General features: G+C 44.8%; 3 protein-coding genes across 5 annotated transcripts in view; all 3 read right to left on the bottom strand.

Annotated features, from left to right (window-relative positions):
* The window catches only part of LOC146626068 (protein NLRC3-like), a 32,784-nt gene extending 8,143 nt beyond the window's left edge, over nt 1–24,641 (bottom strand). Inside the window, exons 1-4 of one of the 2 annotated variants that reach the window (XM_085363153.1) lie at nt 24,605–24,641; nt 23,809–23,942; nt 10,073–10,254; nt 8,149–9,985 (exon numbers count right to left, since the gene is read on the bottom strand). In XM_085363153.1, the coding sequence (XP_085219279.1) occupies nt 8,149–9,985; nt 10,073–10,254; nt 23,809–23,942; nt 24,605–24,610 (2,159 nt within the window). In that variant the 5' untranslated portion in view covers nt 24,611–24,641. The remainder of the gene's footprint in view (nt 1–8,148; nt 9,986–10,072; nt 10,255–23,808; nt 23,943–24,604) is intronic. The other variant, XM_085363154.1, reaches the window with a different exon arrangement.
* A 2,520-nt stretch (nt 24,642–27,161) lies between these two features.
* Nucleotides 27,162–53,735, bottom strand: LOC146626067 (uncharacterized). 2 transcript variants are annotated; one of them, XM_085363194.1, is made up of 8 exons: nt 53,616–53,735; nt 52,845–53,364; nt 42,783–42,914; nt 40,762–40,875; nt 38,784–38,918; nt 38,504–38,637; nt 38,365–38,413; nt 27,162–28,946 (listed from the first exon to the last, which is right to left on the bottom strand). In XM_085363194.1, the coding sequence occupies exons 2-8, from the start codon at nt 52,995–52,997 to the stop codon at nt 28,914–28,916; spliced, it is 750 nt and encodes a 249-aa protein (XP_085219320.1). In that variant the 5' UTR covers nt 52,998–53,364; nt 53,616–53,735; the 3' UTR covers nt 27,162–28,913. The 2 variants fall into 2 exon arrangements, with proteins under 2 accessions (XP_085219320.1, XP_085219319.1); XM_085363193.1 differs by lacking the exon at nt 27,162–28,946 and adding an exon at nt 34,592–35,667.
* An 18,396-nt stretch (nt 53,736–72,131) lies between these two features.
* LOC146626066 (NACHT, LRR and PYD domains-containing protein 3-like) lies at nt 72,132–119,216 on the bottom strand. The gene is made up of 11 exons (XM_085363147.1): nt 119,173–119,216; nt 115,254–115,562; nt 102,292–104,092; nt 102,019–102,192; nt 101,501–101,674; nt 99,843–100,016; nt 91,632–91,799; nt 87,111–87,278; nt 74,107–74,283; nt 72,679–72,852; nt 72,132–72,177 (listed from the first exon to the last, which is right to left on the bottom strand). Exons 2-11 carry the CDS (start codon nt 115,528–115,530, stop codon nt 72,165–72,167), a joined length of 3,300 nt encoding a protein of 1,099 aa, XP_085219273.1. The 5' UTR covers nt 115,531–115,562; nt 119,173–119,216; the 3' UTR covers nt 72,132–72,164.
* Between the last annotated feature and the right edge of the window lie 24,963 nt (nt 119,217–144,179).

Raw genomic sequence — 144,179 nt, 5'->3', positions numbered from 1 at the left:
AGACAGACACCATGTCCAGCTGGTTAGCCACAGGATCTCTGGTCGTCATTCTCAACCACCTTTGGGGATGTATCCCATTTTGAACTCAGAACTTGCCAAGCAAAGACTTCAAAGACCAAGTAAAGACTAAGGCCTCAGGTATGGGAAGCTTGCTATACTTCTTAGGCATCCCTGTCTTCATCACACCTTTCTGCAGCACTAGTAGTTGGCTAACTTCCCTTTGTGTTGCCTTTATCTTGGCCTCTAGTCTCTTACTCCATGGAGGGTACCGCTCGTTGTGGCTGTTGATCTTGTAGCCAAGCATCTCAGTGATCACTGCTGCCGTGGTGTAGATTAACTGGTTGGTTTTGGTGATGGTCGCTGTAGGATTTTTTAGTAGACCTTCAAAGGACACTTCCTACAGTCTTGGTAATCAGCCATGGAGGGCCCAGGTTTCCAGCTTAGTTATAATCCTGCTCTCACACTCAACACCTTCAATGCCCAGATGTTCTTGGGACTTGGTACCCAATCTCAGAGGGTGGGGATAATGACATCGCCCCGCTTACTTGACATCCTGGCTCCCCCTTGCCAGGTGTTAAAGATTCCATGGGTCCCACATACTCTTCATGTTATATCTTCCTATTCTCATTCCTTGACCCCTTTATGCTTACTTGTTCCAGTAGCCAGGACACCAGGACACCTGACATGTAACTTGTTAACCCAGACAATATCCAAGCCTGGCTTCAGTTATATATATCTCACACATATCCGAGATAGGCATGGGAATTAGAGGGGCCTAGCCTGGGGACCCTTACTGGATACATATGCTCTAGTCAAGAGTGCGACCCCCACTGCTTTATTTAATTATTTTTCTTAATCAGAATCAGAAAAAGAATACTTTATTTATCCCAAAGGATTTTAAAGGTTACAGCAGGCAGCTCGCTAATGGCGCATGCACACTTACAAAGGAACCTTCTGACCAAGCTTTACTCAAACATCACATTGGGAAGACATGTCAGAGAGGTAGGCTAATAGGAAAAAAACAACAAAAATACATAACATGAGGTCAGAAGAGAAGAAAAAAAAAACTCCACTAAGACTGAGCTCCTAATGGGAGAACAGTTTGAGAACAGAAACGGTGCGTTGGTGGTTCTTTGTGTCTGGGGGTGGGCGTCCGGGTACACACCGGCTCACTCCTTGGCGGCCGCTTATCGGGGCCTGGAGCCTGGGGCTCGCTCGGGCCACTTCGGAGGTGGGGTGCCCCCGGCCTCTCGGCCTGGGGCTCGGTCACTCAGGCACAGCTGGCTGCCGGCGGAGCTCACGGGTGCGTCACTGCAACTCCCCCTGGCTTCTGCTCCGCGGCTGCTGAGTGACCCCTCATCTGGGACTCTCCTCAGCTCTTACTGGGACAGTGGCGCGGCTGCCCCTCTGTTGGTCTTCCTTGGTCTCTTGTGTTCTGGGGGCCTCTGGATGTCTGGAGTTTTGATCTCCTCCATACCTGCTTCATACCCTGGAGGACGGGGCTGTGGCTCCCCACACTCCCTAGCAGATCGTTACATGGAGAAACCTTTGGAATGCAAGCATGCTGATCCACACAGGTATGCACACAGGTGTACCAACGGGTATTCACAGACGCGGACTACAGCTTTCTTGGCTGCTGCCTCAAAGCACATTGTGCGCTGTCTATCTTGCGTGCTGCACAATATCGTTTATTATTTAGTATCTACTGATATCTACTGCTAGCTAGTTTATTGTGATGCTGCCATTTTTTTTTAGTATGTTGCTCTTTGTTGTTTGCTTTCTCTTCTGTTTTTTTTCTCCATACAGGTGACCCAGGTGTTTTGTTTTCTTTGTTTGTTTGTTTGTTTGTTTTGTTTTTTCTTTCTTCCCCCCCTTCTCACCGTCTCTTCTCCCCTTTGGTTTTCTTTCTCTCCCTCTCTTTCTTTCATTCTTTCCCCCTGTCCTATCCCACAGTCATGTCTGTCCCGTTTGTAGCAACTGAAAATAAAATAAATTCATAATTATAATAAAGGTCAATCAAATGGACCAATATGGCAAGGCCATGATGATCCACTTGGTAAAATAAATCCGCTTGGCATCTTTCTTGGCCTTAAGACAACAATTCTGATGGCTAAAGATCCAAACGGGACACAAAAAAAAAAAAAAAAAAAAAAAGAGAACAGAAAAAAAACACCCCAGCACAAAAAGCACCTAACTGTCAATACACCATAGAAACACAAGACGGGCAACAGGGGTGGGTAAGGGTAAGAGACAGCCAGTGTAGACAGTGCATCCGGTCCTGCAGCATGTCTGCACTGGTCCAGTTGACCCGCCATCTGCCCCGGGAGGGAACCAAAGCATGGGAGGAGGCGTTAGATTCGGGGGAGTGGGGGTGATAGTGAGGGTGTATCAGTATCAGTGTACATGTTTTGTGCGTGTGCGTGTATCCCATGCTCAGCTGAGAGAAAGTGTCACCACGCCCGGTTAAGCGAAGGTCAACAGTCTCCAGTGGACCCAGGTGGCCTTGAAGGAGGTACAAAGAGTTCTGACAACAATCCTGTTTTCATGGAGAATTTTGTTGTTCTAGTCAGCTTCGACCATGGCAAGCCTTCAGCTGGCGCCACTGGGATAGTTGCATGAGCGAAGATGGTGAATGTTTGGGTTTAGTACGAACAACTGCATCCAATTTTTTACAGTTGGTCTAATGTCCATCACTGGTCCCCAATTCTCTCAATTCCCATTGTTCTTCTCCAAGATCTTATCCATATTGCATTCAAAACACAGTCTGAGTACTCACAGCCCTGCCAATCGTCTATCATGTTGGCCAGCCTTATGGGATTTTGAACAGCTGTAGCCGCTTCTTGTTCTTCAATAAGCCAGGTCCGAGCCAGCTCCAGTCAGCCAGAAATCTGTTATTGTGGTTCCGCATTGGTAGATGTCCTCCATCGAAAGTGTCACCAGACACACGACGCAACCGACCATTGAGTATCCGGCAGCAAACGTGTCTGCAGGACAATCGGACTCTCCCAAGCCCAGGAGAGTGTCAATTCTGTTACGGGACCAGTTGATCAAATCCATAATTATTTAGATTTTAGAGAACAACACTGAGAAACTCCTTCAGGGATATAGTTAGACTGGAACCCATCGCCAGATCGTCCTGTCTCAGGAAAACCAGGGCCATCACATATGTCCCCTTACATCCCGCCCATCACCTGTTTGACCCACTGGCCTTTGGTCAGCGCTTCCAGACTCACAAACAGCTTCTTCCCCTGGCTCATTCGGACTGTAAACAACACTACTAAAGAAAACTTCACAGAGCAAAGCACAACATTCAACTACTCGTTAGCCTCAAGACAAAAACAAAAAACATAACAAGTAATTTACAAAAACAAATTAATGGAAAGGCTGATCAATTCTAAAACAACATTCTTTGAACACATGAAAGTCAGATCAACCTCCAAGATAATGGATGGAAGAACAAAAGATGGAGCGGACACCTCTAAATGTCAAAAATGACACCACAACAGAACTGTCAGATAGAGCAGGGCGATATGGCCAAAAATATTTATCACGATATATATTTGACAATTTGCGATAATGATATAACTGACAATATAATTGATGCGAGACAAAATACAACTCCACAACTTTACTAGCGCAAAAAAAACCCCATCCATTTATTTTCACTTAAACAAGCAGCTGTTTTTTTTATGTGCATTAAAGCTATATAAAAATTTAACAGTGAAAATGCATATTCCTTGCTGAAAGTTTAACCAAAAGGCATTTCCAGTAGAAATGGGCTGACATATCCTGAGCATAACCATATATAATGTCCACTGAAGTTAAAAAGAGGTGCTTTGCTACATTAAACTGCAGTGTGCCAAATAAAAAAGGTCAAATATGTATTTTTCGGACCATAGGGTGCACGGGATTATAAGACACATTAAGCGAAACAAAGCAGTCAGATAAATCAAACTTTATTGAACTCATTCTTCTTGCTTCCTCCACTTCTGTACTATTGATTCATTAATGCTGTATTCTATCACAGCTGCTCTATTCCCATGTTGCAGTATATTAATGGCTAACTTCGTAATGTGGATGGATTATCTCAGTTGTTCTCCTGACTGAAGTTTGGTCCGTTTACAGCATCCTGCCGTGCAATTGCATTTGTCCCTAACCACCAGGAACCCTCACGTTAACTTTTATCGAGGGGAAAAGTGTTAGCGTTGATTCCTCCAGCTTCACTGTTTATGTTATGCTAACGTAGCTGTGTCGCTAGCGATCACGTAGCACATCATTATATACCAGCTAGCCCAACTTCAGTAACCCTACAAACGTCACTGCTGTTTAGTTTCCTGTCTTCATGTATGTTGGAAGTGATAGCAGAGCAGTACGTTTGAATTTTTTCAGAAATCTCTCAGTCAGAACATGCTTTATCATGCTTAGGTAACTAGCGAAACTAGCGAGCTAACTTCCGCTAGCTTCCTGCTAACTTCTAACTTCGTTAAATGTAATAAATTCTTTTTTCATGGATGCCTGGATGTAGAGCTGGGCGATAGAACGATAACGATATGTATCGCGATATAACTTTTACTCGATAGAGAAATTAAGCTATCGCGATAGACCTCGCCGCGCTTGTCCTCTTAAAAAAAAAAAAGGTCAGCCAATCCAAATTAAGTAGCGCAGAGCCGAACCAATCACAGCCGCAGCGTCACGTCGCGTGACTTGTTACGTACAGCACAAGTGCCAAGCCGCACGTGTGTTTGTTTGGGAAGCAGCCAGCGGGTAATGGAGCCAGCGCGTAATGGAGGAAATGAGTGTGCCGACTAGAAAAATCAACCGAGCGTGACCTTAAGAGAAAACAGATGATGGTTCCAATGCCGGAGAGATTGTCGAACGGAAGAGCCATAGAAGCTCCGTAGTGTGAAGGTATTTTGGCTATTTCAAGTCTGACAAAAAATAGAGTAGCGTGCACTGTAAATTGTGCCGAAAACAAGTCTGGAAATACAATAAACTGGTGCATGCGTCACACTGTGCGCCACGTTATTGTTTCGGTGAAATGAATTTCTACAATACTGTTACTGTTAATTCTACTCTCTGCAGTGTTTTAAATGCTTACATATATACACAGTTACTGTCCCTCCACACATACGACTCGGTTCTGCTTCTATGCCCCAGCTTTGTTTACTTTTTCCCACCGAGGCTTCTAGACTTCTGATTGGCCAACATTTCTGCACGGTTAGGAATCTAGCGCCACCTGCTGCTTTGGCATGTTCATAGCAGCGTTTTCCTTCATTTCTGCCTTTATGTGTGGACGGGATTATTTTTTAAAACGAAAACGGAAAATCTCAGTTTTCAAAAATACCCGTGTACGTGTGGACGTAGCCTCAGTCTCTGACTGGAAGCGCTGATTCGTCATTCGGCTTTTGTCAGACTAAAGTAACTGTTAAAACTGTTTGAAAAGATAAGCTATACAACAAGGAGAGATTGAGAATTTCCTTTTAGTTCTCAGTTTATTTGATATTGACAAAAGTTAGTCAGTTTTGTCTGTTCTTCTGTAAAACAAACTAAGATTTATTTTTAGAATTAATATTTTGTTTCTAAGTGGATTTGACAATTTAGTCTGTTTCGTTTGTTCCATTTTGAAACTTAAACGCTTTAGCAGCTGCCTTTTGTGTAGTTTGCAATATTTGCCTTTATTTATCTGAAAAAGTCTCATGTTCCTTAAGTACATCTACCCTGTTGAACTTATTATGAGAAATAAATATTTAAATCAAAACAAGCTGCTGATTATTTCACATTTTAGACAGTTTTTAGCTCTCTCAGCTCTCAGCGAAGGCGGTCGCACTTCTCCTCTCCTCCTCACCCTTATCTTCCCTGCTTGCCTCTATGTCCTCGTCTTGTCTTGCGTGCATTACTTTCCCTGGAACAGTCTCTCACTGTCGTTCTCTAAACCTAAAAGACAATTATGGATTTGATCAACTGGTCTCTGAGTGCTATTGACACCCTTTTCTCAACGAGAAGTCGGGGCTCGGGAGAGCCTGAGTGCCCTGGAGGGACTTTCCCTGCCGGTTACACGATGGACGGGTGGCAGAACTGGAGGACCGTGTGCCTGGCGGGACTGTCGATCGAGGACGCTGAAGATATCTACCTATTCGGAACCATGATAACAGGGTTCATGCTGATCGGCGTTGGCCTAGCCCTGCTTTATCAGAGAAATAAGAGAGCGGAACCGGCTGTTCAAACCCCCACATGGCTGCCCGCTGGATTCGAAGCGCCGGGACGAGGTGCGACCTCTCACAACGAACGTAATATGGTCAACACCTTGGAGACGCTTACTGCTGCTGTGAAGGCTCAAAACAACACCATTGAGCGTATGAGGGGAAACATCAGAGAGAGGCCTGCTCAAAATGACACCCTTGAGCGACAGTTGGAAAACATCGCGGAACGGATCACTGCAGTTGTGAAGTCTCAGAATCAAAAGACTGACAACACCTTGGAACTGAAGTTTGATACCATCATGGGGAGGCTCGCGGCTCTCCAACGCGAAGTTGAGGGACCAGTCTCAGAGTGCTAAAATTCGAGCTGCTCACAAAGGAGAAATCAACAATATTCAACATTCGGACACCACGGCGCCAGCTGCAGGCCCAAGGCTGGAGCCCACCAAAACAACTCCCTGATAACGACTGTGTGATGACTATTCTTCCCGTCCCATGAAGGCCACCTGGGTTGGCTGGCAGACTGTTTACTTAGCCTGATAGTGCGAAGGACACTGTCTCCGCTGAACTCTGGACACACACACACACACACTTACACTGACAAGCACTCACTCATCCCCCTCCCTTTCCAACGCCTTCGATGCTTGTGCCCTACCGGGGAAGATAGCAGTCAACTGGACCAGCGCAGATGCTGCAGGACCGGATGCGCTGTCTACGCCGGCTCTCTCTTACCCTTTACCCGCCCCTGTTGCTTGTCTCATGTTTCTATGGTGTATTGATAGTCATGTGCTTTTGTGCTGAGGTGTTTTTTCTGTTATCAAACTGTTCTCCCACCAGGAGCTCAGTCTGAGTGGAGTTTTTTTTTCTCCTCCTCTTACCTCATGTAGTGTATTTTCGTTGTTTTTTCCTATCAGCCTACCTTTCTGACATGTCTCCCCAATGTGATGTTTGTGTAAAGTTGGTCAGAAGGTTCCTTTGTGAGTGCGCATGCGCCATTAGCGTGCTGCCTGCTGTAACCCCTAATTTCCCTCGGGATGAATAAAGTATTCTGATTCTGATTCTGATTCTGATTTTAACTCTCAGTGATGCTGCAGTGTTCGTTTGACTTTGGAACCTGAAGGGAAAGGAGTTTAGGACCCAGATCACTCCCAGATTTACGAGCACCTTAGTCCGACAAATACGGCAATAACGACGGCCCGCTTGCGTGTTCTACAAAGAAAAATGTGCTTTGGTGGGTATCTGATGGACAAACACCAAATCACTTCCACATCACTGAAGTTTCACCATTTTTACAAACCAATTCTGGTTCATCCGTTTCACTCAATCGGCCATGTGCGTATGAAAACAAAGGCGCGTTTTACCCATATTCTATCGCGATATTTCATTTTCTTATCGTTGCCTAACATTGTATCGGTATTACCGTGAACGGTACAATATGGCCCAGCCCTACTGTCAGATGTACAGGAAGATATTACTCTCCCAGTCACTAACATGTACCAAAGCTTCACAAGACACATAGACAGTGATCTAAAATATTGTGTAAACTCAACAGACCCAGGAGGAATATAAAACCCGTTTATGTGAAGCCTATGCAGCTGCATGTCACGGCTGAAGAGCAAACCAAAGGCAGGAGGAAATCCATTCTATACTCCACAGGTTCAGATTTCAATTATTCCAAAGAGCTTTAACAAAATTCCTTATTTACCATTAAGAAAAGAAGATTTTGTATGAAAATGACCAAAAAAACCCTTTTCAACGTTTTTGTTGAAACTTCAAATTAAAGCTCAGAATCTGAAATTATCACACTATTTTCATTTTAAATAAATTTAGTGTGAAGAGAACAAACTATAAAGTTGTGTCACCATTCACATACTTCTAGACCTTAGAGTATATATCAGACAGCTGATGGCATCTTTACAGTTTTTAGGATGATATTAACATCTGGACTCACCGAGCCTTCCTGCAGTTTCTCACAGCCGGAATAAGCCTTAGTCTACCCTCCCATGATGTGTTGTATTCATCCAGGTCAAACTCATCCAGAACCTCCTCTGTCATCTGTAGCATGTAGGCCAGAGCTGAGCAGTGGATCTCAGAGAGTTTCTTCTCTGATCTGTTCTCTGACTTTAGGAAATCCAAGATTTCCTGATGTACTGAGAGGTCATTCATCTCCATCAGACAGTGGAAGATGTTGATGATTCTGTCAGGAGAAATAAACTTAGCTTTCATCTCCTTCAAGTTGTTAATGATTCTCTCAATAACTTCTGGACTGTTCTCTGTCTGACCCAGCAGACCACATAATATTATTTGGTTGGACTCCAGACATAGGCCATACAGGAAGCGGACAAACAGGTCCAGGTGGCCATTTTTACTCTGAAGAGATTTGTTTAGGCCCATGTGCAAAAAGTCAGCTACAGATGTGTAATACAAGTCTTCATCATAATCCTCATCATCATCTTCCTCCTCTTCATTCATTTCATCTTCCAGGAAGTCCTCCAGCACCTCCGTCTTCCTGTTAGTGAAACAGTGGAACATGTAGACAGCAGCCAGAAACTCCTGAATGCTCAGATGAACAAAGCAGTAGACTGGTTTCTGGAAGATCACACACTCTCTTTTGAAGATCTCTGTACAAACTCCTGAGTACACCGAGGCCTCTGTCACATCCAGACCACACTGCTCCAGGTCTTCTTGGTAGAACATGATGTTTCCTTTCTCCAGATGTTCAAACGCCAGCCTCCCCAGCTTCAGAAGAACTTCCCTGTCAGCCTCCGTCAGCTCCTGTGGACTCGTCTCATGTCCCTCGGGGTACTTGTTCTTCTTCCTCTTTGCCTGAACCAGCAGGAAGTGTGAGTACATGTCAGTCAGGGTCTTGGGCAGCTCTCCTCTCTGCTCTGTAGTCAACATGTGCTCCAGAACTGTAGCAGTGATCCAGCAGAAGACTGGGATTCTACACATGATGTGGAGGCTCCTGGATGTCTTCATGTGGGAGATGATTCTGCTGGACAGCTCTTCATCACTGAATCTCCTCCTGAAGTACTCCTCCTTCTGGGCGTCAGTGAAGCCTCGTACTTCTGTTAGCCTGTCAACACATGTAGGAGGGATCTGATTGGCTGCTGCAGGTCGGGAAGTTATCCAGACGAGAGCCGAGGGAAGCAGATTCCCCTGGATGAGGTTTGTCAGCAGCTGGCTGACTGATGACTTCTGTGTGACATCAGACAGCAGCTTCCTGTTGGTGAAATCCAATGAAAGTCTGCTTTCATCCAGGCCGTCAAAGATGAACAAAAGCTGAGAGACAGCCAGCTTCTCTGCTGTGACCTTCTGTAATGTTGGATGGAAAACATGGAGCAGCTCCAGAAGACTGTACTGCTCATCTCTGATCAGGTTCAGCTCCCTGAATGAAAGCAGAACCACCACACTGACATGTTGGTTCTCCAAGCCCTCTGCCCAGTCCAGAGTGAACTTCTGCACTGCAAAGGTTTTTCCAACACCAGCCACGCCGTTGGTCAGAACCACTCTGATGGGTCTCTGTTGGTCAGGTAAGGCTTTAAAGATGTCCTGGCACCTGATTGGAGCGTCATGGAGGGCGTCCATCTTGGAAGCTGTCTCCAGCTGCCTCACCTCATGTTGGGTATGAACCTCTTCAGTCTGTCCCTCTGTGATGTAAAGCTCAGTGTAGATCCTGTTGAGGAGGGTTCTACTTTCTGTTTCATCACTTCCTTCAGTCACACATTCACATCTCCTCCTCAGACTGATCTTATGTTTATCTAAAGCCTCCTGCAGATCAACATCTGCTGAAAGACATGATAATATTTAAGACCAAAAAGGAAGAAAACTTCAATGTTTGAAAAATCTATTAGTAGACAGATGTTCAATCTTACTATGTATACAGCTCCTCTGTCCAGTTGACTGCAGTCCATTGCTCGATCTTTCTCCATTATGGGGACAGGAGTCATCTTCTGTGTGTCCACAGCTAGTAGAAACGGGATGTTTCAGGACATCCTGACACAAAGCACACATAGGCAGCTGCTGACCCCCACCATCAGGACTCCTGTTATTGTCTCTGTGAAAATTCAGGAAAAATAAAAACTATGTCCAGATGAACAGAATCAAATTTTAGGGATTGGCTTACCTGGATGATGAGCATGCATCAGTATGTTTTATATAGTATTGCCAAATGTAATAATGCACTTTTATTTAATCTAAGATAGCACACATAAGCTCTGATGTATTTAAGTGATTCTCACAATAGTTACTATTCTTCAATCAGTCCAGGGCTGACTGGAAGCTCTTGGTGGCACTGTCACTTGGGGTTCGCTCTCTGCAGTAGAGTGTCACTTCCTGTTCCACCCACTGGGGTCAAACTCTTGTAATTGCCGATTCTGTTCTCAGACATGTGAAGCTAGAGACACCAGCAACCATAGACAATTGTCTTCCAGGGGCCAGAGCAGGCAACATTGAGGAAAATTTAAAACTGCTGGCTAAGGGTAAATGTAAATTCAGTAAAATTATGATTCACGGCGGCAGTAATGACACCTGGATGTGGGCTCCATAGATAATTGGCAAACCTTCTGGATGAAACCTGCTCTTGTTAGGAGAGACGGCATCCATCCCACTTTGGATGGAGCAGCTCTCATTTCTAGAAATATGGACAAATTTATTAAACCCACCATTTGATTGAACATGAAAAAAACAAAATCACAAAGAAAGAACAATACAGTATCCACATCTGAACCAAAGAGTAAAACAGTGAAATGTGGATTATTAGATTAGATTAGATTAGATTAGATGAAACTTTATTAGTCCCTCGGGTGGGTTCCTCCGGGAAATTCAGTTTCCAGTAGCAAAGCACCGAAAGAAGTTGCATGTTACAGATACATTAAGGGGAATGAGAGTAAGGATATAAGTATAAATACACCATATATACACATATACACATATATAGATACAGAATATACAATATGGATAAATAGGATTGCTCATTTGAGTGAGTATATTGCACAGTGATTATTGGACAGTCAAATATAAGAAAAAAGACAAAACAAAAACAAAAAACAAATATTGCAAATATTGCACAGTGTAGAGAAGCACCTACAGCTCAGTTGTTCCCGCCCTCCCTTGTCCCCCTGTCTCCCCTCCCTCTCCCCTCCAGTGAGGAGTTAAACAGTCTGATGGCGTGTGGGACAAAGGAGTTTTTAAGTCTGTTGGTTTTTGACTTTGGGAGAAGCAGCCTGTCGCTGAATAGGCTCCTCTGATTGTTTACGACCGTGTGCAGAGGATGCCCGGCATTGTTCATAATGTCAAATCCTTCCCAAATCAAAAACCCTGGATTAACGGAGATGTTCGCGCGGCACGGAACACCGCCTTTGCCTCCGCGAACACATCGGACTACAAACACGCACATTACCAACTCCGGAAGACGATCAAAGCAGCCAAACGTGAGTACAGGGACAGGGTGGAGCAACAGTTTGACAACCCTCGGAGTATGTGGCAGGGACTAAACACGATCACAGACTTTAGAGGGAAAACCAGCACACCGCAGACCACGGCCTCTCTGTGTGAGGATCTAAACGTATTCTACGCTAGATTCGACACAGCGAACACCATGAGACCGGACAGTGTGCGCACCGCGGATGACGTCAGTGCGCACACTGTGTCTGAGGAGGATGTGCGGAAGTGCTTCAGGAAGGCGAACGCACGCAAAGCTACTGGTCCGGACGGGATTCCCGGCCGCGTCCTCAGGTCATGCGCGGCTCAGCTGGCTGGAGTGTTCACGCACATCTTCAACCTTTCCCTCTCTCTGTCTGTAGTCCCAGCCTGCTTCAAAATGGCCACCATCGTCCCTGTACCCAAATCCTCCACCATCTCCTCATTGAACGACTGGCGACCTGTAGCCCTGACCCCCATCGTTAGCAAATGCTTCGAGAAGCTGGTCAGGGACTTCATCTGCTCTGCACTACCCGACTCACTGGACCCTCTACAGTTTGCATACCGCCACAACAGGTCCACTGATGATGCCATAGCCCTGACACTACACACTACCCTGTCACACCTGGAGAAGAGAGACACGTATGTGAGGATGCTGTTTGTAGATTACAGCTCAGCATTCAATACCATCGTTCCCTCAAAGCTGGACAGGAAACTGCAGGATCTAGGACTGAGCAGCTCCCTCTGCAGCTGGATCCTTAGCTTCCTGTCTGACAGACGCCAGGTGGTCAGACTGGGCAGCATCACCTCATCCCCCATCACACTGAACACTGGTGCTCCACAGGGGTGTGTACTGAGCCCTCTCCTGTACTCACTCTACACCTACGACTGCACAGCCACTAACAGCTCCAACATCATTGTGAAGTTTGCGGATGACACTACAGTGGTGGGTCTTATCACCAACGGTGATGAGACGGCTTACAGGGAGGAGGTCAGCGCCCTGACCCACTGGTGTCAAGACAACCATCTCACCCTCAACGTCGCAAAGACAAAGGAGTTGATAGTGGACTTCCGGAGGTGCAGAGAAGTACACACCCCCATCACCATCAACGGCGCTGCTGTGGAGAGAGTGAGCAGCTTCCGGTTCCTTGGTGTACATCTGGCTGAGGATCTTACGTGGTCAGTACACACAAACAAAACAGTGAAGAAGGCGCAGCAGCGCCTCTTCTTTCTCAGGAGACTGAAAAGATTCGGCATGAGCCCCCGCATCCTCAGGACCTTCTATCACTGTGCCATTGAGAGCATCCTCACTGGATGCATCACCACCTGGTATGGCAACAGCACCGCCTACAACTGCAAAGCTCTCCAGCGAGTAGTGCGGTGCTCTGAACGGATAATTGGAGGTGAGCTCCCTCCCTCCAAGACATCTACAGGAAGCGCTGCCTGAGGAAAGCGGGGAGGATCATCAAGGACTCCAGTCACCCCAGCCATAAACTGTTCAGACTGCTTCCATCAGGAAGGAGGTTCTGCAGCATCCGGTCCCGTACCAGCAGACTGAGAGACAGCTTTTTCCATCAGGCCATCAGACTGCTGAACACGTCATAGACACCTCAGCTTCACTACTGGAACTTCAACATTATGCACTCCACACTGTATATAAATGCCACTTGTTTTGCACATATTCAACTCTGTATATTTTATATATTTTATTATTATTATTATTATTATTATTATTATTATTTATTTTAATTTTTTTTTACTATTTAATTTGTAAAAATGTGTATACACACACACACACACACACACACACACACACGTAGGAAAATATTTAGTATACACATCCAGAAATGCATACACTAATATATATTGTACATATATTTATTAGTTTCAGGTTGGCCATTCTTGTATTTTGCTCGTTTGTGTTGTTGTGTTTGCACATCTCTGTTGCTTGTGGGGCTCGCACACAAGAATTTCACTCGCATGTGCTGTGCCAGTGTGCCTGCACATGTGATGTGACAATAAAAGTGATTTGATTTGATTTGATTTGATTAATGTCCATCAGTTTCTTTAAGGTCCTCTTCTCTGCCACTGTCACCAGAGTGTCCAGCTTCATGCCGACCACAGAGCCAGCCTTCCTGATCAGTCTCTCCAGCCTGCATGAGTCCTTCTTTGCTGTGCTGCTCCCCCAGCACACCACAGCATAGAAAAGTACTCCAGCAACCACTGACTGGTAAAACATCCTCAGGAGCTTCCTGCAGATGTTGAAAGACCTCGGCCTCCTGAGGAAGTACAGTTGGCTTTGGCCTTTTTTATACAGGTGCTGCGTGTTGCATGACCAGTCCAGTTTGTTGTCCACCCACAGCCCGAGGTACTTGTATGTGTTGACCACCTCCACCTCCTCTCCCTCTATCTGAACTGGCAGTGGACCTAGGGCTGCTCGATTATGGCAAAAATGATAATCACGATTATTTTCACTGAAATTGAGATCACGATTATTTGACGATATTTATTTAACCCTTTAAGATCTACCATAGAACCAAGTCCGCCAGAGCTTATAATATTTTTTTTACATGCTGTAGTGCCATTTGTGGGAGCATTTCAAGTTGCTATACATCAATACAACTGTTATAGCCCATATTTTAAAAATGTGTATGTATTAAGTCCATAGTAACTACATTAATTGCAAAAAAGTGCAATAAACTACAAAAAAATTGAAAATCGTTTTTGTTTTTTTTACATATATTTCTACTTGGAGAAATTTAAGAGGCTTATCCCTCAAAACTTTAAATACAAAAAAGTTGCAAAAAATAGTTTACAACAACAGGAAATTTATTTTGAGTGTCTTCATAGTTTTATTTTTGGAGATACAGCAATTTTTATATACACTGCAGGAAAAACAAAAAAACAATCCTATGATGCAAATTTGCAAAGAATGTGCATGTGCATCAAAATAAACTATTTCCAGCAGTGCAATTCGAGTTCTAAGGCCTACAAGTAAAAAACTACATTTTCCGCAAAAATGACGTCACTTGCGATAGTTCGCGTTGACGTCTTTTTCAATGTGGGAAGTGTTATGAACAGCTGATTGGATCGGCAAAGCGTGTTTCTGGAATATTATGTTTTTGTTCCTGCAAGCGCTTTTTATGCAATTTTTGCAAAGCTATATGTGGAAGGAAACCGTGACCTAGGATAAGCTGATGGCATAAGATGTAAGTACAACTCCTCTGGTTTCATATGGAAAAAAATTTATTGTGCTAGCTTAGCGGTTCAGGTTCTACAGGGATTTAAAAATAGTTATACAAAACGAGCATGCTGCTCTGACCGGCTTTAAAGGGTTAACAATAACAATGTATTGAATAATTACTTTAAAAAATAATATAAAATAGTGTGCAAATACTGATAACAGTGCAAATGTTTGCAATAAAAGAAAGAAAGAAAGAAAGAAATATTGTACTATTCTTAGTTAGCGTATTGTCTGTCTTGTCTTAATGTTGGTTTAAAATGGAGCACTGTAACAAAAAATAATTTCCCCCAGGGATCAATAAAGTATTCTGATTCTGATTCTGATTCTGATGATTCTGAAATGAAAAATGTAAACTTTGCAGTGTTGCTCTGTGGTGCAGCTACGACACCATAGCAAAGTTTACACACTGTGTCTACTTGATCCACGTCTGACTCCGCGAACCCATAATGTTTCCACACCACTGAAGTTTTTTTTTTTTTTTACCTCTCTTTTCAACCAACGGCAGTCCACTCCTCTCCAAATAACTTCTGCTTAGCTTTCCGAGCTTCCCTCGGGTCCTCTTAATTGTTGTGACGCGTGTTCAAAATGCAGAGCAGTGCGCTTGATTTGCCACACGGAGCAGCGCGAGAGTAAAGCATGAGGGAGGGGCTAATAATCGGCTCAGTCATTTTTAATGATCGTTGAAAGCCCAGATCGTAATCGTGATTAAAATTCGATTAATTGAGCAGCCCTAAGTGGACCTGGTCTGGACCTCCCGAAATCCACAACCAGTTCCTTGGTCTTTGAAGTGTTGAGTTGCAGGTGGTTTGTGTGACTCCATGTGACAAAGTTCCTCACCAGGCTCCTGTACTCCTCTTCCTGGTCATCCCAGATGATGGGGTCCACCTGCATCCTGTTTAGTTTCTCCTGGAGCAGACAGGGCCGGAGGATTCTGCCTGGATGATATCAAGGAACCAGGCTCCACGGCGCCAAAACAGCAGAGACTAGCAATGTGGGAGAGGGCCGGCGCAGATCGCCGCAGACAGGGAGTGGACCAGCGGCGGATAAGAGAGAAGCTACGGAGCTTCCATCGGGCCCCACCGGGGAGCATCCGACTCTTGTGACTGAAATCAAGAGGGTCATTACGTCTCCACTGGAGCTTTAAAGTGAGGCATCCTGCTCTCATGCAGAGAGGAGGACTTCATATTACTCCTTAGTAAATCTACCAAGAATTTGAAAACTGTTTTGCTCAGGATTGTATAAGCTGAATTCTATATTTAAGAATTAAATATTTTATTGTTACTATTTCAACCAGTTCATCAAGCACTCCAATTATGAGCCTGCCTAAAGTGATTATTTTACTTTTATTTTTACCTGAGAAGGAATACACTTAGGCTTTTTACTTCTCAAATGACATGTGTTCCTCTGCTCTCCATGTATTCTGTGAAGAGTCTTTTTGCAATTACTCCCTGAGCTTGTTAAAGAAGGAACTTTATACCGGTTGGGTAACCCTGGCTTCAAAGAAGGATACTGGTGCTGGGTATTTTCCCTGACACTGATGAGAGGCCCTCGACTGGCACGAGGATTTCCTCTCAACTTGAGGTTTCACCTGAACTTTGGATTTGGAAGTCTTTGGTTTTGTTTTTTCGGTTTACTTGTTCATTGTTCTTGTTCATTTTCTGGTTAGCATGGGTGATGTTGCACAAAGGTACACAGACTGAAAAAGTTATATGCATCATCAGGAAAATAAAATAATGACGCTAAATGTAAAAGGGCTACATAATCCGATTAAAAGGAGTAAAATAATAGCTAAAATGAAACGTGAGAAGCTGCAGGTAATCTTTTGGCAGGAGACACATCTATCTTCTTTAGAACATGAAAAATTAAAAAATTTGGTTTCCAAACTACCTATTACTTGTCTCATAAATCAGGCCACAAAAGAGGAGTAGCCATACTGATCCCCAATGCTGTTAACTTTGAATTCTATTTAGAGGTAAAGGACAAAGAAGGGAGGTTCATTTTGGAAAAGGGTAAATTAGAAGAGGAGGAAGTAACATTATTCAATGTATATGCCCCGCCAGGAAGCTCCAAATCTTTTTATGAGAAGTTATTCGATTTAGTGGTCTTGAAAACACGAGGAGTTCTTATTTTTGGTGGCGACCTTAATGTTCAACTCCAACCAAAACTGGATGCATCCAACCACCGGCAAAAGAAAAGTTCGAATGCCATTAGGGTCCAACATGCTTACAGAACTGGGTTTGATTGATTTGTGGAGAGCCTCTCATCCAGGTGAAAAACAATTTACCGTAATTGTCGGGCTATAAGCCGCTACTTTTTGCACAAGCTTTGAACCCTGCGGCTTTTAGTCAGGTGCGGCTTTTCTATGGATTATCCATGATTTTTGTCATATCGTAAGACGATTTGTTTTGTTTGTTCCGCTGTTGTACGGCACTACGTTGCCTGGCGGAAGGGCATGTGATCAGACACACAGTATCGGGGTTCAAGAGTGGTATGTTGGTCACATGTCCATCCGCCAGGCAACATAGTGCCGTACAAGTAGCGCGAAAAACAAACTTCAAAGTAGCGCCACGCGTTCAGCGGGAGGCGTGGATGACGAGCGGCAATAAACTTGCGAAAAGCAAGTTATGCTCAACTCCACCGGTGGAATCTGACAGCGTGGAAAAGTGTGAAAACATTCATGATCACCAACGGATTTCGAAGGGCTGGACTGCTGCATGATGGAGAGGACACCGCCACGGCCCTTCTGAGGGTGTTCGACTCTGACACTGACAACGAGGATTTGTTTGGTTTTGAAAGTGACAACGAAGGAAAGAAGCTGAGAGTGGATGACGAAGCCATCCTGAGCCTGTTCGTATCCGACACTGGAGAAGAGGACTTTGGTGGTTTTAGTGCGCAGGAAGATGGTGGTGAATGACTGACTTTTCTTCTTGTTAAAGCCGTGTCACTGCACCTGAGCCTAAAAGGTAGTCCAAATCTATTTTTCCGGTGTGCTGTAGGTTATTGTTATGTACTACATTTGTTACTCATTTATGAAGCACAGTACATGTTTCGTACTTGTAATTACCGCTACTTGTACATATACCTAAAAAGTTGTGCAAATATGTACCCATAACTTGTTTTTCAAAATATTAATAAAAGGGGTGTGTCTCCAAACAGCCATCTCTTTCCTGACAATTCCCTTTGTGCATATTCTCTTACATATGATAAGTCAACATTGAAACACCTGCGGCTTTTAGTCAGGTGCGGCTAATGTATGTACAAAACAGGATTTTCCCCTGATTTTAGCTTGTGCGGCTAATATTCAGGTGCGCTTTGTAGTCCCGGAAATACGGTACCTATTATTTTGCTCACTGTTCTGTATATACTCGAATTGACTACTTTTACCTCTCTGGGGACATCTCAGGCCCTCCAAGGTTTGGAGGCCTATCTCCCCCTACCACCACTTCCCCTGCCAGTGGCGGACTCCCTCAGACATCGGTGCGTTGGTGGTTCTTTGTGTCCGGGGATGGGCGTCCAGGTACACACCGGCTCACTCCTTGGCGGCCGCTTATCGGGGCCTGGAGCCTGGGGCTCGCTCGGGCCACTTCGGAGGTGGGGTGCCCCCGGCCTCTCGGCCTGGCGCTCGGTCACTCAGGCACGGCTGGCTGCCGGCGGAGCTCACGGGCCCGTCACTGCAACCCCCCCTGGCTTCTGCTCCGCGGCTGCTGAGTGACCCCTCATCTGGGACTCTCCTCAGCTCTTTCTGGGACAGTGGCGCGGCTGCCCCTCTGTTGGTCTTCCTTGGTCTCTTGTGTTCTGGGGGCCTCTGGATGTCTGGAGTTTTGATCTCCTCCATACCTGCTTCATGCCCTGGAGGACGGGGCTGTGGCTCCCCACACCCTCTAGCAGATCATTACATGAAGGAACCTTTTAAAAACAAGCGCGTCCATGCTCACAGGTGTACACACGGGTGATCACACCCACAAACTACACCCTTTTTGGCTCCTACCTCAAAGCACACTGTGTTCTGTTGATCTTATGTGCTGCACAATAATGTTTAATATTTAGTATTTACTGTCATATTCCCATATATCATTGTGATGTTGTTTATTCTATTACTCTTGTTCTCTTCTGCTTGTTTTCTTTTTTCTTTCTCAGCAGGTGATCCAGGTGATTGATAGATGCATTTTTTTTTCTTTTTCTTTTTTTTTTCTGCCCGTTCTGTTGGTTTTTGTCTTTTGCCCTTCTCCCCTGTCCCTCTTCTCAGCTGTTTCTCTTTCCCTCTTTCTTTCTCCCCTTCTTTCCCCCAGTCAAGTCTGTCCCGTATTCAGTAAGTGAAAATAAAATAAACAATAAAAGGTGAATCAAATGGACCATTACGGCAAGGCTGGGATGGTCAATTTGGTAAAGTAAATCCGTTGGGCATCTTTCTTTACCTTTAGACAACAATTCTGATGGCAAAAGAGCCAAACGGGACAGGCCAAAAAAAAAAAAAAAAGAAAAAAAAAAAGAATTGACTACTTTTTTATGTATAAATCATACTGGCATAAGGTTGAAGATTGTAAAATAGTGGTCAGAGATTTATCTGATCATTCACGTGTGTACCTAACCCTGCACCGTACTCGGACTAAACAACGGAAAAATACACTTTGGAGACTCAACACCAGTATTTTGAATGAGAAATCAGTACTAACACAAATCCAACAGGAATTTGTGCGTATATCTCCATTTTTTGGATGGGAAATTGCTCGGCTTACTACCGTTAGAGGGACACACAGCTGGCGAAATAATGTTTGAGAAGATTTCAGCTCTTTTTGAGGAAAATGGTCTGGATATGAAGCGTGTCTGTATACTTGTGACGGAGGAGGCTTCATCCATGGCAGGAAAAGTGAGTGGTCAGCGAAATATTTATTTTAATTTGAAAGGGAATTATCAAAATGTTTTTTTGTTATTATTATTATTTCAAATGTGCAAAAAATAGTTCAGTTATAGCTCCCTTTTTTTTAAATGGACCTTTTGGTGTGCATTTGTGATTTACAGGGGAAAAAGAATAAAAAAATTACTTGTTTTTCAGTACAGTTGTGTGGGTTTGAAATTGATCATGATCTGCTGCTTACTGGCTTCAAAAAAAAAATATCTGGCCCAGATAAATTCCTCGGTTTGAAAATCTGGCCCAACTAACTTCGTAGTTGAATAGCCATGATATAGGCCAATATCCGTCCTTAATGTGGACTATAAATTATTTGCTTCAATATTATCTAAGAGACTGGAATCAATTATTCCGGAGCTGATAGACTTAGATCAGACAGGCTTTGTTTCAAATAGACAGACTCAAGATAACTTAAGGAGAACATTACAAGTGATGAACCACATAACATAGGAAATATTAGTGCAATGTTGATTAGCTTAGATGCCGAAAAGGCTTTTGACTTGGTGGGTTGGGAATATCTATTTAGGGTACTAGCAAGAGATGGCTTCATTAAATGCCTATGTTGGAGAGGCTGTGGCTCGCCCATGGCAAACCATTTCCATGTCTTCTGGGCCTGCCCAAGAATCCAGCCATATTGGGGGGAGGTGGCCATTGAGATAAACAAAATAATCAGGATAAAAATGGACTATTCATTTGTTACCTTGTATCTTGGCAAGATACCTAAGACACTTCCACATAAAGATAATTATTTATTGAAAATACTTTTGGCTAGCAGCAGAAAGGCCATAACCCGAAGATGGCTAAAGGCCAATCTTCCAACTCTGGCCCAGTGGCATGGGATAGTGAAAGAAATTTTTGGAATGGAGAGGCTTACGTTTGTCCTTAGACTGGAGCTGGAGAAATTCAAGAAGCTCTGGGAAAAATGGATTGTGTATACCCTTTGTACGGAATAATTATAAATGACTGTATTCTCATACTGTAAATAAATAAACAGAAAGTAAAAAAAAACAAACTTAAATACTGATCCGTATGTGTAGGTTTACGGTACATATCAGCTTTTAGATGTCCCCCATTACTGATGGAAATCTCACAGTCTAAGAAGGCTAACCTGACACTTTTCATATCCTCCCTGGTGAATTTGATGTGTCGGTCAACCCTGAAATGTGGTACGTCCTGAGATTTGATTTTCAGCCAGGTGTCATCCACAAATCTGAACCAATGGCTTGGTGGTGTTCCAGGGTGGGATAGCAAAGCCCTCTTTTCCACTTCTTCCATGTACAAGTTGGCCCCAACGTTATGCCCTTGTATATGGAATATGTGGAATTAAGACACAGTTCCAAAAGCAAACACACTTGGTCGATGCTGAGAGTGGTCCTGTTGCTGAGATTGGGGTCATCCAGTAATCTCTTACTAACTCCCTCCAACGCGGAAGTGAAGAGAGATGTAACGTCGTACGAGACCATGGTTTCATGTGCCTCCATGACATCTCTCACCTTCTCAACAAAATCCAAAGTGTTCTGGATGTGGTGCTCAGAGCTGCCCACCCACGGGTTGAGGATCGAAGCCAGAAAGCCATTGTTTCCTCTTAGAGATGTTATAGGTGACTAAGTTGATCATACAGACAATCGGGCTTAAAGGTATATGTATATATGTAGATATATATGTATCGTCGGTAAACCATACAAACTTGGTGTAGCTTCCCCTGCGTATAACCTGTGGTATGAGATCAATCAATAGGATTGTCTTGTTCTAACTGCTTCAGACAGTCTATCACCCTCTTCCTGTAACCACTTCCTGGGTCTCGTTTCAGGGGCTCTTAAGTATTTTTGTCTCTGAGCAGTGACAACGTTTTCTCATGATAGTCTTTCTGGTTTACGCACACCGCATGGGTGTAATTAGTTGCTGATTGCATATTATTTTCAACATTTTCCATAGTTACCGACTCTGTCACGGTTCTGGGTCCGTTGGACCCAGTATTTTGAGTTTATTATATTTCGGTTTAATTCTGCTTCATGGATTGTTTTCTTATTCTCGTAGTGATGATGATTATTATTAGTTTCTTGTTTCTGTTTATCCGTGCTTAAGGATTTGTTCTCAGTTATATCTCACGTTTAGTTTAGTTCAGGTTCCATGTGTCATTCTGTCTGTCTGTCTCTCAGTGTAAAGTCTGCATGCTTGTTTAGTAATTCATGTTTCCTGGTTTATTGTGAAAGTCTTTGTCTTATGTTAGTGTGTGCAGCTTGGTTCCCCCCGTCTCGTTAACCCTGATCTCTCCCAGCTGTGTCTCCCTCCTGTTGCCCATTCGCTGATTACCACCATGTGTATATTAGCCCTGTGTTTTCCTGTGCTCAGTGTCGCGTCGTACCCTCAGATCCTGCCTGTGTGTTCCAGTTAGTGTTTTCATGTTTGGTTTCTGATTTGTTGGTGCCAGCAATAAAGCTGTGGTTTTCAGTTATATTTCCGTCTGAGAGTCCTGCACTTGGATCCACATCTCCACCTGCCCGCACACAGAGCCCTGACAGACTCGGGTTTTTACAAATGTTCAGGATGTTGACAATTAATACAGGATAATACAGAGAGGCTTATGATGAAATTCACTTGTCAAATTCAGTCTGAACTTTCTGATTTGGACTTGAACAGCAGGATCAATGCCTTTTCTCTAAGCAGTGCCAGAAGAAAGTAAATGCTTTAGGTTGAACTTTTTTCGCTGCAGTTAAATTTTGATTAATATGTTCATATTGTAATTTACAGTATGAAATTCATATGTTCTGTTTTTGGAAGCCACTTTGCTTTTCTGTTTGACTAAATTCTACTTTCTTAGGACAGGCGTTTGCAACCCTAACGCTCGTGTGAATACATAAGTGCTTCTGCAGCCATGACAAAAAGGGTTTCAAATTTCCATCACTGCTAATAGCAGCTGCAGCCAGAAAATACCTTTGACCCCACAGAATCAGTCATTGAACCTTTTTTTTTTCTTTTTTTTTTCACAAAACGACAAAAGATGATGTATGCACAGTGTTTGGGAGTAACGGAATGCATCAACCGGCGTTACGTATTTAGAATGCAAAATATGAGTAACTGTATTCCATTACAGTTACCATTTTAAAAGGTGCTATTCAGAATACAGTTCCTTTGTTGAAATAAATGGATTACACAGCAGTCTTTTCCTGTTTCATATGTTAGGCTATACCCTCTCTAGTTTTGGTAATTCCACACCAGTGGAAACCCAAACAAAACACACATTAAGAGGCTCTAATGCCCGTGTCTCAATCTAACAGCCCATGTCACCTCTAATTGCGGCCACATAATGATGTGAAGAAATTTTTTTTTTAAATTATTATTCAAAAAATGATTTAATATGAAGGCAATAGCAGAGTGTTACAAGCATCGTCCTAAAGAATGTAGCCTGATGGGCAGTGTAGTCCGTGCTGCAGGGAGAATGGACTGCCATACCCGTTATGTGTCTGTGAGCGAGGGGGAGAAAAATCTTGTTTTTCCTCTGAAACAATAAGCTCTGTTGGAGCAGCCTTTCAACGCCTCTCTCTGTCTCTCGCTAGCAAAGTTGACCCAGACAACAAAGCAAAGCTAGTTTTCAGCTACGAGCCCGACAAGAACCCGACATATTAGCCAGAGGTCCCTTTACTATGGTTCGGAGCTGCGGACCTGTTTTATATACGCACGGAATAGTTTTCTATACTTTCTGTGAAGTGCAGCCTTACCTAATGTCCACCCTACTGTTACTCATTTATATTAAGATTTAAACATCTAGTTGGTATTGGTATGGCGACTAACCTTCAGTAATAGTAATAAATCACACAGCAATAGGACATTCATGTAGTTGTAAAAAGCATGATAATATATGAAATAATCCAAAGTATTCAGAATACGTTACAAAAGACATTTTGGGGCATGTAATCTGTAATCTGTAGTGGAATACATTTTTAAAGTAACCTTCCGAACACTGTGTACGCAGAGAGAGAGAGAGAGGGTGAGTGTGTGTGTGTGTGTGTGTGTGTGTGTGTATCAAAAACACTTACTTTGGTTCAGCACTGAAGTATGGAGGTTCTTCTTTGGAACAATCACTCTTCACTGCAACATAGCTGCATCCTGGAAACTCTGCTGGTCCCTCCTCTTTCTTCACATCATTTATTTTCATCTTCCCTGAGTCAGCCTGAGAGGGAAACCGACTGTGAGTGCCAAACAGAAAGTCTCTGATGCTAACAGGTGGGGCTCTGTGATTGGTCCACTTGAAGTGACTGAACCAATGAATAAAGAGCAGGGTTTGTTTATCTTCACCCAACAGCTGCCTGTCTCCTGTCCAATCACTGATGCAGGATTCCTCAGCCCACTGAGATCTTTGTGAATACAGAAACTGTCATCTGTTTCACTAAACAAGTTTTAGCCCCTCCCCTTTTTTAGAAAGCTTTCTTCTAATTGGCTGATCTCACAGAGGGGTTAAACACAAAGTGCACTGACGATATACGTCTGTCGCCTCTGCGTGACACTAAACATATGAAAGACTGTGAGTCTGTAAAGCAGTCTGATCTTTGAGCTCACAGGCAATCCTGGGTTTTCTTACTGATTACGTATAACACTGAGCTCCTTATTAGAAGCTCTGGACATGTTTGATATGAACAGAAAACAGGAGAAGAACAGATCCACAGAGACTCACAGTCAAGTTTGATGTTGGTGCCAGGAGCTGACGACATCACTGATAAAAATCTGCTGTTAAACATGAGCGAAGGAGGGGTGTGATATCGACGGGGGTGTGTGTGTGTGTGTGTGTGTGTGTGTGTGTGTGTGAAATAAAAAGAAAGCTGAGAAAACACTAACCTGCATCCTCTAAGCTCATGTGGCAGCTCCCTTTATTTCCAGGAAGTGATTCAAACATGTGTTCAAACAGTTAGAGCATGGGGGAGGGGCCATCAACAGCAGGAGGAGGCGGAGGTAACCAGGCAGTGTTTGTATTAGTGGCACAGACACACTCGAGCATTCCTTCAAAGGCTGACGGTTATCAATAAAATGCAGACTTATTTTACTTACTTTTATTCACCCACTCGTATAACCAAACACCAACAAAGTACAAAACATGGAAATAAACACATTAAACCTCATCTTTATATAAATTAGTATAAACAATTTGTGATCATTTGCATAATGAATGCATATTTGTTTCATGAGTACCATCACCACAGGAGAAGAAGAATGGAAAGGCATTAAAGAAGAAAAAAAATAATAGAAAGTACACAAAAAAGATGTACACGCCCTGTACTACCATTGTTTTTGTCAATGGTGACCATTCATCCATAAATCTGTTTAGCAGTAATTTTTCCCATAATTCCCAATCTTCCCTCAACGTCTCCAACAAACAGCACCGAGCAGGGCAGAGATGATAGAGACACATAACAAAACGTACCTCAACGTTTATAAAATATATACACTTCACGCAACAAACACAGCAGTACTGTTCATCCAAAATACTTTACCTGTTCATCTGTTTAGAGGCAGTCACCCTCTACAAAGTAGGCAATAGAAAGAACATATGTCTTTGTATTTTCCATCTTTTCTACAGATATTAAAAAGTTTGTACAGAGTGTCTGTACCTTTGCCAACTCTGCTCTGATGAAATTTCAGATTAATTTTTCAGATGTGACAGTGGGATTGTGAAAAAACCTTGGATATCAATGAAGCTCCGCCTCCTACAGTTTCCTGTACTTCAGGTTAGTCGAACAGAGCGCCTGTTGCTTGTTGAGGAGTCATCAAGATCAGGTATGTAAAGAAGAGTTTTTTTCATTGTCATCAGAGAGTTTTATGCTAACAGTCACAGTTAACATTTGAAAAGACAAATGTTCATTTACATTGAACTTGTTTTCATAATCTAGCTGAATAGATGTTCATTTTCATGGTTCAACTGTAGAACATGTCCTTTAGTGTTGGTGAAAGATGTTTGGGATGAAGATTAGAGGACATAACATTAAACTGAAGCTATAAAATCCTAACATGTGAAAAAGTATATATCATGTGTGTAAGAACACTTATCGAGACATTATACTTTGTAAGTATTTCAAAATCTGCCATGAAACTGTTGGAAAAACCACAAAAGTGTATTAAAAAAAAGTATTTATATAGTCTTTTTTTTTTCTTGCCTGTTCCGTTTGGCTCTTTTGCATCAGAATTATTGTCTAAAGGCGAAGAAAGCTGCCCAACGGATTTACTTTACCAAATGGACCGTCCCAGCCTTGCTGTAATGGTCTATTTGATTCACCTTTTATTGTTTATTTTATTTTCACTTGTTAAATGCAGACTTGACTGGTGAAAAGAAAGGGAAGAAAGAAAGGGAAAGAAAAACAGCAGGTAAGAGGGACGGGGATAAAGTGCAAATAACAAAAAACAACAAAATAAGCAGACATAAAATACATATATCAATCACCTGGATCACCTGTTGAGAAAGAAAAAAGAGAAAGCAAGCAGAAGAAAAAAAAAAAGAGCAACATAATAAACAACATCACGATGATCTCTGGGAATGTAACAGTAAATATTAAATATTAAAGATTATTGTGCAGCACGTAAGATCGACAGCGCACAGTGTGCTTTGAGGTAGGAGCCAAAAAGGGTGTAGTTTGTGTGTGAGAGTCCCCGTGTGTACACCTGTGAGCATGGATGCGCTTGTATTTAAAAGGTTCCTTCATGTAATGATCTGCTAGGGGGTGTGGGGCACCACAGCCCCGTCCTCCAGGGCATGAAGCCGGTATGGAGGAGATCAAGACTCCAGACATCCAGAACACCTCAGACCCTCAGAACACAAGACACCAAGGAAGACCAACAGAGGGGCAGCCGCGCCACTATCCCAGAAAGAGCTGAGGAGAGTCCCAGATGAGGGCTCACTTGGAGGGCCTGAGATGTCCCTAGAGAGGTGGCGTCTGATACCCAACCTGACATATAGACACAGACATATAGGCACACACAGATACAAACATCCATTCCCACCCTCATGCTCTCATATGCAATTACTCAACACTCACCCAACATGGAGACAGACATAAAGAGACACTGTACACACAATCACACTCCGCAAGCGTACTCTAAGCCCCAGGTCTACGTACCCTTGCCCCCCGGGGGGGGAACTGCACCTAGACCCAGGTGGTGTTACCCTTTTTCCTGGGGTGGAGAGAAGCAGACCCCGATCGGGCGGCCATCTCCTCCTCCTAGCCCCCCGCTCCAGCAGGCCGCAGAGAACGGGGGTGTGTGAAGACTCCAAACCTCCCTCAGCCCGCTCAAATGTAGTGTTGATGCATGTGTGTTCGTAAGGTGCATTTAAAACCTAGGAGGGCATGGAGCCACCTGCCAGAGAGCAGCAGGTAAGCGCATAGCCCCTCCTGATAGCCCTCGATGTCTACATGTATTTAAAATTGAGAGGTGGGCAATGACGCCAGGGGTCAGGTTGTAAACCCTGATGGTCTTTTGGATACCCTGCAGTGTGCCCACCCCCAAGATCCTATATGTATGTGTTATGAGAGTGTGAGTAATGTGAATGTCTAAGTTGTGGGATAAAATTGAGGCAGAGGCAGCCAGAAGGGGACAGAGGGGGGGATGCCTCTCCTGCACCCTGGTGACACACCTTTACCCCAAGGCCCTGCATGTGTGGGTGATTGTGGTGGAGCGGGAAGAGGGAGGCAGCTGGAGATGGGGAGGGAAGGGAGGGGCACAGAGCCCGGGACAGCCCACCCGACCCCACCACAGAAAAAACTGCACCCACCCCATCATCCACTCATCTTCCAGACTACACAGGACAATAGATGCCCGGGCTGAGATCTTCCTCCACCTCTCCTATATCTCCCGAAGAGAGGAGACCTCCTGCAACATGTAACAGCCTCCCCCACCAGTTGAAGAGTCCCCCAGGTGGCTAGATGCACAGATGTGAGAAAAAAGTATATTCCTTACTGTTGGGGGGAAGGGAGCGCCATGCATCGCAAAGACCAAAGTCGCTCATATACTGTTTGATTATATTTGTGGACTGCCAATTACGCTGAGTTCCCGCTGTATTGAGCCTATCCATTTCTTCATTAGTCGAAGGTTGAGGTCGCCTCCAAGAACAAGTGTGCCATCTAAGTGTTCAGAGAGTGCACTGAAAAAAACGTGAAAGAATGAGGGACCATCAACATCTGGACCATATACACTTGCAATACATAGCTTTTTTATCAAGTATAGATAGTTTAATGATTAAGAATCTGCCCTCTGGATCTATAACTGTATCGAGTACCATGAAATTAATATTTTTATGTATTAAAATTGCTACTCCCCTTTGTCTAGAATTATAACAAGCTGAGAACACATTGGGAAACTCAGGTGTTTTAAGTTCATTCGAACCTCTAAGAGGTCTGTGGGTCTCTTGTAATAGGACAACATCTGCCTGCAGTTTTTTGAGTTGGTTAAATATTTTTAACCTCTTTTCTCTGGAGCCAGCTCCATTTATATTCCATGTAATGAACCTCAGTGCACCCATAGATGTGTGTGTATAACTAGGGATGTACGCTTTGTGTGTCGCTTAGACAGGTGGAAAGAATACATCACTTGTTCATAAATAAAGAGAAGGAGAGAGAGAAAAAATGTGTGGCGAGATGCTCCCTGAGTCTGACTATGAGTCTGACTAAAGTGACGGTGTAAATTCTGCTATGATATCACACTTAAGATGCGATTTGATACTGGTAAGTTAAACAGATGTTAATGCAAGTTAGTGTGAGTGGATAGGGAAAGGGTGTAGCGGGTTCTTATCTGGTGTGAGGTTAATACAGCCACGGAGTGATGTTGGGGTCTCGGTGGAGCTGTCCGTCCACGTACAGCCGGTCCACAGCGATGACAGCGCGGGAGCCCTTCTGGATGAAGCCGCGTCGGATTGGGAAGAGGACCCTGCGTCGCTCCAGGATCTCTTTTGGGAACTAGTTGTTTACGCTGAAGTCCGTTCCTTTTAATTCCCTGCCACGACTTTTCACCTGTTCCTTTTGTTTGAAGTGGCTGAATTTGGCCACAATAGGACGTGGTCTCCCGGTCACAGCCCGCATGGGGCCGATGCGATGTACCCTATCGAAGGCGATGTTCTTCACCATGTCCTCCGGCAGCTTTAGGTGGGTTTTGATGAAGCTTTTCACCGTGGTCTCCGTGTCTTCTCCAGTGGCTTCTGGAATACCAGAAAATACAAGATTATCATGCATGCCACAAGCTGGTAGATCAATAGCTGTCTCTTTTATTTATTTATTTTTTCTGTTTAGCTGGGTAACATTGTCTGTGAGACATTTCACCGACTCCCTTAGCGTGGCATTTTCAGCAGCGAGGGTTTCCACCTGCTGCTGGCTGAACTCCAGGGATTCTCACAAGGATTTAAATTCCTGGTGAAGAATCTCCACCAAGGACAGGCTTGCATCAAAACTGGACAATCGCTTGTCGATTTACTCCAGTATGTTGGCAATATCTTTGTCTGCTGGCGATGTTGTGCCGGGGGAATCTGCCGGGCGACATTTTTTCGACGACGGCGTCTCAGATTTGGCCAGGGAAGATGCACTCTGAGCCTTCTTCATTACGAGATCCTGGAAGCACTGATTGATGTCATCTTGGAGAGCCTCTAAACTCTCCCCGCTGTTCTCCAGGGTGTTGGAGATGATTTAGACAAGTATTGTAAGTTATAAGACAATTGATAAGTGTATTTGGTAATACTGAGGCTTAAAGGAATTTGTTCAATTCTAAACTACCATTCGCTTTAATTTTCCGCCAAAATCTCCGGCGTCTGACGTCAGTTACAACATGAGTCGCTTACCTTGTCCGTCACTTACCTCAGGATCTCACTCCCTTCCATTCCTAAATATGTGTGCGACTGAGAGTTTGGAAAAATGTGACTGAAATATGTGAATTGTTTTTCTGTATTTGTTTGTGACTGTATTGTGAAAAGATGGCGCCGGTGAGGTCGGCTGCCGTCACGACTGCTCCGACCACCTTTTCTTTGTTTTTGTTTTTCAAGTTAGTTTTCAGAGTTTTTAAATCGGCAAAATCATCACCATTGGGTACATTAGGTATGACAGTGACACTCTTGTTTCTATTGGTATACAATGTACTTACAATTCGAAGTTTTTAACTCTGGATCCGAGCTGGCCGAGTGAGATCTTGAGGGAGAACAAAGGACAAGACGCGAAGTGGCGGCCGCGAGGGAAACGAGCCGGCGTCAGGAACAGGCTGAGAACTCGTGCACACCGCACACCTCTGCCTAGCATCCTGCTTGCCGCGTTACAGGACGCACTCGACGACGCAGACTGGGGCATGTTCAGGAACAGCTCCGATGATGACGTCAACGTGTTTACGGAAGCGGTTGTGGGATTCATCGGGAAACTAGCGGATGATACCGTGGAGACAAAGACTATCACAACGTTTCCCAACCAGAAGCCGTGGGTGGATAAAACCATCCGCGACGCTCTGAGAACCCGCACCGCTGCTTACAACACGGGACTCACGACGGGGGACATGGACCCGTACAAAACCGCATCATGGCCCCCCCACACCCTCTAGCAGATCATTACATGAAGGAACCTTTTAAAAAAAACAAAAAAAAAAAAAAACAAGCGCGTCCATGCTCACAGGTGTACACACGGGTGATCACACCCACAAACTACACCCTTTTTGGCTCCTACCTCAAAGCACACTGTGTTCTGTTGATCTTATGTGCTGCACAATAATGTTTAATATTTAGTATTTACTGTCATATTCCCATATATCATTGTGATGTTGTTTATTCTATTACTCTTGTTCTCTTCTGCTTGTTTTCTTTTTTCTTTCTCAGCAGGTGATCCAGGTGATTGATATATGCATTTTTTTTTCTGCCCGTTCTGTTGGTTTTTGTCTTTTGCCCTTCTCCCCTGTCCCTCTTCTCAGCTGTTTCTCTTTCCCTCTTTCTTTCTCCCCTTCTTTCCCCCAGTCAAGTCTGTCCCGTATTCAGTAAGTGAAAATAAAATAAACAATAAAAGGTGAATCAAATGGACCATTACGGCAAGGCTGGGATGGTCAGTTTGGTAAAGTAAATCTGTTGGGCATCTTTCTTTGCCTTTAGACAACAATTCTGATGGCAAAAGAGCCAAACGGGACAGGCAAAAAAAAAAAAAAAAAAACAGCGTCATATGATGTGCGGAAGGCGGTGAAAGAGGCGAAGCAGCGCTACGGGAGGAAACTAGAGTCACAACTCCAACAGAGTGACTCTAGGAGCCTGTGGCGGGGACTAAGGACAATAATGGACTATAAAGCACCAACAACCGGTATGACGAACGCGGCCGTGACTCTGGCAGACGAGCTGAACACTTTCTATGCTCGCTTCGAGGCTGCAGCTAAGGACTCCAACGATGCTAGTGCTAGCGGCGCTAACGGCTGCAGACAGGAAGATACTGCCAACACCGGAAACGTGCTCGTCATCTCCGAGCATGAAGTAAGGAAAGCCTTCAAGAGAGTGGAGGAGTCCAAACCGTCATCAAACAGCTCTACAGACACAAAAACGTGAAAATATAAACAACCAGACTATCAGCAGTGATTTAAGTACTTTAAGACCTGTGTGAAAATCATTTACAGTATATATCACAGAATTTAAGGCCTTTATAATCACAGAGCATACAGAGAAAAGTACTAAACTGAATCAATTTCAGCTTTTGTTTCTCATGATGTATATTGCATCAATAATTAAATTTCATTATCTGTATCTTTACCACACATGTGCCACACATCGGACTACAAACACGCACATTACCAACTCCGGAAGACGATCAAAGCAGCCAAACGTGAGTACAGGGACAGGGTGGAGCAACAGTTTGATAACCCTCGGAGTATGTGGCAGGGACTAAACACGATCGCAGACTTTAGAGGGAAAACCAGCACACCGCAGACCACGGCCTCTCTGTGTGAGGATCTAAACGTATTCTACGTTAGATTCGACACAGCGAACACCATGAGACCGGACAGTGTGCGCACCGCGGATGACGTCAGTGCGCACACTGTGTCTGAGGAGGATGTGCGGAAGTGCTCCAGGAAGGTGAACGCACGCAAAGCTACTGGTCCGGACGGGATTCCCGGCCACGTCCTCAAGTCCTCAGGCTCAGCTGGCTGGAGTGTTCACACACATCTTCAACCTTTCCCTCTCTCTGTCTGTAGTCCCAGCCTGCTTCAAAATGGCCACCGTCGTCCCTGTACCCAAATCCTCCACCATCTCCTCATTGAACGACTGGCGACCTGTAGCCCTGACCCCCATCGTAAGCAAATGCTTCGAGAAGCTGGTCAGGGACTTCATCTGCTCTGCACTACCCGACTCACTGGGCCCTCTACAGTTCGCATACCGCCACAACAGGTCCACTGATGATGCCATAGCCCTGACACTACATACTGCCCTGTCACACCTGGAGAAGAGAGACACGTATGTGAGAATGCTGTTTGTAGATTACAGCTCAGCATTCAATACCATCGTTCCCTCAAAGCTGGACAGGAAACTGCAGGATCTAGGACTGAGCAGCTCCCTCTGCAGCTGGATCCTTAGCTTCCTGTCTGACAGACGCCAGGTGGTCAGACTGGGCAGCATCACCTCATCCCCCATCACACTGAACACTGGTGCTCCACAGGGATGTGTACTGAGCCCTCTCCTGTACTCACTCTACACCTACGACTAGCCACTAACAGCTCCAACATCATTGTGAAGTTTGCGGACGACACTACAGTGGTGGGTCTTATCACCAACGGTGATGAGTCAGCTTACAGGGAGGAGGTCAGCGCCCTGACCCACTGGTGTCAAGACAACCATCTCACCCTCAACGTCGCAAAGACAAAGGAGTTGATAGTGGACTTCCGGAGGTGCAGAGAAGTACACACCCCCATCACCATCAACGGCGCTGCTGTGGAGAGAGTGAGCAGCTTCCGGTTCCTTGGTGTACATCTGGCTGAGGATCTTACGTGGTCAGTACACACAAACAAAACAGTGAAGAAGGCGCAGCAGCGCCTCTTCTTTCTCAGGAGACTGAAAAGATTCGGCATGAACCCCCGCATCCTCAGGACCTTCTATCACTGTGCCATTGAGAGCATCCTCACTGGATGCATCACCACCTGGTACGGCAACAGCACCGCCTACAACCGCAAAGCTCTCCAGCGAGTAGTGCAGTGCTCTGAACGGATAATTGGAGGTGAGCTTCCCTCCCTCCAAGACATCTACAGGAAGCGCTGCCTGAGGAAAGCGGGGAGGATCATCAAGGACTCCAGTCACCCCAGCCATAAACTGTTCAGACTGCTTCCATCAGGAAGGAGGTTCTGCAGCATCCGGTCCCGTACCAGCAGACTGAGAGACAGCTTCTTCCACCAGGCCATCAGACTGCTGAACACGTCATAGACACCTCAGCTTCACTACTGAAACTTCAACATTATGCACTCCATACTGTACAGTAATGCCACTGTTTTGCACATGTCTCACTCTGTATATTTAATTTTATTTTATTTATTGTTGACTCTATTTAATTTGTAAAATATGTGTGTATACACACACACACACACACACACACACGTAGAAAAACATTTAGTATACACATCCAGAAATTTTTTTTTGCATATACTATTATATATTGTACATATATTTATTAGTTTCAGATTTAGCCATTCGTATATTTTGCCTGTTAATGTTATTGTATTTTGCACAACTCTGTTGCTTGTGAAGCTCGCACACAAGAATTTCACTCGCATGTGCTGTACCAATGTACCTGCACATGTGATGTGACAATAAAAGTGATTTGAGATACTGTAGGTTCAGTGAATGCTTACATTTCACTGATTAGAATATACTGGACATTCAAAGCTAAGATTCAGCGCACTGTGTTTAGAGGCTGGGATTGGATGAACTCATCATATATACAACCTTTGATCATCATTTATGTCCAGTTGAGAATTAATCTGTGCACTCACATATTAAATGAACTGAAATCAGTAGTGTGATCTCCAGTCTTGATATATTGAATGAGAGAACTGACAGCTGTTATTTTAATCAGCCTGTCTCAGTTGTTTTAACTCTTAAGTATCACAAAATAATGTGGTAACATCTGGACTGACGAGTTTACTGTCAGCATTTGAATCCTAGTTTAAAGGCTGTAGGCTGCAGCCGTTGCTCTAACACTGTATGAATGTAACAGGGCTCAGTGCTGGTTCTAATAGTCTGACCTGCTTCCAGCTTTATTTGTGAAGAGCACAGCAGCTTACAAAACACGTAGCTAGCTCGTACAGCTGCGACGTAAAATTTTCATAAGCTAAAATGACCTTAAAATAACGGGGCTACATGCGGTGATGCTAGCGTTAGCCATGTTAGCACGTTACCTTCACAGGTGGTCAGACTGCCTAAACAGGCACTCAGTCAGAGGTTGGGCTCTCTGTTTCGCTGCAGGGTCCCTTCATCCTTCACATATCCGTGTCGAGCCGAATGTAAATCCCGAGGCTGAACGGCCTTTGTACAAGCACACAGGCTTCTCAGCAGGGCAAAGCTATGAGCTAGAAAAATCCAGGCTGGCAGGCAGCCAACATCTGTCCAACCAATCAGAGAGTTCCTTACATCCCACAGTGTGGCTAATTTGAATAGCAGCAGGATTTTTAAAATGAAGTTGTTAATCCAACTGCTAATCCACATGTTAATCCCTGAGCGAACAGGGAAATGGATTTTGAAATGCAGTTTATTAAAGTGCAATTCGAAAAAGATTTTTGAAATGAAGTTTATCAAAGTGGAATTTGAAAATGTTTTTGAAATGAAGACTTAAAAAGCATTTTAAAAATCAGTTTATTAAATCGGAATTCAAAAATGAATTTACAAATGCAGATTTTGTTCTACAATTCATTATTTAAGCACAGAATTCTTTATTTCGATGCGCGCGGCTCTTGTGGTCCTCCATAGTAGAAATGTGAGATAACAAGAAACTAAAACAATCTTCTACTTTGTTTTTCTGAACTTGTAGAAATGTCACATGCATATGTGGTTATGCAGGTATAGATTTACTTAAATATAACCAGTCCATATATTGGTCAACTGTGACAGTTGAACTCTATCTCACTGAGTAAGGAGACTAGTTAGAACCTGAGCAGAGGGTTAACATATGATGTCAGTATTATCTAAAGGTCTTTGGAAGAGCTATAAAAGGGGTAAATGCAGTGCCAAGTTCTGCATAATCAATACAGTTAAAAGAAATATCCAGTTCAATAAATTCAGATGAGCAGAAATATGACAGGAAGTGTCAGTGAATGAGTCCTAAGCACAGGGATAAGAACCACTAGCTGATCGTATTCATCTGGATCTTGTTTGATGATGTAAGATCAGAACATGAGGACTGACTGGGCTGAGCCTGTTTCCTGGGGAAACTGGTCGGAGGGTTAATAGGTGCTGGACCATACTGTCCAGTCCACTTATCAGTGCTGGCAGTCATGTGTGAACCTCTTCAGGGATTCAAAGTTACTTCTCTTTAAGAAAAATTTTACTAGTCTACATACATCCATTTGGACACATGCTCAGTCATCTCAGTCACCTGCCCCTGTTCCAAGCCCACAGGTTGTTTAAGAACAACAAAAGCCCCGCCTCGCACAAATCACTGGGGTGGCTATAAGTCCATTCTGCAGCTCTAATGTAGTTTAAAAACTCCTGCTCCCTATTCAACACTTTAAGTAGTTAAAATGTATTGAAAAAGTTCTAAATCCATTTCTTATGTTGTTACAAGCTACCCTGCTCTCAGGTAGTTAAAAAGTGCACCGAGCCCGCCCTCCAGCACCTCCTTCACTGGTTTTAGCAGCGGGTTGTGGACAATGTGAAGTCCTTTATCCAGAGGATGGCAAGCAAGCTTCTCCAGCCGGGACAGCTGGTGCATCTCCTGAAAGTAACCATTGTGTTTATCACCAATAAAGTCATCACTATTATCATTATCATCATCAGTATCATCGAAGTCATCACCATGCTTCCAGCACCACTATCACCATTATTAGTAATATTATCACAGAATTGTGAAAGAGACTGAAGGTTATGGAGAGACAGATAGACATACATCTTATGCTTCATTATACCTAACCCTTTACATGGTGTTAGGGTCCAGGTTTAATATTGGAAAGAAATAGCTGCGCAGTGTTAGCAGTGCCATGAATACGTCCATTTAAAAATCTGCATCTTGCATTTATTCAGGTTACCTTTGTCTAATATTAACATTTGTTTAAATAAACACGTCAGTGTGTCCTTAAAAAGGTGGGGAAATAAAGAACGGAGCAAATACGTTTTTCATGGCATTGAACTTGAAATACATGTGAGAATTAAGCGTTAGCGTGAGAAATGCTGTTGTGTGAATGCGGATATGTATACAGACTAGAGATGGCATGATACCACTTTTTTATGTCCGATACCGATATCATAAATTTGGATATCTTCCGATACTGATATGAATCCAATATAGTGTTTTTTTTAATCAATAAAACTGTTTTTTTAATATCTTGCTGCATTTTGTATAAGTTCATACTTGTTAGGGGTTGCTGAGTGGATGTGGAGAGAAGGACTCAAATGCAGGAGTCACGGTGAAGATGCAGGGTGTTTATTGTGAGGGAGGAATGACGAAAACAGGAGATGGCTGGCTGGCTGGCTGATCTGGACTTGGAAGGCAAACAAGGTGCATAGACAGCAGTGACAACATTAATGACACAACGCCGACCCGGAGAGAACTGAGGACTTAAATACACTGGCTGAACAATGACTGATAGGTGACAGGTGAGTGAGCAGCTGAACACAACTGAACTAACGATGCATGGAATAAGAACTAGAACATAATGCACACAGAGTAACGTAACACAAAACAGGAAGTGGAACGTACAGAGGATAAACAGTGGGCATGAACTGAAAATACTGAGTCAACGACCCAGAAACCCTGACAATACTCAAGTTTAAAAAACAAAACACTAAAGCCATTCTGTTATACCTGTATGCAAAAAATACACTGCACCCAAAATATTTCATAGTCCAGCAACACTGATCAACTCAATAAACTTAAACCTGCACCATCCTCCCTATTCTGGTATTTTAAAGAGTACTTAGCAGAAATATTAAACAACCTAACTAATAGGGTTGCAAACTCCTAGCAAAAAAATATAGGGAACTACCCCCCACCCTCAGCCTCGTGATGCTTAATTGATGTAATCAACTTTAATTTAATGCACGTGTAAAAAAAAAAATGCACAGAAATCAATTATTTTTCTACAATAATTAAATAGATTCAACATCTTTCTTCAACAGAATTGCAGACTGCACAGATGGTACCTTCCCAAAGGAAAAAGTACTATAGCTTAATAGGGTATATTAGACTTAACAGTTACTATATACAGTAATGGACTTCTATTCATTTTACATCAGATTAAAACTTTGGGTGTAAGAGTCAGATAATTATTTAATAAAAGCTAGACATTTTAAATGAGAATAAGAAAGGAAAGTATGTCTTTGTGCCCCCCTTTCCCTGTTAATGCCCTACCTATCCATCTGGCTAAACCTTGCTAGACCCGCCCCTGCACAGTTACCAGCTGTCATCTACGTAGAAAAAGATCCTGGTGGAGAAAGTAATATTAAATAAATTCTATCAACAGCTTATCAAGCTTAAACGTGCTGCTGTTGTTCAAATGCTGGTTTCCTCTTTCTGGTGCAAAGTGGGCCAAAAACAAAGAAGAGAGACGGACTCGACAGAAAAGCCGATCAGCTGATCATTGATCAGTTTCATGATTGAAGTAGCAGCAGGAGAGCGAGAGAGAATGAGAGGCAGTCGCTCCATATATCGGTTGATAAGCTTAAGGTGGGAATGCTTTACATGTTTGTTTACATGTTTGGTAGCGAGACTCCAAATACTCAACCAGACCACTGACAGGTCTCACACGCCACAGCTGCTCTATCACGTTACGCATACTGCTCCGACGTGCTATGGTTATGAGCTGAGTTACGGCATGTCGCAAGTTTTGTGAGGTGCTTTTTTGATATTTAATGGTTCAGATTACATTTTTTGTTTCTCTCCAATATCCGATCCAGTAATTTAGGTCAGTATCGGACCGATACCAATACGTAATATCGGATGGATACCGATGTAATATCGGATCGGCCCATCTCTAATAGAGACACGCTTGAAAGCTTTTGCTGTTGAAGTAGAGTGGACCAAAAAGTTGACACAACATGCAGAGAGTCTTTTTCCTTTTTCTGAGAAAGACTGCCTGTGAGCTCACCTTTCACGTAGCCATGCTTCATACAGTTCTAGGGTAATGCGCACAGGGCAGGGTGAAATAAACTAGAGTTAGAATAAATTAATGGTGAAAGTGTTGAACTAATTTTCATTGATAATTTCTGTTAGCATCTGTTAGCAGGTTTAAAGACAGGCAGGCTGATCACAAAGCTTTAATGTGAAGCCTGGATTGGAGCCCTGTACTGGAGATGCCAGGGCACCAGTTGTCATCAATATCATAATCACCATCATCTCTGAAGATATCGATGACCATTACTATCAAAATGATTAGTGTCATCATCATCATCATCCTTCACCAGTGGAGCTGTTTACCTGTGGAACATCCTTGATGTCGTTAAAGTCGAGATTCAGTAACTCCAACCTGAAATCAAATCAAATACAAATGTGATACACACACGCCACTCCAGTGGGGCGGAGTTACGTGGATTTGGTTACCTGGTGATGTGGTTACCTGGTGAGGCAGCAGAGGGCCTTGGGCAATGAGTGGATGCTGTTTCCCTCCACAATGAGAATTCTGAGCTCCACCAGAGCCTGAATGTTCTCTGCCAGGTTCTCTAGACGGTTAAAGGCCAAGTGAAGGAACACCTGGGGATTTTAAACATATTAGCTAATCCTCTCTGAATCTTCTACAGGTAGTTGTACTGAATAACCAGACTACTTATTCCAGAGTTTAGCACACGTAAACATACACAGTATTTCGAATTTGTGATATTAGCCCCACATGAACATACCAGAGCCTTCATGTTGTAGACACAGCCCGGGATGTGAGTGATGAGGTTGTGACTGAGGTTGAGCTTCCTCAATTGGGTCAGATTAGAGAGAGAAGCCGGCAGCGATGACAGCTGGTTGTTGGCTAAACTCAGCACCTAGAACAGGTGGTTTAGATAACCACATATATTACTCCTGTTTTCCACTGCAAATCCAGTAAACCTCAGAATAAGTGGATCAAAAATACCGTTGTCTTATTTTTAGGTGTATCCAAAATCTTGTGTTGCACTGTTTAGCTCCAAACCAAAAGCAAAGCAAACTTTGTGCTATTTTAAGGGAAAAGACTTGCTGGAAAATATAGTGTATAGTGTATGATAGTTAAGGACCTTTAACTGACAATCATCTGTTCTGTTGTTTCCTAAAGGTCTCTTTATTCTTTTGTATTCAGTGGCATTGTTTCTGTTTATGCCATGGTTTCGGACATATTGGGTTTGTTTTGTTTTTAATTTCCTTTCTTCCTTATTAAGGACGAAACCATCTAGGTCAGGAGGAGTTCAGGACCAGCAGGATGGTAAGCATGCAGGAGCAGAGTGGCATGGACAAAATGAGAAAGAGCAAGAAGCTGAGATGATAGCTGGCACTTCAGCACATTCATTTCATGTGCCAAGCTGCATATGATGTGCTACCCAGTCCAGCAAATCTGCACATCTGTGACAAGAGTGAGCACCAACATGTCTTCTATGCCCAAAGGAGAATATCCTAAAAAGCCTTTTAGGAGGGCCACTGCCTCCAGCCAATGCCAGGACCAGTTGCTGAAGTGTGTGGTAAATGCATTTTCAGTGCAGATCTGCAGCCAAAGGAAAATCTCCTTTGTTAGGGCTGGAGAGAAGCCTCAGTTAAACTCTTGACCATAGGGGATGAACTCCAGTCCTCGAGAGCCAGTATCCTGAAACTTTTCCACGTGTCCCTGCTGCAACGCACCTCAATAAAATTGGTAGGTCATTAGCAAGACCCTAGCAAGACACTATAGACCTCTCTAAAGTACCAAGAACATGTAAATCAGTGCCAGTGGAGCAGCTTGAGAACAAACAAAGTGGTAGGCCATCACTTCTGCCACTGAAGCCGCAGAAAGAGCCTGCAGGTAGATTTGGATCAAAAGGATGGGTCCTCACTTCATGACCTCAGGAAACATCACTGATGATGTGTCCCCTGTGTATGCATCTACAAACCGCTTCTCCGTCATTTTGGATGTGTGACAATCCAGGATCAAGTGAATGAGACCCAAGTCACACAGACCTAGAAACTATTCTATGGCAATCATCTGTTGTGAGGGAAAATGAGTATTCCCCACATGTTTGGCAAAAATATCTGCATAATACCCACAATTTAAATGGAAATGAGAGACTTGTCCGCAAATACTGTCCAGGTATTCTTCAACCAATCGTGGAACAGACACAAAATGGAAAATAGGGTCCCCTTCTAAGTAAAAGTTACCCCTTTTTTAAATATAGTGGCTGCAGTTCTGACAAACAACTTTTATTTTGAAGGCAAACGTTCCCCATTTCTGGTTGAAAATTATGCACTACTGAGTATTTGCAGGCAACAAAGAAAACTACAGACAACTGTAGCAACCAGAGCAAAACATGAGGAGCTTTTTGTATCAGCCACACTATAAATGTGGCCAACCTTTCCTCCAGTTGCTGAACAGAAACCACACCCCACAAACACCATCTGAACCCAAACTATTTAGTGCATCTTAGTGCATAAAGTGCATCAAGTGACGAAACGTTTCTCCCACTGAAAACGCTTCGTCCAGATGAACAGAATCAACTTTTGGAGATTTATTTGCCTGGATGAATGAGCATGCATGAAAACGTCAAGCATATTTACCTGCTAAAATAAAACCTGCACAACATTTTAAAGAGCTGTTTTCAGGAGCAGTGATCACAGTAGCAATGTCAGTAGCACTAAAGTGAGAAGCTGAAGAATTTTCAGCAGTACCTCCAGCTGTGTGCAGGCGCCCAGCTCTTCAGGAACCTCTTTAAGTCTGTTTCTGTAGGCAAATAAAACTCGGAGTTTCCTCAGCTGACCGATCTCTGGTGGCAAATTGCTCAGCTGCACACACACAACACACAAATAACACCAGGAACAAGCATCTTACCATAAATATAAGGAAACAGATATAAGAGAAGCCATTCCAGGAAATAAAGTGAAAGATGTTAGAATTAAACTCTTCACAAAGTGCCCTGAAATCCAGATTGAAATATAGAATAATTATAGACACAGGGTGTCACGGTTCTGGATCAGTTTGACCCAGTATTTTGAGTTGTTATGTTTTGGTGTGTTTTTGCATTTTGGATTCTTTTCTTATTATGATGATAATGATGATTATGACTCTATGTTTCAGTTATTCTTGTTTAGGGATTAGTCCGTAGGTTTTGTGTTCTCATGCTTATTGCAGGTTTAGTTCAGTGTCTAGTCTGTCTCTCAGTGTCGTGTCTGCGTCTTTGTTTAGTGGTGTCTTGTTTCCTGTTTTACTCTGAAGGTTCATGTTCCTGTCTTATGTCAGTGTTTCTAGCTTTGTTCCCCCTGTCTCATTAGGTCTTATTCCTCCCAGCTGTGTTCCCCTTCTGTCTCTAATTCCTTGATGACTTCCTCAGTGTTTTTAAGCCCAGTGTGTCTTCGTGTCAGTGTCGTGTTGTCTGTTAACATTCCTGTCATTCTAGCTACACGTCATGAGTCATAGTTTTTCAGTCTCTGTTCTGGTCATGTTCATAGTAATCTGCTCCTGTCATGTTCTCATAGCCTTTCATGTACCAGTCCAGAAGACTGTCTTTTGCTTTTTCATGTCATGTGCGTACCTCTTAGTTACAGTCCAAGTCAGTCTTAGTTTTTCTTAGTCTTTAGTTGTTTCCCAGTTTAGGCCCTTTGTTTAGGTCATTGCCATAGTTTATGTTTGGTTCTTTTTGCTTTACTGTTTACCGGCCCTAATAAAGGCTCACTTTAAGTTCAGTAAACGTTTTGCCTCCTTCGTCTGTGTCCGCACCTGGGTCCTCCAAACACCCTCCTCACGGTCTGCCCTCGCAGACCGTGACACAGGGAAAATAAAACTCTGAATAAGAGACTTTATCAAGTGTTGAGGGCTGAAAATTTCCTGTTTACAAAACATTTCACAAACAGGTTTAGCTCACAGGTTAAGCAAGTCTAACAGCATATGACAGAAACAGCCTGCCATGCATGCTGGCACTACTCAGGGCTCATTATGCTGCTGAAGGTTGAAGGAGGGTGGAGGCAGAAACTGGATCCTGGTAGATTTCAGTGGGGATTAGAACTTTTATTTATCCAGGACACTGAGCAGCTGCACAGGAGGAGGAGGCAGAAGGAGGGATTGAAGGAGGTCAGTACCTCACTCATAGGTACATTACATGACTTTTACTTTAAATTAAACACATGAACATCAATATGCTCTCACTGGTGAGCTCGTGAAAACACCTGGATAACACCTCCTATTACTGAATAAAAGACTTGGATGTTTATCAGGCTTCAGCAAGAGACTCTCATGGTCCATCATGGGAAATGTAGGATCTAGTGTTTGTGGAATAGTATGTCTGTCCTCTCCCCTGCAACACCTGTTCTCTAATAAGATGATATAATTTCATGGAAGAGCTGTTTTTAAAATCACCGCATTAAACGGTTTAACAGGGTTCATGAGTGTTTCCTTAGTTTTTTTTGTACAATAAAGGGTTACTGTTGATCAACATGAGGGATAAATATCTATGTGTGTGTCGTGTTACATGAGTGTTTTCTTGTGTAACTTTGTATTTGCTTTCATTTCCATCCTCATATGTTCTACCATAAAATAAACATCTGGTTTATAAAAATTTTAGCATCAAACGTTTGAATTATTCTGTAACCATGTGGGAGTCAGTCTTTGAATGAATCCTGACAAACTCCTGCGATGTCATATGTTAAAACTAAAATGGTTCAGTGGAGGAGGAATGTCAGGTATCAGGTGTGTTTACCTGGTTACCCCACAGATTGAGGACCACCAGGTTAGACAGCAGAGCCAGCTGAGAAGGAAGAACAGTCAGGCTGTTGAGAGACAAATTCAGCTTGTCCAACTCCAACAACTCCCACAGTTCATCTGGAACCTCCTGTAGAGTGAAACAGAAAAGGAAGCTGCTGCTTTCCACTCAGAATTCACCACACAGCTGGAAAAGTTCTCACAGCACTGTTCTTTAGTGTACATATTTAATTTTTTTACATCACAAAAGACAGAAAATGCAGCTGACATGTGGAAAGCCTGATGTTTGAATGCTCCTAAATGTTGCTCGATAAAACAGCTTAATCATTTAAAATAATAATTAATATTTCAACCAGTTACCAATAATATGGCCTAAATGTGTCACGGCCAGGCGGATCAGCTGCACGCTGATCAGCCCTCTCTGTTTCTCTCCCTCTCTTCCTCTTCTCTCTCGCCGGGGCGGAACTCACTGTGGGTTCACGCCCTCGGGAGATGAGACACCTGGGTCTCATTAAGGGGAGCAGCATTTAAGCCAGGAGGTGACTGCTGTTCGTCGCTGGATCGATGTCTACCACGCGTTAGTGAAGTCAAGCTACAGCAAGTTTAGTTAAGAGTGTTTCCCTCTGTGCGTCGTTCTTAACCCTGTCTCCCTGTCCACAGAGCTTCCTGGATTTTTCCCCCGTGTGATTCCCGTGTGGCAGTGTCGGAGTGTGAGCCTGTGATCGTGTGAGTGGATATTCTGAAGAACGCGTCCTTTCCCTTGGACTTCCCTGGAGACCCCTTCTCCCCCCACTCCGCTGTATATAACACCCCCCGCCCTCCCCCCCCCCTGCACATTCTTGTATATACACCTGGTGACTTGTAAATAAACCCTTCTTGTGAGCATCAGAACCGGAGTCCTGCGCTTGAGTCCTCCTCCAAACCGTAACAATAACGATCCAGCCATCATGGACTCAGCGGACTCAAATCCCACCCAGCAACCCGTCCTCACCCCGGAGGCAATTCTGGAACGCCACGAGCACATGCTTCGGCACATAAATCAACAACTGGCCGCACTCACTCAAGCCCTCGCTCAACGTCTACCGTCGGTAAGCCCACCCTCACCCCCTCCGTCTGTTTCTCCTGAGCTATCGGCTCCAAATCCATCTGCAGCCGCTCCGCCTGTTTCCCCCACGCCGGCTTCCACAGAACCTCCAGAGAGATCGTTACCAGCGCCGGAGCCTTTCTCGGGTGAGTTCAATAAATGTGGTGGATTTTTGACTCAGATCACCCTACAATTCCGTCAGTTACGAAGAACATATGAGACAGATGGGGCCAAAATCGCCTTTATGGTTCAATTGTTACGTGGGCCGGCATTAAACTGGGCGCAAGCTGTTGTAAGAACAGCCCCAGACATTTCTTACGAGGATTTCCTCACCAAATTTAAAAGTGTTTTTGAAAGAGGCACCGGAGCGGAGGCGGCTGCCCACAGACTGTTAAATTTGAAGCAGGAGAGGCGGTGTATGGCGGATTTTTCGGTCGAATTCTGGACCTTGGCCGAAGAAACTGGCTGGGGGCAGTCGGCATTGATACAGTGGGGCAAAAAAGTATTTAGTCAGCCACCAATTGTGCAAGTTCCCCCACTTAAAATGATGACAGAGGTCAGTAATTTGCACCAGAGGTACACTTCAACTGTGAGAGACAGAATGTGAAAAAAAAATCCATGAATTCACATGGTAGGATTTGTAAAGAATTTATTCGTAAATCAGGGTGGAAAATAAGTATTTGGTCACCTCAAACATGGAAAATCTCTGGCTCTCACAGACCTGTAACGTCTTCTGTAAGACGCTTTTCTGTCCCCCACTCGTTACCTGTATGAATGGCACCTGTTTGAACTCATCATCTGTATAAAAGACACCTGTCCACAGCCTCAAACAGTCAGACTCCAAACTCCGCCATGGCCAAGACCAAAGAGCTTTCGAAGGACACCAGGAAAAGTATTGTAGACCTGCACCAGACTGGGAAGAGTGAATCTACAATAGGCAAGCAGCTTGGTGTGAAAAAATCAACTGTGGGAGCAATCATCAGAAAATGGAAGACATACAAGACCACTGATAATCTCCCTCGATCTGGGGCTCCACGCAAGATCTCATCCCGTGGGGTCAAAATGATCATGAGAACGGTGAGCAAAGATCCCAGAACCACACGGGGGGACCTGGTGAATGACCTGCAGAGAGCTGGGACCAAAGTAACAAAGGTCACCATCAGTAACACACTACAACGGCAGGGAATCAAATCCCGCAGTGCCAGACGTGTTCCGCTGCTGAAGCCAGTGCATGTCCAGGCCCGTCTGAAGTTTGCCAGAGAGCACATGGATGATACAGCAGAGGATTGGGAGAATGTCATGTGGTCAGATGAAACCAAAGTAGAACTTTCTGGTATAAACTCAACTCGTCGTGTTTGGAGGAAGAAGAATACTGAGTTGCATCCCAAGAACACCATACCTACTGTGAAGCATGGGGGTGGAAACATCATGCTATGGGGCTGTTTTTCTGCCAAGGGGACAGGACGACTGATCCGTGTTAAGGACAGAATGAATGGGGCCATGTATCGTGAGATTTTGAGCCAAAACCTCCTTCCATCAGTGAGAACTTTGAAGATGAAACGAGGCTGGGTCTTCCAACATGACAATGATCCAAAACACACCGCCCAGGCAACAAAGGAGTGGCTCCGTAAGAAGCATTTGAAAGTCCTGGAGTGGCCTAGCCAGTCTCCAGACCTCAACCCCATAGAAAATCTGTGGCGGGAGTTGAAAGTCCGTGTTGCTCGGCGACAGCCCCAAAACATCACTCCTCTCGAGAAGATCTGCATGGAGGAATGGGCCAAAATACCAGCTACTGTGTGTGCAAACCTGGTAAAGACCTATAGTAAACGTTTGACCTCTGTTATTGCCAACAAAGGTTATGTTACAAAGTATTGAGTTGTATTTTTGTTATTGACCAAATACTTATTTTCCACCCTGATTTACGAATAAATTCTTTACAAATCCTACCATGTGAATTCATGGATTTTTTTTTCACATTCTGTTTCTCACAGTTGAAGTGTACCTCTGGTGCAAATTACTGACCTCTGTCATCATTTTAGGTGGGGGAACTTGCACAATCGGTGGCTGACTAAATACTTTTTTGCCCCACTGTAAGTACTCTCTTGAATAATATTTGTAATGAGTTAAAGAGAGAGTTGTTGATGAGAGATGTTCCTAAGACCCTGTCTGATGTGATTACACTATGTGTGAAGCTGGATGAGCACCTACGGGCGCGTCGGGGAACCGGAAACTACATTTCCCAGAGGCCCCCGGGGCGCATGGAGACGTCAGGTGGGGGCACGCCTAGCGGCAGTCACTCATCGGACAGCATGGAAGAAAGTGAACAGCCCATGCAACTGGGCCGCTCCAGACTGTCGTCCGAGGAGCGGTATCGTCGCTGGAGAGCTGGTGAGTGCTTTTATTGTGGCCGCAAGGGCCATATTGCCATGGATTGCCAGGCGCGGCCAAAAGACAGCGCCCGCCAGTAGCGAGGAGTGTACGGGTGGGCGAGGTCACCTGTTCTCAGTCTCCTCCTCGTCTCATGATTGCGGCTAAGCAAACGGTTCGTCTCAAGACTCATTCTCTCGACGCTCTGATCGATTCCTGGGCAGAACAGAATTTTATTGATTCCTCGCTGGCGCTAAAATTAGGTTTTAGCACGGAGCCTCTGTCTCATTCACTCAAAGTCACAGCCCTTAGTGGCCAGCGTCTTCCAGACATTACTCATGTCACAGAACCGATTTCCCTGTCTCTTTCTGGCAATCATGTTGAAACCATACAGTTGTACGTCTTTAAAGCCCCATTCACACCACTAGTCTTGGGCTATCCCTGGCTATGTCAACATAACCCTGTGATTGATTGGAGGAAAGAAAGTATTTCGGGGTGGGGGGAGGAGTGTCACATGTCCTGTTTAAAAGCCGCCACCCCCGCCATGAGCCTACCACCCAATAAAACTATTTCAAAACCGCCTGATCTGTCCTCCATACCGTCTGTTTATCACGACCTGGCGCAAGTGTTTGGTAAAGATAAGGCACGCTCCCTTCCCCCTCACCGGCCGTACGATTGTGGGATTGACTTCCTCCCAGGCGCGCCGCTCCCGACCAGTAGGTTGTATAGCCTGTCTCGACCGGAGCGGGAAAGCATGGAAAACTACATCAATGAGTCATTTGCCCCTGGTCTCATTCGCCCCTCGTCCTCACCTGTTGCCGCTGGTTTCTTTTTTGTCACCAAGAAAGATAAAAGTTTACGGCCCTCTATTGACTATTGCGGCCTCAACGCCATCACAGTTAAAAACAAGTATCCCCTCCCTCTGCTGAGTTCCGTGTTCGAGCTTCTCCAGGGTGCCACCATCTTCACAAAGTTGGACCTGCGCAACGCCTACCATCTGGTGAGGATTAGGGAGGGAGACGAGTGGAAGACTGCTTTCAATACTCACCTGGGCCATTTCGAATATCTTGTGATGCCTTTCGGTCTCACCAATGCTCCAGCTGTGTTTCAGGCTCTCGTGAATGATGTGCTCCGAGATTTCATCGACCATTTCGTTTTCATTTACTTGGATGACATCCTCATTTTCTCTCGATCTGCAGTGTTGGGGAGTAACGGAATACATGTACCGCCGTTACGTATTTAAAATACAAACTATGAGTAACTGTATTCCGTTACAGTTACCGTTTAAAAAGGTGGTATTCAGAATACAGTTACTTTGTTGAATTAAATGGATTACACTGCGGTACTTTCCTGTTTCATATTGTCGCGGGTCAGGACTGTTTGGGTTTTGTTTGACAGCTACGTTCTGTTGTTCCAGGCGGCAGCGTTACGGTTGCCATGGTTACAGGGCGACACGCTCTCTCTCTCTCTCTGCGACTGTGTGTTTCCTGGGTGAGAGAGCGCCTTTTCGTTGTTGTTGTTGCTGTGCTAAGCTAACAGGCAGAATGCTACAAGCATAGCTCTAAAGAATTTTATGGATTTTATGGATTTTATGGAATTTTATGAATTTCATGGGCAGTGTAGTCCGTGTTGCAGGGAGAATGGACTGCCATACACGTTATGGGTCTGTGAGCGCGAGGAGGGAGAAAAAGGGGAGTGGAAAAGTACGAGCTGTCACCGAGCAAAAACGGGAGCTGGAAGCATGTAAATATAATAATAACCACTGCAGCCAAGAAGAGTGCCTGACGAGCCCAGTTGTAAGTAAGCTATTAAGACTCGACTGTACACCGTGTTCGTGTTTTCCTCCGAAAACAATAAGTTCCGTTGGAGGAGCCTTTCAACGCCTCTCTCTGTCTCTCGCGAGAAAAGTTGACCCAGACAACAAAGTAAAGCTATTTTTCGGCTACGAGCCGACAGGGACCCCGCCGTATTAGTCAGAGGTCCCTTTACTACAGTTCGGAGCCGCGGACCTTCAGTAATAGTAATAAATCACACAGCAATAGTACATTCACGTTGTTGTAAAAAGCATGATAATATATTAAGTAATCCAAAGTATTCAGAATACGTTACTGTCATTGAGTAATGTAATGGAATACGTTACAGAATACATTTTGGGGCATGTATTCTGTATTCTGTAATGGAATACATTTTAAAAGTAACCTTCCCAACACTGCCGATCTGTCGCCGACCACAAACGCCATGTCAGGCAAGTCCTTCAGCGTCTCCTCGAAAATCGTCTCTTTGTTAAAGGGGAGAAGTGTGAGTTTCATGTCTCAACTGTTTCCTTCCTGGGCCATGTCATCGATCGGGGTAACCTCAAGACTGATCCCGCAAAGGTTCAAGCCGTTGTCGCCTGGCCAACCCCTTCCAACCGTAGACAGCTTCAAAGCTTTCTGGGGTTCGCGAACATGTATCGGCGCTTCGTTCGCAACTACAGTAAACTGGCCCTGCCTCTGACCCCTCTTACTTCTCCCAAGGTTCCCTTCTGCTGGGATGAGCTGGCTCAACGAGCATTTGCCCATCTGAAGGACCACTTTGCCTCGGCGCCCATTCTCGTCCAACCCGATCTCGACCAGCAGTTCATTGTGGAGGTGGACGCCTCGGACGCTGGAGTGGGGGCAGTGCTTTCCCAGCAGCAAGGAGGTAAGCTGCATCCCTGTGCCTACTTTTCACGCCGTCTCACCTCTGCAGAGAGCAACTATGATGTGGGAGATCGAGAGCTACTAGCCATCAAGCTAGCCCTGGAGGAGTGGCGCCATTGGCTAGAGGGCGCTGCCCAGCCATTTGTGGTCTGGACCGATCACAAGAACCTGGAGTACATTCGATCGGCAAAACACCTCAACGCCACGCAAGCCAGGTGGGCCCTGTTTTTTACTAGATTCCAGTTTACAATCACTTACAGACCCGGTTCCCGTAATGTCAAGCCAGACGCCCTCTCACGCCAATTCGTCGCCTCCGAAGACGCAACTCGGGACTCTCCCATTCTACCGCCCACCTGTGTAATCGGGGCCCTGACCTGGGAGATCGAGTCGGCTATTCGAGAGGCTCAGCGGACAGAACCAGACCCTGGAACGGGACCTCCAGGGTTGCTCTTTGTCCCCTCCTCAGTAAGGTCACGAGTGTTACATTGGGCTCATACTGCCAGATTCACCTGCCACCCGGGGGTCCACCGCACTATTACCTTCCTCCAACATTTCGCCTGGTGGCCTTCCCTTGCCAAAGACGTCCGCGAGTACATTTCCGCATGCTCAACCTGCGCTCAAAACAAGAGCGTCCATCAACCACCCTCTGGCCTCCTTCACCCTCTGCTGACTCCGAGTCGCCCTTGGTCGCACATCGCTGTTGACTTTATCACTGGTCTGCCCGTCTCGTCAGGTAACTCTGTTATTCTCACCATTGTGGACCGCTTCTCCAAAGCTGCTCATTTTGTCGCCCTCCCTAAGCTCCCCACTGCTCTAGAGACCGCCCGGCTGCTAGCTGACCACGTGTTTCGCCTCCATGGAATCCCCACGGACATTGTGTCAGACAGAGGACCGCAGTTCACGTCACGTGTCTGGAAGGAGTTCTGCAGTGCCCTCGGAGCTCAGGTCAGTCTCTCCTCTGGTTTCCACCCACAGACAAATGGCCAAACGGAGCGTGCTAACCAGGCGCTCGAAGCAGCTCTCCGGTGCCTGGTCTCCACTAACCAGTCAACTTGGAGCGAGCAACTGTCATGGATTGAGTATGCTCATAACAGCCTTACCTCCTCTGCCACCAGTGTGTCCCCTTTCGAGGCGTCCTTGGGCTATCAACCGCCACTCTTCCCAGCCGTCGAGGGTGAGCACTTTGTTCCCTCTGTCCAACAGCATCTTCGGAGGTGTCGGCGCGCCTGGAGAGCGACTCGGGCCTCCCTTCTCCGCACGGTGGAACGCAATAAGCGCCTGGCGGATCGCCACCGGACCCCTGCTCCCACCTACACACCTGGACAAAAGGTTTGGCTGTCTACCAGATTCATCCCACTCAGGTCTGAATCCAAGAAACTGTCTCCCACTTTCATCGGTCCCTTTGAAGTCGACTCTGTGATTGACCCTGTCTCTGTCCGCCTTAAACTGCCCCGGAATATGAAGATCCATAACGCCTTCCACGTGTCGCAGGTGAAGCCGTGTCTCTCTAGTCCTCTGTGCCCTCCTTCCGGATCCCCTCCACCCGCCCGGGTCATTGATGGCCACCCGGCTTTCACCGTTTCGAGGATCATGGATGTCCGGCGCCGGGGGCGCGGTCTGCAGTATCTCGTGGATTGGGAGGGCTACGGGATGGAGGAGCGTTCTTGGATCCCGCGGGCGACCCTCTTGGATCGGGGTATGGTGCGGGCGTTCCATGCGGCTCACCCTGACAAGCCTGGGGGTCGCCGGGAGGCTCCCGTCGGGGGGGGGGGGTACTGTCACGGCCAGGCGAATCAGCTGCACGCTGATCAGCCCTCTCTGTTTCTCTCCCTCTCTTCCTCTTCTCTCTCGCCGGGGCGGAACTCACTGTGGTTTCACGCCCTCGGGAGATGAGACACCTGGGTCTCATTAAGGGGAGCAGCATTTAAGCCAGGAGGTGACTGCTGTTCGTCGCTGGATCGATGTCTACCATGCGTTAGTGAAGTCAAGCTACAGCAAGTTTAGTTAAGAGTGTTTCCCTCTGTGCGTCGTTCTTAACCCTGTCTCCCTGTCCACAGAGCTTCCTGGATTTCTCCCCCGTGTGATTCCCGTGTGGCAGTGTCGGAGTGTGAGCCTGTGATCGTGTGAGTGGATATTCTGAAGAACGCGTCCTTTCCCTTGGACTTCCCTGGAGACCCCTTCTCCCCCCACTCCGCTGTATATAACAATATAACAACACCCCCCCCCCCCCCCCCCCCCCCCCCCCCGCACATTCTTGCATATACACCTGGTGACTTGTAAATAAACCCTTCTTGTGAGCATCAGAACCGGAGTCCTGCGCTTGAGTCCTCCTCCATACCGTAACAAAATGTCCTCTCCTGTTGAAGCCAGCTCATATTTTCATTGTTTTAAAGTCATCAGTATTTATTAACACGAGCCCAAAACATACTGTGCTGTACTGTGTGAGGAGAAAATGCCCATCGTTTCATCACATGGTGTGATTACTGTGTGAAAAGTCACTGATAAATGTCACGCTGGCACTGATCTAATGCTTGTTCACAAATGTGCCAGTGTTCATTTTGACAGATGAAGAAGTTAAAAAGAAGTTAAATATTTAAACTTGGGTCAGTGTCTTATGAAACAAATCTACAGTTAAAATATGTTTACACACTGCCAGTCAAAAGTTTTAGAACAGCCGAACTTTTGTCCAGTTCAAGTCATTCAATCCAATGAAAAGCTGAAATTGTACAAAGGTAAGTGGTGAACTCTCAGAGGTTAAACAAAGGTAAGATTACCCAAAACTGAAAAATAACGTGCATTTCAGAATTATCCAAAAAAAGGCCTTTTTCAGGGAACACAACATGGGTTAACAGTTTAAAGCTGTTCTGCAGTAATGGAGGTTGATCAGGCGATGAAAGCTGGTGCTACTAACTCCTACAGGTGGTTCTGGATTACTTACAGCCCCCTCTGTCTGCATAAAAGCAGTGTTGGACCACACTGTGGTACCATACCCTCATCTCTCTGCTGTTTGTGCTAATGGAAGCTCAAGGTGGAGGCGACCGTTGGTTGAAGACTGAATGGGGATGGCTATATATTGGGACCACCCTGACGCTTGCTACCTTTAATAAAATATTTGATTGTTGTAAAACCACAAACCCTTGGCAGCGTTGATCTTTCCTTGGGAGCAGGGAGTGGGGCCGTTATTCGTTTTGAGGGTTTTTTTTGGTTGCCTCTGGGTTCCCCCCAGGTGGGGGTGTAACAAGTTCATGATTTCTTTTTTAACTGCAACTGCTTGTTTGTACTATGCTTTCATTTCAGAGTGCAAAGAGATATTAAAATGTATAATTTCTAATAAAAAAAAAACTTCTAAACCTTTTGACCTGAGTGTATATAACAGGGATCTCATCACGTGTTGCGCAGTATTCAAAACTATAGTTAGTGGGTGAGGTTTCAATTGGTTCTGTGTTACCAGTGGTATTCAGTTCAATTCAATTCAGTTTTATTTATATAGTGCCAAATCACAGCAAAAGTTACCTCAAGGCGCTTCATATTTGAAACTAAAATCTCTGCAGTGATTCAAAGAAAACAATCCTAAGTGGATTTGCACTTGCTCATAGGCAGCAAGAGTTGGAAAGCAAACAAAGGAGTTTAAATAAGTGAAGATTGATTAAGGCTGGCATGAGGAACCAGATGCTGTCATATCTGATCAGATCATATCTGAATAATTGACTGCGTTCCCAGAAGGATGAAAGAGGTGTTGATCACAGTGCAGGCTGATGATGGAGCTTCAACCTGCATCTGAGATAACACTTGGATCTTGGATCTCATAGGGCTAAACTCTGAATGTACAAGTGTAGACACCAGGATGTGTGCTTGTACATTATTAATTGAAACCACAGAGATGGCAGCAGTGGCCATTTGTACCTAAAAGCAGGTGTTGCTGTCATACCTTCAGACCTCGGCGAGCCAGGCTCAGAACATTGTATCCAAATTGTTTGACGGTGAATCTTCGTATTCTGTCTGCTGATGTCAAACTGTCTTCCCTCCCTTCGCTCCTCCTCTTCTCCTCCTTCATCTCTTCTGTACACACTATTCCTCCCATCTCCCACGTTCCTTGTTCACAGAGTTCAGAGAACACAGCTGATTAGTTTTCAAAAACTCAACCAGCTGTGTGGTGATGAAACCACATGTTTCTCTGCTGTGGGACAGATATTACATGTGATTGTGTTCAGAGGCCAGAACCTCTTGTCTAGGTGTTGTTCTAATGTTTCAAATTAATTTCTACAATACAGATGTTGTGATGTGATGTTCAGGTATCTTTTTTTCCTAACAGGCCTCAGATCAACAGATGTGATCAAGGTTGAAGACAGCTGTTTTTCCAGTGTCTGTCCAGATGTTTTTCTGCTGTTCAGAAGTTTCTTAAATGTCCACTCTCGTCTCTGGGACCAATCAGTTGCATTTCTTGCCTCCTGTAGGTTAGAAACAGATTTAAAATCCACACACAGTGGGCAAGATCGCATTGCACGTGTCACCAATTTTCTAAGTAAATATATTTCTGAAGGTGCTGCTGACATGAAATTATCACCTGATGTTGGTAACAACCCATCCAATCCTCACATGCAAAGAAATCAAACCACAGATGTCCATAGATTATGTGTAATAATGAGAAATGACACAATACTTGAAGAAAAAACCCATTACAGACACTTTGATATCCTACCTCACATCTGGACATGTTTCAGCAACGCAGAGCAGAAGGATCAATGCCTATTGGCAAAATCATGGCATAAACAAGCGGCTGTTTATCTGGCACTGACAGAGAGACGGACATCAAGCTTGAGAAAAGGAAGGAAGTCTATTTAAGGAAGAATGCGCACACACACACACACAGCTGCTCCTGTCAGTCTGCTGCACACTCTCTGACACCAAACTCCATAATCAGGTCATTTCCAAAACAACCATGTGAAACTAAATGCAAAGAGTCTAGTTCCACCTACATGTAACAGCTGAATGTGATTGCATTCCTACAAATGAGTTAAATGTTAATTTATTGTTAACAAAAGTAAGAGAGTCCTCTACCTTGTCTCTACATCACCTCTGTCCTCCTGGCTGTGACCCACATATGAATCTTAATGTTCCACGAAGGATGATGTGTTAGGAGGACAGAGCAGAAAAGAGACAGCCAGAGAAAATCAAGAGCGTAATAATTCTAACTAGCACATATCAATAGTTGGATCCAGGCCTTAACTACACTGTAAAAGAAAATTGTAATATAAAAGTATTTAACTGTGTATTTTACAGTTTTGTACTGTTCTTCCAGAATATCATCAAATTCACATAAATAGACTGTGATTTTAAATTTCAAATGTAAATTAACGTAAAATCACTGTAAATGTAATAAAACATAACTTTCTTGTTTTTTAAATGTATTTGTCTGTACATATGCATATTATTTGTATGTTAAAATACATTCACAAATGCATCATAATTTCACAAATATTTGTCTGTTATTTGAAAGATTGAACTGTTAAATTCAAATGTAATGCTATGGAAAAATATATAAAATGATTCTTATAAATTTTTTTTAAATCAAATAATTATTATTATTATTGCTATTTAGGGTGATCGTGGCTCAAGAGTTCGCAGTTCGCCTTGTAATCAGAAGGTGGCCGGTTCGAGCCCCGGCTGGGACACTCTCGGTCGTTGTGTCCTTGGGCAAGACACTTCACCTAACACCTACTGGTGATGGCCAGAGGAGAATTATAAAGTGGAATTTTAAAGCGCTTTGAGGGTCTCATAAAGCGCTATATGAATGCAATCCATTTGTCATGGGCCTGGCTCTGTGACCCAGGGATCATGTGTTCTTTTTTGAGTATTTTTTTGAGAATATTATGAGTTTTATTTGTCTTTCTTAATCGTTTATGGTTGTGGTGTGATCTGCTCCTCGTTCCTCGTTTCCCTGTGTGTTGTTGTGTCAGTTTTGCTGCCCCACCAGGTCTGGAGAGTCCCTGCCTTGGAGCCAGCCACACCTGTGATAATAACTCACCTGTTGCTGATCTGCCTAATCAAGGGGCTCTACTTAAGAGAGCAGTGGAGCAGCAGTCGGCGTGGGATCGTTAAACTAGAAATACAGTTAGTGCGGAGCTCGTGGTTTCAATACTTTCTTGTTGGAATGGTTAACGTTAGTGATGGCCAAATGAAGCTTTCCGAAGCACTGAAGCTTGTATTGAAAAACGGTTCATTACTCGAAGCTTTTCAACACAGTCCTCTCCGGTGACATCTGGTGGTGAAAATTTTGAAGAGCAGCTTGAATCTGCAAAATAAAACGGACTGCTCAATCATCGCTGCTCACTCAAGAGTGGAGTTCTCTCTGATATTGGGCCACCGTTCCGTTGCTTTGAACATGTAATTGGTTTTGTTTTCTCGATTGGGGGGCTGAAAAAAATTTAATGCGTATTTGCGTAATACCTTTTGATCAATAAACTTTCCCTATTTAAACATGCACTATGGTGTGGCCTTTCTTTGCTCATAACTCCTTGATGTTGGTAAATACAATAAGTGAGCAATATATATAATATACATATGAGAATGCACAGCACATTATGGAGTATGCCCCTGCTGTGAAGTCCTGCCTCCATCTACTTGTCATTTAATCACTGGACAGCTGGACAGGTTCATACAAAATATTAGATGAGGCCAATTGTCCTATACATATTTTTGACCTAGGGGTGGGATTGATTGTGAACTGGAAAGGGAAAATGCTTAGGAAGCTGAGTACGGCTGCATCGTCACTGATTTGTAGAATCATTTTTGATTCGATACAGGATCCGATTCAATTTGATTGGAATCTGGAAAGTTTTGCCTCAGTCAGAAATATTACAATTCTGATCATTTAACAGTATATATCCATAATTTCGTATCTATTAAAAGAAAGCTGACACACGTGAGACTTAATTAGAGATGTAAACAGAGAGTTATGAAACCTGCAGCTGCAGAAGCCAGCGAAGAAAAAAGAGGCAAACACAGCGCGGACCCGACGACACACCAAAATCTGATTCTGACGCGTCGGGTCCGCGCTCTGTGTTTACGTTTGTATGCAGAATTCGTAAACCTGCTCCCAGTTACTGTTTTAGCTGCATGGTGTTTGACGACATGTTGTGAGGTTTAACCTGAGATGCTGGCGTTTCAGGCATAATAACGTTAATTTACAAATCGACACGGGATTTTAATGAATCAATATCACTTTATTCAATTTAGCATGGATTGTAATCAGAAAGGCGATAATCAAAATCCACCCCTAATCAAGAACTTGCAAAGTAAAAACATGATCTATGTCAGGTAGCCCTTTTGTTATTTACAGTTAAAAAGAGGATTAGTGTTACTGTGCGCTGGCTGAGTCTGTTTCTTTTCTTAGAAATAGTTTCTCCTGCCCTGGAGAAAATCCACTTGCATGGAACAGAAGAGGCTGTGGAGTGCAGGAACCACACTGCAAGCTGGTAGATATGCAGGTATTCCTGGGTCCTGCAGACTATCACCTAAAAACAATAAACAAAATGATTTTCTAAACTGTAGCAATGTAATGTAGTGTCAAATACATTTTTGTAGTCTTCATTAGCTTTAATTCACATGGAAGTGTTCCTAAAGTCATATGCTGTAATGATATTTACATTATGAAAACATGATTTTGGACATTTCAAGTTTTTCACTTCGGCAGATAAAATGAATTGAGCAAAATCAACTCAAAATATTCCCACATGCCAGAACGTCCTCTCTTCCTCACTGGCTCCATATCTGTCAGTGGAATGATCACCTCGTCACTATCTGTCACCATCAACACACTCCACGAATCCCGTGGATGATTCACTTCCTTATATCCGTTTGAATCAGGTACCGAAGCAGTTACGTGCGTAATGAAGCTTCGGACGTCACTGGTCACGTGACTTTTGCCAAACAAAGCAAGCCTCGACACAGTGCTTCTGAACCAGTGTGTTGTTTTTTTCGACACACGCTCCGGAGCATCAGCTTCAAGCGGGCCATCACTAGTTAACGTGTTTAGTCGGCCAGTGGATGGGGCAGTACTCATTGTGGCATCTCTTGTTTCCAGGGTGATTACGGAAACGTGTGGAGGGAGCAGTAAACAGTTGAACACTGGCACCAAGGAGGACGAAGCACAACCACGCATCACGGAAAGGAATCACGGTACAGGGGGAATTGGGAAAGCACACACTGTGGACTGTTGGCACTGTTCTGTTAAATAAACTCACTTTCTCCATTCTAAAAGTCTAGCATTTGGGTTCTCCTCAGCCAACCCTGACACCATTATTATTTAAACCAACTGTTAACTGCATATTTCTGTACAAGTATTATTATTCATATTGCCGCATTCATTGACCTTGTTTATAGGTAATTTCATTGTTTAATCACATTAAAATGTTCCTAATTTAATGTTTAAAAGCACTTGAAAAAGGCAAAATCCCATGTAAAATTAGGGCAACAAACCGTATTTCTATGAGAAAGTTATTTTATGGTATTATTTTGGCGCCCCAGCTGCCGGAATATTACTGTTTTTTTAGGATTTCTTTTTTTACGGTCTACTCTGAATCTGTGATCTGTCTGCAACCACATTTAAAAAGTAACTTAAAATGCATTTAGTTCATTTCTAGAGTGTAAAAGTCATTTTAGCATCCCCTTTATTAAATATAAACATTATCTAAGAGATAGAATAGAATAGCCCTTTCTTGTCATTGTACGTGTACAACAAAATGTTGAGGTTTAAATTTATCATCCTAAATGTTTATATGCTGATTATATTGCTATATATAAGAAAGGCCTAACTCTGAGTACACTCTGTGCCAAAAAGTGCTGACAGGAAACTGCATGCTTTTGCAGAAGCGTGCTTTTGCAGCTAGAAAGTGAAACCAACTAGGCTTTGATCGAAACTTAAAGTGTGGTATGACGTAGAGAGCAAGTATATAAATAACTAGGCTTTCGTTTGTGCTTCAGTGCTGGGGTTGTGTGTTTTGTCTTAAGGTCTACATATCTGGATATGTAAAATAAAGATCATTTTTTAAAGTAAAAGGACCACTTTTGAGCCGTGTCTTTCTTGGCCCTAAAGAATCCAAAAGAACCTAATTTAATATGGGTGCTCCACTGTCCTGCTCTCCTTGTGTGTGTACGCTACACAATTCAGCAGTAGCCTAACTCCACTTGAAATAACGCGCGAAGTCAGGATGTAGCGTCCAACTCCTTTTAATTAGTAAGTATTTCACAGTAAGTTGTTAAGTTGTTGCACAGCAACAAGAATCACTGTAGTTGCCTTGGACAACTCGTCAGCTGTGAGAGGTTTACGGCACCAATGCCAACCATTACACCCGTTGGTTCCTTGGCTGCTTGCCTTAAAAGAACAAACCACATGGATGAGTGTTGCAACTCCTCTCCGTATAGACTTCCAGAAAGAGAATTTCGTGAATCTCTCACAACCCAGGGACTTGTCCTTTTGACTTGTAACACAGGTGGTAACTTGTGGTCGTATCTCAACATCTGCGTCTGGGTTGATAAGCTCAAAGGTCTCATGTTGCTCGCTGCTTGGCTGTGATTTGTATAGAAATGTTGGACCGGTGAACCAGTTGGTTGTGGTGAGCTGTGAGGCTTGAATGGACCTAGAAGCATGGTCAGCTGGATTATGCTCCGTAGGTACATACTGTGATATTATTCTGTTATCATATGTTACCTTATATATGTAATCAAAGTAGTTGAAGTATGATACTGCTGTAGATCATATTATACCCTTTAACATAGAGTGTGTGATCTGTATGTAGTTTAGTTCTCATTATACTTTTGAGTTAACAGAACATATTCACATATTAGTTCATTAGATAAAGGTGCATCACTCTGTATCCTTGATCTGCTGGGAATGTGTTACACTGTTTTCTTGACATGTTCTATTGTTGAATCATGAAGAGAAGGAGACTCTGTGTCTAAGACAGGGGAGATAGACAGACCACATTCCATACCCCCACCTTACAGAAAGCAGAGAAACAACTGCCGAGGTCATAACTTAGGCGCTGTAACAGAGAAAGAATGTGATGTTTTGGCTTTTACGACTAGATGGGGGCCGCTAGGAGCTATAAAAGGCTGTGTAACCCGTCACCATTTTGAGACTTGCTGTGACCCTCTTCAGGCATGTCTCCCCATCATGATGGTCCTTATGCTCTTAAGTGTTGAATTGTATGGAAATAAATGATTGTTGATTGAGCATTGATACACCGAGTATTGTCCTTCCTCCAGCCCAAAGATTCAAAGAATTGGGAGATTTCAACAACTTGGTGCAGTGTGACCCGGATACTTGGTGTGCTGAGGAGGTGTAGATTTGGCCTTTGGTGAGATCGTGGGGCAAGGTGAACAGAAGGCCGGCCTAAAACAGAAAGGTAAGCACAGCCTGTTGTATTATAAATACCAAATGTGCATATTGGGCTTTCCAAATTAATCTGTTCACTGAGTTACACGTATTTTCACAGTAAATTTGTCGGTGTCTGGTTTTTGGCGCAAGATACTAACAACATAAGTTGAGGCTGAATTCCAGTGTGTTAAATAAACTTCTTCTACCGAGATACTAATAACATACTACGTTGGACTAGTTGCAGTAAACTGCTTCTACCGAGATACTAATAACATACTACGTTGGACTAGTTGCAGTAAACTGCTTCTACCGAGATACTAATAACATACTACGTTGGACTAGTTGCAGCCACTTTACCTTCCACATTTAATTTTGTCTAATACTGGCTTCTATAGCAATAATACATTAGAATTTCTTCTGAAGACGCGGCCATTAGTTCAGTACATTGAAGTCGAGGTTTGAAGTTTGTTTATGGTGTCGGTTACGTCCTGGCTCTTGCCGGCTATGAAATAGAAGTTGATTTAAGGAAAAGCAGATGCTGGCTCACGGTGCAGTTGAACGCTGGCAACGCGAGAGCGAAACACGTCCGTAGGTTTGGTTTATGATACGGCCGTGTTCCGGTGGTGCGGCCGTGAAGTGCAGTAGTGGTTGGTGCTAGTTTTAGTACATTGGATAGAGGTTTGACGGTGGTTTGTGGCGTCAGTCGAGTTTTAAGGGCTGCGGTCATAAAACAAAGTAAAATTTTACTTGCCAAGAAGTACATAGAGCAAAACCTGGTTTATGATGTCAGGTATAACTTCGGGGATGCAAGCATCACTTTTATGATGCGACTTTGCCCCGTTGTGGTGGTCATAAGTGCAGAGAAAGGGGTATTTTGGTCTATGGTGCAGTGTGCTTTAAGAAGATCTAACAGTTGAGCTCAGAGGTTTCTGTGTAAAATTCCCGCTGAGGAAAAGTGTTGTGTGTGTGTGTGTGTGTGTGTGTGTGAAGGCGCGCTCTGAGTGAGTGTGTGCGAAGCTGCGAAGCTGCGAAGCGCGCTCTGGGTGCTGTCTTGTGTGTAAAGCGCGCTCTAGGTGTTGTTTTGAGTGTGAGTGAGGCGCGCTCTGAGTGTGTTTTTTGTGAGTGTGAAGCGTGAACACAGTGACAGTGACGGTTGATGTGTTTGAATAGGAGGACATTAGAGCAAAGACACATTTTAGGATCAAAGGTTGATGCCTAGTGTACCTGTGGAAACTAATTTTGTTCATGGTTTGGCAACCCCCCTGTCTGTAGACGTGCAGGCAGGTTAAGTGCCGAGGTGGCGACTTGGGAACTGAGGACTCCCGCTTAGCTACAGAAAAACACTGGAACGACCGTGTAACCACGGGTTCACATTTATTCCGGACTAGAACAAGACACATTTTGCGAACAAAGGTTGAGTCTAGATTAGTAAAGAAATATAAAAAAAAGGTTGAATTCCTCGTTTCAGTGGTTTGAAATTTTTGTGTGCCTGTCCCCTGACGAGTGTGAAATTAAATAAAGAGGGAATTTGGAGCCACATAGAGATAGACGGGCATGCTCTTAAGTGTTGAATTGTATGGAAATAAATGATTGTTGATTGAGCATAAATACACCGAGTATTGTCCTTCCTCCAGCCCAAAGATTCAAAGAATTGGGAGATTTCAACAATACCTACACTGATTCGGTTGTGTGGACTGGTGGATTCTCTGAACCCTGTTGTGGACGTACACATAGAAACATTTGGACTGATTATGAATGTAGCCCAGCACCACTTTACTGTCACAGCAGAAGGTGATCGCATCAATTTGGATATCGATCTCTTGAACGATAAACTCAGCAATTTCTATGGCTAGCACTGTCGCACACAGCTCCAGTCTTGGTATGGTAATAATAATAATGGATTGGATATATATAGCGCTTTTCAAGTCATCCAAAGTGCTTTACAATGGCACTGTTCATTCACTCTCGCATTCACACACTGGTGGAGGAAAGCTACGGTTGTAGCCACACCTGGGGCAGATTGACAGACACGAGGCTGCCATATTGCACCATCAGCCCCTCTGGCCAACACCAGTAGGCTTGTCCAAGAACACAACGACCAGGACAGAGAGCCTGGGGATCGAACCGGCGACCTTCCGGTTACAGATGCACTTCCCAACCCCCTGAGCCACGGTCGCCCAGGTTCAAACCCACATGAACCTGGTCATTTGCATCTGTTGTCTTGAGGTACGCCACCGCACCAATCACTTTGGTTGAAGCGTCTGAAAAGATGCATATCTCTCTACGACTGGCATTGGTTCCATCTAAGCTCAACTCTCTCAGCAACGACTTGCCTTGAACAGCCACAGGAGTGACGAAGCCGAGAGGGTCAAAAAGACTGTTTATGGTGGAGAGAATCCCACGTCATGTGAATGGCTTGTCACTGACTGACACTTGGAAGGTGAATGTGTCCCTTTTAACATCTCAACTCAATCCAAGGCTTCGCTGTGTGGGTACTGCGCTTCCATCCAAGTAAAGATCTTTAATGCCCTTAGCATGATCTCCTGCAGGGAAGGCTTTCAAGACGTCAACGCTGTTGGACGTGATCTTGTGCAGTCTCAGGTTTGACTCAGAGAGAGATGCTTGGGTTCTCTGTAGCAGAGAAATTGCCTCCTCCTCTGTGGATGTGGGAACAAGACCATCGTCTACATAGAACTCGCATTCCACAAAATGTCTGGTGTCTGACCCGTACTGCTGTTCTCCTTCCTTTGCAGCTCTTCTGAGACAGTATATTGCCACAGCTGGAGAAGGTATGTTGCCGAATACATGAACCCTCATCCTGTATTCAACAATGTCTTTGCTGGGATCATTATCTCTATACCACAGAAAGCGTAAGTAGTCTTGGTGGTCTTCTCTCACGACAAAACAATGAAACATCTGTTCGATGTCAGCCATGATTGCTACTCACTCTCTCCTGAAACGAATAAGGACTTCCATTAGACTGTTATTCAAGTCTGGTCCGTTGAGTAGCACGTTGTTCAGCGAGATGCCATTGCATTGTGCGCTTGAGTCGTGCTTGCTCACGATTGTTGGGCAAAGGTGGTCTGGGGGGCCTGAAGGGAAGAGGAGCCACCCAACTATTTGACTCGTCCTGAAAAACCTCATCACCCATTATCTGCAGAAACTGTTCGTCCTCTATGGAGAAGGCCCGCTTGTCATCATCCGCTGTTCTTGCAAAGACTGTGTTGCCGAGTGAGTCATCGTCCATTGCAGTGCTACGGCAACTGTGTGAGAGTCCCTTGACTTGACTGGAGTTGACCATTTGCTTGAGATGGATGTGGCTCGTACAAGGTCTGAACAATGATGGTCTTCCGTCTTCCAGTATGTTGATTTTATAACAGTGGACAATGGGCTTATGAACCTTTCCCAAACACACATCACCTACTAAGACCCATCCAAGGTCAAGCCTTTGAGCGAAGGGTGCATCACCAGGACCGTTGATCTGCTGCCTCACCTTGTGAACCTGGAGAATTTCTCTTCCAAGCAAAAGCAGGATCTTGGCATCATTATCAAGAGGCAGGATTTTGCTAGCAAGGTTCTTGAGGTGCAGGTGATGGAGGGCAGCTTCAGGTGTCGGTATTGCATCACGATTTACTGGTAAGTCGTCACATTCGATCAGTGTTGGTAGCGCAAGGCTAACTTCACCATTTACTCCTTCGATCAAGGGCGATCGTGGCTCAAGAGTTGGGAGTTCGCCCTGTAATTGGAAGGTTGCCGGTTCGAGCCCCGGCTTGGACAGTCTCAGTCGTTGTGTCCTTGGGCAAGACACTTCACCCATTGCCTACTGGTGGTGGTCAGAGGGCCTGGTGGCGCCAGTGTCTGGCAGCCTCACCTCTGTCAGTGCACCCCAGGGTGGCTGTGGCTACAATGTAGCTTGCCATCACCAGTGTGTGAATGGGTGGATGACTGGATATGTAAAGCGCTTTGGGGTCCTTAGGAACTAGTAAAGCGCTATATAAATACAGGCCATTTACCATTTTACTGCTTCGATTTGATAGCCATTTGCTCTCCTGCCGGAGGTTGCGGCTAAGCCAGCACAAGTTTTCAGGATGTAGGGGTATGAGCCAACTTCGATTCCGAATAAGTTGAAGAACTCTGACCTGGCTAGAGACTTGTTGCTCTGGTCATCGAGCATACATTTTGATGGCTTGTTGTGGGAACTCTTCAGGGTAAACCTTAACAAGACATATCTTGGAACAACATTTTGACCTGGCGAAATCGCCACAAACTTCAGTGCACAGAGGGCTTGCAACTGGTTCTGGGATGGTGTCCTCTTTTTCCGGCTCCCCGCCGTCACCTGTTGGGGGACTTGAGGCCTTGGTGGACAGTTGTGGTGGACCAGGATGAAGAGCTGTGATGTGCTTGTCACTGTTGCACGATGGGTTTGATGCCACGGGCGGTATCCAGGTAAGCTAAGCCGGGCAAGTAGCCATCCTCTTTTGCTGAAAGTAATTCCATCAATAGATCTCCAGGATCCCTTAACCTGTAATTGTCCTTGTTTGTTATTTTAGGAAAGCTGTCCAACTTCCTAAAGAGAGCACTTTCGATGACTTCTGGAGCACCGTAGCATTCATCGAGCCTGTCCCAGACCATTTTGAGTTGTCAATATGAACTGCTGTTAGGCGCTTGACATATGCAGAAGATTCCTTCCCAAGCCACTTTGAAAGTAAATCCAGCTGTTCACTTGCAGTAAGGTCCAAACCCTTAAGCTGTTTTCATCTTTCTGGGCTCTTTAATCATCTTGAAATTACAATGTCAGAAAAAGAAAAAGTGTTCTAAAAAATCTGGTTGGATTAAAATACATAAAAATCATGTTTAAACAACGAAACATTTTGATGGGTATAATTTCTGTGGAAACTGAATCCAGAAATGACTGTGTTGAGTCTGTTCCTTCCCATTCCCTACAAGGCCACCTGGGTTGGCTGGAAGACTGTTTCAGCTGAACTATGGACACGCAGTATACATATACTGATACTGATAAGCACTCACCGACACATCACCCTCCCTATCCAACGCCACCTCCAACGCTTACCTCCCCCATGATGTGGACATCGGGTCAGCTGGAGGCGCAGTCGAAGATTACAGCAGTCCCAGATCAGATGTACACACTGGAACCCTTTCCCATGTTGCTTGTCTGTGTTTATTGTGTTATGGTGTGTTGATACCTGTGCATTCCTGTATTATCCTTTTGTGTTGCACATTTCGATGCTTTTTTCCTCGTTACCTGGCCTGACCTGTCTCCCCAATGTGATGTTTGTATTGTATTTACGGTCGGCAAGGTCTGTCATCTCGGTTTTGGGCAAAAGACCTGCAACTGACAAATAAAGGCTATCTCATCTCATATCTTAATGGTATTGGAGAAGGCAGATATCCATGCTCTGTATGACTCTGGATGATCGTCAAAGTGGGTTAAGCCAGTGCACACGAGCTCTTTTCGTGCCAGGTACTTCGCCATGTCCATCATCACTGAAGAGTCTGGAGGGTGTGTATGAGAAGTGTTGGGATACTAAGGAAAAGTTAGCTCTGGTTTAGGGTAGGGCCTATTGCTCTTTTTTTCTTGCAGGAGTTCCACACTGTTAACTTGGAGGTGACCATTTATGTCTGGCTGAGCTGATTGGGTAGAGGTGTGAGCAGTTTGGTATGCATGCGTTAGAATAGAATAGAATAGAATAGAATAGAATAGAATTCAACTTTATTGTCATTGCACATGTCACAGGTACAGGGCAACGAACTGCAGTTTGTATCCATCCAGAATTGCTTTAGCCATGATATAGATATATTACAATATATATTAGCAGTAATATAGATATGTAAGTATATTACAGAAATGGGTTTATTATGGTATGTAATATGTACACGGTATGAAGTATGTTATGAATATGCTATAACTATAAGTATGTACAGGCTGTAGTGAGTACAAGCTATGTACAGACTATGAACAGGATATAAATATGAAAAAAAACTATACAGAATATGAAATAAAGAACTATACAGAAATATGAGATACACAGCTATACAGAAATGGGAACTATGCAAGTTGTACAACAACCTTGGAACTTGGTTGTGGCTGGAAAGATGTGGGCCATGAGTCTTTCACGATATACTCATCTTTAATGATGTACTTAGCCGATGGTGGAGGGCTCTTCTCGATAGGATGCTCTGATATTGAGAGATTGACTGGTTCATTACGTTGGTTAAGCTGCATAGTTTGGTCTCTCATATAGTCGCTTACACGTTCATGTGTAGGCCTACTCTGCACCATAACTGGGAGACTTTTCCAACTAGGATGTGCTTCAACCTCTATCTCTGCTGCTGCTTCCAAAACTTCTGCTTGTGCAATTGTGGCTGCAGCTCCCTTTTCCAGATTTAAGGCTTTGAGATTAGCTTCTAATCTTGCTTTGTTGACTTTAATGCTGATCTCTCTCTGTGCGAAGGCAACACGTGCACGAGCAGCTTCTTCCTTGGCTCTCGCGTGTGCTGCTGCTGCACTGACATTTGATCTACTTGAATATCTGGAAACTGAACCAGTGCTTTTAACTGATGCTCTGTCTTGAGGAGGCTTTGGTTTGTTTTGTTTTTTTGTTGTTTTTTTTTTTTGTTGTTGTTTTTTTTTTAATTGATTAGCATTCAAATATCTCAGTAAAAACAGAACAAAGATCTACCACAAAGCAAGAAAGCATGAGACAAGGCTAATCAAAAGGTATTGGCTGAAGCATTTGCTTATTACGCCAACCCTTTTCACAAAATATCTTTTTGCATGCAGCTCGAAGCAAATAATAAAACAAAGCAAAAACCAAACAAACAAACAAACAAACAAACAAACAAACAAGAAAAACAAAAAAAACTTTCCACCTTAGATAAGTAACTACATCAAAGCAAAAGAATCAAGAGGTTTTTTTTTGTTTTGGTTTTTTTTGCTCTTTTCATTCTTGATTTATATATTTTTCTAATACTCTATTTTTAAACATATTTTTAAACAAGGAAAATGAACTACACCTTTTTAAATCACTGTCATAACTATTCCACAGGTTAACTCCTCTAACAGAAACACATCTCTGCTTTATATTTGTCCTCATCTTGTTTTTTTTAAAGAAATCTGTTCCCCTTAAGTCATATTGACTCCCTCTGACTTTGAACAGCTTCTGAGTACTGGGGCAAAGCAAGTTATTTTGTGCTTTATACATTATCTGTGCCATTTTATATTCAACTAAATCATAAAATTTCAGGGTATTCAGATTAATAAACAAAATGTTAGTTGGTTCTATATAGTTTGATTGGTTTATAATTCTTATAGCTCTTTTTTTGTAACTTGAAAATAGGAAGAGTGTTCGTTTTATATGCATTACCCCATATCTCCAGACAGTAAGTCATATATGGAAGCAACAGAGAACAATAAAGTCTGTATAATGATTTTTTGTTCAGTACATGCTTTGTTTTATAGAGAATAGCAATGGTTTTTGACATTTTTGTTTTCACATGGTTTATATGAGACTTCCAACTCAGCTTATCATCAATTATCACTCCAAGAAATTTATTTTCGTACACTCTTTCAATTTCAATTCCATTAACCCTGATTTTAGATACATTTTTCATTTGTCTAGTGCCAAAAATAATCAATTTTGTTTTCTTTATATTTAATGATAACTTATTTACATCAAACCAGTTTTTTAATATATTTAACTCCTTTTCCGCTGTAGTCAGAAGCTGTCACGGTTCTGGGTCCGTTGGACCCAGTATTTTGAGTTTATTATGTTTTGGTTTATTTCTGCTTCATGGATTGTTTTCTTCTCGTAGTGATGATGATGATTATTATTTCTTGTTTCTGTTTATCCGTGCTTAAGGATTTGTTCTCAGTTATATCTCACGTTTAGTTTAGTTCAGATTCCATGTGTCATTCTGTCTGTCTCTCAGTGTAAAGTCTGCATGCTTGTTTAGTAATTCATGTTTCCTGTTTTATTGTGAAAGTCTTTGTCTTATGTTAGTGTGTGCAGCTTAGCTCCCCCGTCTCGTTAGCCCTGATCTCTCCCAGCTGTGTCTCCCTCCTGTTGCCGATTCCCCCGTTACTACCCTGTGTATATAAGCCCTGTGTTTTCCCATGCTCAGTGTCGCGTCGTACCCTCAGAATTATGCCTGTGTGTCCTTGGTCTCAGTGTTCCATCCTCACTCCATGTTTGTTTTTCTGCCAGCAATAAAGCTGAGGTTTTTTGAGTTTCAATTCTGTGTTCGAGTCCTGCATTTGGATCCTCATCTCTGCCTGCCCGCACACAGAGCCCTGACAGAAGCTGTTCTAGGTTTTTACCTGAGCAGTACAGAGTGGTATCATCAGCAAACAATACACATTTTAACAGTTTGGAAACATTACATATGTCATTTATATATAATATAAATAATTTAGGGCCCAGCACAGAGCCCTGAGGAACACCACAAGTTACCTTCAACTGCTTAGATTTTACATTATTGAATTCGACATATTGATATCTTTCATCCAGGTAACTTTTCATCCACTTGTATGCTATCCCTCTTATGCCATATCTCTCGAGTTTATTCATTAATATAGAATGATCAATTGTATCAAACGCCTTTTTTAAGTCTATAAAAACACCAACAGTATATTCCTTATTATCTATTGCATTAGATATCCCTTCAACAAGTTCCATCACTGCCATCAAAGTGGACCTTTTCACTCTAAAGCCATATTGGTTATCACTTAGGAGATTATGCTTCTCAATATATTTATCAAGTCTATTAACAAATAACTTTTCTAAAATTTTTGAGAACTGTGGGAGTAGTGACATTGGCCTATAATTGGTAAACTGACATCTCTCTCCGTTTTTATGGATTGGAATAACTTTTGCTATTTTCATTTGTGAGGGAAACACACCAGTTTGAAAGGACAGATTACAAATGTTGCGAAAGGTTGCACTATATATTCTATAATACTTTTAACTAATATCATGTCAATACCAAAACAGTCAGTGGACTTTTTATTTTTAAATGTCTTCACAATGTTAATTATTTCTCTATGAGTTGCAGCACCAATAAACATGGAGAACACATTCTGAGTAATATGTTTATTTAGGTCGTTATTATTTCTTGACTCTGGAATTTCTTTTGCTAAATTAAAGCCAACATTTACAAAGAAATCATTAAATTCATTTGCAATGTCTTTAGTTTTATCAAGCACAATATCTTTATCTTTTTTAAAATAATCTGGATAATTCTTATTTTTTGAGCCCTTTTTGATTATACTATTTAATATCCTCCATGTTTCTTGTGTGTTACTTCTACTTTGCTCCAATAATTTGTGGTAATATTCTTTCTTACTTGTTCTTATAATATTTATTAATCTATTTTTATATAACTTGTACTTTATTTCAGCATCTTTTGTCCTCTGTTTTATGAATCTCTTATATAGATTATTTTTCTTTTTACATGCATCTTCTACAGTGGGGCAAAAAAGTATTTAGTCAGCCACCGATTATGGAAGTTCCCCCACTTAAAATGATGACAGAGGTCAGTAATTTGCACCAGAGGTACACTTCAACTGTGAGAGACAGAATGTGAAAAAAAAATCCATGAATTCACATGGTAGGATTTGTAAAGAATTTATTCGTAAATTAGGGTGGAAAATAAGTATTTGGTCACCTCAAACAAGGAAAATCTCTGGCTCTCACAGACCTGTAACGTCTTCTGTAAGAAGCTTTTCTGTCCCCCACTCGTTACCTGTATGAATGGCACCTGTTTGAACTCATCATCTGTATAAAAGACACCTGTCCACAGCCTCAAACAGTCAGACTCCAAACTCCGCCATGGCCAAGACCAAAGAGCTTTCGAAGGACACCAGGAAAAGTATTGTAGACCTGCACCAGACTGGGAAGAGTGAATCTACAATAGGCAAGCAGCTTGGTGTGAAAAAAATCAACTGTGGGAGCAATCATCAGAAAATGGAAGACATACAAGACCACTGATAATCTCCCTCGATCTGGGGCTCCACGCAAGATCTCATCCCGTGGGGTCAAAATGATCATGAGAACGGTGAGCAAAGATCCCAGAACCACACGGGGGGACCTGGTGAATGACCTGCAGAGAGCTGGGACCAAAGTAACAAAGGTCACCATCAGTAACACACTACAACGGCAGGGAATCAAATCCCGCAGTGCCAGACGTGTTCCGCTGCTGAAGCCAGTGCATGTCCAGGCCCGTCTGAAGTTTGCCAGAGAGCACATGGATGATACAGCAGAGGATTGGGAGAATGTCATGTGGTCAGATGAAACCAAAGTAGAACTTTTTGGTATAAACTCAACTCGTCGTGTTTGGAGGAAGAAGAATACTGAGTTGCATCCCAAGAACACCATACCTACTGTGAAGCATGGGGGTGGAAACATCATGCTATGGGGCTGTTTTTCTGCCAAGGGGACAGGACGACTGATCCGTGTTAAGGACAGAATGAATGGGGCCATGTATCGTGAGATTTTGAGCCAAAACCTCCTTCCATCAGTGAGAACTTTGAAGATGAAACGAGGCTGGGTCTTCCAACATGACAATGATCCAAAACACACCGCCCGGGCAACAAAGGAGTGGCTCCGTAAGAAGCATTTGAAAGTCCTGGAGTGGCCTAGCCAGTCTCCAGACCTCAACCCCATAGAAAATCTGTGGTCGGAGTTGAAAGTCCGTGTTGCTCGGCGACAGCCCCAAAACATCACTGCTCTCGAGAAGATCTGCATGGAGGAATGGGCCAAAATACCAGCTACTGTGTGTGCAAACCTGGTAAAGACCTATAGTAAACGTTTGACCTCTGTTATTGCCAACAAAGGTTATGTTACAAAGTATTGAGTTGTATTTTTGTTATTGACCAAATACTTATTTTCCACCCTAATTTACAAATAAATTCTTTACAAATCCTACCATGTGGATTCATGGATTTTTTTTTTCACATTCTGTCTCTCACAGTTGAAGTGTACCTCTGGTGCAAATTACTGACCTCTGTCATCATTTTAAGTGGGGGAACTTGCACAATCGGTGGCTGACTAAATACTTTTTTGCCCCATGTATCCCCTTTGTGATCCATGGCTTATTTGATCTGTGATGCTTTCTAGTGATCTTCATTAAAGGACAATGTTTTTCATATAGTGAAATTACTGTTGATAAGAATGCATCATATGCACTATTTGAATCTTCATTTGCAAAAACCTCATTCCAATTGTGTTCCTTTCAGTCCACCTGGAGGGCAGCAATGGCTCTTGTTGTTCTATGTCGTATCATATCAAATATTTGATTCTTTTGTTTAGTTTTAATCCCTTAGGTCTTGCACCTTCGGGGTGTTCTTCGTCCATGTTTGTTGACATAGCTTGCTGTCATAGAGTTGTTTTGCCAGCTGCTAACCGTCTTTTTACTGTCCTGCTCTCCTTGTGTGTGTACGCTACACAATTCAGCAGTAGCCTAACTCCACTTGAAATAACGCGCGAAGTCAGGATGTAGCGTCCAACTCCTTTTAATTAGTAAGTATTTCCTCATGGAGTGAAACTGAAATACAAATAACATAGCTAAAATTAACTTAGCATCATTAGCACGACAAAAATAGATTCCAATACACATCCATTAGCGTTAGCACACAACTACTAAAGTTTTCATCTACAGCAATTGTTTCCACAAAATATACATAAAATACAATCCTACAATTCAATACAAATTAAAACTTACAGACGGTGGTGTCGATGGCACAAACAAAAGGCAGATGTCGCTGGGTCAAATATCCCCACATGTGATCCGCTAGGAACTAAAAACATGGCTGACTTCCTGTCACTTCCCAAAACTGTTTTTCAAATTAAAACGAATTTCAAAATAAAATTAGCTCACTGCAAAGAGCGCCTATATTGCAATAAAATTAAGAGCGAAACATCCACACCAACTTTGCAGGAATAAAATATAAATAGTAAGACATCAGGAGCACATACAAAACAAGACAAAGGCACACACTGGAGAGCAAAGTGCTTGGAGGTAGTGCAAAGGACTTGGTGTGAGTGTGTCAGTGTCCTGAGTGATGAGGGTCACTCAGACCATGGCACAGATTGGTGAGGAGAGGTGAGTTTGTTAGCAGTCTGAATGGCCCAAAGGAAGAAGGGGCATCAGTGACCAACATATTTCCATCACTGTGACTGTGAAAACAATTTACCATTGATCAGTGTGCTTCCCGTTCCACTCTGTTATACTCTGCTAATCTGTCAGATGTGTCATTTTGTTAAACGTGAAGATAGCTGAGTGTCCTGCAGCAAACCAAATCTGCCTGTGGGTCCAATTAAAGGGACCTAAAGCTGTGTTAGTTAAAATTAAAATTCTGGGACACCAGCAGCTTTTTGGTGTAGACAGAAGTTTATTGTGAGAAAGAACAGAATAAAATTGAACATGTAAATACAAATAATGTTGATGGCACCTCTCCACTGACCATCTCCACATAAGATATCCGCAGCGCTTTCACTTCCCTATTGTACAGTTATAGATCAAAGGTTTAATCAGCTTATAACCAATGTCAACCTTCATTTATCTTTTCATCCTTATTTTTTGTTTTCATTACGATAACACAAGTTGAATCACACCATCATCCTATTACATTACAGTTAAAAGTTGGATTTCATGGTAATTAGTGCAACAGATTATTTTTTTTAACATTTTACATGACCTTTCCATCTAATTCTTTGTGCTTGTTGAGGTCTTCTATCTTCAAAAATCTGTGATCTTTCCCATTCACAGGATCTGTACACACAAGCTACTGCTTCTTCAGCCTCTCCATATCATCAGGACACAGGTCACTCTCTGTCAGCATACACAAGTTTATCAGAGCTTCCACCTGCAAATATACATAGACATTTGTGAACATGGGAAACGACTTAATTTTTTTCAGTGGAGGGGGGATATTTAGACATCAGCAGACAAAGTCAAACTAGCCTTCGCTTGACTGAAGGTATGACAGCTCGACCTCCACTTTAGACTCTTTTATTCAGATTGATCATTCTGGCTTCAATAGTCACTTTCCCCAAACCATCATCGACGTAATGCTACAAGACTGCTCAAATAAGTTCTACAGTTAATTAATGTTTCAATCTTAAATATGATTAAGCTATCTGTATCAATAGGTTATGCGCTACAAGCCTTTAAGGTGGCAGGAATTAAACATTACTTACAAATCTGTGACTTGATCCAGCTATCTACAAAGCTATACAAATATCTCACAATTACATGGGGAAAATCAGCCTCATAGGCTATAGGTTTACAGAAAATATTAAAAGAAAATACATACATTTAGTAATAAATGTAAAGCAACATGGGCACACTTAAACCATCCACTGACCTCAGAGTCTTCAGTCCACAATTTGGTTTCTCCACCAGATCACACAGCTGCCTCATGTCTGCATCTTTCAGTTTATTGTCAGTTAAGTCTAGCTCTTTTAGATGTGAGGGGTTGGATTTCAGAGCTGAGGCCAGAGCTGCACAACTGATTTCGGACAAACTGCAGCTATCCAGTCTGAAGAAAGAACATAAATTCATTAGACAAAGTTTCTAAATTAAATTACTCAGTGTTTCATATCTCTTCCGCACACAAGAAAGTTTAGAGAATATATATAAATTCAGAAAAAGAAAAATCCAAACAGCACATGCCAAAATTCTTTAAGAAATGCTTTGAAAAGTGTTGAAAGGTGTATCTCTATGTCTTTTGAGGCTATTGCTATTTTCCTATGAGATACATGTTTTTTTACCTTAAATAACTTAAATGAATATCTTTTATTTTTTTTTATTTTTTTTTAATTGGCCCAGCTTTGGCCCATGGGACCTCCCTGGGCTCAATCTGAAAGAGCAACATGGATCCACCCTCTTTTGGACCCACCAATCACAAGAGGAGCTATGGGGATCCTCTGCAGAATGAAGTAGGCAATGGTCAGGGGTGAAGTCCCTGGGGTTTTTAATCTAATCCAAAACTGGTTCTAGTGAAATCAATGTCACCTCTCTGCAATAGGTGTAGGCTGCTGGGGGATTCCCATGATTCACTGGGTGTCTCTTCTTCAATCACTATGTGTTAATAGACCTCTCTGCACTGAATCATATCTGTTATTAATCTCTGTCTCTCTTTCACAGCATGTCTTTAACCTGTCTTCCTTCTCTCTCCCCAACCGGTCACAGCAGATGGCCCCGCCCGTCCCTGAGCCTGATTCTGCCGGAGGTTTCTTCCTGTTAAAAGGGAGTTTTTCCTTCCGACTGTTGCCAAAGTGCTTGCTCACAGGACGTCATATGATTATTAGGTTTTTCTCTGTATCTATTATTGTAGGGTCTAGCTTACAATATAAAGCGCCTTGAGGTGACAGTAGTTGTGATTTGGCGCTGTCAAGAGGTGTTTCTCCATGCCACATTCCCTATCTATTTCATTTTGTTTATTCAGCCTTCTTTGTGTACATACAGTCTTTTGTTTGTTTTTTTTCTATTGTTTTTCATTTCTTTCCTTTTGTTGTTTTGTTATGGCCTCTGTATCTTCCATGCACTGTTTAGGTTTGACCTTTGCTGTTTTTCTGTGATTCCTCATATTTAGATTTTTTTTTTTTATATACACTGATGTTTGGTTTTTGCACATCTTTCAAGCAGCCAGAAACCATTATTTCTTTAGCTATTTTTGCATTCTGTCATCCGACCTTGCACCTCTAATATATAATCTAAGAGAATTATTATAACATGAGCTTTGTGTCACCACAGTCTTTATATCATAAGTTTAAAAAATGACTTGTCTGACCTCAGAATCTCCAGTCTACAGTGCCGACTCTCCAGAAAACCACAGAGCTGCTTCACTCCTGAATCCTGCAGGTTGTTGTTGTGACTCAGGTCCAGTTCTCTCAGATAGGAGGGGTTGGACTTCAGAGCTGAGCCCAAAGGAGTACAGCTAATCTCTGACAAACAGCAGCCCATCAATCTGAATTAAGGAAATTATATTGCAGAATGACAAAGACATTTAATATAGGACTAATATAGGACATCCAAAAGCATTTCCATTCATTTCATTTTCATTCTTTGTAATCCCTCTGTGTATCCCCAGGTTAGTTTGTTATCTAGGTTTAGGTTTCTGTTATTATGCTTCCCCCATGTCCCTTCTTGTGTTGTCAGTTTTGTCTCTGTTTTTCACTTTCTTTTTGTGTGTCAAGGTTGTGTCTCTGCAATCTGTACTTTCAGCCTTATTTTGTCAGTGTCTTGTGTTAAGTTTCTGTTTTATTGTTTTGTAGTACTGAGTTTAATTATACTTTTTCTGGCCTTGTTGTCTCTCTCTGGTTCCATGTTTAGTCAAAATCAGTGTCTGTTTCCCCTTTCCTTGTGTATATCATCTGTTTTCTGTTTTATTCTGATAGCCACTTGTCCTGCATGCATCATGATCATTTTTGCTTCCCCTGTTTCCTCTCCTGTTTATATTGTCTGTATCTCTAGCTGTGCATTGTCGTGATCTCCCTTATTTCGCCAGCTGTGTGTCCTGTTAGTGTCCAGTGTAGTTTCATTGCTAATATTTCTCAGTGTATGTTTACTTCAGTTCTTTGTATTTTAGTTGCCTGTGACTGTAGTAATAAAGCTGTTTCAAGAACTCAGGCGGTCAGCACTCTGTACAGGCCAGTCAAATTGTTCCACACCAAACTCACTTATCCATATCTTTATGTGTCTTCGTTTCTGCACTGGTGAGCAGTCATGTTGGAGCAGAAAGGGCCATCACCAAACTTTTCCCAAAAATTTGGGAGCATAACATTGTCATTGCTTCTTAATTCAGATAAAACTGAGGTTATTGTACTCGGCCCTGAAAATCTTAGAAATATGGTATCTAACCAGATTCTTACTCTGGATGGCATTACCTTGGCCTCCAGTAACACTGTGAGGTACCTTGGAGTCATTTTTGACCAGGATATGTCCTTCAATGCACATATTAAACAAATATGTAAGACTGCTTTCTTCCATTTGTGCAACATCTCTAAAATTAGAAATATCCTGTCTCAGAGTGACGCTGAAAAACTAGTTCATGCATTTATTACTTCCAGGCTGGACGACTGTAATTCATTATTATCAGGATGTCCAAAAAACTCACTGAAAAGCCTTCAGCTAATCCAAAATGCTTCAACAAGAGTCCTGACAGGGACTAGAAAGAGAGAGCACATTTCTCCTGTTTTGGCTTCCCTTCATTGGCTTCCTGTTAAATCCAGAATTGAATTCAAATTCATGCTCCTCACATACAAGGCCTTAAATAATCAGGCCCCATCTTATCTTAATGACCTTGTAGTACCATATCACCCTATTAGAGCACTTCACTCTCGCTCTGCAGGCCTACTTGTTGTTCCTAGAGTATTTAAAAGTAGAATGGGAGGCAGAACCTTCAGTTTTCAGGCCCCTCTTCTGTGGAACCAGCTTCCAGTTTGGATTCAGGAGACAGACACTATCTCTACTTTTAAGATTAGGCTTCAAACTTTCCTTTTTGCTAAAGCATATAGTTAGGGCTGGACCAGGTGACCCTGAATCCTCCCTTATTTATGCTGCAATACACGTAGGCTGCTGGGGGATTCCCATGATGCATTGAGTTTTTCCTTTCCAGTCACCTTTCTCACTCACTATATATTAATAGACCTCTCTGCATTGAATCATATCTGTTATTAACCTCTGTCTCTCTTCCACAGCATGTCTTTATCCTGTCTTCCTTCTCTCTCCCCAACTGGTCGCAGCAGATGGCCACCCCTCCCCGAGCTTGGTTCTGCCGGATGTTTCTTCCTGTTAAAAGGGAGTTTTTCCTTCGCACTGTCGCCAATGTGCTTGCTCATAGGGGGTCATATGATTGTTGGGTTTTTCTCTGTATTTATGAAGTGCCTTGAGGCGACTTTTGTTGTTATTTGGTGCTATATAAATAAAATTGAATTGAATTGAATTGAATTCAATGTCTTGTTATGCTGAAGCATTAAGAGTTCCTTTCACTGAAACAAGGGGAACAATCTCAACTCCTGAAAAACCACTAACCCCACTCTGACTTCATTTGCTGCCATGTTCAATCACTTCCACTTTGTCTTGATGCATGCTCAATCATCTACGTAAGGAAATCCCAAAGAATTGATTCTGTTCATCTGGGCATAGCCTTTTTAGTGACCATTTCACCATCTTACAATGCTGTAACTTCAGCAATTCTCAACTGTCTGTGAATGGTACTCATGGCTAGTGATCCATGGACATGACAATTTAAATGCTAATCATCATGAAACTGACCTCACAGCTCATTGTTCATTCAGTGGTTCTAGTTTGTCATTATGCAAATGTACTGTTTATACAGGGAGTGCAGAATTATTAGGCAAATTAGTATTTTTGTCATGGTCCTGGGCCATGTTGGCCCAGTATTCTTGGTTCCTTGTATTTTCAAAGTCAAAGTCAAAGTCAACTTTATTTGTCGATTCTGCCACATGTACAGGACATACAGAGAATAGAAATTGCGTTACTCTCAATCCCTAGATAAATAGCAAATGAACATTTAAATATATTTAAATATAAAAGTGCATTCTCCTGAAGTCCACAACAATCTCCTTCGTCTTCTCCACATTCAGAGAGAGATTGTTGTCAGCACACCACGTGGCCAGGCGTCTCACCTCACTTCTGTAGTCGGTCTCATCCCTGTTGCTAATGAGACCCACCACCGTTGTGTCGTCCGCAAACTTGATGAAGAGGTTGGAGCTGTATGATGGAGTGCAGTCATGGGTCAGCAGAGTGAAGAGGAGGGGGCTCAGCACACATCCCTGCGGGGCCCCCGTGTTTAAAATGATGGTGCTGGATGTATTACTGCCAACCCGTACTGCTTGAGGTCTTCCGGTGAGGAAATCCAACAGCCAGTTGCACAGTGAGGTGTTGAGCCCCAGCTGGACCAGTTTTTGAATGAGCTGTTGGGGGATTATGGTGTTGAATGCTGAACTGAAATCTATGAACAGCATTCGGACATATGAGTCATTTTTGTCCAGGTGTGTGAGTGCCGAGTGGAGTGCAGTGGAGATGGCATCATCGGTTGAGCGGTTGGGCCGATACGCAAACTGGAAGGGATCCAGGGAGGGGGGCAGGACAGTCTTGATGTGTTGCATGACTAGTCGTTCGAAGCACTTCATCAGGATGGGAGTAAGTGCAACAGGACGGTAGTCATTAAAGCAGGAGGGAGATGACTTTTTTGGAACCGGAATGATTGTGGTGGCTTTAAAACATGTGGGGACGACAGCCTGGATGAGTGATATGTTGAAGATGTCTGTGAAGACATCAGTGAGTTCCACTGCACAGTCTCTCAGTACACGACCAGGAATGTTGTCAGGACCCGGAGCTTTACGTGCATTGATCCTGCTGAGGGATCTCCTCACGCTGTCCGGTGACAGAGTCATCACCTGGTTACCAGGAGGGGGTGGGGTCTTCTGTTTAGTGGTGCTGTTTTGGACTTCAAAGCGAGCAAAGAAAGTGTTCAGCTCGTTCAGCAGGGGGATAGTGCTATCACAGGTCTGTGGTGGGGGCTTGTAATCTGTGATGGTCTGAATGCCCCGCCACAGGCTCCGTGAGTCTCTGCTGTCTTTGAAGTGATGAGATATTTTCCTGGAGTACTGTCTCTTAGCCTCTCTGATGCCACGGGAAAGGTTGGCCCTAGCTGTCCTCAGGCTTGCCTCGTCTCCAACTCTGAAGGCAACATTCCGAGCTTTCAGCAGCCTGTAGACCTCTCCTGTCATCCATGGTTTTTGATTGGCCCGGACAGTTATGGTTTTCGTGACTGTTACATCCTCAATACACTTGTTGATGTAGGCAGTAACAGTCTCTGCGTACTCCTGGAGGTCAGTGGTGTTGTTATAGGTGGCAGCCTGCTTAAACATGTTCCAGTCTGTAGTATTAAAGCAGTCCTGTAGAGCCTCTGAAGACCCCTCTGGCCACACTTGTATCCGCTTACGAACCGGTTTGGTCACTTTAACGAGCGGTCTGTAAGCAGGCATTAGCATGACAGTGATATGGTCTGAGGCGCCAAGGTGGGGGAGGGGAAAAGCTTTGTAAGCTCCTCTCTGGGTGGTGTAAACAAAGTCCAGTGTGTTATTTCCCCTTGTTGGAAAGTCTATGTGTTGTTGTATTTTTGGAAACACGCACTTTAAGTCTGCATGATTGAAATCCCCAGCCAGGATGAGAAAAGCATCAGGATGGGCTGTCTGCTGCTCACTGATGTGCTGGTACAGTTCATTCAGTGCCTCATTCCTGTTGTTGACATTGGAGGAGGGAGGGATGTACACAGCGCACAGGAGTATGGCTGTATATTCCCTCGGTAGATAGAATGGCCGGCACTTAATAACCATTAACTCCAGCACTGGTGAGCAGTGTTTGCAGACCGCAACAGCATCGCGACACCAGGCATCATTGATGTAAACACAAAGTCCTCCCCCGCGGGTCTTACCTCCCGCGACGATGACTCTGTCAGCACGGTAGCATGTTAGCTGGTCGAGCTGAATGGCGCGGTCCGGGACACTGTCGCTGAGCCATGTTTCCGTGAACACAAAAGCACAGCAGTCCTTTACATTCCTTTGAGATGAACGTAGCAGTCGGATGTCGTCCAGTTTATTTTCTAGCGAGCGTACGTTGGCCAGAACGATAGAGGGGATGGCGGGTTTGTGTGGGCTAGCCGCTAGCCTAGCTCGGATGCCACCGCGCTTACCCCTCTTCTGCTTCCTCTCACACCGCTTGAGGCGCATCCATTGTGGGCGAAGTGCGGGAGTGGGGGTCGGTGATTGAGTAGGCCTTCGGAGCAGACCCAGATCTTTCAGCTTCTCGGTGTCCACAGAGTTTAACTTAAAAAGTTTGTTTCTGCCGATGTCGAGAAGAAGTGTTCGGGCATATCCTCGCTTGCACACAGATAGACGCGACAAAGACTTACAAAAACACTGCAACTTACAGGACGAAAAACACGAAACACTCCTTATTTAGGCCATGTTTTCTGAGGTGTCCTGTTGTGGTGTTCCCTAAGTGTTTTCCCTTTGTGACTCTTACCCCCTTTGTGCCCCTCTGTGTATTTATGAGCTCTCGTCTCTCTTTGTGTTTAGTCCATGTTTCCCCCAGCCTGTTATGTCTGTGTTCTCCCCGTGCTCTCTCTCCTCCTGTCTGAACCTCTGTGTACTTCCTGTTTTACTTTGACAGTCTCTCGTCAGTATGCGTCATGTTGTGTTCACTCCTGCCCTGTCTCGTTATGTTTATCAGTGTCACCTGTGTTCCCCACCTGTGTGTAATCTCCCTGTGTTCTCTGAGTGTATTTAAGTTGTGTCTTCTGTCATGGTAGTTGCTGGTTCGTCTGTGTTGTTTCCCCTCGGTCTCCCTGCGTCTTCCCGTATGTATTTCCCCGGACCTCCCTGCATCCTCGTTTCTGGTTTGTGTTATTAGTTCTACCCAGTTTAGGTTTTCCTGTTTCATGGTACCCACACCGTTGCTGTTTGTATTTTCGGTTGTCAAATAAACACTCATCTGCACCAGAGCTGCCGCATTTTGGGTCCTATTTCAACTCCACACGGCTTGCCCCGCAAACCGTGACAGAACGAACCAGCCACCATGGACCCAGCGGCAGTCAATCCGTCCGAGGAGCTCCAGGATGACATCGGCTACAATGTGGAGATCCTCCTCGGGCTGTGGCTGGAGAATCCTCCGTACGAGCTTTGCCGCGCCGTGGAAGGTCGGCTACAACGGCTCTTTTCCGGCCTGCCATGGCTACTAAATTCACTTCCTCCGACCATGCAGGCTTTTCTCCGGCACACACCCCACCTTCTCTCAGCCACTCCCGCCTCGCTGCCCGACTCGCCGGATGCGATCTTGCCCGGCCCGTCGGAGCCGTCTGCGGGGAGGAAACGCCGATCGCGCCGCAAGCGTGCCACCCCACAGCTGGACGTTCGGACTTCTAATTCGCCGGCTGTGGTGAGTGAGGACTGTTTTCCATTTGCGGACTGTATGACTGTTCATTCAGGGGCGGTGTTCTGTGCGGCAGATGACTTTGTGAACAGCATATCACCTCCCCCGCAGCCACTCTCAGCTCAGTTAGCTCCCCCGCAGCCACTCTCAGCCCAGTTAGCTCCCCCGCAGCCACTCTCAGCCCAGTTAGCTCCCCCGCAGCCACTCTCAGCCCAGTTAGCTCCCCCGCAGCCACCCTCAGCTCAGTCTCCAGTGCCACCCTCAGCTCAGTCTCCAGTGCCACCCTCAGCTCAGTCTCCAGTGCCGCCTGTAGCGCAGGCCCCAGTAGCTCCAGTGCCGCCTGTAGCGCAGGCCCCAGTAGCTCCAGTGCCGCCTGTAGCGCAGGCCCCAGTAGCTCCAGTGCCGCCTGTAGCGCAGGCCCCAGTAGCTCTGGCTCCAGCATTACCGGTTCCACTCGTTCACTCCATGCAGGGAGAAAGCCTAAGTCCTACTCAAGGTGCTTTTCATGGTTCAGCCGCCATATGCACTGTTTGCCGCTCCAGGGCTTCCCCAGAGGCTAGGTCCCAGTCCTCAGCTGATTCTGGACCCCTGGAGTTTAAGCAGCCACCTGGGAAGTGCCCCGTGTCAGTGTTGTCTGAGCAGGGCCAGTGCTCAGCACAGCACCCATTTCCTTCATGTCTGCCAGTGGACTCCATGCCTGCTGGCTTTGTGATGGCTTCTGCTGGAGGGTCCAAGGGGCCCGTCCAGCCTTCGTCTCGTGTCTCCGCTGGAGGGTCCGAGGGACCGCTCCGGCCTTCGTCTCGTGTCTCCGCTGGAGGGTCCGACGGACCGCTCCGGCCTTTGTTTCCTGTTTCCGCTGGAGGGTCCAAGGGACCGCTCCGGCCTTTGTCTCCTGTTTCAGCTGGGGGGCCCGAGGAGCCCGTCCAGCAGCCTTCCTCGTCAGCTGGTGGTTCCGGAGAACCACACCAGCCTCATGCCTCGTCGGCTGGAGGGTCCGAGGGGCCCGTTCGGCCTCCTGTCTCCGCTGGAGGGTCCGAGGGGCCCGTTCGGCCTCCTGTCTCCGCTGGAGGGTCCGAGGGGCCCGTTCCGCCTCCTGTCTCCGCTGGAGGGTCCGAGGGGCCCGTTCAGCCTCACGCCGCGTCAGCTGGAGGGCCCGAGGAGCCTGTCCAGCCGCCACCTGCGGCCGCCTCGTCGTCGCCTGGTCCAGCTTCATCCGAGTCTTCGTCGTCGCCTGGTCCAGCTTCATCCAAGTCTTCGTCGTCGCCTGGTCCAGCTTCATCCGAGTCTTCGTCGTCCCCTGGTCCAGCTTCATCCGAGTCTTCGTCGTCGCCTGGTCCGGCCTCATCAGAGTCTTCATCCTCATCTGGTCCGGCCTCATCAGAGTCTTCATCCTCGTCTGGTCCGGCCTCGTCAGAGTCTTCATCCTCGTCTGGTCCGGCCTCATCAGAGTCTTCATCCTCGTCTGGTGCGGCCTCTGCTTCTGCTACGCCTGGTCCGGCCTCTGCTTCTGCTACGCCTGGTCCGGCCTCTGCTTCTGCTACGCCTGGTCCTGCGGCTGTTATGCCGCCGCCCAAGCCTCGTTCTGCACCTCGATATCGCCGGCCATTTTCCGGGCCACCTGCTGGACATCACCGCCGTCGGGGTCGGCCACCTGAACTGCTCCGTGGTCTCCTTCGTCGCCGCCGCTGCCTTCCGCACGGCCGGCCCCCGGACCGCCATCGCCTGAGTGGCCGCCGCTGCCTTCCGCACGGCCGGCCCCCGGACCACCGTCGCCTGAGTGGCCGCCGTTGCCGTCCGCACAGCCGGCCTCCCGAACTGTATCCACGTCGCCACCGTTGCCGTCCGCACGGTTGGCCCCCTGAACTCTTCTGTTTTGGACTCCGTTTTTCTTGGGCTGTGGTGTGTTTCGTTTCATTGGTTTTCTTGGGTTGGGTCTCGTGTTTTGTTTTTCCTTTTTGTCTTTTGGCCTTCTGGTGCTCCTGTTTTGTTTTGCCTCGAGCCCTCCGTCCTGGACCCCCGCCGCCCGCCCTGGTCGGGTTGTTTTCTGTTTTTTCTGGCTGTTTTTCTTGTTGGGCTGTCTGGAGCCAGCCTTTGAGGGGGGGGGGGGTTACTGTCATGGTCCTGGGCCATGTTGGCCCAGTATTCTTGGTTCCTTGTATTTTCACTCCTTATTTAGGCCATGTTTTCTGAGGTGTCCTGTTGTGGTGTTCCCTAAGTGTTTTCCCTTTGTGACTCTTACCCCCTTTGTGCCCCTCTGTGTATTTATGAGCTCTCGTCTCTCTTTGTGTTTAGTCCATGTTTCCCCCAGCCTGTTATGTCTGTGTTCTCCCCGTGCTCTCTCTCCTCCTGTCTGAACCTCTGTGTACTTCCTGTTTTACTTTGACAGTCTCTCGTCAGTATGCGTCATGTTGTGTTCACTCCTGCCCTGTCTCGTTATGTTTATCAGTGTCACCTGTGTTCCCCACCTGTGTGTAATCTCCCTGTGTTCTCTGAGTGTATTTAAGTTGTGTCTTCTGTCATGGTAGTTGCTGGTTCGTCTGTGTTGTTTCCCCTCGGTCTCCCTGCGTCTTCCCGTATGTATTTCCCCGGACCTCCCTGCATCCTCGTTTCTGGTTTGTGTTATTAGTTCTACCCAGTTTAGGTTTTCCTGTTTCATGGTACCCACACCGTTGCTGTTTGTATTTTCGGTTGTCAAATAAACACTCATCTGCACCAGAGCTGCCGCATTTTGGGTCCTATTTCAACTCCACACGGCTTGCCCCACAAACCGTGACAATTTTGTCCACATCCTCTTCATGCATGTTGTCTTACTCCAAGCTGTATAGGCTCGAAAGCCTACTACCAATTAAGCATATTAGGTGATGTGCATCTCTGTAATGAGAAGGGGTGTGGTCTAATGACATCAACACCCTATATCAGGTGTGCATAATTATTAGGCAACGTCCTTTCCTTTGGCAAAATGAAGGACTTGAGAGGCTCAGAAAAGTCAAGAATAGTGAGTTATCTTGCAGAGGGATGCAGCAGTCTCAAAATTGCAAAGCTTCTGAAGCGTGATCATCGAACAATCAAGCGTTTCATTCAAAATAGTCAACAGGGTCACAAGAAGTTTGTGGAAAAACCAAGGCACAAAATAACTGCCCATGAACTGAGAAAAGTCAAGCGTGCAGCTGCCAAGATGCCACTTGCCACCAGTTTGGCCATATTTCAGAGCTGCAACATCACTGGAGTGCCCAAAAGCACAAGGTGTGCAATACTCAGAGACATGGCCAAGGTAAGAAAGGCTGAAAGACGACCACCACTGAACAAGACACACAAGCTGAAACGTCAAGACTGGGCCAAGAAATATCTCAAGACTGGTTTTTCTAAGGTTTTATGGACTGATGAAATGAGAGTGAGTCTTGATGGGCCAGATGGATGGGCCCGTGGCTGGATTGGTAAAGGGCAGAGAGCTCCAGTCCGACTCAGACGCCAGCAAGGTGGAGGTGGAGTACTGGTTTGGGCTGGTATCATCAAAGATGAGCTTGTGGGGCCTTTTCGGGTTGAGGATGGAGTCAAGCTCAACTCCCAGTCCTACTGCCAGTTTCTGGAAGACACCTTCTTCAAGCAGTGGTACAGGAAGAAGTCTGCATCCTTCAATAAAAACATTATTTTCATGCAGGACAATGCTCCATCACACGCGTCCAAGTACTCCACAGCGTGGCTGGCAAGAAAGGGTATAAAAGAAGAAAAACTAATGACATGGCCACCTTGTTCACCTGATCTGAACCCCATTGAGAACCTGTGGTCCATCATCAAATGTGAGATTTACAAGGAGGGAAAACAGTACACCTCTCTGAACAGTGTCTGGGAGGCTGTGGTTGCTGCTGCACGCAATGTTGATGGTGAACAGATCAAAACACTGACAGAATCCATGGATGGCAGGCTTTTGAGTGTCCTTGCAAAGAAAGGTGGCTATATTGGTCGCTGATTTGTTTTTGTTTTGTTTTTGAATGTCAGAAATGTATATTTGTGAATGTGGAGATGTTATATTGGTTTCACTGGTAAAAATAAATAATTGAAATGGGTATATATTTGTTTTTTGTTAAGTTGCCTAATAATTATGCACAGTAATAGTCACCTGCACACACAGATATCCCCCTAAAATAGCTAAAACTAAAAACAAACTAAAAACTACTTCCAAAAACATTCAGCTTTGATATTAATGAGTTTTTTGGGTTCATTGAGAACATGGTTGTTGTTCAATAATAAAATTATTCCTCAAAAATACAACTTGCCTAATAATTCTGCACTCCCTGTAAGGTTGGAAACCTGCAGTCAGCTGAGACTGAAGAAGTCACTTGGATGAGTGACGAAATGCTTCTTCCACTGAAAATCCTATGTCCAGATAAACAGAATCAATTTTTAGCACTTTCACTTTGCTATAAGCAACCCATTCTGTAACAAATGTTTACAAAAGCAGTCTTCATGTCTAGGTGTTTGATTTTGTACACCTGGGGAACTGGAGGTGATTGGAACACCTGAATTCAATTATTTGGATGGGCTGAATATTGTTAGCAGTATATTGCACGTCATACCACCTTTCTGGTGGTATGACTCTGAAGCTGTTATCTCAACAGATAGCTGCAAAGGAAATTTCACTAGCAACAGATTGCACTACATTAAAAATTATTTGTAAATGTTTTTTATAATTTTTTTTAAAATTACGCTTCCTCCAGAAGTAGAGACTACAATAGTCTTTCCTCAATGAGTCAATGACACACTTCCAGTCCAGTCTATTAATAAGGTGAACACCCAGGTATATGAAGCCCTCCACCATATTTACCATTTCTCCAAGGTTAGAAATGGTGTTCAACTCAGGCTTGGGCCTCCAAAAATATCTCACCATGTCTTCTCTATTCAGTTTTCACAAATGATCTGCCGTATGTCTTGGATAAATCTCATCTTGTAATGTATGCTGATGATTCCACCATGTTTTATTCAGCCAGTGGCAACTCTGAATTGACCAACGTATTGCAACAAGATTTGCTGAACGTGTTTTACAGGCTAAGTAAAATTAACATGATTTTAAACATCTAAAATCTATGTTAATAGGAAGTAGAGTACGCTTAGTCACAACTAACCCACAACTAAATCTTTCCATAGCTGGAATGGTAAATGGCCTGTATTTATATAGCGCTTTACTAGTTCCTAAGGACCCCAAAGCGCTTTACATATCCAGTCATCCACCCATTTACACACACATTCACACACTGGTGATGGCAAGCCACATTGTAGCCACAGCCACCCTGGGGCGCACTGACAGAGGCCAGGCTGCCGGACACTGGCGCCACCGGGCCCTCTGACCACCACCAGTAGGCAACAGGTGAAGTGTCTTGCCCAAGGACACAACGACTGAGACTGCCCAAGCCGGGGCTCGAACCGGCAACCTTCCGATTACAAGGCGAACCCCCAACTCTTGAGCCACAATCACCCCAATGGTACTAGAACAGGTGACCCAGATTAAATTACTTGGTGTTACTATAAACCACCACCTTTCATGGTCTCAGCACATTGACTGTGTTATTAAGAAAATGGGACAGTGCATAGCTATGGCTAGGAAATGCTCCTTTTATATTACTTTTTCAATTATGAAAGGTGTCATTAATGCACTAGTATTATCTCATCTAGAGTACTGTTCAATCATTTGGTCAGCAGCTAATAAGACAGATCTGATCAGACTTCAGTTAGTCAAGAACAAGGCAGCCAGATTAGTGTTAAGGTGTTCAAACTATAGAAATATCTATAACTTTCTTTGCTTTCAAATAAGCTAAATCATACTATGGCTTACTCGTATTTTTTAAGAAAGCAATACTTTTAAAGACACCATATTTTTTTTCTGCTCAGTTGCAGTATCCAGATGAAATACATAATCATAGTACATGATTTTCAACAAAACACAATTTGGTAACTCCTCAACTTAAAAGTTGAGAAAGTAAACTGCCATCGGTCAAGAGAGGTAGCCCTCTGGAGCCTAAGACTGGCCAAGCCGAGTTTAAAAAAAAAAAAAAAAAGTAATGACGTAAGATGTTAAGGTAACAAGTGTGCAATAGAGGGCAGATGGGGCAGAGTTCATCAATATTGAGACAAAACAGGATGTTTTCCAGAGTAATGGTATCTTCTCCTGGCTCAAACTAAGATTGAAGATGTGCTGTAAAAATGGACCTTCCATGACCTTCCAAGCTATATAGTTTGTCTTCCATATTTCCAACTATATCCATCACATACTGTGTATGCTACCATTGTATATAGTGTATTATCTTACTTTTTTCATTGATTGTACTTAATTGTATTTTTGTATTTCCTTCATATATCTGTACCTGAGCTGAGGTGAGTTTGGATGGGTCCTAGACTTAAGGTGTTAAACACATTGGCTCTATTTAGGTTTCCCACGGTTTAATAGTTCTTGTTCTGTGATCTTTTTCATTCCTGACCACACATCTTTCGTTTTCCCTGATCTTGTTTTCTGCCTGTTTTTGTAAATAATGTACCACTTTATAATATACCTCCTGTCCCTATAATGGTTTTCTCTTTTTCTTTTTATTGGCTTTACCTACAATGGCCATAATACTATCAGAAATACTTCAGAGATTAACCAATAAAAAAAATGCCCTGGTCTGAATTCTTCCTGACAAAAAAAGAAGGTAAGTCAGAGTAAATTATCACTTCGAAGACTTCTCTTATATTAGGGTTTTAAATGTTTAGCTTTTGGACTGAAACGGTCAAAATACTATGGTTTAGTATCATATCAGTCTTCTGTCAGTTTAGTGCCAGCACAACAAAAACACAGTTTCTGACCTCAGAGTCTCCAGTCTACATTGCCGACTCTCCAGAAAACCACACAACTGTTTCATTCCCGAATCCTGCAGCTTGTTCCCTCTCAGGTCCAGATGTTTAAGATGGGAAGGGTTAGACTTCAGAGCTGCAAACAGGCAGCTGATCTCTGACAAACTGCAGCTCCTCAATCTGAATAAAGCATAGGAAGTATTATCTGTTTAGAGATGAAAAAGATCCAGAATGTAGAAGTTGAACACAGAAGCTGAAAATTAAAATTCTAAATGAAGTATAACAAATACCAAAATATAAACAGAACAATGAGTGAAACAAATTAATGACTGTATACTTCTGTTTCACTAAATATGGAAATATTAAGATGATGTTCCTATGAGATATATATGTAAGTATGTGTATATAAAAATAAAGGCGTTGAAATTTCAACTATGCATGGATTTAAACATGCAAAAGTTTGGGCAACCTTGTAATGGTCATTATTTTCCTGTATAAATCACTGGTTGTTACAATAAAAAATGTCAGTTAAATATATCATATAGGAGACACACACAGTGATATTTGAGAAGTGAAATGAAGTTTATTGGATTTACAGAAAACGTGCAATAATTGTTTAAACAAAATCAGGCAGGTGCATAAATTTGGGCACCACAAAAAAAGAAATGAAATCAATATTTAGTAGATCCACCTTTACAGAAATTACAGCCTCTAAACGCTTCCTGTGGGTTCCAATGAGAGTCTGGATTGTGGTTGAAGGTATTTTGGACCATTCCTCTTTACAAAATATCTCTAGTTCATTCAGGTTTGATGGCTTCCGAGCATGGACAGCTCTCTTTAACTCACACCACAGATTTTCAATAATATTCAGGTCTGGGGACTGAGATGGCCATTCCAGAACGTTGTACCTGTTCCTCTGCATGAATGCCTTAGTGGATTTAGAGCAGTGTTTCGGGTCATTGTCTTGTTGAAAGATGCATTGGCCTCCAGAAACTGCTGATGCTGAGTGGAATCCATGTGTCCCTCAACTTTTACAAGATTCCCAGTCCCTGCACTGGCCACACAGCCCCACAGCATGATGGAACCACCACCATATTTTTCTGTAGGTAGCGGGTGTTTTTCTTGGAATGCTGTGTTCTTTTTCCTCCATGCATAACGCCCCTTGTTATGCCCAAATAACTCAATTTAGTTACATCAGTCCACAGCACCTTATTCCAGAATGAAGCTGGCTTGTCCAAATTTGCTTTAGCATACCTCAAGCGGCTCTGTTTGTGCTGTGGGTGGAGAAAAGGCTTCCTTTGCATCACTCTCACATACAGCATCTCCTTGTGTAAAGTGCGCCGAATGGTTGAACGATGCACAGTGACTCCATCTGCTGTAACATGATGTTGTAGGTCTTTGGTGCTGGTCTGTGGGTTGACTCTGACTGGTCTCACCATTCGTCGCTTCTGTCTATCCAAGATTTTTCTTGGTCTGCCACTTTGAGCCGTAACTTGAACTGAGCCTGTGGTCTTCCATTTTCTCAGTATGTTCCTAACTGTGGATACAGACAGTTTAAATCTCTGAGACAGCTTTCTGTATCCTTCCCCTAAACCATGATGGTGAACAATCTCTTTCTTCAGGTCATTTGACAGTTGTTTTGAGACCCTCATGTTGCTACTCTTCAGAGAATATTAAAAGAGGAGGGAAACTTACAATTGACCACCTTAAATACTCTTTCTCATTAATGGATTCACCTGTGTATGTAGGTCAGGGGTCACTGAGCTTACCGAGCCAATTTGAGTTCCGATAATTAGTTCTAAAAGTTTTGAAATCAATAAAATGACAACAGTGCCCAAATTTATGCACCTGCCTGATTTTGTTTAAACAATTATTACACACTTTCTGTAAATCCAATAAACTTCATTTCACTTCTCAAATATCACTGTGTGTCTCCTATATGATATATTTAACTGACATTTTTTATTGTAACAACCAACGATTTATACACGGAAATAATGACTATTAACAAGGTTGTCCAAACTTTTGCATCCCACTGTATATATACACCCTTTTGTGAATCGCTACCTCATTGTGGTGCATGGATTTGTGTGTCCCAGGGATCCCAGTGGGTAAGTTGTCTGTGTTGTCAAGGGCTTTGCCCTCCTGATAGGGTCTCCCATTGGTCCTGGTGAGACTAGTGACTGAGACATGGAATGTCACTTCTCTGCTGGGGAGGGAGCCTGAGCTACTGCGTGAGGTTGAGAGGTACCAACTAGATATAGTTGTGCTCACCTCAATGCACAGCTTGGGCTCCAAAACCAGACACCTGGCTAGACTCAGTCTGGAGTAGATCTTGGTGAGAGGCATCGGGCTGGGGGTGGCTATTCTAGTTTCCCCTTTGGTTTTTTCCAGTGGATGAGAGGTTTTTTTTCCCTGCACCTTAGGGTCAGGGAATGGGTCCTGAATGCTGTCTGCGCTTATGTGTCAAACCACAGTTCAGAGTGCCCAACCTTCTTGGAGTCCCTGGGTGGGGTGCTTAAGGCTACTTAACCTTGGGACTCTGTTGCCTTTCTGGGACACTTCAATGCTCATGTAGGCAATGACAGTGAGACCTGGAGGGGTGTGACTGGGAGGAACGGCCTGACAGATCTGAACCCAAGCAGTGTTCTGTTACTGGACTTCTGCGCAAACCACAGTTTGTCCATGACAAACACCATGTTTGAACATAATGGTGTCCATAAGAAAGTAAGTTAAGTTTATTTATTAAGCCCTTCTCACAGACAGGCAGTCACAAAGCGCTGTGCAGAAAGTTTAAAATAAACAGTACAATCAATCGATCTTATACACAATGTAAAAGGTTAAATGTAAGTTAAATAATGTGAAGAATATAAAATACGTAGATCAACAAAATGCTTGTTTGAACAGTAAAGTTTTTAACTGATTTTTAAAAGAATCCACAGTCAACCATATGTAATTGTGGTGGTAGACTGTTCCACAGCCTTGGTGCAACAGACTGAAAGGCTCTGTCCCCTTTCGTCTTCAGTCGTGTACGGGGAACAACCAACAGACTCTGAGTCTATGAGCGGAGACGATGAGCAGCAGTGTATTTTATATGAAGCTTGGATAAATAATCTGGGGCCTGGCCATGTAATGCTCTGTATGATAAAACCAGAATTTTAAAACAAATTCTAAACACTATTGGAAGCCAATGTAAAGAATATAAGATGGGAGTAATGTTAGCACGCTTCCTAGAATGAGTTGGTAGACTGGCTGCTGCATTTTGTATTGCCTGGAGGAGAGAGAAATGTGATTTATCCAAGCTGGTAAACAGGGAATTACAGTAAACGTGATGACACGAATGCATGGATGAGATTTTTCCAGTTCATCTAAAGAGACCATATGTCACAGTTTAGAGATGTTTCTTAAGTGAAAGAAACAGGAACAAGACAAAGATATTACATGAAAGTCAAGGCCCAGAGAAGAGTCAAATATTACTCCAAGATTCTGAATATTTGACTTGACAGAAGAACTGAAAGAGGCAAGAACCTGATTAATTTTAGAATGTAGCTCAGGAGGAGCTATGATCATGGTCTCAGTCTTGTTCGTGTTTAGAACGAGGTAGTTGCTTGAAAGCCAATCAGAAACCTGCGTTAACCTCTTAAGCCCCAACGCCCCCTGATACGTGGGCAAAAGGCAGGAGATCAGGTGGGCTTGGGGCTTAAGAGGTTAAGCACTGGACCAGGGTCCAGTGCACATGGATACCCTAGGCCACAGGTTAGTTATCAATTTTGTTATCATATCATCAGATCTGCTGCCATATGTTCTGGATACTTTAGTGAAGAGAGGCGCTGAGCTGTCAACTGATCAACAGCTTGTGATGAGTTGGATAAGGTAGCGGAGGAGGATGCTGGACAGCTTGGAGTAAATGTATAGTGAAGGTGCACTGGGAACACCTGGCAGAGGCCCCCATCCACGAGATCATTAACTCCCCCTCTGACAGAGATTCAACAGAATTCCAAGGGAAACTGGGTATATAGATCATCAATAAATCATGTTCAGCTCCATTGCTGAAGCTGCTACAACCTCCACACGGAGGTTGGTGCCTGTCATAGTGGTAACCCCTAAATCAGATGGGGGGCACCAGAGGTGAAGGGAGCCATAAGGCTCAAGAAGCAGTCCTATTTGGATTGGTTAGCCTGTGGGACTTTGGAGGGAGCCAATAGGTACCAACAGGCCAAGCAGAACGCAGCTTGGGCAGTCACAGTAACAAAAACTTGGGTCAAGGAGGAGTTCGTGGAGGCCATGGAAAAAAACTTTCAGATTGCCTCAGATAGAATCTGGTGCTCCACCTGCACTGTGTATAGTGCAGGTGGAGCACTGATGACTTCAACTGAGGATATTGTCATACCATGGAAGGAATGCTCCAAATATAGGGGGATCACACATCTCAGCCTCCCTGGGAAAGTCTATGCTGGGGTAGAAAACCCTTTCTCTTACTCAAACTTATGTTATATACTTTCATTTCTGCACAACATAAACAGGGCATCTTACCCCAGTGTTTCCAGTCTACAGTTTCGACCCTCCAGAAAGCCACACAGCTGTTTCACTCCTGAATACTGCAGGTTGTTCTGACTCAGGTACAGCTCTCTCATGTTGGAGGGATTGGACTTCAGTGCTAAGCCCAGACAGCTGATCTCCGATAACCTGCAATTCTCCAGTCTGAATAATAAATGAAAGATTTAAGTTAATTAGTTATGTGCTTGAAATTCTTCAGTGTTTTATAGTTTTCTTGGAGCTGAAAATTCAGATTCAGTTTACAGAAGTCCAGTAAAGTGAAACTTCAAATGGCTGAAGCTTGCAGAATGCCCGCCTTTTTTATCCCATGGCTAACAAGCCGTAAGGACTCTCAGCCATGGGACCTAGAACCTGAAAAACAGGGCAGGAAGAGAGAGAGAGAGAGAGAGAGAGGGGAGGAAAAAACAGCATTCTCCAACAGGGAGAATCTCCAACCGTAACGCCCTAAAAATCCACCTCTAGTAAAACCAGTGCTCTGTGTGGTTAACTGATGTGCACTGGACAGTGCATCCGCTAATATATTGTCTACCCCTTTTTTATGTCTGATGTCCAAGTTGTATTCCTGAACTAGTAGAGCCCATCTCTAGAAGTAGGAGATTGGATTATTGATGTCATCAGTTCCCTTCTGGAGCCCCCATGGCACTGGCGTCCACCTCCAGGCTGAATGCTCTAATGAAATCTGGGGCGGCCAGCACTGCACAGGAGGGACTTAGCACCATCAAAGATGTGTTGGCACTCAGTGGTCCACTAAAAAGGTTCCTTTGGGCTACAGAGGCGGGTTAGAGGGGCCACCACGGTTGAGAAGTTCCAGCAGAAACACCGATCATTTCCCCCCCCTGCCGGGTGCGGGTGGACATGAAACTGGAAAACCTAAACTGGGCAAAACTAACAAAACAAACCAGAAACGAAGATGCAGGGAGGTCCGGGGAAATACACAGAGAGACACAGGGAGACCGAGGGAAACAACACAGACCAATTAGTTTAGGACGGGTGAACACACACTATAAGTACACATACCAGTAATCAGGGATGGGAAACAGGAGGGAAACACGCCTGGGGGACATAACAGCTGACGAGGTAGGGGAAACGTAAACAGAACACACTGACATAAGACAGAGACTTTCAAAGTAAAACAGGAAACACATACACGTAATGACACAAACTCAGAAATGCAGACCAGACACAGATATACACGGGCAGAAAGAAAAGAACACTAACCGAGGAAGAACAGAACCAAAATTACAATAATAGAAAACACAAAACGCTGGGTCAAAAGGACCCAGGATCATGCCGTAAAATCTACAACACCACTCTCCTGACTCCACCTATCAAACAATATTCCTTTTTCCTTGCAAACTCAAGAAAGGTTTGCGTGGGGGGCCTACGGAGGGACCGGAAATGCTTTCTGTAAGCTTCAGGCACTAATTCATATGCTTTGAGAATGGCACTCAGTACCCTATCATACACTAAACTGTCCTTAACGGTGAGAGCCGCACACACCCCCTGCGCCTTACCCACCAGTTTACACTGCCTCAGCAGAGCCCAAACCTCTTTAGGCCAGTGCAAGGCTATGGCAATATGTTCAAATGCATTAAAATATGCCTCTAATTCTGTTTCATTCTTACCCACATCAAATCAAATCAAAATCAAATCAAATCAAATCAAATCACTTTTATTGTCACATCACATGTGCAGGCACACTGGCACAGCACATGCGAGTGAAATTCTTGTGTGCGAGCCCCACAAGCAACAGAGATGTGCAAACACAACAACACAAACGAGCAAAATACAAGAATGGCCAACCTGAAACTAATAAATATATGTACAATATATAATAGTGTATGCATTTGTATGCACAAATCCTGGAGGGGCAAGCAAAAAATGAATAAACTTGAAACAGCTGAGCTGAAAAACTAAAAGCATCAGGCTCTCTGAGGCCAAAATAACAAACAAAAACACTCCCCCTTCCTATAAACAAAACACGTGGTATAACTTCCCTCAAGAAAAAAAAAAAAAATACAATACCTGACGTCTCTGGCTGTCCACAAAACAGGAGAAAACTTTGGTCAAACAAAAATGGCGGAGAACCCCTACCAGCCTACACTGCTCTCTCTCACTATCACAGTATTCCAAACGTAGAAAGAAAACAGAAGCGCTATACACACACGGCGCTCAGAGCCTCCTATGGCTAACAAGCCATAACGCTACTCAGCCGCGGCACCTGGAACTTCAAAGACAGGAAAAGGGAGAGGGGAGAGAGAGGGAGAGAAAGAAGAAAAGAAAAACACAGCATTCTCAAACAGGGAGAACCTTCTAGCAACCCATGACCGTAACAATTGGCATCCAGTAAAAAGTGACCATTATCCTTTTGGTGTTGACTCTTAACAACTGACCCTTGTCCTGGTCAGACACCAACTAAAGAGAAACACTAACAAATGGAACAGCACTGTCACCTCTTATGTAGCAGGTTTATCAGACAAATTTTCTCCAATCACTATATCCCAGTGGACCTCAGACCCAGCCACACACTCAGACAAAAACTGGTTTATCAAAAGGACAAAACTCCCAAACACAAACTAAACAACGTAGTGTATGCTGTGCAGTGAGGAGTGCTCAGACCTCTTCACTGGAGAAACCAAACAGCCCCTCCATAAACACATAGCACAACAGAAGGGCAACATCGACAGGAAAAGACTAAGCTTAACATTTGAACCTAAAGGATAAAGGTCACTCTTTTGAGGATGCTAATGTTCACATTTTGGACAGAGAAGACAAAGAGTTTGTAAGAGCAGTGAAACAGGATTTATGTGCACTGTGTCTAAAACTCATTGAACAGAGGGAGTGGCTTAAAACTGTCTGCCACATACAATGCAGTTTTGAGATCAAGGTTCAAGGTTCAAGGTTCTTTATTTGTCACATGCATAGTTATACAAGTATAACACACAGTGAAATGTAGCCTGACACGCTCCTCGACAGATCCCTTCCCAGGTGCCTCAATTCCCACTCACATCTTGTGTCACGTGACCTCAATAGGTAATATGATAGGGAGACAACCTCTCACAGTGGTTTCACCCAAAACCTTTAGTGCTAATAACCCATGCTGTTTTTTATACCTTGACTTATGTGATGAGGGGCATGAGAGGGTCTATGAACCACTTAAGGGACAGCTCCCACTGAGGTTTAAATAGATACATGGGACTCCACCATTTTGTTTTACAAGAGAAGCATATGGGACGTGAGGTGAAACGTCTTTGCGAAACTTAAAGGAGCCTAGTCACTCCCTTTCAAGCTCCTTAGGTCTCGATGCATGGTAAGGCGCTTGTCTTGATGCCAGTAGCTTCTATCTTCTCCTTTGGCCAGCTTATTATCCTTGCGGGGTCTCTGATGACTAGCAGGATGTAGGTGTTGAATGTTAATCTTCCTGACCCCTCAGCATTTGCTTTACTCTCTGCAGGTATTTGGTGGTCGTGGTTTTCCTTGCAACCCCTTCATGGATCCTATTTGCCTTTGGGATTCCAAGGTACAAGTAGATGTCCTCAGTGTCTGCTATGTTGCCTTCTAGTAGTGCAGTCCCTTCCATTTTGACTACCTTTCTTCTCTTGGTTACCATCCGACTAAACTTCTCCAGTCCAAATGACATTCCAATATCATTGCTACAGATCCATCCATGTAGAGGAGGTGGCGAATTTTTGATCCATTCTGACGTTAGTATCCACTATTGTTAATGATCTGACTAATGATCTGGGGTTCACATCTACAGGGAGTGCAGAATTATTAGGCAAGTTGTATTTTTGAGGAATAGTTTTATTATTAAACAACAACCATGTTCTCAATGAACCCAAAAAACTCATTAATATCAAAGCTGAATGTTTTTGGAAGTAGTTTTTAGTTTGTTTTTAGTTTTAGCTATTTTAGGGGGATATCTGTGTGTGCAGGTGACTATTACTGTGCATAATTATTAGGCAACTTAACAAAAAACAAATATATACCCATTTCAATTACCGTATTTTCACGACCATAAGACGCACTGTACTAAAAGGCGCAGTCTCAGTTATGTGTGCCATTACTGTATTTAACACACACATAAGGCGCACTGGATTATAGGGCGCATACAAGTACCGTATGCGTATTTAAAAATAAAGCGGGAGCAAACCTGAGTTCGGTACCTTACTCACATTTCTATTACCGGTAATCGTCATCATCAACAACACACAAGCATACAAGTGTGCATATTTAAAAATAAAGCAGGAGCAAAACTGAGTTTGGTACTCACATTTTTATCATCAATCAAACCCATCGAAGTCCTCATCCTCTGTGTCTGAATTGAACAGCTGCGCTAAATCTCCATCAAACATGCCAGGTTCACTTTCTTCACTGTCAGAGTCACTTTCCGTGCCGTGCGGCTCCTCGGAAATGATGCCAGCTTTTGCGAAAGCTCGAACAACAGTGCCAGCAGACATGTTAGCCCAAGCATCTACAATCCATTGGCAAATTGTGGCGTAACTCGCCCGGCGCTGCCTTCCACTCTTGGTGAAACTGTGGTCTCCATCGGTCATCCATCGCTCCCACGCCGCTCGCAGCCTTACTTTGAACGGGCGGTTCACACCGATGCCCAGCGGTTGGAGTTCCTTTGTCAGGCCTCCCGGAATGACAGCAAGCTCACAGTTCATTTGTTTCACTAGTTTTTTCACATCGGCTGTGAGATGGGCACGCATAGAGTCACAGATTAAGAGCGATGGTGATGCGTGGAAAAAACCACCTGGTCTCCTTACATACACCTCCCTCAGCCACTCTTTCATCATTTCCTCATCCATCCAGCCCTTTTCATTTGCCTTAATGATGATTCCTGCTGGAAACTTCTCTTTAGGCAAAGTCTTTCGCTTAAAAATCACCATAGGCGGCAGTTTCTGTCCATTAGCATGGCAGCCAAGCACAACAGTGAAAGAAGACTTTTCATACCCCGTTGTGCGTATCGCTACCGTGCTGGTCCCCTTCTTCTCCACAGTGTGACTCACCGGGATGTCAAAAGTGAGCGGGACCTCGTCCATGTTTGTGATGTGGCTGGGCTGGATGTTTTTGTCGCCGATGTGTTTGCTGCAGTAGGAGCGGAAGATGGCCAGCTTTTCCTTATAATCCGCTGGAAGTTGCTGCGCTACCGTAGTCCTGGTCCGGATGGAAAAATGGCACCGTTTCATAAAACGAAAGCACCAAGACGGACCTCCTTGGAAATGTTCAATGTTCATCTCTTCAGCTAGTGAAACTGTCAGGGTCCTGGGTCTCCTGACCCAGCGTTTTAGTTCTTTGTGATTTTTGTATTATTGTACTTGGTGTGAGTTATTCTATGGGTTCTAGTTTTGTCAGGGTCCTGGGTCTCCTGACCCAGCGTTTTAGTTCTTTGTGATTTTTGTATTATTCTACTTGGTGTGAGTTATTCTATGGTTTCTAGTTTCGATCCCTTGCCCTTCTTGTTTCTCTGTGTCCCCTCTGTTCTGTAAGTCTGTGTCTGCATGTTTGAGTTCCCCTCCATGTCTATCGGTTCTTAGAGTCTTCTGCCTTATGGTTTATGTCTCTGTGTTTCTTAGTTGCTGTCTCCACGGTGTCAAGTTTGCGTCTCTGTGTGATCCTTCCTGTTTTACTTTGAAGGTCCGTGACTTATGTGAATGTGTCCTGCTTTGCTTGTCTCGTCAGTTCTAATTTCCCCCAGCTGTGCTCTCCTTCTGTGTCTCATTCTCCTCGTTACTTCCCAGTGTATTTAGACCCTGTGTTTCTCTGAGTCAGTGTTGCGTCGTACCCTCATCAAGCTGTGTGTTTTGCCTCCGTGTTGCCAGTGTTTTGTCTCCAGCTCCAGTTCAGTGTTTCTGCTACAGTGCTTTAGTCCACCAGTGTTTTTGTTTGTCTTTTGGTGAGTTTAGTTTAGTAAGAGGTTTTCCCAGCAATAAAGCTGCGCTTTAAGTTGTACTTCTGTGTCTGAGTCCTGCATTTTGGATCCACCACTCCTGCTTGCCTGCCTGCCACACAGCCAACCATGACAGAAACTGCTTTTAGCCGAATGGTGACCGTCGAAACGCTTCTCCCACTCGTTCTTTGCTCGATGATCCACCGCTCGAGTCTTTCCTCCAACTCGGGCCACCTCGCCTTATGTCCGCGGAAACTCAGCTGCATTTTCTTGACCTGCCGGAGCTTGTTTTCTAGCTTCCTCCATTTGCGAACCATCGATTCGTTAATCTTAAATTCTCTCGCGGCTGCTCGATTTCCATGTTCCTCCGCATAGCTGATGGCCTTCAGTTTAAACTGTGCTTCATAAGCGTGTGTCTTTGCCATTTTCAGGGTTGTTAAAACAACGATGTTCCACATAATGCACATACCTGTCCTTTTATACAGGTATGTGCGATTGTCCGGTATATACGATCAATGCCCACACTTCACCCTTTAGCGTTCTCATGGTGTTCTCTACTACGTCCTCCTTACAACACACAGGGCGCACTGCGCTATAGGGCGCGCCGTACTTTTTGAAGAAAATCTAAGACTTTTAAGTGCGCCTTATGGTCGTGAAAATACGGTATTTATTTTTACCAGTGAAACCAATATAACATCTCCACATTCACAAATATACATTTCTGACATTCAAAAACAAAACAAAAACAAATCAGCGACCAATATAGCCACCTTTCTTTGCAAGGACACTCAAAAGCCTGCCATCCATGGATTCTGTCAGTGTTTTGATCTGTTCACCATCAACATTGCGTGCAGCAGCAACCACAGCCTCCCAGACACTGTTCAGAGAGGTGTACTGTTTTCCCTCCTTGTAAATCTCACATTTGATGATGGACCACAGGTTCTCAATGGGGTTCAGATCAGGTGAACAAGGAGGCCATGTCATTAGTTTTTCTTCTTTTATACCCTTTCTTGCCAGCCACGCTGTGGAGTACTTGGACACGTGTGATGGAGCATTGTCCTGCATGAAAATAATGTTTTTCTTGAAGGATGCAGACTTCTTCCAGTACCACTGCTTGAAGAAGGTGTCTTCCAGAAACTGGCAGTAGGACTGGGAGTTGAGCTTGACTCCATCCTCAACCCGAAAAGGCCCCACAAGCTCATCTTTGATGATACCAGCCCAAACCAGTACTCCACCTCCACCTTGCTGGCGTCTGAGTCAGACTGGAGCTCTCTGCCCTTTACCAATCCAGCCACGGGCCCATCCATCTGGCCCATCAAGACTCACTCTCATTTCATCAGTCCATAAAACCTTAGAAAAACCAGTCTTGAGATATTTCTTGGCCCAGTCTTGACGTTTCAGCTTGTGTGTCTTGTTCAGTGGTGGTCGTCTTTCAGCCTTTCTTACCTTGGCCATGTCTCTGAGTATTGCACACCTTGTGCTTTTGGGCACTCCAGTGATGTTGCAGCTCTGAAATATGGCCAAACTGGTGGCAAGTGGCATCTTGGCAGCTGCACGCTTGACTTTTCTCAGTTCATGGGCAGTTATTTTGTGCCTTGGTTTTTCCACAAACTTCTTGCGACCCTGTTGACTATTTTGAATGAAACGCTTGCTTGTTTGATGATCACGCTTCAGAAGCTTTGCAATTTTGAGACTGCTGCATCCCTCTGCAAGATATCTCACTATTTTTGACTTTTCTGAGCCTGTCAAGTCCTTCTTTTGACCCATTTTGCCAAAGGAAAGGACGTTGCCTAATAATTATGCACACCTGATATAGGGTGTTGATGTCATTAGACCACACCCCTTCTCATTAAAGAGATGCACATCACCTAATATGCTTAATTGGTAGTAGGCGTTCGAGCCTATACAGCTTGGAGTAAGACAACATGCATGAAGAGGATGATGTGGACAAAATACTCATTTGCCTAATAATTCTGCACTCCCTGTATGCATGACAACAGTGGGGACAGGGCATCTCCTTGGTAAATACCACACTGGTGACTTATGCATTTCTTTTAAAGTTGGTCTCTAGGGTTGTTTTCTGCATATCGACTAGAAAACAGAAGCATCGCATAAATTTAATAACTAAAATACTGCAAAACCCAAATTGTATAACAGCTTCTTAAACTATTAACAAAGTTTTTTGATTTCCAAAAAAGATTGTAAAAATTTTTTTCTCCTGTAAATTGAACGTCTACACACACACACACAAAACATATTCATCTCAGCACAGCTAATACACAGTGTCTGACCTCAGAGTCTCCAGTCTACAATGTGGACTCTCCAGAAAACCACACAGTTGATTCACTCCTTGATCATGCAGATTGTTTTTACTCAGGTCCAGCTCCCTCAGATGTGCAGGATTAGACTTCAGAGCTGAGCCCAGAAGAGCACAGCTGATCTCTGACAAGCAGCAGTTCCATAAACTGTATATAAATAAAGATGTTAGTTTATTAAACAACGTTTAATGTTTGAAATCATTTAGTGCTCCATAATCGATCTGTAAAAAATAAAAATGCTGAAGTCTAGCTGTTTTCGAACAAAGGAAATATGATGACTTTACTTGTATTTGAGAAACTCTACTCACTACTCACATTAAGTCAATGTATTTCACAGCATATTGTGTTGGAGTATTTTGGAGTTTTCACTTCTAAGCTCGAGTACTGTAATTCATTATTATCAGGATGTCCTAGAAACTCCCTGAAAAGCCTTCAGTTAATCCAAAATGCTTCAGCAAGAGTACTGACAAGCAGAGATGGGCAGTAACGCGTTACTTGTAACGCGTTACTGTAATCCGATTACTTTTTTCAAGTAACAAGTAAAGTAAGGGATTACTATTGAAAAAACGGTAATTAGATTACCGTTACTTTCCCGTAGGAACGCTGCGTTACTGCGTTACTAAAACCGTGATTTTTTCGAGAATGTCTCATGACAGTGACGTAAGCGAGTGCGACGTTCGTGACAACAGCTGTGTGCAGATCAACAATGGATAATATATCGAGTGCGGGAGAGAGCATGAGCATGCAGCGTTTAAAGCGTGGAAGTACGGACCTTACTTTGAGTTTGATTCCATAAAAAGTGACAAAAACATTAGTGTCTGTTGTGCATTGGAAGAAAACTTATTTTTACAGTGAAAAAAAAACCCTAAACGTCCAAGCAAGCACCGAGTGCGCTACGACGTAATGGGAAATTCACAGAGAAACTCGTGGATTCTTCCACTGACCGCTGCGGCACACCTGCACCAGGGTAAACCTCCGCCTACCCCACTCCTGCTTTACAGGTGAAAATAGAGCAAAAGGACCGCTAGTCTTTGATTTTATTTATTTTCTGCTGTGTTTTACTTGCATCTAATTGAAAGAGTGAGTTTCCTCAGAGTAGGTGTTTGCTGGCATGCAATTTACTTGGTGAGAACTTGGACACATGATCATGCTAAAATATAATTTTCACATCCCCACATTCAGTAGAAGTTCTAATAAAAGCCATTTGTAGACATGTATTCCAGTTCAGAATGTGAATTCTGTTGCATATAATTTAATTTTTGCTTGATGCATAAAGTTAAAAGATTAAAACTGATAAAACAAGTTTTAAAAAGGGACTTTTCCATTTGATTACATTTTGTATGATGGATTATGCAGAAAAAATAGAATTGGGCTGAAAGATCTATCGCTTTATCACCTCTTCAGGTTGTAAATCGTGTTTTTAAAAAGTAACTAAGTAACTAAGTAATTAATTATTTTTGAAAATAAGTAATCAGTAAAGTAATGGGATTACTTTTTTGGGGAAGTAATCAGTAATTAGTTACTGATTACTTTTTTCAAGTAACTTGACCAACACTGCTGATGACATCTATCAGGTAAAGCATTGTTACATTATATTCATCTCAGTGCTCAGCTAAAACAAGGTGTCTGACCTCAGAGTCTCCAGTCTGCATTTCTGACTCTCCAGAAAACCACAGAGTTTCTCCACTCTTGAATCCCGTAGGTCATTGGAACTCAGCTCCAGCTCTTTCAGATATGAGGAGTTGGACTTCAGAGCTGAGCCCAGAGAATTACAGCTGATTTCTGACAAATTGCAACTCCTTAAACTGAATGAAAAATAGTACACTTAGTTCCACTGACATTAACATGAACCCTCCCTGTGTTGGGTAAATCAAAAGTACTGATTTCTGATGTCTAAATTGTGTGCACATTTTGTGAGTGTGCTTAATATTACATGATTTGTTAGATATAAATTATTCATTTTAAAAATTCATCTGATGAGCAGTAAAAAAAATATCTGTTGCAAATGTTTGTCATGATACATCCATGTATGGACACATATATATGGACTATACACTAAAATTTATGATGTCATGATGGTGTCCTTGACATTGAGCAAGAAAGATGACATGAAAGAAATTACACAAATCTGCAGTGTTTAAGATCTTACCTGAGACTGCCTAAAGTACAGTGTGTACTCATCAGTCCAGAGGAAAGTAGCTTCATCCCTGAATCTGGCAAACTGGTTTCACTCAGGTCAAGCTCTTTTACATTACTGGATGGGGAGCTGAGGATTGTGGCTAGAGCTTCACAGCTTCTCTCTGAGAGGTTACAACCCCTCAGCCTAAGAAAGAAAAGCAATAATATACACAGACTTAGAAATAATTCTTACTTTTTAGGAACTTAACTTAAACTTAAATAAATTATTAATAACTCCACCTACAGCACTTTCTTGGAGGCTTTGGCAACTGGAAGCAGCCTCTGAAGAGCCTCCTCTGAATTTGAGTCAGAGTATTTTTTCAGGTCAAACTCATTCAGATCTTTTTCTGATGACAGTAAGATGAAGACCAGAGCTGACCACTGAGCAGGAGACAGTTTATTTGTGGAGAGACTTCCTGATCTCAGGGACTGTTGGATCTCCTCCACTAGAGAACAATCACTGAGTTCGTTCAGACAGTGGAACAGATTGATGCATTTCTCTGCAGACAGGTTCTCATTGATCTTCTTCTTGATGTACTGGACTATTTCCTGATTATTCTGTGAGATACTTCCTATCTGTGTCAGCAGGCCTTGTGAGGGACTCTCATTGTTCAGCATTGAAAGACCCAGGAGGAAACGGAGGAACAAGTCCAGGTGTCCATTTGGACTCTGTAAGGCCTTCTTCACAGCACTCTTGTAAAACTGTTTAACTGTATGTTTGTTTCTGAAAACTTTAGACAACTGATATGTTTTTTCTTTAAGCAGGTTGACTCCAGAGTTGATGAAGGTCAGATGGACATAAAGAGCAGCCAGAAACTCCTGAACACTCAGATGGGTGAAGAAGAACACCTTGTCCTGGTACAGTCCTCTCTCCTCTTTAAATATGTGTGAGAACATTCCTGAGTACACTGAAGCATCACTGATATCGATGCCACACTCTGTCAGGTCTGATTCATAGAAGATCAGGTTTCCTTTCTGAAGCTGATCAAAGGCAAGTTTTCCCAGATACTCAATCATCTTCTTGATTTCGGGACTCCACCATGAATCTCTGTCAGCTCCGCCATTAGACTTGCCCTTCTTCCCTTTGGCTTGTAGCACCAGGAAGTGGCTGTACATATCAGTTAAAGTCTTGGGTAAATCTCTACCCTCACTGGTTTTCAGGAAATTCTCCAGAACTGCAGCAGTGATCCAGCAGAAGACTGGGATGTGGCACATTGTGTGGAGGCTTTGTGATGTCTCAATGTGGGAGATGATCCTGCCAGCCTGCTCCCTATCTCTGAATCTCTTCCTGAAGTACTCCTCCTTTTGTGGGTCAGTAAACCCTCTGATCTCTGTCACCATACAAACACAGTCAGAAGGGATCTGATTGGCTGCTGCAGGTCTTGTGGTTATCCATAGGTGAGCAGAGGGAAGCAATTTCCCCCTGATGAGGTTGGTCAGTAGCACATTCACTGAGGTGGACTCAGTAACATCAGTCAGGATTTTAGTTTTGTTGAAGTCCAGAGGAAGTCGACACTCATCCAGACCATCAAAGATGAACACAACCTTGAAGTCTTCAAAGCTGCAGATTCCTGCTTCTTTGGTTTCAGTAAAGAAGTGATGAACAAGTTCCACCAAGCTGAACTTTTCCTCTTTCAGCACATTCAACTCTCTGAAAGTGAATGGAAACATGAACTGGATGTCCTGGTTTGTTTTTCCTTCAGCCCAGTCCAGAGTGAACTTGTGTGCTAAGACTGTTTTCCCAATGCCAGCCACTCCCATTGTCAGCACTGTTCTGATTGGTTCATCTTTTCCAGGTGAGGCTCTAAAGATGGCTTCCTGTCTAATTGTTGCTTCTGGTCTGTCTAGTTTCCTGGATGCTGTTTCAATCTGAGTGACTTCATGTTTATTACTGACCTCTGCAGTCCCTCCCTCTATGATGTAGAGCTCTGTGTAGATCTGATTCAGAATTGTTTTGTTTCCTGCTTTAGCAATCCCCTCAAACACACACTGTAACCTCTTCTTCAGATTTGACTTGAACTTGTGCTGACATAATCTCTGAATCTCTGAAAGAAGAAAAAAATATTAAATAATAATACTAACTTTATTTATACAGCGCTTTCAAACAAAGTGCTGTACAGCTATTTGAAACTAAAAAGATAAATAAATAAAAGCGATACATATCAATACAAGTAAAAAACACAATACAAGTTAAAAACAGTAAGAATTTAAAAACTAGAAGGCATAGAATCAAGACATGTAAGATAGGGTGAACAAATATGTCTTCAGCTTAGTTTTAAAAACCTCTAAAGAGCATGCCTGTCTACCTAATATCTCAAATCAAATGAGTAGATACTGTACAGAAAATCCATGATCAAGAATCAAGTGTCGTAACACTTAACTTGCCTTTTTCACTCTGCTTTTTCTTTTCATTTCAATTTATTATGATGGCCAAGATTATCAACAGGAAAGTTGTGTCGGGCATGCTGGTACAATTCATCAAGTGTTTATTCACTACCTAGAGTGGTATGTCTGCTAGCCTCTTGACAAAGAGCTGTCTCTGTCCCTCTCTACCTTCTAGATATGCCAGAAAGCCTGAATGACACACCAGAGTGATATACTGCCAAAACTGTTAGTTTTAGCTAGGTCACAGGTCACAGGTATATGACCCTTGACAAAATTTCCCATATGTGGGACTAATAAAGGTTATCTTATCTTATCTTATCTTATCTTATCTTATGATTGATTTGGTAACCATATCATCGAATCTGTGGCCACATGTTCTGGACATTCAGGTGAAGAGTAGGAGCTGAGTTGTCAACTGATCAACACCTGGAGTTTTGCAAGACACTGCAGTTGCAAGGTAGTTGGTGCCTGTCGTGTGGTAATCCCCAAAATAGATGGTGGACACTGAAGGTGAAGACAGCTATCAAGCTGAAGAAGTCCTGCTGGGCTTGGTTAGCCTGTGGGACTTCAGCAGAGGGTGTGCTCCAGCTACAAGGGAATCACACTTGTCAGACTCTGTGGCAAGGTCTATGTCATGGGATTGGAAAGAGGAGTTCATCCATTAGTGCCTCAGATATGGGAGAAACAATATGGGGGTTTTTCTGGTCATGGAACACTGGACCAGCTCTTTATCCTCTCAATGACATTTGAGGGTGTCTGGGAGTTTTCCCAGCCAATCTACATGTGTATTGTGGACCTGGAGAAGGCATTCAATGACGTCCCTCGAAGTATCCTGTTGGAGGTTCTTTGTGAAAATGTGTTAGAGTTAGGCTAAACTGTGTTGCCAGTTTTTATTGACAGAATTTCTAGACATGCCAGATGGCAGCAGGCTTTGACTTTGATGGGCTCAGAATCTTATCTCTATGTTTTACAGACGATGTGGTTCTGCTGGCTTGATCAGGTGGTGGTTTCCAGCCTGGTCTTTAGCCAGAAAAAGGTGGAATACTCACTCCAGGTCAGGGACAAGTTGCTGCCCAAAATGAAGGTGTTTAGGTATCTCTGGGTATGGTTGGGGTGCTGTGACCGGTTGGAGTGAGAGAAAGAAGACAGGATAAAGACATGCTGGCGAAGAGAGCTAGAGATTGTCTGTGAAGGTTCTCAGTCATCCAGGTCATCGTAGTCAAAGGAGCTTGCAAAGAAAAGCGTCTGAACTTCTTTAAGTTGCTTGAAGATGTTTCACCTCTCATCCGAGAAGCTTCTTCAGTTCTAAGGTCAAATGGTGGAGAGTCCCAGATATAAACCTAGTGGGAGTAACCCCCCACAGAGGGACAAAAGGACCCCCTGATGATCCTCTAATCGCCTGAGCTAGGGTGTGAAACTGGGTGTGGGTCCAATCAGCCAGAGTTTCGGGTGAGCTGATTGTGAAACCTGGCTCCACCTTATCATGCGAATTCCTGAGGTCAGATGGCCCAGGATGTGAGTGGGCGTTAAGGCGTCTGGGGAGGGAACTCAAAACTGGATTATAGATGGCAGAGAGTTGGTGTCGTAAACCACCGCCTCTCTTCAAAGATGGTTGCTCACAGTGGACATAGATGGCTTCTTTCACTCCTCTTTCAAACCATCTGTCCTCTGTCCAAAATGTGAACATTGGCATCCTCGAAAGAGTGTCCTTTATCCTTAAGATGCAGATGGACTGCTGAGTCTTGTCCTGTGGAGGTGGCTCTTCCATGTTGTGCCATACGCTTGTGAAGTGGCTGTTTGGTCTCTCCAATGTAGAGGTCTGGGCATTCCTCGCTGCACTGTACAGCATACACCACATTGTTAAGTCTGTGTTTTGGAGTTTTGTCTTTCGGGTGAACCAGTTTTTGTCTGAGCGTGTTGCTGGGTCTGAAATGCACCGGGATGTCATGCTTGGAGAAAACTCTCCTGAGTTTTTCTGATACACCGGCTACATAGGGGATGACAATGTTGTTGCGTCTGTCTTTCTTATCCTCCCTCGCTGGTGTCTGATCTTCTTTTCTGTGCCTCTTTGCTGACTTTATAAACGCCCATTTAGGATAGCCGCACGTTTTGAGTGCTTCCTTTACATGCGTGTGTTCCTTCTTTTTTCCTTCAGGCTTAGAGGAAACATGTTCTGCCCGGTGGTGTAGGGTCCTAATTACTTCAAGTTTGTGTTCCAGAGGGTGATGGGCGTGTCATGGTCGGCTGTGTGGCAGGCAGGAGTAGGACCCAAAATGCAGGACTCACAGGCACGAGGGAATAAACTCAAAAGGCAGCTTTATTGCTGAAGAGGCAGAACATAGGAAATACAAAACTAAACTGGGAAAACTACAAACTAAGAATTCACAGAGAGACACAGGGAGATCCACACACGGCATGAGGGTGAACAGACGTTAACGATGCGACACCGAGTAGGGGAAGACACAGACACTAAATACAAGAGGTGAACGGAGCAAAGAGGAAACAGCTGGGAGACACGGCTGACGTAGATTACACTGACGAGACAGGGAGAGCACAAAGCTGAACGCACTGACAAAGGACACAGACCTACAAAATAAGACAGGAAGCACACGCCAGACAGAGACAGACTCGTAAACAGGCATAATGACGTCATGGACAAACAGAGGGACATACGGGCAGAGAAGACTAAGCACAGGCAACCTAAACCAAACATAAGGGCAAGATAACAAAACCTAAACCAGAAATAATCATCATCAACATCATCAGATAACTAAAGAATCAGAATATAATTGTAATCAAAACAGTATCACCAGAAAATAACTAATCCATAATGCAAAATAAACCAAAACATAAGAAACTCAAAATACTGGGTCCAACGGACCCAGAACCGTGACAGTACCCCCCCTCTAAGGGCTGACTCCCGACAGCCCCAAACAAAAAAAGGGCACAACAAAGCACCAGGCCAGGGCGGGCGGAGGGGGTCCAGGATGGAGGGACAGAGCCCAAACAAAAAAACAAGGAGCACCAGAGTCCAAAAAACGCAGGAGAGCATATCAAAAACAAAACGAAACCAGAGCTCACCAAGAGTCCACAAAAAGTTCAGGGGGCCGACCGTGCACGCGGAAACGGCGGCGACGGGCGTACAGTTCTGGAGGCCGACCGTGCACACGGCAACGGCGGCGACGGGCGAACAGTTCCGGGGGCCGGCCACGCGGAAGGCAGTGGCGGCGACAGAGCAGATCCGGGGGCCGGCCACGCGGAAGGTAGTGGCGGCGACAGAGCAGATCCGGGGGCCGGCCACGCGGAAGGCAGTGGCGGCGTCCAGGAGGGTGTTCAGGAGGGCGCCTACGGTGGCGGAGATGCCCAACAAGCGGCCTGGCAGATGACCGACGATGTGGAGGCGGTAGTAGGGGACCTGAAGGCTTCGTGGCCCCTGCAGCCCCAGGCGAAGCGGAGGCCGGACCAGACGATGCAGAAGTTGGACCAGGCGAGGCTGAGGCAGGTGAGGAGGCTGAAGCCGGGCCAGGCGAGGCAGCGGCTGGTGAGGAGGCTGGAGCCGGGCCAGGCGAGGCAGCGGCTGGTGAGGAGGCTGGAGCCGGGCCAGGCGAAGAGGACGCCGAAGCAGGAGCCGGGCCAGGCGATGCAGATGCCGGACCGGGCGATGCAGATGCCGGACCGGGCGATGCAGATGCCGGACCGGGCGATGCAGATGCCGGACCGGGCGATGCAGATGAGGATGCCGGACCGGGCGATGCAGATGAGGATGCCGGACCGGGCGATGCAGATGAGGATGCCGGACCGGGCGATGCAGATGAGGATGCCGGACCAGGCAAAGCAGCTGATGAGGAAGCTGAAGAGGAGGCCACTGCAGGTGATGCGGAGGCTGGACCAGGCGAGGATGAAGACACGGAGGCTGGACCAGACGAGGCGGATGAAGTCGAAGCATGCGCTGGACCAGGCGACGCTGAGGATGCTGAATCCGGACCAGGCAACGGCGTGGAGGATGACACAGAGGCTGCAGCTGGCGTGGGTGGAGACACAGAGGCTGCAGCTGGCGTGGGTGGAGACACAGAGGCTGCAGCTGGCGTGGGTGGAGACACAGAGGCTGCAGCTGGCGTGGGTGGAGACACAGAGGCTGCAGGTGGAGCAGCTGGTGGCTGGACGGGCTCCTCGGGCCCCCCAGCTGACGAGGAAGGAGGCTGGACGGGCTCCTCGGGCCCCCCAGCTGACGAGGAAGGAGGCTGGACGGGCTCCTCGGGCCCCCCAGCTGACGAGGAAGGAGGCTGGACGGGCTCCTCGGGCCCCCCAGCAAAAACAGTCTCAGAACCAGTGGGCACTGGAGCCCCTGGCACACACAGAACGGAACCAGCAGGTGCGGAGACCTCTGGCAGGAACACAACAGAACCAGCAGGCACACGGGCCTCTGGCAGGGACAGAACAGGACCAGCAGGCACACGGGCCTCCGGCAGGGACAGAACAGGACCAGCAGGCACACGGGCCTCCGGCAGGGACAGAACAGGACCAGCAGGCACACGGGCCTCTGGCAGCGTTGATGCCGACTGGGGCTGAGCAACACATAGGTTAGGCTCAGGAGGCAACAATTGGGTGCAGTCATCGGCTGACTCCTTAGCCCCCAGGGGTCCAGAGTCAACTGCGGGTTGAAACTCGGACTCTGGGGAGGCCCTGGAGGTAGTAAATGTCTCTAATCGGGCCAGCTTTCGAGGAACGAAAACAGTCCTGTTGAGCATGTTTTCCTGCTTAATACGAGTGAGAAAAGACGGCTGCTCAGCAGGAGACTGGGTTGAGAAAGACTGAAGTGACCCTTGTGGGGAGAATGAAACTAGTGAAGGAGCAGATGATTGAGCTGCGGGTAACGGAGTGGCTAACTGGGCAGCTGACTGAGCTGAGGGCAGCTGAACAGCTAGCTGGGCTGCTGAACGGGCTAACGGTTGAGGAGGTGTTTGTAGTGAGCGTGATGCAGGGGGTGGTATAGGCTCCCCTGAGCCTCTAGGGCTCGGTTTAACTAGCTGAAGGAGTTCAGAAGAAACAGTTCTGCTTAGGCTTCTCTGCTCTAAGAGAACAGGGCAGAAACAGCCCGTTAAGTCCCCCTCCCCATTCTTGGGTTGCGAACCCACAGCGCCATTCACAGATTCAGCAGTACATGTCAGAACCGAATTCAAACTGTCCGGGGTTAACTCTGTATCGACAGAAAAGTTCTTAGCAGGCTCCAACAGAGGGTGCACAATCAGAGTTTTGCCCATACATTCTGGTTCTTCAGCGGAAAAGGCATCAACATAATGAGTCAGGGAGTCTTTTCTTTCTACTGGGCCGGGGTGAACGTCCATGGAACAAACCGCCTTCACCTCACTACTCTTAGCCGTGAGAAGAAAACAGTTCCCATTACTATTTGCAGGTGAAGCAATAGGAGTACAGTCAATATCACTCACCATTGCCTGCTGTTCTGACGAGTGATTGGGCTCCGGTTGTAGTGAGGAATGACGGCGGTGGCGCCGCTTCCTCCTGGCGGCAGGGGCTGAGGCGACAGGAGAAACTGGTGACGATGGAGAAAAGACGTCCTCGTCCTCGTCCTGCGACCACATCGCCGCCAAGCAGGAGGCAGGTGAACTAAGCCCTGAGCGGCAAGAAGTGGAGCTCTGTGGCCGCGGTGCGGAAACGCCTTTCCTCTGTTGCAATTGCTGCTGTACGGCGGCCGACTCCGCGGAGAGCTCCTTGTGTTGCGGCTGCTGCCGATGCGACGGCTTCGGCGAAGAATACTGGGCGCGGACAAAAGCTGCAAGCTCCCGAGCCTGTAGCACCTCCTGGGCTTCATGCAGCTGGTCTATGAAGCCCCTAAATCCCCTTAGTGTGCGCAAATGAGGACTCCCCTCCAGGATCGCTTCTATAGCGTTAATCCCAACTGCCATAGTCTTAGCGTCCTTAGCGTGGGAGACCCGCTCGATCAGGCGGTGGATGCGGGAGAGGTCATGTTCCCGGGATGAATCCGCTGGGTCCAGGAAATGGTCGCATCGTTCTGTCATGGTCGGCTGTGTGGCAGGCAGGAGTAGGACCCAAAATGCAGGACTCACAGGCACGAGGGAATAAACTCAAAAGGCAGCTTTATTGCTGAAGAGGCAGAACATAGGAAATACAAAACTAAACTGGGAAAACTACAAACTAAGAATTCACAGAGAGACACAGGGAGATCCACACACGGCATGAGGGTGAACAGACGTTAACGATGCGACACCGAGTAGGGGAAGACACAGACACTAAATACAAGAGGTGAACGGAGCAAAGAGGAAACAGCTGGGAGACACGGCTGACGTAGATTACACTGACGAGACAGGGAGAGCACAAAGCTGAACGCACTGACAAAGGACACAGACCTACAAAATAAGACAGGAAGCACACGCCAGACAGAGACAGACTCGTAAACAGGCATAATGACGTCATGGACAAACAGAGGGACATACGGGCAGAGAAGACTAAGCACAGGCAACCTAAACCAAACATAAGGGCAAGATAACAAAACCTAAACCAGAAATAATCATCATCAACATCATCAGATAACTAAAGAATCAGAATATAATTGTAATCAAAACAGTATCACCAGAAAATAACTAATCCATAATGCAAAATAAACCAAAACATAAGAAACTCAAAATACTGGGTCCAACGGACCCAGAACCGTGACAGGGCGTCAATCAGAATCAGAATCAGAATCAGAATGGGTTTTATTGCCAAATGTTGAGCAGGTTTACAACATTAGGAAATTGCTGCGGTGCTTCAGTGCAAACATACTGTCATAAATTGCGCTTAAATAGACATGAAAAAATAAAAGTAAGAATAAGAATTAAAAGTGCTACGTAGAAAGATATATGCATGAGATATACATGAGATATATACATGAGAATAAGAATTAAAAGTGCTACGTAGAAAGATATATACATGAGTGCAGGTGGTGATCAGTGCCAAAACATGGAATGATGCAGTGAACACAGCGTAGGGTCATGTGTTAGTGGTGGGAACAGTCGTACGTTTATTGTTCATGTGTCCAACAGCAGAGGGGAAGAAACTGTTCTTATGGCGAGAGGTTGTGGTGCGAATGGACCGGAGCCTCCTGCCTGAGGGGAGCAGGTCAAACAGACTGTATCCAGGGTGAGAAGGGTCAGCTGAGATCCAAGCTGCACGCCGCAGTGTCCTGGAGGTGTACAGGTCCTGCAGAGATGGGAGTCTACAGCCAATCACCTTCTCAGCAGAGCGCACAACACGCTGCAGTCTCTGTTTGTCCCTGATAGTGGCTCCAGCGTACCACACGGTGATGGAGGAGGTGAGGATGGACTCGATGATTGCGGTGTAGAATTGCATCATCGTCCGTGTTGGCAGGTTGAATTTCTTCAGCTGCCTCAGGAAGTACATCCTCTGCTGGGCTTTCTTGATGACGGAGATGATGGTGGGCTCCCACTTCAGGTCCTGAGTGATCGTGGTACCCAGGAAGCGGAATGAGTCCACAGAGGTGATGGGGGTGTCAGTCAGGATGATGGGGGGGAGTGGGGCTGTGTGCTTCCTGAAGTCCACAATAATCTCCACTGTCTTCTGGGCATTCAGCACCAGGTTGTTGTGGCTGCACCAAGACACCAGACGTTCAACCTCCATCCTGTAGGCAGACTCATCCCCGTCCGAGATGAGCCCAATAAGGGTGGTGTCATCTGCAAACTTGATTAGCTTGACAGACTGGTGGGTGGAGGTGCAGCAGTTGGTGTACAGGGAGAAGAGCAGAGGAGAAAGAACACAGCCCTGAGGGGAGCCGGTGCTGATGGTCCGAGAGTCCGAGACATTCTTTCCCAGCCTCACATGCTGCTTCCTGTCCGTCAGGAAGTCAGTGATCCACCGGCAGATTGGATCGGGCACATTCATCTGGGAAAGCTTGCCTCGGAGATGGTCTGGAAGGATGGTGTTGAAGGCAGAGCTGAAGTCCACAAACAGGATCCTGGCGTAGGTTCCTGGGGAGTCCAGATGCTGCAGGATGAAGTGTAGGGCCATGTTGATGGCGTCATCTACAGACCTGTTGGCTCTGTATGCAAACTGCAGGGGGTCCAGGAGGGGGGCCATGAGGGTCTTGAGGTAGGAGAGAACCAGGCGCTCAAATGACTTCATGACCACAGAGGAGGTACTGGTCCGTGTGTGTGGGCTTCCGGTAAACTTTGATGTTGAGGTTGCCATTCTCTTCAATGTCCACAGCACAGTCCAGGAAAGGCAAACAGTCGTCCTTTGTGTCTTCCCTGGTGAACTTGATGTTTTTATCCACAGCGTTAATGTGCGCAGTGAAGGATTCCACTTCTTGTGTCTTGATTTTGACCCAGGTGTCGTCCACATATCTGTACCAGTGGCTGGGTACTCTTCCTTTGAAAGAGCCAAGAGCCTTCCTTTCCACTTCCTCCATGTAAAGGTTGGCTACAATAGGTGACACAGGGGAGCCCACGGCACAGCCATGTTTTTGTCTGTAGAAGCCTTCGTTGTATTTGAAGTAAGTGGGGGCTCGTCCGGGATAAATTTTGAATATGGCACAGTTTAGCCTGGGTGATTTTATAGCTAAGCCTGCATTAGACCAGCTTGATGCATGTAGGAAGGAGGATTTATGTGCTGTTGCCGCGCATTATGAAATCCCTGTGGCTAAGACCATGAAGAAGAGCGAGTTAAAGTCTCTTGTGGTCAGTGGGTTGGTTGGGAAAGGTGTGTTCCCTTTGGACGCGGACACTAGGGATGCAGCGTCGGTCTTTGAAACCTCTGATCAGCCTGAGGATTGTGCTGAGGAGGGGACAGTGACACCTATTGTGGTCAAACCAGGTGGGGGAAAACCCCCAGCCTCTCTTCCACGGTTTGAGCCCTTCTCTGTCGAATCCAGTAATTCCAGTGTTGGTGCACGTTTAAAGGTACATTTGGCTCATCTTGAACTTGAAGCCAAAGCAAGGGAACGTACAGCTTATAGTTTCTGAGTGTTTGGCTCTTAAACGTAAACAAGTGCCCCAGCAATTAAAACAAGCTAAAGGGGTTGGCCTAGTCAAGTCGCTAAACTGCCCCTCTAATATGACCACGAGTGAACCTGATAAGTGTTTTAAACCCTTCATTTTTGATGGTTTTGTCTCCTTAACAGGGTTTCCTGGGGATCAGAAGCCCGGGAGAATACTAAGGGACACGGGTGGCTCACAATCATTTCTATTGGCCGATGTTTTACCAGTCAGTGATGAGTCATCCTGTAACGTAAGTACAATAGTGCAAGGTATTGGGATGGCCTACATACCAGCACTGTTACATTGTGTTCATGTGCAGTCGTTTTGAGTGCTTCCTTTACATGCATGTGTTCCTTCTTTTTTCCTTCAGGCTTAGAGGGAACATGTTCTGCCCCGTGGTGTAGGGTCCTAATTACTCCAAGTTTGTGTTCCAGAGGGTGATGGGAGTCAAAGAGGAGGTACTGGTCCATGTGTGTGGGCTTCCGGTAAACTTCGATGTTGAGGTTGCCATTCTCTTCAATGACAGATTGAAGAGATTAATAACAAGTAGTGATTGATGCGGACATTGTACCAGTCCATCAGAGAGAAATAAGCTTTCTCAGAAAGGTGACTGGTGTCATGGTCCGCGGCCCGGCGTCCGGGGTGCTGTTGGGATGCCCACGCCCACGGGCGTGGCTGCTAACCCCACACCTGCATCCCATCCCAGGCGATCACCAGGTGGACTATTTAATCCTGCCCTACCTGCTGCTCCACGCCAGTCCGTAGTCGCCTCTCAGCGGTAACGTACACCTGCGGGAAAAACCCTTATGACAAATTGTCCATTGGAACTGACTCTGTTTTACCCTGTGTACTCAGATCACAACTTGGCGTTTTTGCGAGCCTCCTGCCTGCCCACCTGTCCGCCTGAGATTCGGAAGCACTATCAGCCTCGCCGTCTCGACCCTTTTGGAGCCCCCCCCCCTCTGGTTCACTCAGCCCGGCTACCTCCATAAGACGCATACTCCACCTTCCCTCGTATGCTGCCTTTTTTCCGCACCCCAGTAATCTGTTTCTCTTTTGTTTTGCAGCTTCTCACAGCCCCGCTCTCGGCATTCCCTGCGCAGTTCACCTCCCCAGTCCCTCGGTTTCTTCTGGTTCCATACGTTGTTTTTTTGGCTACCCTCACGGGACACCTTTAGTTATAATAAATTTGCTTTCTTTATTCCCTCCTACCCTGGTGTGTGTGTTCTGCTTCTGGGTCCAGCTTGCGCATGGAACTTCGGTTCATGACAACTGGCCTCTGCCTCTCAGGCATGTTCCACAGGAATGAGGCCTGGAGCAGACCCAGGACATGCTGTGGAGATTTCATCTCTTCACTAAGCTGGAGGTGATGGCTGGGGAGAGGGAGGTCTGGGTATTGTTGACTAGGAAATCCTCTATTTTAAAATCATATGTTGTTAGTAGGTTTTATACAGTTTTAAATGACATCTAAACCACCCTCCCAATTAGTTTAACCTAATCAAGCAATATATATTTAATTAATATATTTAAAAAGAATACAATCATGTTTAAAAAGGCAGTGATTCAAACTTGCAAACTTGCACTTGTGCATTAACTCATATAGAAAACAAGAACAAATAGATTCAAGGTCATGACTAACTCATCAATAAACATGACAGTAATTTCATTTCTGGTGTTTGGCTGGACCAGCGTGTCTATCAATGCTATGGATGGTTATGACATATGAATCACGTGACCTAATCAATGTTTTTATTGCTTTCTTTCTTAATAACTTTGTAATATCCCACTTATTAATCCTTCCCTGATTTACCTGTGGGTTCTGAGGTTATGTCTTTCAAATTTTTCAGCAGATCATTTTTGTCAATCTTCACCAAAGCCATTTTAGTAACTTTAACGGTATTGGTTGAGTAGGTCTGGAACATTTGATCGACTGTGTCCAGCCTGTCTGCGTTCTCCAGCCGACTTGTTGGGATTGATGGGAAACCTTCCATGGCCCCCTTCTGACACAGTATCCACTTGAATTTTTTGAAGTCATCACCTCCCAAGTCCTCCAAGGTCTGCAGAAGGACTTCTTTATGTGTCGCCATCTTTTATCATGAAGATTCAACAGGTGTCAGAACTGTAAAAACAACAATTTTCTGGTTTATCAACGCTCACGGTAATTACAAGTGTTTTAATTCATTCATAGACAACTCAATTTGAAAAGAAACAAAACACAGAAACACACCAGGGCTGTTCCTAGGTATCGCTGATATCATGAGTTAAGAAAGCTGATTTTGCTGATTTAAAGGCGAAACCTGTGTGAGTGTGAGAATTTCGGGGTCTTATCAGTTAATTCCAGCTGTGATTAACCCTTTAAAGAAAAGCGTGTCGTATTTGATACGTGTTTTTGTGTTTTTGGGACTTCTACGTCAACAGCGTGACATTTTTTTTTAATCCTTAAAAATGATAGAAATTGCTAAATATAAATGACTTATATAGCAAATGCAGCACTTGTTTCTCTTTTTGTTTTTGGAGCCATTTATAAGTGGACTTGCCGGTGTGTGTTGGATCATTGCCTTGCTGTCTTGCAAAAAAAGAAAAAAAAAGGTTTGCGGTTAAAAAACGACTAACTACAAGGCACAGAAGGAAAGAAACTCCATGCAAAGAAAAAAAATCCAGATACCTGGATAATTTAGTGTAATGCCATGACTAACCCCTAAACTAATTCAAGATTGTTTAAATTGACTATGTTTGTAATTATATACTTTTGTAAAAGAAAAATTAAGCCAACAAGCACTTAAAAATGCTTCAGTGAAAAGTGTGAAATGAAGGGTTACAACAGGATGTTTGAATACAGGATGTTATACAGAGTTGGCCTAACCACCAACTGATAAGGTTCCTTAGAAGCATGTTGGCTGCTCGACATACACACTAATAAAAGTGCAGAAATGTGTCAGGCTCTTTAGCCTGTACATGGGTTACTCTGCACTTTTCTTGCTCCGTTTGAGAAACTAGAAGCACTGAGTGTGAAGCAGAAGAAGAATATCTACAGGATTCACACCATTAGCATCAGTTTAGTTTTTATGTATTAACAGAACCCTAAAACTTCAAAGTTATCCGTGCCTTCTCTAAGACATCAGAGCACAAACAAGGCTGGATTAAACCCATCTCTAATGCTTTCATTCTTTGAAAAAGCTAATGGTTCTGCAGGTCAGAGTGAACTTCTTACTTCTAGGCCCTCAGGGTCATTCACCCTCAGCGCGCAGCGCTGCCTAAGACAGAAGGAGATGACCACAAATGCTGGATGAATCACATAGCAGCCATCAAAGTGAAACCCCTCCCTCAGTGTAACAGTTCCTTCTCAGTCCTCCAATCATGGCCACAGAAAAATGATTTAAATCACAGAACTCTTTAATCTGACATTTGTACTGGAGGAACAAAAAAAGCAAAAATCACATACTCCACATTAGAAAATTACATCACAGAGCAGACTGGAAGAAACAAATATGCCTTATTTTAATCTCATAAAGTAACCCCCACACACGTTAAAACAGAGAGAGGAGTCTACCAATACTAATGTTGTTCCATAAAGATGTTATAAAGTGGGTGATCAAAGTTGTTCAAGCTTCTAACATCTTTAGTTTGCATCTTTCCATCACATCTCCCAGCTTGTCCAGTCTGGCTTTAATTACAGAGCCAGCTTTTGCTGCGAGATCGATCAACTTTAGACCAGACAACAAACTACGGAGGCTCCGGAAAAGTGCAATCAAACGATGAGTTTTATTATCACAGGAGAACAACCAACCGTCAGCATACGGATTGTTTTGCTCTGACAAGAATACATTGGGTTCTGGTTTTATAGGATAAAATATCACACCTACGTCAATACAGTTCAAAAATACATGGTGACAGACGGGCAAAAGTTCAACCCGTGCAGACAAGGGTACATCACGTACATATAACCTTACACTGACATATAACTTCTCCTTTCTACATTACTTGCCTTTTATGGTAATAACTTCAGGTCTCAGCATCTCTAAGAGCTAATAATGGACCCTCGTCATTAATCACTAAGTAGAGTACTTTGCAGCCAGTCTCAAACTGAAGCAGAAGATGCTTAGGCCTTTGCTCAGACCTGCTACTAGATTAATATGTGTATCGTAAGCGTGCATGCAATTAACCTGCTATGTTCTCATCTCCCCTCAGCATGTATCATGTGGACACTCTCACCAGTGAAGCTTAAAACCTTCTAGAATGGAACATCAACTCTAACCAAGCACATTCATGCATTGTGTATAAAATGAACTCAACCTATAAAAATAGAAAGGTCAATGTGATGACAGACATATTCAATGCAATATAAACCCTGCAGGAAATATTACTGATAAATGATACTGTAAAACATGTTATTAATACATTCTTCATAAGGCAGATTATATGGTAGCAATAAAAGAATCTCTGAATCCCAACACTTTCCTCACTAGTTTGTCTCCTTTCATCCTTGTTTCTGATGATTCCTTGCCAGCAGACTGCAGCACAGAACAGCACACCTGCTGCCACAGACTTATAGAACATCTGCAGCATTTTACTGCAGATATCAATGGATCTTAGTTCCCTTAACAAAAAAGAAAAGGTGATTTGGCAGTCTAGTTTGTTATCTGGTTATAAACCTAGATATTTAGATTTTGATATCAACCCTATGTCCACCCCACAAGCGTTCACAGGCTGGAGGGGAGGCCGGAAACTTTGGAAATCTCATTTCCTTTAACTTACAGGTGTTCAATATGAGGTCATTTTTGCCTTCCCCAAACCGGAGCACCAGTTCACACTTCCTCATCCCTCATCACCCATCGTTACAGAGGATGTGGTCCCAGCTAGTGAATGTGAGACTGCAGTAAAGTGAATGATTGAGGCGTACATGTGAGTTCAGTCCCACCCCTGACTAAAACCTGGGTCTGAAACTCCCTCACTGTACATGTTTGGGTTTCCAAAGAGGTTAAATTGATGAGAAATGGAAGCAAAGACTTCAAATATATGTTACCACATAAAACGTGTTTTGGTTGTTCTAATTGATCACATTTAAAAGTGTCAGTCTCTTTCTCCCCATCGTTACTGTCATTCACGACAGAAGCTGTGCTGTCTTAGATCTGCATGTGTCCTTCTTTAATGCCTTTTATTTCCTCCTTTATTCTTATCACATTTACGTTGGAGGAATGCTGGCAGTAACTGATTGGACTATTGTGGCACTTCAACAATTGTAGGAATTGCCTTTTAAACTTCTGCCCTGAACTTATGCACTTTAAGAGGATATAATCACATTCCACACAAAAAGGAACAAAATAAAGGGAAGAGGAGGCTCCCTGGGCGTCCTGCAGGAGCTGCAGACTTATTGTGGTGCTTTTCTTCAGTAATATTACTAATTTACTGTCAATTAATTTTCTATATTCATGATTTTTTTCCCCTTGCACCAAGCTTTAAAATATGGAAGTTTGCAAGCATATATGTGCCTTACACCGTGAGCTGTGGCATAAAGACCAGCAGTAAGTGTTACGTGTGCTGCCACAGTGGGTGGTCACAGGACTCTTTCACCCCTGTGTCACCACTGCTCCCATACATATCTGTCAGGCATTTGTTCTATCTGAATATTTTACTCTACTATCAGTCTGAACAAACAGGTCTATTCAATACAAATACTGTTAGAACATGAAGTATATCACCAGGTCGAAGAATGTGGACCAACAACTCACCTTGTTTTTCTGTTCCTGCTCTGTCAGCTGTGAAGTGGAGTCTGATCTGGAAGTCCTAAAGCTTTTCAAAGCTACCTCTTATGTGCAGTGTAGCCCCTCCTCTCTGCAGTCACAGGAAGGCACATATTTCCTGACACTTTCAGAGGCCTTTATTCACCAACACCAAACGCCCTCAGACTGTGCAAACTAAAGTGCACACAGAATTATACACATAATCAGTTTTGTTCTTAGCGCTGTGTGTAGGTTAATGAATCCGAATCATCTGAAACTGCAGGCTTGAAACAGCGATGATGCTTAGAGGAGCCTACAACACAGAAACCAGGAAAAGCTCAGGGAGGGAGCCAGAAGAGGTCCACCTTTTCCATGAAAATAACAAATAGAATAGAATTCATTAAAATAAACACAGTGTGTAAAATAAATCTTTAATACGTCACCAATTTTTAAAGTAAATATATTTCAGTTTCCCGAGGAAAGACTGCAGCATTTGGTACTGCATATGACTGTTCTGCTGGTACAAAGGTACAGTCTCGTTCTGTTTGGGCTCCACAGGTTTAGGGGAAAAGACCACTGATGAGGTAAAAGTATAAGGTGCTACTGATGTGAAATGCTCACCAGACGTTGGTAACAACCCATCCAAGCATGCGTGCAAAGACATCAAACCATGTCTATAAATTAAATGATGTGTAACAATGAAAAGTGACAAGTTTGGAGGGCAACGGGTTACGAGCTAGAGTCAGGCTCCGGTTTGTGAGAGTGGAATTGTGCAGCGTTGCTGTTATAGTTAGTGTGGATTTTTGTATAAGGTGTGTTTGGTTGGTGGTTTGGTGTGTGAGTGAGGTAAGTAGGCGAGTCGGCCGAAGGCCTGTACAGGTCCGGTAACGGTCTCCTGCAGACTTCTTCTCATAGACCAGGGTTGGCACTGATGGAGGGCAGAAGGAGTGAGTGGAATAGTATGGATGGTAGTGAAGATGAAGAGATTGGCGGTCAGGGTGAAGAGAATGAGTGGGAAAAGGTTGGAAAGGGGACGGAACGGGAGGGACTGATAGTGAAGGTAATGAAGAGGGAACGAGTTCGAGTATGAATGTAATTGTCAGGTGTGAGGAAGAGGGTGTAAAGAAACTAGATCCACTTGAGCTAACAAGAGCACTTAAGGCACAAGTTGGGGAAATCAAGTATGCTAAGATACTCAGAGATGGAAATTTACTGGTGGGTTGTAACACAGAGGTACAGGTGGAAAAAGCAAGGAAACTTGTGGGGGTGTGCAAAGTCAAAGTGACGAATACTGCAAGAGTAGGGGAAAGGAGCACTAGTGGAACTAAAGGAGTTATTGTGGGCTGCCGTTAAATGTAAATATGAAAGAACTGGTGGAGAATTTAAAACTAAGAACTGGAGAAGTTAAAGGAGCAAGGAGAATGACAAGAGGTCCAGAGAGAGTAGAAACAGAAACTGTGGTGGTGGAATTTGACACAAAAGAGGTACCACAAGAGATCTTCTTTGGATTAATAAGATTCAGTGTGAGGGAGTTTGTGCCTAAACCAATGAGGTGTTTCAGGTGCCAAGAATTTGGACATATTGCCAAAGTGTGTAAAGGGAAGAGAAGATGTTCAATGTTCTAAGGATCATGAGTATGGGAAGTGTGGTGTGGGAGTAAAACCTAAGTGCTGTAATTGTGGAGGGGAGCACAGTGTTGTTTTTTGGGGATGTGAAGTGTTGAGGCAGCAGACAGTTATTCAAAAAACAAGAGTACTGCAGAGAGTGACATATGCAGAGGCGTGTAAAATGGTGGAGCAAGACAGACAGATTGGGAAACACCGGGTAGAGGAGAAAAAAGTAATGGTGAAGGTTATGGAAATAGTTGAAAGGAAAATAGAAGAAGAGAAGAAGAAGATGGTGACATTCATTGCGGGAGTAATAAATGCAACCTCAGATGTGAAGTCCAAGACGGAGAGAATCCAGATTATTGTGAAGGCAGCATGTCATAGTTTAGACATGAAGAATATCAGGTGGGAGGACATAAGAGGTGGAACAAGCAGTCAGGCGAGTCAAGAGGGATAATGTGGTGGTTAGTTCTTATAACCATATTAATCTTACAGTGGAATGCCAGGAGTCTCTTGTCAAATGGTCAAGATTTTAAACAGTTTCTATACGAGCAGACAGAAAAACCTGACATAATTTGTATTCAGGAAACATGGTTGAAGCTTTTTTGGATTTTAGAGTTTATGGATATGTTGCTGTTAGATATGATAGGGAAGAAGGAAATGGTGGTGGGTGCCTTGCGTTGATTAAGGAAGGTATTCCATTGAAGATAGGTGAGAGGGAAGGGGATTTGGAGTATGTAGTGATTAAGGTTTGGATAGGAGGGAAGGTGATCATGGTTGTTAATTTTTATAATCCTTGTAAAAAAGTTAGAGTTGAATAAACTGGGGGAAATGGACATGAAAGGAAATATTATCTGGTGTGGGGATTTTAATGCACACCATTTGTTATGGGGGAGTGAGAAAACAGACTACAATGGGGAAGTGTTAGAGGAATTTCTTGACAATGAAAATCTGGTATGTTTGAATACTGGGAAGACGACACGGTTTGATATTAGCTCTGGTAAGTCATTTGGTAGTGATCATTATCTGGTTGTGAGTGAAATAATGGTTGGTCAAATACAGGTACCTGAAACATTAGGAGGGAAGTGGGTGTTTGGGAAGGCGGAATGGGGGAAGCTTAGTAGGGTTTGTGAGGGGAAGTTTTTACAAGTTCAAGATAATGTGAGTGTTGAAAGTATGACTCAAGAAATCAGTCAAAGTATTCTAAGCTCTGCTGATGAGGCTATTCCAAAGACAACAGGGAAAGGTATGAGGAGAGCAGTCCCATGGTGGAATGACGAATGTCAGTTAGTAGTTAGAGAAAAAAATTAGAGCATTTAAGTTGGTTAAATGGTCTCATAATTTTCAACACTTAATTGACTACAAAAAAGCGCAGGCAAAAGTCAGGAGTACAATCAGAAGAACAAAGAGAACATACTGGAGAGATTTATGTAATACAATTGGTAGTAATACTCAAAAAGGGGAAGTGTGGGGGATGATCAGGGAGAAAGAAGAGACTTGGAGAGTTATCCAGTTCTTGATAAGAATAATCGAGCAGCTGTAACTGATGGGGGAAAAGCAGATTTATTGGCAAGTACTTTTGTGGATATACATAGTGGGAGAAATTTGTCAGATGAAAGTAAACGAGGAAGAGAGAGGACTAAAGAAAGAAATCTTGAAGCTTTAGGGAGGAAGGACAGTACTGCAGATGTAATGAGTTGTCCCTTATCTATTGGAGAACTGAAAAGAGCTCTGGGCAGGACCAGTAATAGTGCTCCAGGGAAGGATGAGATATGTTATGTTGTACGTTCGCCTTGTAATCGGAAGGTTGCCGGTTCGAGCCCCGGCTTGAACAGTCTCGGTCGTTGTGTCTATGGGCAAGACACTTCACCCGTTGCCTACTGGTGGTGGTCAGAGGGCCCGGTGGCGCCAGTGTCCAGCAGCCTCGCCTCTGTCAGTGCGCCCCAGGGTGGCTGTGGCTACAATGTAGCTTGCCATCACCAGTGTGTGAATGTGTGTGTGAATGGGTGGATGACTGGATATGTAAAGCGCTTTGGGGTTCTTAGGGACTAGTAAAGCGCTATATAAATACAGGCCATTTACCATTTATATGTCTGTGAAGGTTCTCAGTCATCCAGGTCATCGTAGTCAAACGAGCTTGTAAAGAAAAGCGTCTGGACTTCTTTAAGTTGCTTGAAGACGTTTCACCTCTCATCCGAGAAGCTTCTTCAGTTCTAAGGTCAAATGGTGGAGAGTCTCAGATATAAACCTAGTGGGAGTAAACCCCCACAGAGGGACAAAAGGACCCCCTGATGATCCTCTAATCGCCTGAGCCAAGGTGTGAAACTGGGTGTGGGTCCCAATCAGCCAGAGTTTCGGGTGAGTTCATTGTGAAAGCTGGCCCCACCTTATCATGCGAATTCCTGAGGTCAGATGGCCCAGGATGTGAGTGGGCATTAAGGCGTCTGGGAAGGGATCTCAAAACTGTATTATAGATGGCAGAGAGTTGGTGTCGTAAACCCCCGCCTCTCTTCAAAGATGGTCGCTCACAGTGGACATAGATGCTTCTTTCACTCCTCTTTCAAACCATCTGTCCTCTCTGTCCAAAATGTGAACATTGGCATCCTCGAAAGAGTGACCTTTATCCTTAAGATGCAGATGGACTGCTGAGTCTTGTCCTGTGGAGGTGGCTCTTCTGTGTTGTGCCATGCGCTTGTGAAGTGGTTGTTTGGTCTCTCCAATGTAGAGGTCTGAGCATTCCTCGCTGCACTGTACAGCATACACCACATTGTTAAGTCTGTGTTTTGGCGTTTTGTCTTTCAGGTGAACCAGTTTGTGTCTGAGCGTGTTGCTGGGTCTGAAATGTACCGGGATGTCATGCTTGGAGAAAACTCTCCTTAGTTTTTCTGATACACCGGCTACATAGGGGATGACAATGTTGTTGCGTCTGTCTTTCTTATCCTCCCTCGCTGGTGTCTGGTCTTCTTTTCTGTGCCTCTTTGCTGACTTTCAGAACGCCCATTTAGGATAGCCGCACGTTTTGAGTGCTTCCTTTACATGTGTGTGTTCCTTCTTTTTTCCTTCAGGCTTAGAGGGAACATGTTCTGCCCGGTGGTGTAGTGTCCTGATTACTCCAAGTTTGTGTTCCAGAGGGTGATGGGAGTCAAAGAGGAGGTACTGGTCCGTGTGTGTGGGCTTCCAGTAAACTTCGATGTTGAGGTTGCCATTCTCGATGTTGAGAGCCAAGAGCCTTCCTTTCCACTTCCTCCATGTATAGGTTGGCTACAATAGGTGACACGGGGGAGCCCATGGCACAGCCATGTTTTTGTCTGTAAAAGTCTTTGTTGTATTTGAAATATGTAGTGGTGAGGCAGAGGTCTAACAGTGTGCAAATCTGATCGGGTGTGTAAAGGAAGCACTCAAAACGTGCGGCTATCCTAAATGGGCGTTCTTAAAGTCAGCAAAGAGGCACAGAAAAGAAGACCAGACACCAGCGAGGGAGGATAAGAAAGACAGACGCAACAACATTGTCATCCCCTATGTAGCCGGTGTATCAGAAAAACTCAGGAGAGTTTTCTCCAAGCATGACATCCCGGTGCATTTCAGACCCAGCAACACGCTCAGACACAAAACTGGTTCACCCGAAAGACAAAACGCCAAGACACAGATTTAACAATGTGGTGTATGCTGTACAGTGCAGCGAGGAATGCTCAGACCTCTACATTGGAGACCAAACAGCCACTTCACAAGTGCATGGCACAACATAATTCAATTCAATTTTATTTTATTTATATAGCGCCAAATCACAACATAAGTCGCCTCAAGGCGCTTCATAGATACAGAGAAAAACCCAACAATCATATGACCCCTTATGAGCAAGCACTTTGGCAACAGTGGGAAGGAAAAACTCCTTTTTAACAGGAAGAAACCTCCGGCAGAACCAGGCTCAGGGAGGGGCGGCCATCTGCTGCGACCGGTTGGGGTAAGAGAAGGAAGACAGGATAAAAGACATGCTGTGAAAGAGAGACAGAGATTAATAACAGATATGATTCAATGCAGAGAGGTCTGTTAATACATAGTGAGTGAAGAAGAACCACCTCCACAGGACAAGACTCAGCTGTCCATCTGCATCTTAAGGATAAAGGACACTCTTTCGAGGATGCCAGAGAGGACAGATGGTTTGAAAGAGGAGTGAAAGAAGCATCTATGTCCACTGTGAGCGACCATCTTTGAACAGAGGCGGGGGTTTACGACACCAACTCTCTGCCATCTATAATACAGTTTTGAGTTCCCTTCCCAGACGCTTTAGCGCCCACTCAGATCCTGGGCCATCTGATCTCAGGAATTCGCATGATAAGGTGGGGCCAGGTTTCACAATGAACTCACCCGAAACTCTGGCTGATTGGGACCCACACCCAGTTTCACGCCTTGGCTCAGGCGATTAGAGGATCATCAGGGGGTCCTTTTGTCCCTCTGTGGGGGGTTACTCCCACTAGGTTTATATCTGGGACTCTCCACCTTTTGACCTTAGAACTGAAGAAGCTTCTCGGATGAGAGGTGAAACGTCTTCAAGCAACTTAAAGAAGTCCAGACGCTTTTCTTTACAAGCTCCTTTGACTATGTTATGTTATGTTGATGTCATGGTCCTGGGTCGGTGACCCAGCGCTTTTAGTTTGTTATCATTTTCTAGATGATGATTGTTTAAGTTCTGTGTTATTTTCGATCTGCCTCTGAGTCTGCGTCTGAATCTGTCTGTTTAGTTCAATGTCTTGTCTGGTTCCATGTATCTGAGTTTCCTGTTTTATTGTGAAGGTCCGTGTCGTATGTGAGTGTGTTCAGTTTACGTTTCCCCTGTCCCGTCAGCCCAGATTCCTCCCAGCTGTGTTGCCCTCCTGTCTCTCATCCCCTGATTACTGGTGTGTGTATTTAAGCCCTGTGTGTTCTCCTGCCTGTTGCCGGTTCGTCTGTGTAACTCCGCATCAGTCTGTGTTCCTCGGTGTCCTGCTCGTCTCTCTGCCTCTCTTCCCTTTTTTGTTTCATCTCAGGTTTGTCATTTAGCTTTCCCAGTTCAGGTCTTTAGTTTTGTCTTCCCTCTTGCCTGTTTTGCCTTCTCACCACTGTGTAAATAAACTCACCGGCATCTCATCCACTGCCTGCATCTTGGGTCCTTCTTCTAACTCCTCACGGCTCGCCTCGGCAGCCGTGACAGTACGAACCGGCCAAATATGGACCCAGCGGCATTCGCACCTTCCAAGGAGCTTCGGGAGGAATTAACCGATTCAGTTTCCAGATGGACTAATCTGTGGCTAGAGCATGAGGGGGAGGAATTTCGTCATGCTCTGGAGGCCCGAATACAGCGGCTAGTTTCCAATCACCCCTGGTTGCTGGATTCACTTCACCCACTCCTACAGGACTTCATCCTCAACACGCTTCATCTTCACCCTCCAACTGTGACAGCTGACCTGCCTGGCTTACCGGAAGATTCTCTCCCCAGTCCACCAGAGGACTCTCTGCTGGACGCAATGCCGCCCGATCAGTCGGCTTCCCCCTCCTTCCGGGCAAAACGGCGGTCACGCCGCCGTCATCCTTCGCTTGCCAAACCAGCTCTCGGGGTCAGTGAGAGTGACGGTTTCATGTACATGCAGCCCCCCAGTGGCCAGCTCACACCAGCCCAGGCTTTTTACAAAGCACTGGGAATCATCCTCATTCCACCCAGCCCATCCACCTCACAGCAGGAGCAGCCACTTCAGAGCTGCCTCGCATCACCGTCCGCTTCCCCGGCCGCTCTCGCCCCTTCTCCCAGGCGGAAGCGACGTCCGCACGGCCGTCAGTTACCGGCGGATTCCGTGAGTCAGGAGCGCAGTGTTTTTTCTGCTCCATCTGAGCGTGCATTCATGAACACTCTGTCAGTTTTTCCTGAATCTAGTAATTCAATACCAGTCAACTCAGGGTTATTCAAATTTGAAAAGAGTAATTCGGAAACTGTTAATTCTTTGTCTGATACTCCAAGGTCCGTTAACACTCGCTCTGAGGATCTAGAGGACTGCTTTCATTCTGCCTCTTCCGAGTCCTCTGTTATGCCAACCCGGACTTTCAAACCAAAATCTGGAAATAAGAAAGACTATCTACCAGAAGCTCAGTTAGCCGCCCGGCCAGAAGCTCAGTTAGCCGCCCGGCCAGAAGCTCAGTTAGCCACCCGGCCAGAAGCTCAGTTAGCCGCCCGGCCAGAAGCTCAGTTAGCCGCCCGGCCAGAAGCTCAGTTAGCCGCCCGGCCAGAAGCTCAGTCGCCACCTCCACCACCGTTGTCATCACAACCATTATGTCAGTCACCCTTAGTCCAGCCTCCTGTTCAGCAGCCGCTAGCCCGGCATCCTGTATCAATTGCTCCACCTGTAAAACAATACAAATCAATTCAACCCGAAAAACACCATTCCTCGCCCGTCCCTTCCAAGCAGAGGGACACACCTAGTAATAATGTCAACACTCCTCAAAGGCTGGCCAGTTCTGAAACTGAGGTGCACTCCAGGGCCTCCCCAGAGGCTGGGTTTCAGCCCCCAGCAGACTCCGGACCCCTGGAGGTTAAGAAGCCAGCTGAGGGCCGCACCCGGCTGTCGCTGCCTGAGCAGCGTCGATGCTCTATGCAGCTGCAGCCTGCTATGTGTTTGCCAGAGGCCCGTGCGCCTGCTGGTCCTGTCCTGTGCCTGCCAGAGGCCCGTGCGCCTGCTGGTCCTGTCCTGTGCCTGCCAGAGGCCCGTGTGCCTGCTGGTCCTGTTCTGTGCCTGCCAGAGGCCCGTGTGCCTGCTGGTCCTGTTCTGTGCCTGCCAGAGGCCCGTGCGCCTGCTGGTCCTGTCCTGTGCCTGCCAGAGGCCCGTGCGCCTGCTGGTCCTGTCCTGTGCCTGCCAGAGGCCCGTGCGCCTGCTGGTCCTGTCCTGTGCCTGCCAGAGGCCCGTGTGCCTGCTGGTCCTGTTCTGTGCCTGCCAGAGGCCCGTGTGCCTGCTGGTCCTGTTCTGTGCCTGCCAGAGGCCCGCGTGCCTGCTGGTTCTGTCCTGTGTGTTCCAGGGGCCCCTGTGCCCACTGGTCCTGAAACTGTTCTCACTGGAGGGCCCGAGGAGCCCGTCCAGCCTCCTTCCTCGTCAGCTGGGGGGCCCGAGGAGCCCATCCAGCCTCCTTCCTCGTCAGCTGGGGGGCCCGAGGAGCCCATCCAGCCACCAGCTGCTCCACCAGCAGCCTCATCCACGCTTGCAGCAGCAGTTTCATCCATGCCGCCACCTGCTTCAGCGCCTCCGTCTGCATCCTCCACGCCGTCGCCTGGTCCGGATTCAGCCTCCTCAGCGTCGCCTGGTTCAGCGCATGCTTCGGCTTCATCCGCTTCACCTGGTCCAGCCTCCGTGTCTTCATCCTCGCCTGGTCCAGCCTCCGTGTCTTCATCCTCGCCTGGTCCAGCCTCCGTGTCTTCATCCTCGCCTGGTCCAGCCTCCGTGTCTTCATCCTCGTCTGGTCCAGCTCCCGCATCACCTGCAGTGGCCTCCTCTTCAGCATCAGTATCATCTACTTTGCCTGGTCCAGCTTCAGCATCCTCATCAGCTGCTTTGCCTGGTCCAGCTTCAGCATCCTCATCAGCTGCTGCCTCGCCTGGTCCGGCCTCCGCTTCTGCTTCAGCCTCGCCTGGTCCGGCCTCCGCTTCTGCTTCAGCCTCGCCTGGTCCGGCCTCCGCATCCTCATCAGCCTCGCCTGGTCCGGCCTCCGCATCCTCATCATCCTCATCAGCCTCGCCTGGTCCGGCCTCCGCATCCTCGTCATCCTCATCAGCCTCGTCTGGTCCGGCCTCAGCTTCCTCATCATCCTCATCAGCCTCGTCTGGTCCGGCCTCAGCTTCCTCGTCATCCTCATCAGCCTCGTCTGGTCCAGCCTCAGCTTCCTCGTCATCCTCATCAGCCTCGTCTGGTCCAGCCTCAGCTTCCGCCTCGTCTGGTCCAGCCTCAGCTTCCGCCTCGCCTGGGGCTGCAGGGGCCACGCAGCCTTCAGGTCCCCTACTACCACCTCCACATCTTCGGTCATCTGCCAGGCCGCTTGTTGGGCATCTCCGCCACCGTGGACGCCCTCCTGAACGCCCTCCTGAACGCCGCCACTGCCTTCCGCGTGGCCGGCCTCCGGACTTGTTTCCACGCCACCGTTGCCGTCCGCACGGTCGGCCCCCAGAACTGTTTCCACGCCGCCGTTGCCGTCCGCACGGTCGGCCCCCAGAACTGTTTCCACGCCGCCGTTGCCGTCCGCACGGTCGGCCCCAGAACTGTTTCCACGCCGCCGTTGCCGTCCGCACAGTCGGCCCCCAGAACTGTTTCCACGCCACTGCCTACTGCGTGGCCGGCATCCAGACCTGCCCCGTTGCCATTCGCATGGTCGGCCTCCTGAACTTGACCATCTGGGCCTTTTTGGACTCTGTCCCTCCGTCCTGGGCCCCCTCCGCCCGCCCTGGTCGGGTTGTTTTCTGTTTTGTTTTGGTCCATTTTTTCGTTTCTGCTGGGCTGTCTGGTGCCAGCCCTTGAGGGGGGGGTACTGTCATGGTCCTGGGTCGGTGACCCAGCGCTTTTAGTTTGTTATCATTTTCTAGATGATGATTGTTTAAGTTCTGTGTTATTTTCGATCTGCCTCTGAGTCTGCGTCTGAATCTGTCTGTTTAGTTCAATGTCTTGTCTGGTTCCATGTATCTGAGTTTCCTGTTTTATTGTGAAGGTCCGTGTCGTATGTGAGTGTGTTCAGTTTACGTTTCCCCTGTCCCGTCAGCCCAGATTCCTCCCAGCTGTGTTGCCCTCCTGTCTCTCATCCCCTGATTACTGGTGTGTGTATTTAAGCCCTGTGTGTTCTCCTGCCTGTTGCCGGTTCGTCTGTGTAACTCCGCATCAGTCTGTGTTCCTCGGTGTCCTGCTCGTCTCTCTGCCTCTCTTCCCTTTTTTGTTTCATCTCAGGTTTGTCATTTAGCTTTCCCAGTTCAGGTCTTTAGTTTTGTCTTCCCTCTTGCCTGTTTTGCCTTCTCACCACTGTGTAAATAAACTCACCGGCATCTCATCCACTGCCTGCATCTTGGGTCCTTCTTCTAACTCCTCACGGCTCGCCTCGGCAGCCGTGACAGTTGAAACATATAAGTGATGAAGCGTTGACTAAATTGCTAATGTTGTTTAATAAGGTCTGGAAAGTAGGGCATCTCCCACATCGATAGAAAGAAGCGCTAATTATACCAATAAAGAAACCAGGGAAAGACCACAGTGATCCTGGAAATTATAGGCCCATTGCTCTGACTTCCAATATGTGTAAACCAATGGAAAGGATGGTGAATGAGAGATTGGTACAATTTTTAGAGTCAAGAAATATATTAGCACTCTATCAGAGTGGTTTTCATAGAGGAAGAGGGATGATGGATCCTGTCTTATGTTTGGAAGATGATATCAGGAAAGCGCAAGTTAATAAAGAGGTGGTAGTTGCTGTCTTCTTTGATCTAAAAAAGGCATATGATATGCTTTGGAGAGAGGGTCTACTGATTAAGTTACATGAAGCGGGGATAGGAGGAAGTATGTTTAATTGGGTATTGGACTTTTTATGTGACAGAACAATTCAAGTTAAAATAGGGTCACATGTTTCTGAGCCGTGTGGAACAGAAAATGGAAAATGAAAATGGAACTCCTCAGGGAAGTGTGGTTAGCCCAACGGTTTTCTCACTTATGATCAATGACATTTTTAAAGGTGTGTCTGATAGTTGTGGTAAATCACTTTTTGCTGACGATGGAGCATTATGGGTGAGGGAGATGAATGTTGACCATCTTGTCAAGAATCTTCAAGAGGGGATACAGTGGGGCAAAAAAGTATTTAGTCAGCCACCGATTGTGCAAGTTCCCCCACCTAAAATGATGACAGAGGTCAGTAATTTGCACCAGAGGTACACTTCAACTGTGAGAGACAGAATGTGAAAAAAAAAATCCATGAATTCACATGGTAGGATTTGTAAAGAATTTATTCGTAAATTAGGGTGGAAAATAAGTATTTGGTCACCTCAAACAAGGAAAATCTCTGGCTCTCACAGACCTGTAACGTCTTCTGTAAGAAGCTTTTCTGTCCCCCACTCGTTACCTGTATGAATGGCACCTGTTTGAACTCATCATCTGTATAAAAGACACCTGTCCACAGCCTCAAACAGTCAGACTCCAAACTCCGCCATGGCCAAGACCAAAGAGCTTTCGAAGGACACCAGGAAAAGTATTGTAGACCTGCACCAGACTGGGAAGAGTGAATCTACAATAGGCAAGCAGCTTGGTGTGAAAAAATCAACTGTGGGAGCAATCATCAGAAAATGGAAGACATACAAGACCACTGATAATCTCCCTCGATCTGGGGCTCCACGCAAGATCTCATCCCGTGGGGTCAAAATGATCATGAGAACGGTGAGCAAAGATCCCAGAACCACACGGGGGGACCTGGTGAATGACCTGCAGAGAGCTGGGACCAAAGTAACAAAGGTCACCATCAGTAACACACTACAACGGCAGGGAATCAAATCCCGCACTGTCAGACGTGTTCCGCTGCTGAAGCCAGTGCATGTCCAGGCCCGTCTGAAGTTTGCCAGAGAGCACATGGATGATACAGCAGAGGATTGGGAGAATGTCATGTGGTCAGATGAAACCAAAGTAGAACTTTTTGGTATAAACTCAACTCGTCGTGTTTGGAGGAAGAAGAATACTGAGTTGCATCCCAAGAACACCATACCTACTGTGAAGCATGGGGGTGGAAACATCATGCTATGGGGCTGTTTTTCTGCCAAGGGGACAGGACGACTGATCCGTGTTAAGGACAGAATGAATGGGGCCATGTATCGTGAGATTTTGAGCCAAAACCTCCTTCCATCAGTGAGAACTTTGAAGATGAAACGAGGCTGGGTCTTCCAACATGACAATGATCCAAAACACACTGCCCGGGCAACAAAGGAGTGGCTCCGTAAGAAGCATTTGAAAGTCCTGGAGTGGCCTAGCCAGTCTCCAGACCTCAACCCCATAGAAAATCTGTGGCGGGAGTTGAAAGTTACAAAGTTACAAGGTTATGTTACAAAGTACTGAGTTGTATTTTTGTTATTGACCAAATACTTATTTTCCACCCTGATTTACGAATAAATTCTTTACAAATCCTACCATGTGGATTCATGGATTTTTTTTTCACATTCTGTTTCTCACAGTTGAAGTGTACCTCTGGTGCAAATTACTGACCTCTGTCATCATTTTAGGTGGGGGAACTTGCACAATCGGTGGCTGACTAAATACTGTTTTGCCCCACTGTAGGTAAAGTAGAAAAGTGGGGTGGAGAATGGGGTTTTAAATTTTCTGTTGAGAAAACTAAAGTAATGTTTTTCACAAATAAGAAAATTGGGGGAAATAAATGGTTATACTTGTATGGGAAAGAGTTAGACAGGGTGGATTGTTTTCGTTTTTTGGGTGTGGTTTTTGACAAGAGATTAACTTGGAAAAATCACATAGAGCATGTTGTGGGGGAAAGTAAAAAGGTTCTTAATGTGTTGAGGTGTTTAGCAGGACTGGCATGGGGTGCTAATTTTGATGCACTTAAAAGTATTTATCTCACGTTAATTCAATCACGATTAGATTATGGGTGTGTGGTATATGGATCAGCGGCTAAAACTTCCTTAAAGAAGCTGGACGTATTCCAAGCTCGAGCACTGAGACTTTGCCTAGGGGCAGTTAAAACAACACCAATATGTGCTCTACAAGTGGAATCAGGAGAAATGCCACTGTATATTAGAAGGCAACAGCTGATGGTTAATTATTGGATAAATTTGAAAGCTCATGACGAAAACCATCCATCAAAAGTGTTAGGGAATTGTTGGGAAAGAGGAAAAGTTTTAAAAAATAGTTTTGGGTGGATTGGGGATGATACAGTGGGTGGGTACAGTTTCCTCTGCGGTGGGGTAGGGTGGGCTGCCCTGGGTCCTGTGGGGCTTGGTAGTGCTGCTGCCGTAGGCCCCGGTCTGGATGGACCTGAGCTCCCTTGCCTTGGTAGGTACCAGAGGACGGGGGTGCCTACTGGGGTCAGCGGGGGAGCTGGCCCTAGGGAGGGGCATCTTCCCCTCCCTCCTTTTCCTCCCCATCCCCGGCTACCTCCCTCTTCCCGCTCCACCACACTCACCCACACCGGTAGGGCCTTGGGGTGCGGGTGTGTCACCAGGGTGCAGGGGAGACATTCCCCCCCTCTGTCCCCTTCTGGCCACCTGTGCTTCAATTTTATCTCACAACTTAGACATCCACATTACTTACACTCTCATAACACACACATATATATAGGGCCTTGAGGGTGGGCACGTTAACGGCGTCCAGTGGACGGTCTGTGTAAACCTACCTCTGGCGCCGGTGCCCACCTCTCAATTTTAAATACATGTAGACATTGAAGGTTCTCGGGAGGGGCCGTGCTAACACCTGATGCTCTCTGGCAGCAGCACCATGCTCTCCCTTGTTTTAAATGCACTTTAGAACAACACGCAGCAACACTACACATGAGCGGGAGGAGGGAGGTATGGGGTCTTCACACACCCCCATTCTCTGCTAGCCATCGGGGCGGGGGGGCTGGGAGGAGATGTTGGCTGTCCGATTGGCCTCCCTGCTGCTGCGTAGCCTGGGGCGGTCTGCTTGCCTCCACCCCGGGGGAAAGGGTAACATCTCCTGGGTCTAGGTGCCGTTTCCCCCTCCAGGGGTGAGGGTACCTGGACCCGGGGTATAGAGTATGTTTGGGGAGTGTGATTGTGTGTACATGTCCATTTATGTCAATCCTTACGTTGGGTGAGTGCTGAGTGTTTGTATATGTGTGCATGAGGGTGGGAATGCATGTTTGTGTCTGTGTGTGCCTGTTTGTCTGCGTCTATATGTCAGGTCGGGTCTTAGACTCCACCTCTCTGGGAACTCCCAGGCCCTCCAAAGTGTGGAGGCCTATCTCCCCTCACCACACTCCCTGCCGGTGACTGATGCCCTCAGGGATCGGTGCATTGGTGGTTCTTGGTGTCCGGGGCTGGGTGCTCAGGTATGTACCAGCTCACTCCCGGTGGCTACTTGGCGGGGCCTGGCGCCTGTTGCTCGGTCAGGCCTCCTCCGGGGTGTGGGGGGCCCTCAGGCCTCCGGCCTCTGGGCCTGCGGCTTGGTTCACTCTGGCACAGCTGGCTGCCGGCAGAGCCGGCGGGCACGCCAGTGCAGCCCCCTCTAGCTTCTGCTCGGTGTCTACTGGGTGACGCCTCGTCTGGGGATCCTCAGCCCTTCCCATGAAGGTGGCACGGATGCCCCTCCGGTGGTCCTCCTTGGGCTCTCGCACTCTGGGGCCTCTGGATGTCTGGGGCCTGGATCTCCTCCATGCCTGCTTCATGTCCTGGGGGACGGGGCTATGGCTCTCTACATCCTCTTGCAGACCATTACATGTGGAAACCATTTGAATACAAGCGCGCTGATCCACACAGGTGTGCACACGCGTGTTCACTGCTCGTAGACTTAAATTACACCTTTCTTGGCTGCTACTTCAAAGCACATTGTGCGATGTCTGTCCTGCGTGCTGCACAACAACATTGAATATTTAGTATTTACTGCTGTTTACACTTAGCTAGATTAATGCGATGGTGTTGTTTAGTATGTTACTTTGTTTTTTTTTTTGCTTGTTTTCTATTCTTTCGCGCTAAACAGGTGATCGAGAAGATTTATTTTATTTTATTTTATTTTTTTCCCCCTTTCTCACTGTCCCTCTCCCCTTCTGTTTTTCTTTTCCTTCCTCTTTCTTTCTCCCTTTCCTATCCCTCACTCATGTCTGTCCCGTCTGTAACAACTGAAAATAAAATAAAATAAAAAATAAAAACAAAGGTCGATCAAATAGACCAATACGGCAATGCCACGATGATCCATTTGGCAAAATAAATCCATTGGGTATCGTTGTTGGTCTTCAGACAACAATTCTGATGGCTAAAGAACGAAATGGGACAGGCAAAAAAAAAAACAAAAAGGATTGGGGATGATAGAGCGAGAGCTTTTAAAGTGTATGACAAAGACTTCAGTCAGACAGTGTTGTGGCCTTTACGACCCATATGGACATTGAAATGCATTAAAGTAGACAGATCATTAACATATACTAAGGAGAGGAAATTGACCACAGATACTTGTCAAAAAATTTATAACAGATTGGAGAGCAAATACAGTGACTTTTTACGGTTGTATACAGGTGGGTCAAAAGATCCTAAGACTGAAGCAACTAGTGTAGCAGTGGTGATTCCAGAGTTAAATATCAAGATTGCAAAAAGAACGTCAAATCGTCTGGGTATACAGTGGGGCAAAAAAGTATTTAGTCAGCCACCGATTGTGCAAGTTCCCCCACTTAAAATGATGACAGAGGTCAGTAATTTGCACCAGAGGTACACTTCAACTGTGAGAGACAGAATGTGAAAAAGAAAATCCATGAATTCACATGGTAGGATTTGTAAAGAATTTATTCGTAAATCAGGGTGGAAAATAAGTATAAATAAATAAAGCGCTTTACATATCCAGTCATCCACCCATTCACACACACATTCACACACTGGTGATGGCAAGCTACATTGTAGCCACAGCCACCCTGGGGCGCACTGACAGAGGCGAGGCTGCTGGACACTGGCGCCACCGGGCCCTCTGACCACCACCAGTAGGCAACGGGTGAAGTGTCTTGCCCAAGGACACAACGACCGAGACTGTCCGAGCCGGGGCTCGAACCGGCAACCTTCCGATTACAAGGCGAACTCCCAACTCTTGAGCCATGATCGCCCCGTGGGGCCATGTATCGTGAGATTTTGAGCCAAAACCTCCTTCCATCAGTGAGAACTTTGAAGATGAAACGAGGCTGGGTCTTCCAACATGACAATGATCCAAAACACATCGCCCGGGCAACAAAGGAGTGGCTCCGTAAGAAGCATTTGAAAGCCCTGGAGTGGCCTAGCCAGTCTCCAGACCTCAACCCCATAGAAAATCTGTGGCGGGAGTTGAAAGTCCGTGTTGCTCGGCGACAGCCCCAAAACATCACTGCTCTCGAGAAGATCTCCCCTTATGAAGATGCCCCTTGTTGTCCCGGGTCATTTACTTATTTTTCTCCTCATCAGCTGGATAGGCTGTCCACCCTAGACCAGTTCTTAACCCAGGTTTCTGATTGGCTTTCTAGCAATTACCTTGTTTTAAACATGAACAAGACAGAGACCATGATCATAGCTCCTCCTGATCTCTCTCTCTCTCTCTCTCTCTCTCTCTATATATATATATATATATATATATATATATATATATATATATATATATATATAGGCTGTGTAAAGATGTACAGGGACATCTGTGCCGAGTATAACCTGGAAGTCCCGAGGTCAAAATGGGAGATGCCCCCAAGGGTGGTGGAGAATGACCGAGCTAAGATCCTGTGGGACTTCCAGATACAGACGGACAAAATGGTGGTGGCTAACCAACCGGACATAGTGGTGGTAGACAAACAGAAGAAGACAGCCGTAGTGATCGATGTAGCGGTTCCGAATGACAGCAATATCAGGAAGAAGGAACACGAGAAGCTGGAGAAATACCAAGGGCTCAGAGAAGAGCTCGAGAGGATGTGGAGGGTGAAGGTAACGGTGGTCCCCGTGGTAATCGGAGCACTAGGTGCGGTGACTCCCAAGCTAGGCGAGTGGCTCCAGCAGATCCCGGGAATAACATCGGAGATCTCTGTCCAGAAGAGCGCAGTCCTGGGAACAGCTAAGATACTGCGCAGGACCCTCAAGCTCCCAGGCCTCTGGTAGAGGACCCGAGCTTGAAGGATAAACCGCCCGCAGGGGCGTGCTGGGTGTTTGTTTTTTTTATATATTTGACTCATCTTTGGGCCTTGACTCACACGTAAAATCTCTGTCTCGTTCATGTTTCTATCATTTAAGGAAAATATCTAAACTGCGACATATGGTCTCCTCAGCTGAACTGGAAAAAATTGTCCATGCATTTGTGTCATCACGTTTAGATTATTGTAATTCCCTGTTTACCAGCTTGGATAAATCATCTCTCTCTCACCTCCAAGCTATACAAAACGCAGCAGCCAGACTAACTCGCTCTAGCAAGCGAGCTCACATCACTCCTATTTTATGTTCTTTACATTGGCTCCCAATAGAGTTTAGAATTCATTTTAAAATTATTGTTTTAACATATAGAGCACTAAATGGCCCCAGATTATTTATCCAAGCTTCTCACAAAATACTCTGCTGCTCGTTGTCTCCGCTCACAGACTCAGAGTTTGTTGGTTTTTCCCCGAACGCGACTGAAGATGAAAGGGGGCGGAGCCTTTCAGTCTGTGGCACCAAGGCTGTGGACCAGTCTACCTCTACAACTACGTTTGGTTGACTCTGTTGAATCCTCTAAAAAGCAGTTAAAAACTTTACTGTTTAAACAAGCCTTCGGTTGACCAACGCTTTTTACATTTTTAATTTACATTTAACTTCTATATTGTGTATATTGTGCATTTTGCTATTTATCGTACTGTTTATTTTAATCTTTGTGTGCAGCGCTTTGTGACTACCTGTCTATGAAAAGCGCTTAATAAATAAACTTTACTTACTTACTTACTAATGTTTTTAATACTTCGTAAAAAAACCTGTGTTGGTGATGACAGCTTCAAGACGCCTCCTGTATGGAGAAATGAGTCTCATGCAGTGCTCAGGTGGGATTTTGGTCCCTTCTTCAAACCCTGAAGGTTCTGTGGACCCCATCTATGACCTCTGACCTTTAGGGTTTCATAAGGATTCAGGTGACTGGCTGACTCTAGCAGCTTTATTTTCTTTCTTGGAAACGAACTACGAGTTTCCTTGGCTGTGTGTTGGGGATCATTGTCGCCCTGAAGGGTCCCCCCCTCGTTTCATTGTTTTGTCAAGATGCAGGATGGCGGTGCAGTGATTCGGACGGTTGCCTTACAGGTCCTCACTTTGACTCCATCACCTGGTTGGGGCCTTCCATTGTGTAGTTTGCATTTTACCTATTGTAGCCAACCTTTACATGCAGGAAGTGGAAGGAAGTGCTATTCCTGGTTTTGTTGTTGCCTAGTGATCTTCATTTTTCCTCCCTTTGTATTTTTCTTAGCCTGTGTTCAGTCTCTGTTCCTGTCCTGGTCCCATGTCTCATGCCTAGTGACCCTTGTCTCTGTGTTGCCTCTTTTACTGAGTCTGTTATGTCGTAGTGTTTAGCCTGTGTGAAGTATGTGTGTGTGTGTCGTATTTCCTGTTTTACTTTGATAGTCTCATGTGTTATGTCAGTGTGTCTAGTTTTGCGTCCCCTTGTCTTGTTATGCCTAATTATTCCCAGCTTTGTTTCCCTCCTGTCTCCCATTCCCTGATTACTCCAGTGTGTATTTAAGCCCTGTGTTTTCCTTGCTTTATGTCGTGTTGTACCCTCTCCGTGCTGCGTTTTCTCCCTTCGTGTTCCTGGCAAAATTCTAGTTCATAGTTCCTGGTGTGTTTTCCTGGTTCGTGTTTCTCAGTTTTTAGTTTCTTGAGTCCAGTTGGGTTTTCTTGTTCCATGTTCGAGGTTTTGTTTTGGCCAAGTTTCCTTCTGATGACGTTTTACGTTCATCCCTCTGTGTCCTGTATTTGGTTCCAATCTCCTGCCATGCAGCACAACATGACAGAGCCCTGGCCACTTCCACTCCCCTGTCTGTCATTGGCAGTAATCAACAAGGCTACATTTATGCCCGGTTTGGCCATCTCTCTTTCACCAGTTCGTCAGCTACCTATGCTTTTTCTCATCGTTCAACTCACCAGCAGTTTACAGTCTCGTGCTGGGTTCTTCACCACTGTGTCCTCGCCTCGCCATCTCACCAAAGGAATCTGAATATCCATTGTCCCACCGGCCTGTCCCCCCTGCCCGCCGCCTGTTCAGGAGTCCCACCACCTCAGGTTGAAAAAACACTGACCATTGCTCACCAGTCGGCTGCTTATTCTTCCAGCTCTCACCCACCTCGAACCTGTAACTGTAACTCAGCCCATATTCCACCATCCTAGGTTCAGTTCCCTTTCCTGTCCACTAATCTCTCTGCAGAGCAGTTGCCCCAGTGAATCTATGTTCTGAGCCCAGTGTAGTTTTTTCCCCTCACCAGTAACCTGCCTCCAGCGTTTCCCTAATCCCTGTGCTTCCCACGTTATTCTTGTTAAGATCACAGTACTCAGCCTGTGACTAAATAAAACCTGTGAATCTGATCATTGTCTCTATGTGGTATCTGCATTTGGGACCATCTCTCATGCCAGCCTTGTGACAGGAAGCTCACACACACAGACCAGTACCTCTGTGACTCCCACCACCACACAGACGTGGAGTACCCTACAACACTGGGCAGAAAACGTTCCCTCTAAGCCAGAAGGGAAAGAAAAGGAACACACACACATTCAGAAAGCTCTTTAAACATGAGGTTATCCTAATAAGCCTTCACCAAATCAGCAAAGATGAACAGGAAAGAAGGTCAGACACCAACTAGGAGAATCAGAATGAGTCTTTGCTCAGTCTGTGACAGGGTTTAACTTCAAGAGTTGAAAATGTTTTTGATACAGAATTACTGTTACAAGATGAGCCTGGCTATCTAAAATGTGAAAGTGCCATATAACATGAATTCATTCATTTATAGCATTTATTATAAATGCTATAATTTGTTCTGACCAGCCATCCAGCTGCCTTGTTGAAATAAGAAAGGAAAGTTAACCACTTTTTTCTGTTTTTATACCAGTTTGGTTGATTTTCATTGTTACTTGTTATTGCTGGTGTGTATATTTCCTGTTCTGGATCCCCAGCATCCATTACTCATTTTCCCTCGCTCCGTCTGATTTAATCTGTAATTAAAGGATGCTTGCTGTTTCTGTTGGACCTTCTGTTCCCTTTGTCACGGCCTGCGCTGGCAGACAAACCATGAAAAACGGAAATGTGCCCTAGGTAAATGACACCAAACATAAACCTAAAATGGGGAAACTGGAAAGTAAGCATGAAAATCCTAAACATGGAAACCTGGCAACAACACAATACCTGGAAGCGTGACACCCTTGAAACATGGCGTGAACATGACGGATGACCTGACAAAGAATGAATGAAAACTCACAGACAGACAGGAGCTGATCAGGGGAAGTGGAAACACATGGGCTGATGCAGATGAACATGACGCCACAGGGGAAGCAAAACTAAACACACTGAACATGGAACACAAGACCTTCAAAATAAAACAGGAAACATGGAGCGACGTAAACTGGGATGTGCGAGTTTGACACAAGAGACAGAGAGAGGGGGTGAGAGAGAGGGAAACTTAATCACAGGGGTCACGAAAGAGAGGGAATGAGACGTGACGGACTGAAGAAACATACATGGACACATGTGACAGACAGGGGAGACATGTAAACAGGAAGGGGACACGAGACACCTGGATCAGACAACATGGGAGCAAATATAACTAAACGTACAGCCAAAGCAAAGAATAACTTAAAACTAACAGAAAACTAAAACATTCCAAACACAAAGAAATCGCAAAAAGACTATAAACTCAGACCCAGCACCCTGACACACTCCTTAACACTAGAAAACACTTAAAAATCATATCAAATAAGATAAGATAGATCTTTATTGTCACTGTTACCAGAACAATGAAACACAGTTTGGTATGTCTCTGTTAGTAGCTGTAGATTTTTACATTCAACATTCTTCGGAAAGGAGAATGAGATCAATAAAGATAAAAAGAAGTTTAAGAGGTAATGCACACGTTATATACAGAAAGAAAATATATAAATATATCCACAGGAACAGTGTAAGGAGTAGGATCAGTGCAGTATAAGGTGTGATTGGTGGTATTGCACACTGAGTAACAGGCAGGAACGCTACTTGTATTATATTGTAATGAGTACTGTTTATAAATAAATACTGTAATGAAAACTGTTTGTAGATAAGTATAGTGCCCATGAGTGTTAGCAGCACAGTTAACCTTTAGTCAGGGTGGAGGTGGGGCGTGTTTGACAGCCTGTAGGTAGAAGCTTCTGTTGAGTCTGTTTGTCTTTGACCTGATGGACCTGTAGTGTTTACCAGAGGGGAGGGGGAAAGTGAGTGTCCAGGTTGGAGGGGTCCTTGATGATGATGCTGGCTTTCTGCAGAAGTCTGCCAGTATAAATGTCTCTGAGGGGGGCTAGTGAGGTGCCAATAACCGCTCTGCTGCCCTCACCACCTACTGCAGTTTCCTCTTCTCCTCCACAGTGCAGCAGTTGAACCAGAGTAGCAGCAGTAGGTCAGAAGGCTCTCGATGGTGGAGCGGTAGAAGTTCATTAGCAGTCTCTGGGAGTAATTGAAGCAGCTTCCTGAGGAAGTACATCCTCTCTTATGCTTTTCCTACCTGGTGGGAAATGTTTGTGGACCAGGTAAGGTCGGCCGAGGTTGCGACTCTGAGAAACTTAAAGCTTTCTACCTCCTCTCCATCAATGCAGAGGGTGGAGCGCTCAGATCGCCTTGTTCCCTGTGGGACGCCTATGTTCAGAAAGAGGGTGGAGGAGGTGTGCTCTCCCATCCTGAGGTTTTGTCTCTCAGGAAGTCCGGTATCCAGGTGCACAGTGAGCTGCTGAGTCCTATACTGCTTAGTTTTGTAATCATTTTGTGGGGTTGGACTGTATTGAAGGCAGGGCTGAAGTCCACAAACAGCATTCTCACATATGTGTTACTAACAGTTACTACATGTAACTGTTAAATTAAACCTACATCATCTAATCTAAAAAAAAAAAGAAAAGCTGAACTGAGCAGAGAGTCCAGACTGTGGAGAGCTAATAGGAGCAAATAAATACAGAAAGTTTTAGGCCTGAGGAGCAGAGCTGAGGCTGCAGAGCCAGTGAAGCGGAAACATGTTCGCATGTGTTGGTTATTATGCGGTTTCCATAATCAGCATCTGCATCTCTGACAGCCCTGATGCTCGAATTCTAAGAAGCATAGCATCTTATCAGTTTGTGTTCAGACGTTGTGCGTGCAGCAGTTTCTATTTTAAACAGGTTGCTACAGCTGCCACCACAGCGACACAGTGCTTTTACTCTCACACTTTAGACTCAAGAAGTCTTTGGCTTTTGTATAGTGTTACCCCACCTGAAACAAAATACTGTTTCTCACCAGCCTCTACAGTGCAAAAAGCAATACAGTTTAAAAAGAATAAGTTTAAACAGAAAAGGTTTAAAAAGAGCAGTAAAAGAGGCAGTAATGAATTGCAACAATAGTTATGGATAAATAAATAGCATAAAATTTAAGTTCTAAAACGAACTCATGTCACATTCATTCGGGTAGATAGCAGCAGTCCTGTCACGGAAGGGGATGGTTAAATTAGGTAGTGTGGAGTGTATTGTATGTGTGTGTGTGTGTGTGTGTGTGTGTGTGTGTGTGTGTGTGTGTGTGTGTGTGTGTGTGTGTGTGTAGATAGGGGCAACAAAGTCCGCTTGTTGATTATACAGTGTAGCTGTGTGAATGGCTGTGTAGGTGGAGAGGGGGCACAGTCCATTTATCAGTCTCACAAAGAACCAGCATCCTGGAGGTTCTGCAGCTGATGCTCCTGTACCACCTGTAAGACGGCAGGAGTGAGAACAGGTCATGAGAGGGGTGGTGGGGGTCTCTGATGATGGAGATAGCTCTGCGTATGCAGTGCTGTTTGTAGATCTCCTCCAGTGATGAGAGAGGGGCACCAGCAATCCTCCTGGCAGTCTTAACAATCCTATTAAGTTGACACTTCTTGTAGGACTTGCAGCTGCCAAACCATGCTGTAAAACTTTGTGTCAGGATGTTTTCAATGGTGCCTCTGTAGAAATTTGTGAGGTGAAGTGTGGAGAGTCCTGTTTTTCTAAGTCTCCTGAGGGAGTGGAGACGCTTTTGTGCTTTTTTGATAACTGCTGTGGTGTTAATGGAGAAGGACAGGTCATCAGCAAGGTGTACACCCAGGAACGTAACACTGCTGACCCTCTTCACAGCAGCATCATCTATGGTGAGGTCTTGGTGGTGATCTCTGCCAGCCTTCCTGAAATCGATCACCATCTCTTTTATTTTGTCCACGTTGATGATGAGATTGTGGGATCTGCACCACACTCCAAGCTGCTCCACGTCCATTCTATAGGCAGACTCGTCGTTGTCAGTGATGAGACCAATCACAGTTGTGTCGTTGGCAAACTTCACAATGTGGTTAGTGCTGAATGTGGCCGTACAGTCATGTGTAAGCAGGCTGAACAGCAGCGGGCTCAGGACACACCCCTGAGGAGAGCCTGTGCTCTCTAAGACAGTCTTTAATGTTTGGCTGCCCACCTTGACTGTCTGTTGCCGCTTTGTCAAGAAGCTGAAAACCCAGTTGCAGGTTGCCGGTTCCACACCTAATAGCATCAGCTTTTCAACCAATGATCGTGTTAAAAGCTGAGCTAAAGTTGATGAAAAGACTTCTGACATAGGTGTTTTTCCTCTCCAGGTGTGGCAGCATAACGTGGACTATGGTGGAGATAGCATCCTCTGTAGATCGGTTGGTTCTGTATGTGAACTGAAGGGTCTGTTGGGAGACTGTTCGTGATGTTCTTCAAGACCAGCCGCTCGAAGCATTTACTCACAAGAAGGCAGTTTATTGGCGACACTTTTAACTCACAAGTTAGGTTAACTTTAACAATCTGCAGTTAGTTTGTGAGAGGACAGATTCATGACACACTGATTAGATGAGCTTCAGGCAAACAAATTCCCAGCATTACTTCATCTCATTGCTTAAAAATGATCTACGATCAGAAATAGAGACTCAGGACCTTCTGTGAAGGTCCCGAGTCCCGAGGTTCATGCTGTTTTGGCTTCAATACTTATGGAGAAATCGCCTCGGAGTTGTCATACAGATTACTTTATTCAGTACATAAGGATCAGCGCATCCACGTAACTGTCAACTGCTAAGCTAGCACACGCACATACAGCCGGCGTACCTGTGTACTCAGGTAATTTCAAAATAAGAGTTTGAACATTACACATGCGAGGTAAGGATCCAAAAGAAAACTCAGTTCACTCACCTTTTTACAAGACTTTGTTTACACAGACGTGAGAGCTATGGTGTACCACAAGATCCTGTATTGGGACCCAGAGTTTTTGCCACAGTTGCCCCCAGACTCTGGAACTCTCTCCTTCTGAGCTTGACATCTGTGGACTCAGTGGTCTTTGGTTATCAATCAACCAAAGACCCAGACAGACTTTTAATTCTTTGTAAGCCTGATACATAGCCTTGTCGACCCCAGCTGTAAAACTCAGAAACCAGTCTTACTTGTTATCATCTATCGTCCACCTGGGCCTTACACAGAGTTTCTGTCTGATTTCTCAGACTTTATATCTGATTTAGTTCTGAGCTCAGACAAAATCATTATTG

The sequence above is a fragment of the Diplotaxodon limnothrissa genome, linkage group LG9 (genome assembly GCF_057381915.1).
Source record: "Diplotaxodon limnothrissa isolate DT_005_m linkage group LG9, D_limnothrissa_male_GT1.1, whole genome shotgun sequence".
NCBI classification, from domain to species: domain Eukaryota; kingdom Metazoa; phylum Chordata; class Actinopteri; order Cichliformes; family Cichlidae; genus Diplotaxodon; species Diplotaxodon limnothrissa.
This window is presented reverse-complemented; position numbering and strand designations above follow the sequence as displayed.

Bases quoted from the DNA above. Each gene is read 5' to 3' on its own strand.
- LOC146626067 (XM_085363193.1), bottom strand. From the start codon at position 52,997: ATGGGAGGAATAGTGTGTACAGAAGAGATGAAGGAGGAGAAGAGGAGG. The intron at 38,638-38,783 runs GTATGTTCATGT...TAAAATCCCCAG, and splicing joins TCTACAACATGAAGGCTCTG to GTGTTCCTTCACTTGGCCTT. The intron at 35,668-38,364 runs GTAAACAGCTCC...GGTTACTTTCAG, and splicing joins ACATCAAGGATGTTCCACAG to GAGATGCACCAGCTGTCCCG.
- LOC146626066 (XM_085363147.1), bottom strand. From the start codon at position 115,530: ATGGCGACACATAAAGAAGTCCTTCTGCAGACCTTGGAGGACTTGGGA. The intron at 100,017-101,500 runs GTCAGACACCTT...ATTTATATACAG, and splicing joins TGCAGACTGGAGACTCTGAG to TTTATGGAACTGCTGCTTGT. The intron at 74,284-87,110 runs GTCAGAAACTGT...TCCTTAATTCAG, and splicing joins TGTAGACTGGAGACTCTGAG to ATTGATGGGCTGCTGTTTGT.